Raw genomic sequence first — 123488 nt, forward strand, 5'->3', positions numbered from 1 at the left:
AAGACCTGGGGTCACCTGAATGCCTGTCAAGCAAAGGGCTCAGGTGTGTCCTCAGAGGCCCCAGGTAATAGATCTGGAGATGGAAAGAATGGGGGAGGGAATTGGGTCCCTACTTAGGGTTGCCAGCCTCCAGGTGGTGGCAGGAGATCTCCCAGAATTACAACTGATCCCCAAGCCACATCGATCGGTTCCTCGGAAAAAATGGCTGCTTTGGAAGATGGACTCTATGGCATTATACCCCACTGAAGTGCCTCCCCTTCCCAAATCCTGCCCTCTCCAGGCTCTATCCCCCAAATCTCCAGGAATCCCCCAAGCAGGAGCTGGCAACCCTATCCCTACCAGGGGCTTTGAAACCTGTGTATGAAGTCACAATGGCTCTCTCCTGCTCTTGGAGCAAGATTTAACCCTCGCTCTGCACTCCTAAAGCAGGAGTGTCCTGCTGGCCCACAAAGCCACCACCCGGTTGCCCTGAGGCTAAACAATGGCTACTGAGGCCAAGGCCTTCCTCTGCTGTTTCTTGGCACTCAGAGGCTTCCTGGTCGGGAACGAGGTTTCCTTTCCTCGACTTGCCTAATCGTTCCGGAGCAAATGTTTAACGCGCTGCAGAAAGTAAATATTTGTAGGTTGGGGGGAAGAGAGCGAGATTACTGCAAAAGAGGCGTTGCTGCAGCTGGCCCCAGCGCGGGGTCCGTTTGTGCCCCCAGGGAGACAGAGCGGGCGGCGGCAGAGGCACGAAGAGACGGAGGCGGCCCGAGGTGAAGGGTGGGGTGAGGTGGAGCAGGCCCGGGCGCCCCTCGAGGCTGGCGCTTGGCTCCCCGCAGCTGGAGCGTCTCCCGGCAAAGGCGGGGGGAGTTTGGCCCCTGGGTTTTGATGGGGGGGCGACGGGGGGGGGACCCTCGCGACTCTTCCTGAACAGAACAGACGGCAGCGGTGCTTTCCCCAGGTCCCCACCCCGGCCGCTTTCGAAACTTCAGTTGGTGCTTGCAATGTAGGCAAGGCGTCGGGGCGCACTGAACCCTACCCCAACCTGGCGCTGGTTTTTTTTTTGGGGGGGGGACGCTTCTGCCGGGAAGGGATGCCCCCCACAGCGGACCCTGCAGAGCCCTGCTCCGGCTGCCCTGAGCAATCTTCCCGCTTGCTTTGCAGAGAGGATGGCTGCTCTGCCCTGGACTCGGGCGCTCCTCTGCCTGGCTGTGCTGCTGCACTCGCGTACGCCGGTAAGTCCAGCCTGGTCCCGAGGCGGGGAGGGCGCGGCCGGGTTGTGGCCGAGACGAGCGCCGCCCAGTGCTGCAGCAGGCGCAAGAGCGACCCCTTGAACCCCGAGAGCGGCGGGAGGTTCTCTGGCTTCGCGCCGCCTTCCCTTCGCCTCTCCTCTCTTCGTCGCGCCCTGCTGGGGGAAAACTTTTTTCCAGCACCTCTGAGCATGCGCAGGCGATGCCACCCCGCTTTCCCTACTTTAGCACTTATTGTTTTAACTTTTCAGATTTTTCTGCAAATCTGGGGATTCCCTCAGTTTAGTGGACCCCTGTCCCGTACAGCCCCATTGTGTGGGAGCTGAGGTCCGCATCCTAGGGCCAAATTCGGGATTAGATCTATGACAGCGAGGGCTCGGAATGCAGTTTGGGTTAAGGAACCAAAACTGCCAAGAGGCAGCCAGGTAGCAGCCCTGAATCCTGCCCCCCCCCACTGTGGCGCCCCCATCAGACACGTGGCCCAGCCCTGGTCAGAATCACGATGTGAGCTGAGAGAGTGCCAGAAAGACCTTTGGGTATGTTGGGCTTTCAGCCACAACCAACACCCTGAACAAGATAGTCAGGACCAAATATAAGGTGAGTGGTTGAATTCTGTGCCCGTTGTAGTTTCCCTAGCGTCTTCATGGGCAGTCCCATGTAAACCCCATTACAGCAGCCAAGCCTGGAAGTTACAGGAGCCTGAATCATCATAACAAGGCCAGACTGGAGAGTCAACATAGCAAGGAAAGGGCAAGGGGGGACTGCTCATGGTTGCCAACCTCCAGGTGGAGCCTGGACATCTGGAATTACAACTGATCTCCAGGCTACAAAGATCAGTTCCCCTGGAGGAAATGGCTGCGTTGAAGGGTGGCCTCTACAGCTTAATATCCTGCTGAGCCCTCACTCTCAATCTTCTCACTCACTCATCCGTCTCTTTCACCCCCACTCTTCATCTGTACTACACCAAGCATTTAAAGACACACACACTTAAAAATCCAGAGGAGTTAGCCGTGTTAGTCTGTAGTAGCAAAATCAAAAAGAGTCCAGTAGCACCTTTAAGACTAACCAATTTTATTGCAGCATAAGCTTTCGAGAATCAAGTTCTCTTCGTCAGATACATCTGTATCATGCATCTGACGAAGAGAACTTGATTCTCGAAAGCTTATGCTGCAATAAAATTGGTTAGTCTTAAAGGTGCTACTGGACTCTTTTTGACACACTTAAAATTATTACAAATCTCCCCTCTTGTCCTTCAGCAGAACACCTCTCTTTTTCAGAAGAGTTATGTGCAGCTTCCTCTGACTTAGGGAATGTTTTATGGTCTCTGCAGTTCCTGTTAAGTCCATTTCTCACTCCTCTGTGGGTTTTTATTTTAAAGTCTTGGGTTTCTTAAACCTACGTTTCTCCTCTGCTGGGCTGAGGTCCTCTTCCTCTCTGGGATGACCCACCTTCTCAGGCTTTATCCTCAAATCTCCAGGAATTTCCCAACCTAGAGTTGGCACCCCTAGACTGCTAGCAACACATCCAGTCTGCCTCTCAGAAGAGAGGCTTCGGTCCAGGAGTACCCCAAACTGCTCTGCTTGACTTGATCCAACAGAGTACTTGGGGGTCTCCAACCCAGCTCAAGGCAGCCACCTCTGCTTAGAACATTGGCCGTATCAATCTATTAATTCATATCAGGTCTATGCCTAGAAATCCATTGATTTGGAGATAGCTGTGTCCATGTTGTACATTTGAGGCTCATTACCAGCACCTCTATCAATACTGAGTCACCTTATAGAAGGCCTTCCAAATAGACTCTTTGATTTATCTAACCTGGGGGTGGGGGGAAGAAGTGCAACATAATGTTTAATCAGTGTTTCCTCCTCTGCATTTTTAACAGGTGGCATTTTTCCTTTTTTTAACCATGGAATAACTTGTGTGAGATTCTGCATTGCACAAGTGTTCCTTTTGCCTCCAACATACAGTTTTACTGATGTTATTCATGTATTTCAAGTTATGCTTTAATAGGGGTGGAGTAAGCCAGCAGAGATGGGTGCTGGGCAAAAAAGTCTGTGCTTTCTCTCGGCTCCTGACTAGTGCAGCTTGTTTTGAAATGTTTTCTTCCAGGCCTCTGCTCAGGATGAAGCTGTCTTGCAGGAAAGGGTCCAGGTAAGAGGTGGTTTAAAGTTAGAAGGGGGGGGGCAGCTACTACGAGAGGAAGTGATAACAAAATTACTGAGCTGCATTGGACCAAAACTGCATTTCTTGGGGTTGCAGCACTAGAGATTCTCCGGGGTGCAGCCCAGGTAGGTTGTTGGGGTTGCTGCAAAGGCACTAGAGGGGTGGGCTGCTGTGGGTCTCACAGGGCCAGGGCACCCCATTGCAGCTTTAGCATGAATCTGCAAAGCAGCTATGCTTGAACTGTTCTGCTTTGTATCTGACTTCGGTTTGTACTTAGAATTCTGCAGTCCGTACTCTATTGCATTGTTATCGAACGTCCAAGTGAGTCAATACGTTGATCATATTGACTCACACTGTGTAATCCACCTTGAGTCTTAGTGAGAAAGGCAGACGATAAATAATGTAAATAAGATAAATCTCCAAAAGACTGTCAGAGAGGAAGATATGGTGCAGAAGAGGGCAATCCACATGATGGAGGGGCTGGAGCACTTGACCTACAAGGAAAGGCTAATGAGTTTTGAGGCTCAGCTTTCAGTTTGTAGAGGTGGTGATTGAAGAAGAGCCTAACAGAGGCTATGCATGATGCAGAGAAAGTGGCTACGAAACAAAACACTAGTTTGGTGTAGTGGTTAAGAGCATGGGACTCTAATCTGGAGAGCCGGGTTTGATTCACCACTCCTCCACTTGTAGCCAGCTGGGTGACCTTGAGTCAGTCACAGCTCTCTCAGAGCTCTCTCAGCCCTGCCCACCTCACAGGGTGATTGTTGTTGTGGGGTAATGATAACATACTTTGTAAACTGCTCTGAGTGGGTGTTAAGTCATCCTGAAGGGTGGTATATAAATTGAACGTTGTTGTTGTTGTCGTCATTGTTATTAAAAATCCTCTCTCCTAACCCTGGAACTTGGAGTCATTAGAATTTATGGACAATAGATTCAGGGGAAAGAGAACTGTTAATTTGGGCAAGTATTTGGCCGCTGACTTAAATGGTTTTAGTATTAATGTAGCATAGTCTAGTGAAATCTCTTGGCCGTGGGATTCTCAGTGGGCTCAGTGGTCCGTGAGAGCTCAGTGGGAAGCAAGCTATCTCCAAAAGCCAGGTGCAGGAAGAGGAGACCGTTGCCATCGTGCCCTGTTTGTGGGCTGGCTAGAGATGCAGTAGAGGAAGTCTCTTGGGTGGCTTCCCAGAGGCTTCCCAGAGGTCACTGCTGATCTGCTCTGGTCTCCAGGACTTTGCATTTGTTTGTGTGTTTTTGACCAGCCATTTCGTAGTGCCTCAAAGCCATTGAGTGGGAGGAAGGTGGGGGATTCATTAACGGCTCCCTCCCCTTTCAGATCCAGCTGCCCATTTCTTTGCAGGAATTCAGCAGTGCCATTGCCCAGCCCGATCCTGCTGTCACTCAAGGGCCCGAGGCAGAGTCAGTCCTGGTGAACTCAAATGTGCCAAGCTCAGTGCCTGAGATCCAAGAAGGACCCCTTGATGGCACATTGCTACAGTGCTCAACCCTTGAAGTTGGCATGCCATGCTTAACAGACGAGGGTACAGCCAAGCCAGAGATGGGGCCTGACAAGCCAGAAGAGCAACAAAACTCTTCCCTGGAGGGCGAGGAGGAAGCCGGAAGAGGCTGTAATGAGGATTTGCCCCCAGAGAAGATGCGCATGATCGCAGAGGCCATGCTTAAGTTCACAGTGGATCTCGTGAGAGAAGTGGAGCTGGAGAAGCAGCAAGACAACCTTTTCCTCTCCCCGCTCAGCATCACCCTGGCACTTGCTCACCTGGCTCTCGGTCAGTATTTGCTGCTGCTGCTGGATCACTCAACTACATTTAAATGAAGTAGTAGGGACTACTTCGCAAGGGGATTACAAATCAAAATTCCTCAGGCCTCTGCACGAGTTGCTGATCTGAGCATGTCTCCTGATTGGAAGGAAGCAAGTCCAAAGCAGGGACTTGTGCAGATCGCAACAGTCGGCCTCTTCTGCCTTCTGCTGTATTTCTGAATGCTGATGCTGGTCTGCAGCTGAAAGAGCTGCCCCCAGCAGAGGCCGACTGTGAATGAAGCAAGGCTGAGCTAGTACACTGTGTGCCTTCTCCCTGGGTAAGCATTTTGGATAACCAGGAGCCTTTGATGGATTGATCGTTCCTGGCACACCATTTGGGAATTCTTGCTTTGGATAAATTCTAAAACAGAGATGTGCAAGTGTGTGAAGTGCCATCAAGTCACAGCTGACTAATGGCAGCTCCGTAGGGTTTTCAAGGCAAAAGACATTCAGAGATAGTTTGCCGTTTCCTACCTTTACGTAGCGACTTTGGGCTTCTTTGAGTGGTCTCCCCATCCACCAGGGCCAACCCGGGTTAGCTTCTGAGATCTGACAAGATCAGGCTAGTCTGGGCCCTCCAGGACAGGGTAGAAATAGAGATGGGGGGCAGTCAAAAGAGCACCTATGGCTTCCGCGTATGACAGTGAGGAAGGAGGGATGCTCCTTCTTGGAACTCTCCTTCCTTCTGAGGAGAGGAGAGTTCCTCCCCCCTTGTGATTGCACCATGGAGTTCTTACTGTGCTCCATCCACCAGGGCTTTTTTTCTGGGAAAAGAGGTGGTGGAACTCAGGACCACACAATGTCATCAGCTGGAACAAGGGGGGAGTTTTTTAAAGTTTAAATTGCCCTCTGCAAAAATGGTCACATGGCTGGTGGCCCCACCCCCTGATCTCCAGACAGAGGGGAGTTTAGATTGCCCTCCGCACTGGAGCTGCATGGAGGGCAATCTAAACTCCTCTCTGTCTGGAGATCAGGGGGAGGGACCACCGGCCATGTGACCATTTTCAAAAGATGCCGGAACTCCGTTCCACCTCATTCCAGCTGGAAAAAAGCCCTGGCTCCATCTGTCATTAACAATGCCTCCGCTGCTACTAGCTGCTTTAAGACAAGGGCATGTGGCAACCCAGATTGGAGGCAGGCTTCAATTTCATCACAAGTCCAGGCAGACAAGAGGAGCTGACTCCACTTCATCCATGGGCACAGGTTGCCACATCCTGGGGTGCTGAGCATTGACCGCATCCATGTACTTTTCCAGGAGCTGCAAATCACACCGAGAAGGCCCTGCTTGAGATGCTGCACCTGGAGAAGGTGCCCTGCCTCCACCAGGCACTGAGCCAGGTTCATCGACAGCTCGACAAGGCCATGCTGAGTGTTGCTGCCCGTCTTTACCTGCAAAAAGGTGAGCGATGTGGGCTGGAAGGCTGTGTTTGGGCAGGGTGGTGGTCATGAAATAAACCTGCGAGGCAGATAAGGTGAGGTGCTGGAGAGACTTTGATCCTCTTTTGGCGATGATAACTGGGTTTTAGGCCGTGAACCTCAGTGGGTGACCCTGTGTTAGTCATTTTCTCTTAGCCTTGCCTATCTCCCAGGACTGTTAGGAGGAATTTAAACAACCCAGTTTCTCCCCATCCATGTTCACCACAATCCTTAGAAGAGGGGAAAAGTAAATCAGTGATATGGATGAACAGATATAAGAATGAAGATTTGAGCCCAAGGGAAGTGCTGACCACCCGAATGGAAAGTGGCTGGTTAATATTAGAATGGATACAGCCAGGGCTTTTTTTCAGCAGGAACGCGGTGGAACGGAGTTCCGGAACCTTTTGAAAATGGTCAATCAGAGGGCTGATGACTGCATGTTTGTGTGGCCAAGGGACGGTGCTCAGAATAGTAACTGCTTTATGGACATTCCCAGGGCTTTTTTTCAGCTGGAATGCAGTGGAACGGAGTTCCGGAAACTCTTGAAAATGGTCACATGGCTGGTGGCCCCACCCTCTGATCTCCAGGCAGAGGGGAGTTTAGATTGCCCTCCATCCCGCTCCAGCCTGGAGATCAGGGGGCGGGGCCACCAGCCATGTGGCCATTTTCTTCAAGGGCAACCCACTGAGTTCCACCACCTCTTTTTCCAGAAAAAAAGCCCTGGATACAGCTGATAGAATACAGCTTCCTGTTTCCCCTGAAAAGAGCACAATAGCTTAGAAAATACAATAGTTTCCACCACCTGTGAGAGAAGGGGGTTGGCGACAAAAAAGGCAAGTGTTTCATTTGCGGGGGGAGAGATGCAATATTTGCAGTGTGGGAGGAATGGATGAAATATGGCTGTTCTTGTTCACCAGTGGCTCAGAGGCCTGGGCCGATTCCAGACAGCCCTCCCCATCGCGAAACGTCGTGCGTCGTCGCGCAGAAAACGCGAAATATCGCGTTTTCTTGCACGAGTTTTGTGCAACGTCGCGCAAAACTCGCACAAGAAAATGCGATATTTTGTGTTTTCTGCGCGACGACGCGCGACGTTTCGCGATGGGGAGGGCCGTCTGGAATCGGCCCTGGAGAGGTAGAAAGGAGAAATGTGCATGCCGTCCAAAAAACCAGCATGGGGCAGTCTGCATCCAGGAGGCCACGTGTACCCCCAATTTTATGGGGGGGGCTTCATTCCTTGCCCACCCTGATTCTCATGTTGAGCTTTCCCCAGGATTTCAGGTTAAAGAGAAATTCCTGGAGGACTCCGAAAGGTTCTACAAAGCAAAGCCAGCCCTGCTGTCTGGTAACGGGGAGGAAGACCTTGCAGCCATCAATAACTGGGTGAAAGAAGCAACTAGGGGACAAATCCCGAAGATCCTGTCCGAGCTGCCCGTCAATGTTGCCATGATTTTGCTCAATGCTGTGCATTTCCAAGGTGAGCGCTGCTGTTCCCCCCCACCCCCATCTCACTGGATGAGCTGTTCAGTTTGGCGGCTTCTTAGCAGGGCCCAGTCTGTTGCTCTCTTCTTCTGCTGCAGGCCCTTTCTAAGCCCAGGAATTAAAAAGCAGCCTGGCTTGCATGCAGAGTAACTCGTTTTATGAATGAGGTCTCCGTTTGCCAGCAAGGATTTTGCATAGGGTGAGCCTTGATGGGAAAGGGATTTCCTGTACTGTGGGAGATCAGACACCATGTAATGAATGACCTCTCTAGCCAGGGAGGCTGGCCGTGAGCTCCCAAGGCAGCTTCCTGGGAAAGCGTTTTACAAATCTGTGATCTCTTGGCGGAAAGGCAGGAAATGTAGGGAATCCAAAGTAAAGCCAAGGCTGCATTCTGACCTTCTCCCCCGATTGATTGTTTTTGTGCTTTGTGGGGAGAAGGATTTTGGAAAACCAAATTTGACCCCGAATTGACTGAGCCCGGCATGTTTTACCTGGATGATGAGTTTGCGGTCTCTGTGGAGATGATGAAGGCTCCGAAATACGCCCTAAGCTGGTATAATCTGGATTCTTTGGAGGTTCAGGTGAGCCCAGACTGGGAAGATTGGGTCTGTGGACTCCATAATGCTAACTTGGGGGCTCTCTCTTCCCTGCTATCCCAACCAAGTTTCCTCCACCCTGGTTGGGTGTTTTTGGAAACTGGTCTCCGAGTGGAAGAATGAGCTGATGGGGGTTCCGGGCACGGCCTGGAACCCCCTTCTTATTCTCTGTTCCCAGCCTCCTTCTTTGGCATTCTCCTTTGTTTAATTTGTACTGTGCTGCATTTTAACCAGCTTGCTCCTTCCAGGTCGCCAGGTTCCCCTTCAAGGGCAACATGAGTTTTGTGGCCATCGTGCCAAACCACTTTGAAAGGAACGTCTCCCAGCTGCTGTCTGACCTCTGCCAGGCCTGCCACTTCAGTGACTTCCCCAAGGAGAGGCCAACCATGGTGAAGATGCCCAAACTGCACCTGCAAGACCAGCTGGAGCTGAACCAAGCCATCAGTCAGTTAGGTGAGACGATGATTGGAGGAAGGGCGGGGCTGGCCTTTTCCCCTGCCACAAGCCCTTTCCTGGCTCCGTTCTTGCTGCTGCAGCAGTGGCAGCAATCAGGTGAATTGGGTGAACAGGAGGCTTGGCAAGGGAGCCAGAATGGAACGCACTGGTTGGCATTAGGGCAAGGGCACCCTGCTTTCCTCACTTGCTCGCTGCGTCCGATGCATAGCCGCTGAAGGATGCCTTCTCTTGGCAAGCAGAAAGTCCTCTACCTTTTTGCACCTTGCTTCGGCGGCAAGCATTTAGTGTATTGTGCTCTACTTTAGGTCCATTTGGGTGGAAAATAGGATAGAAATAGAATAAATTTTAAAAGTAATCCAACACACACACATCCCATCACCATGAAACAGGGCAGTTGAAGGATCCTCTTCTCATCTCCAGGAGTTGTAAATCTCAATCTCCATCTCACACTCATGCGTACACACACACATCACACACATTTTGTACATCCACTTTCCCTCCTCCTTTACTTTGGAGTGATAAAAAGCATGTTTAATTTATTCCTTAAATCTGTCCAGAAAAGATTTTCAGAGTCTGGTCCATCTTCTTTAGATCACTGGACTGTTTTATGGAGCAGGAAGGGCATTCGCTGCAGTATTCCAAGCATGAGACGTAACTAGCGTCCCCTTCATTTTAGGCACATTCTAGCTAGCAAGTGTGAAAGCTCTGATCCGGTGCAAAATGTAATGTCCTTCCTGGTTCTGGAAATGTGTGCAGGCACCAAAGAGTTTCCGAACCTTCAGCAGAGGAGGTTTGTGAAGATATTTCAGGAATGAGGACTGGATGACGCACCTCTTCCCTTTTTGTCTCTTCCATCCCTCTCTCCCTTCCTCCCTGAATTCAATTCCTGGGCTACTACAACTTAACTTCAGTCACCATGTTTCTGCAACATTGCAAAAATCCAAGTTCTTTGAACACTTGAATCTTGGAAGCAACAGATACCATGCACCATTAGCAAATATATGCAAACTTCATTGGAGAAGTTTATTGCAGGGGCAACTTATGCGTCCCGAAACTGTGCTAGGCCTGGGCATTCAGTTACCTTCTCTCCCAGCTGGCTTACTCCTGTTTCTGTTTCTCTCTAGGCCTCGGGGAGCTATTTTCTTCCCCAGACTTCCGTCGCATTGCAGAGGGACCCCTCTTTGTCTCCAGTATCTGGCACCACTCGGCCCTAGAGCTTGCGGAGACTGGGGTGGAGGCATCAGCTGCTACCAGCGTGGTGATGTCTCGCTCACTCTCCACTTTCATCCTCAACCAGCCTTTTGTCTTTCTCATCCTTGACGATACTACGGGCATCCCCCTTTTCTTCGGCAGCATCCGCAACCCGAACCCCAGCGCTCCCAAGCAGAGGAAAGAGCAGGAAGAGCTACCTGACAAGCAAGATCTCGCTCACAACACAATTCCTAAATAAGGGGAAATCCATATAGTGGGGGCGGGGTTTGAACAGGAGTGGCTGTGGCCTCTCCAACTGTCTCCCCCCACTCCAGTTGGTCTTTGGGAGTGGTCCAGGGATTTTTCCTTTTCTGAGGAAAAGTGTGGTGTAGCTCTTCCGAGAGCCAGTTTGGTGTAGTGGTTAAAAGCGGCAGGACTCTAATCTGGAGAACCGGGTTTGATTCCCCGCTCCTCCACCTGAAGCCAGCTGGGTGACCTTGGGTCAGTCACAGCTCTCTCAGAGCTCTCTCAGCCCTACCCACCTCACAGGGTGATTGTTGTGGGGATAATAATAACACACTTTGTAAACTGCACTGAGTGGCCATGAAGTTGTCCTCAAGGGCGGTATATAAATCGAATGTTATTATTATTATTATTTCTATAAATGGTTACCTCTTGCCGATTTCCCTGCACCGTCCCAAGATGTGTGTTATGTGGAGTTTTCCACCCTCACCTACTTCTCCATGGCCCTTTGCTCCTTCCATGGAGGCTAGATCCCACTTAGGGCTTCATTCAGGGTCTCTTCTGTTCGGATTTTCTCCCCCCATCCCTCAAATATGTACAGTGAAGCACAGCGGAGAGACTTAACTCTTGCTCAGTTCAGCCTCTTGTACAGAGCTAAGATCCTGCAGCCAGTATCAAAACATGCCTCATGGCACCTGTTGTGGCACACACTTTTGTGGCTCAGTATATACACGATAGACAGCAATTAGAATGCACCAGCAGCTGGCAGGTGGGGCTGAGAGGAGAGGGCCAACTTTTAGGACACTCCCCTCTACAGCAGAGAGTTGGTAGCTCCTCAGGGTTCTACTTGAGAGAGCTTCTTTTATAGTGGAGGGAGGAAATCCCAGAGATGTACATTTCAGCAACTGGTTTTAATGGAAGGGGGAGTCACCTAAGGAAGAGGTGGGAGTAAGTCAAAATGCAAGAAGGGAGGGGACCAATGCTAGGCGAATGAACACCATGTGGTCCTCCATTTCCTCCCCTGCCGTCCTCATGCACACTTGGATATTGTGATAGATTTGAATTGTAAGCTGCTTTATGTACCAGTCTGGCTGAAAAATGGAGTGCAAATACACACACACACACAAATGAAGTAAGTAGTGCACATTCTGTACCATTTTCCTCCTGTGTTCACACTGTCACCTTGCCACTGGTTTACTGCATGGAGGGACAACCATGGAAGCCTCTTTACCCTGTTAAACTTTGCATGTACCCCAACAGCCAAGGTCGTGAAGTGAACCTCTGTGTGTGGGTACTGAATACCATTTGCTGGTGCTAAACCACAAGGGGAGCTTTCGTGGCCTGCCTGTGAGTTTTCTGGGAAATGGCCAGACTTGAGAAACCCCTAGTCTAATCCAACCTAGTCAGTTCCTATGTTTAAGAACCAGAGGAGTTAGCCGTGTTAGTCTGTAGTAGCAAAGATAGAAAAGAGTCCAGTAGCACCTTTAAGACTAACCAACTTTACTGTAGCAAGCTTTCGAGAATCACAGTTCTCACAGTTCTCACAGATGCATCTGAAGAAAAGAACTGTGATTCTCAAAAGCTTATGCTACAGTAAAGTTGGTTAGTCTTAAAGGTGCTACTGGAGTCTTTTCTATGTTTAAGAAATAACTTTATATAGCTTAAGAAACTAAATAACATTGCAGTATTCCCTGTGTTTTAAGCTTGTAGAAATCAGATGTATCACTTGGGACAGTTGCAGAAAAAGAGTTTATAGACAAACCTGGTGCCTGAATTCTTCACTTGGAACTCTGTAGTTGATCTCTGAATTCTGCCCATGATGGCAGAAATCCTCCGTCAGCGATAACTCTGTGCTATTTGACAAGGGCGACACGTGTAATAGAAAAGTAACACAGGTTGCATTCACACAGCAATCATCCTCCTTCGCTGCTGCAAATGCTCAAGGTGGGTTGCAGCTAAAAACAGTGCCATAAGGTGTTAATAGACACATCCGACAACTTTAGAGAACAACGCAGTAAAACATCATATATTACAGGAGGGCAGCCAGATTGGAGAGCAATGCAGTGGGACACTATATTGCATACAATGAACAATATAGTGAAGCTGGGTTTGAACATTAAAGAACAATGCAATAAAATAGTATAATATAAAAAACACCAAAGGCACCTTAAATTCCACATACATTATTTCTGCAACCTCGTTCACTTTATAAAAATGTCCTCCTTAACAATTCTGTTTGACGCATTCTGCAAAGCTGCAAGTGCGTGGAAGTCGTCCTGGTCTCAGGCAGGTCATTCCATTGGGTGGCAGTCAGCACACAAAGAGAAAGCTTATACAGGGGCAGCTGCCACACTTGCCATTTGCAAGTGGCATCTCAGAAGGCTTTACTCGGATGAGTGGAGCTGCTGCAGTGGAGTATATAAGGAGAGGAGGTGCTGGAGATACGTGGTCCTAGGCCACGAAGGACTTCATAAGTGATAACCAGCACTTTGAATTGAACTTCGTAACTGATCGGTAAGATGTGACTGCAGAATGGGTGTAATATGCATTCTCTACCCAACTCCCAATAGTAACTGAGCTGTAGTATTCTGTTGCAAATGGAGTTTCTGAGTTGTCTTCAAGGGCAGACCCTAAATTATAGTCTAGCCTTGAGGTTATATTGGCATGGATCCTTATGAAGAAGGAACAGCAACCGGTGCAAAAAGAAGAATTCTTTAATAGTAAGTAACCCTACCCATTTCGCGTCAGCTTCATTAGGGGGGATCTATCAACAAAACAATGTATGATTAGACGATGAATACAACATCTTAAAACATCTATTCCATATGTGCACGTATTGCAGGGTGGCTTGTCTGCATTAAATGCACATACGGAATAGAGGTTAAAAGGAATTCTAAAGGTCAGTAAGGTTTTACAATGTTAATGTTCAAGGAATCTAGATAAAACATCTGTGAATGTAAGATATGAAATGTTAATGTATGTATAACAACGTTGGTGCAGGTTCGTAGACACTGGGAAATGTATTATGAATTGCACTTTGCACATGCTCTATATAATTGCCCTGCTATTTAATACTGTGTTCCATCATTTTAAGATGTTGTATTAATTGTCTATTCATACATTGCTTTATTGATAGACCCCCCCCCCATGACGCTGATGCAAAACGCGTAGGGGTTACTTATTTATTATTAAAGAACTAGAAACAGAGCCTGTTTTTTTTTTTTAAAGGGCCCTAGAAAACCCAGAAATGCTGGGCTTCCTGCTGCATTCACTTGTTTTTCTAGTAATATTGGGTCCAACATAATCCCTAGACTCTCATCTAAGTCAGCAAGGATCAGTTGATCTCCATCAAATGTGAGAAGCACAGCGTCTTTCAAGTGTCCAATCAGCATTACCTCCGTCTTGTCAGGATTCGTTTTCAACTTGTTTGCTCTTAGCCATTTAATCACAGTAGCCAGGCGAGCGTTACAGCAGCATCAGGCAATTTGGATAAAGAAGTATAGAACTGAGCGTTGACAGCATGTTGATGATAGCTAACTCTAAAACTTGGGAGGATTCCTTATAAGAGCTTTACATGGAGACGGAAAATTTTACCCAGAGATTTAAAGAAAAAAGCTCTGCTTAGGGGTTTTGGGGGTTGGACGGCAGCTGCAGAGGCGGAGGCAAGGAAAATGGCATTGATATGGCTGGGACCTAGAAAAGTGCATACCTTCCTGTCTTTCCCAGAAGATTGTGCCAAAACAGGTTTAAGAAAGATCACAGTCACGTGGAGGAAACCATGGAAAGTGGTTACAAGATGTGAAAACTTTAAAAAAAAAATAACACTCCAAAAAAATAACGAAGCAGCATTTCCATGTGGAAGCAGCCTCAAAAACTGTTCCAGAACCTCATGGACCCTAAAGACTTTTGCTTTGCATGCAAAGAAAGAATCTGATATGGTCAGAACATGGCCTCTTATAAAGCGATTATCTTCTTCCCTGTTCTGTGTCAAGATATTGTTTCCAGAGGACTGAATTTGGAGTAAGAAAATCTTGGGCTCATGTATGATTAAAAGCAAGCCAAATTTACTTTCCAGTCAGACACAATTGTGGGTTAAAGTCTGCAGTTGTCCTGGAGTCCAACCCTACAAAAGCACATCTTTCTTTGCATCTTTCACACTTCTGCAAACCAGGAGACTGAAGTGAGTCTTTTTAGCCATCTGGGGCCGCTCCCCTTTCTCCTAGGCCTTCAGTAGGCTGAAGCTGCAGTCCCAAGCCAGATTGCATCAAAGAAATATGCTAACACTTTACTAGAGAGAAGATGGGTGTAAAATCTGTTTTCTCAGCACCACCTGAGTAGGGGATGAACTTTATTGAATTCAAGGTAATCTTAGAGACTGTGTAGACTGCTAACCCTTTAATGTAATGTAACCATGCTATACGCTTAATGGGAATTTGCCTTCTTCGTACCACTGGTGGTGATGAGACAGAAGTCAGTTCCGAGTTCCTTAATCATAGTTCCTTATTCATGAATCCAACCGTACATAATATTGATATCTGAAATGCCGTGAACCTCAATCATACCTCCCCAGACTTTATCCTTCAAGAGGGACCACGTGCTGTTCCCCTGTTTCATGCCATCTGCTCCAAAGACCCCAAGAGAAATTAAGATTAACAAATGGGGGGGGGGGGTGATTCTGAATAAGGAACTGTGAATACGAAACTAGGAAACAGCTTCAGCCAAATGACACTTTACTGCCTCAAGTACTTTCAAGTGGGTAGCTGCGTTGTCTTGCAGGAGAACTGCAGGATTCGAGTCCAGTAGCACCTTGAAGACGAACAAGATTTCCAGGGTATAAGCTTTCGAAAGTCAAATCTTTTTTTGTCTCCATTCCCCCCCCCACCCCATTTTTCTTGAAAATGAAATATGTATTTTTTTCTGTAATTTTTGTTCTTTTCATCTTCTTTCTCTTTTTCCATTCTCCCCCCCCTTTCTTTTTTTTCCTCTTTGCCCTTTTTATTGGGCTTTTACTCTTATTAATAAAACAGTAATGTATTTAAAAAAATCTTTCTTTGTCAAATACCTGATGTGTATGGCAAAAGGAGCTCTGACTCTCGAAACATATACGCTGGAGATCTCGTTGGTCTTTAAGGTGCCCCTGGACTTGAATCTTGATTCTGCCTCAAGCAGTAGTTAGAGTTGTTCAGCGAAGAGGTCACTTGGGTAACGCATCTGCCTTGCACTGCTTTACCTCTGAGCGCTGCCTAAAAGCTATCCATGGGTTGGGCTGGCTGTTAGGCAGCATTTTAAACCTTGAATGCCATTCTGGGATTTTTTTCCAGGTGGCTAGCTGTGTTGGTCTGCAGTAGACCAGCAAGATTTGAGCCCGACAGCACCTTAAAGGTCCACAAGGTTTTCAAGAGTCAAAGCTCCCTTTGCCAGGTATCTGGAATGGGGTTGCCAGCTCCAAGTTGGGAAATTCCTGGAGATCGGGGGGGGGGGGGGAGAAACCTGGAGAAAGTGCGGTTTGGGGAGGGAAAGGACCTTGGCATGGCATAATTCCATAGAGTCCGCCTGGAAAAGTAGCCATTTTCTCCAGGTGAACTGATCTCTGTGGCCTGGAGACCAGTTGTAATTCCAGGAGATCTCCAGCCACTACCTGGAGGCTGGCAATCCTAATCTGAGGTGGACTGGAATCTTGCTATTCTGGGATTTGTCGCTCAGGGTTCCCTCTTTCCCTCTGGGGCTAGTATTTTCCCATTCACAAACAGCTCTGTACAGCTAGGAAAGTGGAGTGTCAAAAACAGGAGGAGGCTGCTTTAAGAGAACTTTGGGAAACTGTAATCTGAAGCCTGCTGAGGAGGCCTGTGGGCTGGCAGGCGGCAGCAGCGCATGCAGATGTGGCCCCGTTCTCAGCTCCACTCTTTCCCTGCTCTCTCATCTCACACAGGCTGGTCGCGGAGAGGTGGACAGGTAAGGAAAAGCATTGAGGAGCGATGCAGGTTCATTCCTGCATGTTTGGTGGCCACAGACCAATGGGCAAAGGGGAGCTATAGGCAGCTGGGTGGTTTGCCTAGAGGGTTCTCAGAATGGCACAGTAATGCCAAAGGGAATACCACGTTAGGAGCAAAATAATACAGGAGTGCAGCAGCACTTGAAAAGATAACAACACTTTCCTCACTTCATCAGATGCATTGAAGTGTACATCCATTAGACCGATACAGTTTCCCTAAAAGCTGCAGACCAAACCTGCAAAGCAGACTCTCTTTATAGCATTCCCCCCCCCCCCATACACACACACCAGTTGTTCTGTTGTTTGTGGGGTTTAGTATGTTATTTAACTCATGTGCATCTTGTGAAACAAGCACTGGCTCAGCTTATGCTGGAATAAATGTGGTTAGCCTTTAAGGGGCTGCAACTGGACTCCTCCTTTATAGTGTGCTAGCTGTGTTGGTCTGCAGTAGACCAGCAAGATTTGAGCCCGACAGCACCTTAAAGGTCCACAAGGTTTTCAAGAGTCAAAGCTCCCTTTGCCAGGTATCTGGAATAGGGTTGCCAGCTCCAAGTTGGGAAATTCCTGGAGATCTGGGGGGGGGGCACAACAAGATAGGTGTGAGGAAGCCCCACCGGGGCATTGGGAGTGATGAGGGTGGGGGTGATGGCAAAAAGGGGTGTTTGTCTTCCTCTAAGAGGCCAGATGGGACAGAGTGCTAATTTTTCTTCCTGCCACAAGCTTTGGTTTCTCACTTATTAGAAAGGCCATCTTTACAAAAGTTTTTTAAAAGTTTAGTATCCTAAGAAGAGATCGGTAGCAACTCCTGGTGGGCAGATGTCCCTGTCACTTCAAGCAGCTCTCTGGTACAGGCAGTTTTTCAGTTTGGCACTTGGACACAAGTGCAAAAATGACGGCAGTTTCAGCTCAGCAGAACAGCCCCACGGGCCATCTTTTCAACGGGATCCTATCCTCAGCTTAAAACCTCTAGCCGGGAAAGGCCGTCCACCTCCAGCCAGCCTCCCTAATTAAGAAATTGGACCCATCACCATCCATATTCCTTCTCCATCATGGCCTCTTGATGTCTCTTCACAGAGCTTCGAGAGCTCAAAAAAACCCCAACCCAACCCTGGTGAAAATATAGGTCCTTTCTGTGGTCCCCCCCCCCCCCCCGGCTGCATACTTTAGAGTTGTGCTAATCAGATCCAGATGCTTAGAAACTTTGACGCTCAGCGAGGCTTCAGCATACTTCTTGGCAAATGCTGGGATTTCAGAGCCAGGCAACAATGGCCAAGCCAAGACGTACAACCTCCCTTCTGAGGCCCCCTCTCCAGAACAGAGTGTGGTTGGGACCAGAACATGCTGGTAGCTTTTTGCAATTGGGCTAGGCTTAACAGACATAATGTCCCATCCTTCCATGCATATTGCAGGCTATGGTGAAGGACGCTCCCTCCAGACTATATGCTTTCTAAACGGCTCTTGCAGTGCAGAGGGTAAAAGATACTCTCAGCCTCCTCCAGCAAGCAGTTCCTTCCTAGAGTACTTGTTTCCATTGATTTTTAAGCAGCTAAACTTTTTTTCCTGCTGCAAAGACAGTATTTCTAATAGGGACTGTGTTGCAAGAAAAAATTCAGAGTGATGAGCTGGAAAGAGATGCGGGGGGTAGGCTATAGTACTGTGTACTGTCTGTTGCTGTAAGTATGCTCCCACTGGACAGTTCTGTGTCATGTAATACGTCACGTCAACTTGCGTATAGTTTGTTTTCAGCATTGATTTCAGCTGTTTATTAAATTACTGCAATCTTTAACCTATCGTATTGTTCACTGAATGTCCCCTGCCGTTGATTGCATTGATCTATACTGTGTAATCCGCCTTGAGTCTCAGTGAGAAAGGAGGACGATAAATAGCATAAATAAATAAATAATAAAATAAGTTGGTAGCAAGAAGGATAATTGGCACTCTACCTTCTCTGGACACCAGCCTTTGTGTGTCTAGCTGGCTGCCACCAGCTACATTAATTTTAGAAGAACTTTGAGTTTGAGACTCATGGACCAACCTGCTAATTTGGCTGTCGCAGCTCCCAGGACTGCCTTCCCTTTAATTGTAAGCTTGGAAGAACATAACTGCTGTTTTCACCCAGCCCCTTTGGCGCCAGCTTTCAGGGACATGGCAGCCAATGCCTGCTAGGGTTGTAGTCTGTCCTTTGGACTGGATATAACAGTCTAAAGTTCCTCTGCAAACACCAGAGAGAAGTTAACCCAGAGATCTGCCAAGTAGCCACACTGATTTCTTTCTCACCAAGGTCTCATCCAAACCCTCTTTTACGCAGAGTGGCACCCTTCCTCAAAGTTCATTAATTGGCTGAGAATGTTTAGGATTGCACTGTAGGAGATGAGGCACTCAGGATGGGGGGGAAACATGTTGTTGCAGACTCCCAAATCTTGTTGTTGTAGAAGCCAGAATTGCACCATACCCAGGCATCTCCAGAACAAACCAGCAATGCTCCAAGGGGGAAGGGAAAATGAGCCACATAACAGAACACAGGCAATGATTACTGCCCTCTTGTTTGCCAGAGTTTGGCCGATATACAACGCAGCAGGAAACATTTTTGGAAGTGCTGGTTCTTGGAATTCCTTCATGTCTCTGGCTACAAAGCAGCCTACAGTCTTGTTTTTGCCTCTGTCCATGACTGCTTTGGAATGTTTGTTTGATTCATGTACATGTGCACTGGAGGATCAGATGGAGCCAAAGCCCTGGAGCTTGAAAGGAGTCCTGAGGCCATCTAGTCCAACCCTCTGCTCAGTGAACTTGTTTTCCAAACCCACAATCCTCTTTATCGCCCTCCTCTGAACCCTTTTCCAGTTTGTCTTCCTCTTTCATAAAGAATGACAACCAGAACTGGACAGCGCACTCCAGATGAGATTTGACTGGCACAGTGTTGAGGGAAACTATTATTCCTCGTGACTTGGCTACTGTGCTTCTATTAATGCAGCCTAAAATTGTATTAGCCTTTTTTGCAGCTGCATCATGCTGCTGACTCTTAATCTGTGATCGATTGCAAGCCTGAGATCCTATTTGCTTATTTGTCTCTCACACGGTTTCATTTTCTTACTTTCAGCCAAACAGCCCAACCTATCAAGATCATTATGAATGTTATTGCTGTCCTTTAAGGGGCTAGCTGTACCGCCCTGTTTGTTTTGTGTCAATGGCAAAGGAGTCAAAGTGCTAGATTTTGAACTAAAAGAGGCAGTTAGTGATGTAATTCACAGACCCCTCTGCAGACCTAGAGGAGTTAGCAGTGTTAGTCTGTAGTAGCAAAATAGTAGAGTCCAGTAGCACCTTTAAGACTAACCATCTTTACTGTAGCATAAGCTTTCGAGAACCACAGCTCTCTTCATCAGATGTATCTGATGAGGAGAACTATGGTTCTTGAAAGCTTATGCTACAGTAAAGTTGGTTAGTCTTAAAGGTGCTACTGGACTCTTTACTACTCTGCAGACCTGGAAGTAATACTGGAAAGCCAGTTTGGTGTGTGGTTAAGAGCACAGGACTCTAATCTGGAGAACCGGGTTTGATTACCCACTCCTCTACTTGAAGCCAGCTGGGTGACCTTGGATTAGTCAGCTTCTAGGAGCTCTCTCAGCTCACCTCACAGGGTGTGTTGTTGTGGGGATAATTATAACATACTTTGTAAACCGCTCTGAGTGGGCGTTAAGTTATCCTGAAGGGTGGAATATAAATTGAATGTTGTTGTTAACAACAACAACAACAACAACAACAACAACAGGCAGCAGCCACCGCCTGCCCTAGACCAAATTCTGCAACACCAAAAACCAAACTCTAAAAACCCTTATTTTAGCCCCAAGTTATTTCAAATAGCTTTTAAGCCTTTCTCAGACAAAAGGCCTTTGTTCTTAATTGCTAAGTGGACTTATTTAACCTTTTAGACCATATTTGGTATTGGGGCTTTTGTTGTTTACTGTTCTGAATTTTCACAAGAAAAAAAAATGAATAAAAATATTTACTTTATTGTTTCTGCTGGCCCAGGAGAGGAGTGTGGCAACTGCAGAGCCTTAAAGCTCAAACCTTTTGCCCCAATCCTCTTTCCCTTTGCAGCATTGAAGGTGGAAAGAGTTATATTTTAAACATGAAATCATTGTGAAGCTAAGTTATCTGAATCCATGCCAGATGTAGGGTTACCAACCTCGCTTAGAGCTCTTCCAGAATTACCACTGGTCTCTAGACAACAGAGATCAGTTCCCCTGGACAAAATGTCTGCTTAGGAAGGGGCACTCTATGGCGTTATAACCCGCTGAGTGCCAGCCTCTCCCCAAACCTTGCCCTCCCCAGGCTCCAACCCCAAATCTCCAGGTATCTCCCGGTATTTCCCAATCCAGAGTTGACAGCCCTAGCCAGAGGCCATCTGTTTAGTGGCGGAAAACACATTGTCCCGGATGCAGAAAATGGCTGGGGATGATGGCTGAAGTGACCTTTGTCCATTCTTACCCCTTCAGGCACTACCATGCAGGGACTGACAATTCTTCTGTGGCTGGGACTTCTCATCACCTCCTGCAGAAGCCAGGGGACTGAGCAGGTGAGCAGCCTACAGGGCAGGTGCGAAGGTTTTAAGAAACACCTGAAATGTCAGCTTCCGTCCTGCAGCATTTCCAGAGCTCTTTTTGGCTTTAAGACTAACATGAGCTAGCAAGGTAGGGTTGGAACAGAATGGCTGTCCTTGGACGTGGAAAACAGAGGTGAGGACTCCTACACAGTCTACTCCGTTTGTACTTTGGGAACTGCCCAAGTTCCCCACTGACCCAAGAGGGCTTAGAAAACAAATCCCTCCCCTCCATTCCTTACCATCCCTGTCATTAGACAATGCTAAAGAAGTAATTCTGTGCCTCAAAGGAGCCTGCCAATCCAGATGCGGCGAACGCAGGGGGAGCAGAGGAAGAGGACGACCCCTTTTACAAGATCCCCGTAAACAAGCTGGCATCCTCCGTCTCCAACTTTGGCTACAACCTGTACCGTCTGAGATCCAGCCAGACCCCCACCGCCAATGTCCTCCTTTCACCCTTCAGTGTCGCCACAGCTCTCTCTGCCCTTTCGCTGGGTGAGCTTTTGTTCTCTTTTGATCCCTCTTGCTCCAACATTGCTCCAGAAGGGACAGAAAAATCTCACTGGCCTTTCTATGCCGTTGTCAGGTGCGGGAGAACGAACAGAAAACCTTCTGGATCGTGCTCTCTTCTATGACCTGCTCAACAAGGCAGAGCTCCACAGCACCTACCAGACACTCCTGGCCAGCCTCGCTGTCCCCGCCAAAGGCTTGAAGAGCATCTCTCGCCTCATCTTGGAGAGAAGTAAAGCTTAGTGCCCGTGTTCCAGAGGCCAGGGCTGCTTAGGGGAGCCAGAGGACACAAGGAAGGACCACTGCAATTCTGTCCCCCACGCCAGCATCCTCGGGTTCATGAGCCAGATAATCTGTAGTTGAAACTCTCCCTATGAGAATATTTGACAAGGTTTCATAGTGGGATATGGGTTAGTTAGACAGCAGATGTTGCCTCCTGAGCATTGGAGCCCAGACTATCAGCCAGGTAGCCAAGGGGCATGGGCTTAGCCCTGGAATGCAAGGACCTCAGTCACAAGTTACTTACCCACTGAAGTCTGCCTTTGCTTTGTTTTTACAGCACACCCCACATTGAGAGTCTCTCTGCACGAGATGCCTCGGTGCGAGTTAGTCAAGTGTAGGGAGATACAATGTTAGCCGGGAAGCGTTGTTTAAAAAGACAGAGTCGGTGGAGATTGCTCCTCAGAGGGTTTGTTAATTTCATCTTTGCCTCCCCAAAGGCTCCCCAAATTTCACCTCTCCAGTCTAAAACTGTGTGAGATCGCAACCAGAGGGCAGCGAGGAATGGAAATGGGCTGGAGCTGCCTTCCAGAGCCATGCTTGGAGCTGGAGAGGTTATAATTAGGGGTGTGCGCTTTGGGTTTCCGATTCGGGAAAAATACCCGAATCAGACCTGATTCGCAAAGATTTGGGATTTCCAAAACGGCCCCAGCGTACTGGGGCTGTTTCGGAAACCCTGAATCAAAGATTACCGAAGCTGTGTAGCTTTGGGAAGCTTTGGATCCAGGGGTTGAAAATGTCCCTTTCCATGCCGCTGTGCAGCTGGAGGGAGAGGGACATTTAAACTGCTGATCAGCTGTTTGTCAGGGGTTTCCCTGACAAGTGGCTGAGTGCAGCCTGCTGGGGTTTAAATTTCCCTCTCCGTGCTGCTGTGCAGTGTCATCACTGACAGTCCTTTAGATGGCACTGGATTTCTAGCCACTGTGTGTGACAGAATGTTGGACTGGATGGGCCACTGGCCTGATCCAACATGGCTTTGCTTATGTTCTTATGTTCTTATGTCATGAAGAGGGACATTTAAATCCCCAACTCAGCTGCTTGTCAGGGGTTTCCTTGACAAGTGGCTGAGTGCAGCCTGCCGGGGTGAAATGCCCTTCTTCCTGCCACTATGCAGTGCCAGGGAGAGGGGCATTTCACCCCCGACTCAGTCACTCATTGGGGGTTTCCCTGACAAGTGGCGGAGTGCAGCCTGCCGGGGTTTAAATTTCCCTCTCCCTGCCGCTGCGCAGTGGCACAGAAAGGGGCATTTAAACCCCAGGATCAGCTGTTTGGTGGGGAAATACCTCTTTCCAGGGCCAAGTAAGTAAGGTGGGGGTCTGGAAGCTTCTCCCCTCACTTTGGTATGCTGCGAATCTTTACGGAGCATACCGAAGCTATTTAAATACCTGAATCCGAAGCGGCTTGCCACTTAGGGTTTCAGGTATTTACGAAGCTTTGCCCTTCCCCCAGCTCTGTCTTTTTAAACTACCCTTCCCGGCTGCCATTGCATCTTCCAACATGTGTTCTTCATGTGCCAGATGTCTTGAATAGAGAGATTCTGAGAGGTATGTTTTAAAGCCATAATTCAGAAACAGGTCCTGTTATTGCAAAGTTTGTTCAGGTTATGACAAGCATATTAATTGCACACCCCACATGCAGGCTGACACGAAAACCCAAATGCCCCATCTCTCACTTAGCAGTCTAGGATTAAAGTCCAGTGGAGAGACAGCTGTGGGAGCCCTCCCTGCCCACTGCAATGCTAGCACATGGATAGCCAGGTACATCAACATAGCTGGGGAATGGGGTCTCTCTCTCTCTCTGCAGTGCATCTGTTCTCTGCTGAGGGAATATTGTGGCCTGGATTGCATAGGTCAGCTTTGAAAATAACGATGTCTGACAATACCTACAGGGTGGTAGTGATGGTTGCTACTGGTGAGCAGAGAAATAGTCTTTTTGAAACTGGGTGTCAGTGGATGGTTCTCCATCAGGGCAGCAAAATGGACTATTTTGCATCTCTTGTACAACTATGGGCTGGTTTTGGCCCACGGATGTAGAGCTTTCTCTCCAAGCTCAGAATAGAGAGGGCTAGAGATGTAAGAGCTTTCTGGTTTTTGGCAGGGCTGAGAATAAAACCTGGGTTTGTGAGCGACCTCGAGAAATCTTATGGAGTCCGGCCTAGAGTACTTACAGGAAACGCCCGCGTGGACCTGCAAGAGGCCAACAGCTGGGTGCAGCAGCGTACCAACGGAAAAGTCACCAGATTCCTGAAGGAGATCCCAACTGGAATCAGCATCCTGCTACTCGGAGCAGCGTACTTCAAAGGTAAGGGAGGCTGCTCAGAGGAGAGACAGAGCTTGTTCCAGGTAAAGGAGAAGAAAAAATCTACTACTGATAGGGTTGGCAACAGATTTTTTTTTTAAAAAACCACTTATTTTGTACCTATTCACAGAAACTGCAGTTAATACAATACATCCACAGAAACATTAGCATCAACAATATCATAAACTTTAAAGTATTCTAATAAGGGGGAAGACAGAAGAAAGTTATAAATCAATTCTATCAAGGTGCAATTCCAAAAGAGGCCACAAGTAATATGTTAGAGACCATGGTAGGCGGCTATGATATAATAAAAAATTAAGTCCTGTTTTAAGTATACAAATAACCATCACTTCTTAAGAAAGTGGCTTGTGTCTTATTTTTTTTGTCTCAAGTTGTGCTGTTATTTTATTACATATGAAATGATCCCACGCTCTGTCAATCCATTTTTGTAGTGATGGCAAAGTTTACATCTTCACTGTGCCACAATTTGAGTTCTTGCAGCTTAATGGGACTTGATTGTTCTTCTGGAAATCAGTATTATTTTAGGACCTTTTGTACCTAGTGGTGCACTAGACATGAAATTATCATTCATCCCACAATTAATCCAGCACAAATGTGCATTGGTAGGCAAACACCGTTTCAGTTTGTTTGACTTCAAGGCGCCAATAGTCAACTACTTTGAACATACTTTAACATCAAGGCATCTGGACTTTAAAGGAGATGATTGCCATTTTCCATCTTATTTGTTCACTTAAATCTTGTTCCCAGGCCTTTGTGTAATTTGCTTCACTTTTCAAAAGTCAGTTCCTTGTAAGCGATAGGAGAAGGCTCCTTTGAAGTGGATAGTTCTATTTAAAATTGGATTTTCTAAGGCAGTCAACTCCTCTCTCAATTGTTTCTGGAGAGGATTAACATCAGAGTATTATTAATGATAATGATAATAAAAAATTATATGCCACCCTTCAGGACAACTAAACACCCACTCAGAGCACTTTACAAAATATGTTATTATTATCCTCACAACAATCACCCTGTGAGGTGGGTGGGGCTGAGAGAGCTCTGAGAAGCTGTGACTGACCCAAGATCACCCAGCTGGCTTCAAGTGGAGGAGTGGGGAATCAAACCTGGTTCTTCAGATTAGAGTCCTGCTGCTCTTAAACACTACACAAAACTACAAGTGCATACTACCCTTGCGTTTTTACTGAAATGTTAGCTTTTGACAATATCTTCCAGTTATGTCTGACTTTTGAAAATTTACTAGTTTGGGTATCAAGCTTAAAATAAGGGCTACTGATAGGGAAACTAGCATGGGCCAAATGCTTTCTCCAATAATCCCATACTTGGAGTATAGTTAAAGTGAAAGAGTTGTTTATTGAACATCTACAACGCTTCGATTGGCAGACCACGTTCTTCTTGGGAATCAATCCCCAAAGTTCTTTCTCTGTGTACAACCAATTTGATTCTTTGGGATTCTGTGTCAGAGCTAATATTGTTTTTAAGTGTGTGTCTAGAATGCTTCTAAGAGCAGAACCACAAGTGACAAAAGGCACAGATTGGACACTTGTCAGCTTCCCTCAAGTTTTGATGGGAAATGTAGGCAGCTTGGCGGAATGTTGGACAAGTGACAGTGGAAAAGTCCATTGGACAGCAGTCAGAGAGCGAAGCTGCGAGACCAGGATGCCTACATTTCCCATCAAAACTTTTTTTTTTTAATAAAATTTTTATTGGAATTAGAATAATATAATTTCACATTACAATCAATTCCCGTTTCCCAATTTCTAACCCCCTCCCTTTCCCCCCTTTTCTTTTGACTTCCAACAGTTTTCCAACCCTTTGTCCCTTTTCTCTTACTCATTTTAAATTCATCTATCTAACAAACATATACTTTCCCTTTGATCTAAGCAATAATTCTTTAACTATTTTTTATTACTCTATACCTTATCTTGGAGTCCCTTCTTCCATATTAGACAAACAATTTGTCGCTTTTTAACATAATTTCATAGTTTCCTGGTTTCAAATATTTCTATAAACCATATACCATATAAACCACATAACCCATGCATTAATATAAGTCAACCAATTTAACTTATATTCCGTATATTACTTTGTATAACTATCCTCAAAGGTTATCAATCAATTTCCCATCAAAACTTGAGGGAAGCTGACAAGTGTCCAATCTGTGCCTTTTGTCACTTGTGGTTCTGCTCTAACTCTCTTCTGTAACGATCAAATGCGAGAAAGAAGACTGTGGGCTTGTCTTCTGTTTCCCCACAGCAACAACATTGCTAATTCCAACAGCTTCTCTCGAGGGAGGAGAAAACTGGGAAAACTCATAACAAAAAGTCTTCCTCCCCCTCTCGACAGGAAAATGGATGACTAGATTTGACTCCAAATTTACTAGGCTGCAGGACTTCCACTTGGATGAGGACAGGGCAGTGAGTGTCCCTATGATGGAGGGCTCAAACACCCTCGTGAAGTATGGCTTCGACTCTGAGCTCGACTGCAAGGTCAGTATTGGAAGAGGTTCTCCTCCCTGCCCCACCAGACCCCCCTGATTGCCCCATAGGAGGCTGGAGGGTCTTTCCTTCACCCTCCATTCCCAGCACCGGAGAATTCAAGACAAGCAACACAAAACTCATCCTGGTCTGTATTAATGGGGTCGTTTCAAAGTCTTTTGCAATCCTTGTCTCTTCCTCCTCCTTGATACGACTTTCTTGCACCCATCAAGGCATTTCCAAGGACAAGCAGAACCTGTGAGGCTCTCACCCACCTAGAAACTTGGCCAGGATTTGAACATCGGCCCCTGAATCAAGGCCAGCACTGGCTACATGCTCTGTAAAAAAAAAAAAAGTCCATTTACTGGGACCACCACCTAAGCACTTGGACTCCATGCCACCAAAGGTGTCTCTCCCCAGCCCTTCCCCAGTGCTAACAGTGTAACACTCAAAACTGGCCAGGGAACTTTCCGTAATACCTGGTGCCAAGTATAAGGAGTAGGGTTACCAGCCTCCAGGTAGTAGCTGGAGATCCCCCGTAATTACAACTGGTCTCCAGGCCACAGAGATCAGTTCACCTGGAGAAAATGGCTACTTTTGGGGGGTGGACTCTCTGGAATTATGCCATGCCCTTTCCCTCCCCAAACCCCTTTCTCCAGGTTTCACCCCCTAGATCTCCAGGAATTTCCCAACTTGGAGCTGGCAGCCCTAATAAGGAACCCTTTGTAGCAGCTTCCCACAGCATTCCAAAGTCCAAGTCAAGAACGTTTCCGGAAAGAAAGCCAGATCTTATCTAGCAGAAGATGGTGAATGAGAATGAGGCTAGTTGCGATAAGGTTACTTTCGGGGTTCCGTAGCATTTTAATTTTCAAGGAACGCCAACTTAAGCCACAGGTTTCAAGAGATGAGTGCAATTAAAAGCCAAGGATGGAATTCATAAACGGGATGTTGTTGAGGGAGACAGTGTTTGGGAGGAATGGGCTTTTCAGTGTCTCCACTGGCACTGGTATTATTATTTATTACTTATTTGAATTATAGCCCGCCCTCCCCGCAAGCGGGCTCAGGGCGGGTTACAGCAGGAGATAAAATGACAAAAAAGAAACAATAAAATCACAAACTGATTTATCACAAGCATGGTAGCTGCTCCATGGAGACTGAAGAGGCAGGGCCACTTGGGAAAATGCTCTAAGGGTGTGTGTGTGTGTGTGTATAGGGGAGGCCTGAGGCAGCATTTAAAGCACACCCAACCGTCCTAGCACCCGAGCCTTCCCCCAGCAGTCACCTCTCCCCCCCATTTTCCAAGCAGCTGTATCTGCCTTAAACACCAACCACACCTGAAATGCCTCTTTTGGTAAGCATGTTTTTTTTCTGTAGGCTGGGAAGAGGGACTCACTCCTTCCCAAGTGTCTCCCAAGCCATCTACCATTACAGGGTAGATGAGTAAAGGAAAACAAATCGTGACAAAATAAAAGGAGGAGCTCATCCTACGGGAAACTCTTTGGGCTGCTGGGTCGGACGCTTGAGGGCACCAGCTGCGCTGGTAGACTGAACCCTTTGGAGTGACAGTGGCTGACCTTGTGCTTTCTCCGACTCCCACCCCAGATTGCTCAGTTGCCCCTGGAGGGGCGTGTCAGTGCCCTGTTCTTTCTGCCCCAAAGCGTGACCCAGAACATGACACTCATTGAGGAGAGCCTCACTTCGGAGTTTGTCCACGACATCAACAAGCAACTGAAGACTGTCTGTATGGATCTGAAGATGCCACGGCTCAAGCTGACTTCAGAGTTGGCCCTGGCTGGCACTCTCCAGGAAATGCGTATGTATCCAAGCGCAGATCTCTAGGTGGGCAGAGTTAATGCCAGCACTGCCACCTGGCTCTGCTGGCCCAGATCAGCTCTGCTGCCCTCAGGACGCTCCAGGAAGCTCCAAGGCAGGGCCAGACACTGACGGCTGGGGTTGATAGGAGTGGCCCAAGTGGCTAGACTCCCGGGGATGCTCCCGGGCCTGGTGTCTGTATTTGGCACCTGGTTATCAGGAGGATGCTGCCGCTGAACATGGAGCTTCATTCCTAGCTATCACATCTCATGGCCACTGATACTCCATGAACATAATTAAGTTAGGTTTGGATCCAGTAGCACCATAAAGAACAACTAGGTCAGGAGAGCGCCCACTCTTCTGGCTTTCTGCATATGATGCAAAACTTTCTGCAGATGATTAAAAAAGGCTTGTTATTCAGATAGGAGGGAAGTATTGTAGGGTGGGGGTGGGGTCTCAGATGCTTCGCTAATGAGTTCGGGACCGTAGACTTCACCTCTGTGTTGCCTTGCATATTATTTGTTGCTTTGAATATGTACTCCTATATACCACCCGTGCTTCATGTTATCTGATGTCAGTCCTAGAAGTGATTATGTTGTTTCAGCAATTCTTCAACTTTGTATTGGATCCTTGCGAATGCTGTATCTTTGTAAAATCCTATGACATTGTTTATGGAAATGTCCTTGACACTGTATGGAAATGTCCTTGATACTGATTGTACTATGTAATCCGCCTTGAGTCTCACTGAGAAAGGCAGACTATAAATGAGATAGATGGATGGATGGATGTGAAGGGTATGAGCTTTCAAGAGCTTTCTTCTTCAGATAGCTTTGACTCTCAAAAGCTCATACCTTGGAAATCTAGTTGATCTTTCAGGTGCTACTGCACCCGCATCTTGTTCTTCTACTGCAGCCCAATATGGCTACTCACCTGAAGCTATAATAGTTAGTATGCTAGGAGCACACAGCATCCTTCGCAAACCTCTTCTGTAAGTTGGGTTTGAGAACTTACTTACATTTGCTTACCATGAACTTAACAGTCTGTTTCACTGGGAGATGGGGAATCTTGGAAGATCCAGAGGTCTAGGAGTTTCTTAGCATTACCTACTCAAAGGCCTCTTCCACAAAATGGCACTGTTTTCTTCCAACCCACTGTTGTCCCCCAAGACCCTTTTAAGTTCTTCCTTGTTCTAACATACTTCTTCCTTGCAGGACTCCAGGCACTCTTTGAGACCCCCGACTTCAGCAAGATTGCTGCTAAGGCAGTCAAGCTGTCCCACGTGCAGCACAAAGCAATGCTGGAACTGAACGAAGAGGGGGTCGGATCTGTCGTCCTGCCACAGGCAGAGGACCCTTGCCCAACCGTTCTCATAAATTATCACTTGGACAGACCATTCTTGTTTGTGCTTCAGGACGATGAGACAGGAGCTCTCCTCTTCGTTGGAAAAATACTTGACCCCAGAAGCACTTAGGTGCCTCCTTCCACCAGAGCACCCCCCCCCCCCGGGGAAGCGGGCAGATGAGTGTGCATACACTTTCCATAGACCACAAGTGTTTACGCCTGATGTGCTGCAATAAAACAGCTTCTGCTTTGAATGTGCTCCCAAAACCAACTAGCTTTTTGGGTCAGAACAATCTTTTACCTTGCCCCTTACTTTGTAGCTTATAGGATATATGTACAAAAAGGAGACAGTAGTGTGCGAGTGTGATAAATCTCTATTCTTTATTGTGTCTTTTACATCATCTTTAATCGTAGCATCCAAGATAATAAATGCAACATTCTTACCACAGGCAATACTCTGCCAAATCCCAAGGACAGGCCGATGTAGGATGGGCCAGGATCTGTGTGCGCGCATGCACATATACAGTCCCTTGCACACTGCAGGGTAGGTATGATGGAGCGGCACCTCCAGAGGTACCAGTGATTTGCTACCAGAGGGGGAGACAACCCCAGAACAAAAAACACCTGCCCCTTCCCACTCACACCAAATATTCTGAGTACTTGATCTAAAAAAGACCCTCCCGTGTTTTGACTGGGGGAACTCAGCCTCAATAGTCAGATTATTCCATGGCTGCTTCTGCTGCAGGATGGACCCCCTGACACTTCCAGGCCATCACACTTGGTGCTCAGGATACCACCAGTTCTGCGAACATGACAGACGGCCCCCATCTTCCGGTCGTCATGGCTCTCATATCTGATGGCTGCAGTCTTCACTTCCTTCACTTCACTTTGTGGTTTCTGAGAACGAGCACAGAGGGTGGGGTGGGTGGGGGGGGTTAGTTTAGCCATGCAGGCAACATTGCAATGACTGACTGTGGTGCATCTTTCTGACATGATTCTTTCTCTTAGCGGATGTGCAACAGCGTATCTGCCCCAATGAGCAGGAAAGGACAATGGGGGTGGGCACTGCTGCTCCGTTCCCTGGGCTGAGCCTTACCGCATGGTGTGTAGGTTTCCCTATGACAACAATCTCCCTCCTGCCGCAGTGGAGGCACCCAGTGATTCTTCGAGGCAGGCTTGCATCTCTTGCAGTTCTTGGACCTGGCCACCCTGGGGACCCAAGTGCACAGATAAGATCCTTTCGGCCTTCCGGATAATGCACAGGGCTTCTGGCACAGCACATCTAGTCAGAAAAGGAGACAGCTGCATATCTCCAGGGCAAAGACAAGGAGACAAGGCTTCCCTGCTGCAAGACCCCCCCCCCCAAAGTGCCCTTTCAGCTGCCAAAATGCAATGTGCGCTATTTCAAAAGGGGCCCAGGAAGGCCACTGGCGGGGTAGAGAGGGAACATCTGAACCTCAAGACTGCTTGTGCATTTCTTGGCCTGAAAATGGCAGCTGCTTTTGCCAGGCCACCCTTGAGAAGATCTCAAGTCTTGCGCCCCTGGGCATAGCACATGGATCACACTGGAGGGAGAAGAGTGTGATGTGCAGAGACATGTGCGTGCGTGTGTTATATGTGCTGTCAAGTCGCCTCTGACCTATGGTGACCCTATCAATGAAAGACCTCCAAAACATCCTATCGTTAACAGACTTGCTCACATCTTGCAAACTGGAGGACGTGCATGTGTGCTTACCCATTAAAAAGGACTTGTGCCAGCTTGAAGAGCTCCTGACCCACTTCGATGCTGGAGGGCCCATAATGGGCTTCTACAACCTGTATGCTGCTATGCAGGTGCCCTGCTGCCTCCTGCCACTTTCCTGGAAAAGAGAAAAAGATGGCTAGTCATTCTGCTATAGGGTATAATACAAACAGGGGAGGGGAGGGGAAGAGTTTGGTTTTTAAAACCAAAATGCGCAAAGAAAATCACCTACATCGAATTATACAAATATGGAAATTACAGTTGTAAAATATTAAATGTGAAGCCAGTTTGGTGTAGTGGTTAAGAGCACGGGACTCTAATCCGGAGAGCCGGGTTTGATTCCCCACTCCTCCACGAAGCCAGCTGGGTGACCTTGGGCGAGTCAGAGTTCTCTGGAGCTCTCTCAGCCCCACCCACCTCACAGGGTGATTGTTGTGGGGTAATAATAACACTTTGTAAACCGCTCTGAGTGGGCATTAAGTTGTCCTGAAGGGCGGTATATAAATCTAATGTTATTATGTTATTATTATTATCATATAAGGTAACAAAAGTATTCTGGCTTTACAGATCCAAGGATGGGGCTTGAACGGGCAGCTGGCTTATTAGAGTCACGGACAATGGCTTAGCAACCTCAGCTCTGTATGGCTGCATGAAGGCCACAAAGCCCTAGCTAGAAATCTGCAGGAAATAGACCTCCAGCATTGTAATGACCTTGTACAGATGTGATGCATCTGGAGGGTTTAGGCTGTTCCATCTCATAAAATGTATCATAGAGTTGAAAGAGGTAAAGTTATCTATGGTGGGAATGCTTAATGCATTGTGGAGGGGGTTAATTTAAGGGGGAAAGAGGGGGAGAAGGTGGACAGGAGACCTTCCTCTCCCGCTTCTTTTCACAGAACAGTAGAAACTCAAGGTCGACCGTGAAACGGAGTGTTCTGATCCAGCAGGGTGAGTTCTTTTTAAAAACAACATGTATTTAAATCAGCTTCAAGGACAGAATATGCCCAGCTTTTACCCAGGGTCACGTAGGCCTGTGCCAAGTGATCCTCCATCTCGCCCACCATCAAGTGCTCCGGAGAGAGGAGTCTTCGAGCTTCCAACCTGCATCTCAGCAGCAGCTTCACCGACCGATCTGCCAATTCAACACACGCAAAGTGAATGTCTCTCCCAGACACCGCTTCTCATTCTGCTGCAACACAGGCAGAGAAGCTGGGTTCGGCTTTTGCTTTTTTTCCTTCATCACCAAGAGCAAATTTGCCCTCTTTGCTCTCTGTTCTTGCATAGCAGTCCAGTAGATGAGTGCTCTGTCGCAGCTTACTGGACCACAACAGGCGGCAGTGTAGCAGACATTTGAGTGTCACAGAATTCTTAAGAAGGAAAAGGGAGCAAGTTGAGGTATATGCAGGGCACGCCGGGTTCTACATCGGGAAGGCTGTCTGATTTCATAACTCAGCACCTCCTTCATTAAGCTATGATTATTATTAGTGTTTAGAAAGAACCTGTGCATGTGAAGGGCTTCACAGACTATCTCAGCAATTCTCACAACATCCCTGTAAGGTAGGCTGCAATTTGTACCTGCATATTGCAGACAAGGTATCTGTTGAGACAAAGCTAGACTAAGAGTTTGTGGTAAGAGAAAGATTTGAATCAAGGGCTTCCTGGATCACATCTGTACATACTTATGTGCCATTAAGATGCCAGTGAATTATGGTGACCCCAGCAAGGGGCTTTCAAGGCAAGTAAGAAGCAGACGTGGTTTGCCATTGCCTTACTCTGCAGAGATTCCCTTGGTTTCCGCCCCCTATCCAAGTATGGAGTCCTCTTAGCTTCTGAGACCAGGCTATACCATGCTGCCTTCCCTCCTCCTAGATCACAGCTGCCTTATGAAGTGTTTGGAAACTTCACATTTCTGCCTGTTTAGCTGGCCTTCAGCATCTTCTAGAGAGCTATTAATTACCATGAAGATCAATTTGTATGCAGCCTGGGGAGGCCAATGCTGTCACCTGGTTGTGATTCATCTAAAAGTGGGTCAAGAGGGAGCAGAGCCCCTGTGGGCGCACGGTGTCATAAGCCAGCTCGCTGCCCCCTCGGAGGAGGCTGCCCCCACCTCACCGCCAGCTGTCGTGCCCTCCTCGGAGGATGAGGATTTTGAAGAACGAGCCATGGAGCAGCCACAATCAGAACAGCAGGAACCCACCGGAGAAGCCTCTGGGGACATAGGCTAATGTGGGGCTGAGGGGAAGCTGCCAGCAGAGGAGCCTGCAGGGCCAGCATCCTCCGAGCCAGCCACGTGATGGAGAGGCCAGGAAAAGGCAGTGGTTAGGGAACAGCAGAGGAGTGTATGCCTGTGCGTGCAGCACCGGACTTTGCTAATGTCCGAGGACAAGGTGCTGCACTGAGAGGAAGAGGGAACACCTGCATCTCAGCCTCATAACTGAACATGAGGATAAAAGGAGGATGCTGAGCAGGGCTCGGCAAGGAAGCAACCTTGTTTGCCACTCCCTATAACCTGCATTCCTGTGCTTGGAAGCCCTTGACCCCCACCCCCCATCCCTTGCCTCCTGCTCCCCATGGACGGAACTCCTGGCTCACGACCCTGGCTTGACTCCTGGACTTGTACCTGCCTGCCTTGCTTTCGGACTGCCATGCCTGTGAACTGACCTGGACTGCTAGACTTAGTCTTGAGCTGCCTGACCCACTGGTGAGCTTCCTTGTCTACCAGAGGCTCCCAAGCCAGCCCTTGGCCAGCGCCCAGCCCTTGGGCACAACACACAGCTCTTACCTGGCTGGCTGTTATCAAGGAGCTCCAGGGCTGTCTTTGTTAGCTGTTGGAGTTCATGCAGCTGATGCTGTAAGCGATCTTCAGAGATCTGTACTTTGCAGGCCTCACGAGAACAATGGAGCATGCCCTCTCCCTGGCAGAAGAGTCCACTTGAGAGTCAGTTCCTCACATGCACCTGCACAGCTCGTAACAGCCTTACTTCCCAGTCCGTAATGCATTAGAAATGGAAATATTGATATTCCACCTTTCAACTGAAACAGTCCACAAGGTGGCCCACAAATAATCACTGATAACAATTAAAACCAACAATTATAAACTAATTTTTTTAAAAAACAGGAGCAGAAAATTCAACATAAACAATTAACAGCAAGAAGAATGCCAGCTATATATGCAGAAATGTCTTATCCAGTAAAACTTGCCAGAAGTCTCTTACGTTTTTATTCAAAGAAGATTTGGAATTGTGGTCTCTCTGAGAAGTGGTGAGTCTTGGTGCCTCTACTAAGAAGGTCCTGTCATTCATGAATACCGACCAACTATCAGACTTTGGACATTCATACTATAAATGATACCTTAATTATCCTCTGGCCCAAATATTCGGGAATTCAACAGCTAATACCACCACTCTGATTGCACCCAGAAACAAATGGAAGCTGATAAGGAATTTGCATAATATGATCCTAGAAACCAACTGACAGCTCCACAGCAGGTAAAGGTTATCTCCAGCCTAATTCACGCCAAGAAAAGGAAGGATTTCTTTACAAAAAAAGTTCTGCAGAATCAGAGTTTTGCTCGCTCTCTTGTGACATTTTAGTTGGCCCTAACAAAAGGTAACTGCATTGCTGGGGCATTAGAGTCTTTACCCTAACAGATCAACATGGCTACTTGCAATTTTCTACTTGACAGCTACCTTTCCATACATCAGTTCCACTCACACCTTGCCCCATATATGAAGCAGCAAGTGGAAACTGGATGAGAAACAAGCCAAGAAGGTTACAGTGAAGGCAACATGCTTATAAAGCTGCTGAGTACTGTGTTCATTACTGAAGCATATGCCAAATCTTTGTATTATACAAAAAATGATGGCATTCTGAGAAAAAGTACCAAAAGGGGACGTACAACAAAGGCATACCAGGAGGTTTCCAATCATGAGGCGAGTATAGGATGTGAACGATGGGCAAAGGCCTTCCCGAGCTCATTCACTAAAAAGCACCACCTAAGCAGATTCCAGGGGGACATAATTTGAGTTTTACCTGCAGTGGTGCCTGGCAGGCAGGGCAACGGAAGACACCGTGCTGGGATGCACTCCTCTGGGAACTGGATCCCCGCTCACTCCGGCAGGGCAGGCACTGGCATTCGAAGAAATACTGCGAAAGGAGCTCCTTGCGCCTTTCAGCAACCCCCATTCTGCACTTGTGGGGCCCTGCCACAAGAGAACAATGAACACCAACAACAACAAAAACAGCCAAAGGGAACAGAGCTGAGAGGATCAACAATCCTGAGGTTGCTTATATAGATATCATAGAACAGGTTGCCGCTTTCTCTCCTCCCAGCTTCCTCCTATCTTGGTTTTGTAAAAGACAGCCACAGATTAGCAACAAAAATGTAGTTTCAATCTCCTACCATGATATGGGAGGGCTGTCCTTTTTTAAAATCAGCAGTGCAATTTGACACATTTAAACAGTCATGGGGACGTTAGACCGCAACATCACACCTACCAGCCCATCGGCATTGTGCACCATGGGCTTCTTTTGCATCCTTCTGGGAGAAAGGTGGGATTAAAAAAAAAACATTGTACAACTATACTGGTCCATGTAAAATCCAAAAACAAAAATGAAATCTGTGTAATACCTTTGATTACCAAGTTGAACGTGATGGGTCTGCATCCAGAATGAAGCAACTGCTGTTTAAGGGTTGGATCAGGGCTAATTTAATCTTTTAATGGATGGCATTTCCACCAGTAGGACTTTCCTGTGTTGCCCCCTCCCACTGGACCTCCAAAACGGAACTCCCCAAAATGTTGCTCCTGTGGAACAAGAAACCCTTTGGAGTGGCATGAGGGGCAGAAAATTTAGTCTGGATCCAACCCAAAATGTTTGTGCACACTCCTAGTTTTCATCTGCACTTTCCTACAGCTGGGAAAAAAATCAGGTTGCACAGAAATAACGATAAATATTTAAACATTTTAACCCAATTTGCCATTTAGTTGGGCTCTTGAATCGGCTTGAAACTAAGATTATAAATTGCAGAATTCAGATATAATTCATTAAAACAAAAAAGAGTGCTTGGAAGGAGGCTGGAAAACTCTTTTCAAATTCCTGACTGCCCACATCATAAGGACTAGCTTATACACAGGAATTTGAAAGTAATTTTTCAGTCTTCTTTCCAGCATCTTCAGGGTTTGGCACAGCAACTAACGGGGCTGGTCCATAAGACTGAGTCCTTGTGCCCCGTTTTCACTAAAGAGGTAGAGGAGAATAAATAAAAGCACTAGCCAAAGATCGGCCACATTGTAGACTTTGACTTTGCTAATCAGGACAGAATTCTCAAGCATTTGGCTACCCACTTCCTTCTGGGAAGGGCAATGACAGTTAACTTACCATAGCAGTGAAGAATCTCCTGCCCTTGGGCGATTGGTTGCAAAGCCCTGACTTCAGCAGTGGTGCTCTTAAAAGTCACGCTGGTGTTTGGATCACAGGAATGGTTCAGTAGGCTGACTACAGGGAAGAGCCCCACGGCTAGACGTACTTGCTCACTGCTAGCAACCGGTTTGTCTCCGGATCCTAGGGGAAGGGGATAATGGTTTCAGAGCCTCAAGAGAGCCAGCAAAATCTGCAGGCTGTTAAGAATGCTTTGGTCATTGCCAGTTCCTTGTTTTGTAACACATCCTGCAGTTACCTGCTCAACAGCGTCAAGCACTGACCTGACTCACGCAGCGTGGTCACAGCCTGTGCATTGCACCGCAGCTGCAGCATATGCTTTAGCATGGCTTCCCCCAAGTTCTTGAGCTCAGCAGCTTTTGCTCCTTCCTGGCTCTCAGATATACTCTTCCCGCAAACTAGAGCTGCCAGATGAGCATCTTCAAGTCTCTGGCACAAGGCAGCTATGCTCAGGCTGCAGAGGAACAAGAACTCCGGACTCTGCTTCTCAGTGTGTGGCAGAAGATTGAACACAGCTCTGTAGGAGCTGCGGTACCGCCCATCAACATCGCAACCAGGCACAGAGGCCAAATCCTGCTCCTTGGAAGCTGAGACTTTAGCAACATCAGCCTCCCCTAAGTCATCTCCACATGACTGCCTGGTTAAAGTATTAACCTCCGCAAAGCCAGCCACCAGGATAGCTCTGAAGGCGACGTGGCAGAAAACTCCCAGTGTGAGAAGAAGTCCCCCGAGGGAGCACTCTATCCGGTGGTAATTTTTCCACGCCAGCTGTGCACATGTCTGGCTACAGTACTTGGCGTAACTACAGCCCTGGCAAGGAACAGAAGCCAGCAACCGCCTCAAGCAATGGTGGCAATTAAGATCTTCATTGTCAGACGGCTCGTCCAATGTTGTGTCAGCACTGCCTCGGAGCAAGAGGATTTCTCCTGGGCACAGCACGCTGACAAATGCCTCTTCCCTCACTAAGGTTTCCCCAGGCAGAATATCCCTGGCAGCAGCCAAGTAGCGCCCTTTGCTTGGGGATACACTCAAGCGCACCGCTGCAGAGGCACACGAAATCCAGTTGTTTTCTTCCCACGGCTCAAGGCCCTTTTGGGTTCTGCTGGGCAAGGCAGGCGGACGGACAAAGCTGCTCCCCTGGCAGGCTTTTGCTTTCAGCTGGCCAAGTTTATTAAGCAGCATCTGGGAGCTGTCAGCTGCCAGACTCTGCTCTGCTGACATTTTGCTCTCCAAACTGCAGAGGGCTTCAGCTGCTTCCTGGGGTCTCCCTAGAGAAAGGAGGCATTCTGCTTTCCGCAGCATGATCTTAGGGTACAATCCGTGTGAGCAGCCCTTTTCCAGAGCCCTCCCGATGTCTTCCAAACACACCTGCAAACACGGGAAAAACAATGCCAGGAAAGGGTTTTGTTATGTCTGAATGTTGCAGTGTACCATGGCCTAATCACATGATGGTCTATCGGCTAAGAACAAACTCTCCCCCTTCCCCACATTTTCCAGCATCCCTGTCAGAAGTAAGTAGCATAAGCACTATGTAATATCTGCATTTGAGGGTAAGTGGCCACCCGAGCACAGAAGCTGTCAATACCTCTCTCTTGGGCTGGGTTCAGACCCAGGAATGGTCTTTTCATCCAAAGAGCTGGAGGAGCTGGGACTGCCAGTGGGGCTCAGGGGGTCACCACTAGCATCATTAGACTCCCCCCAGGCCCAGAGCACCTGGATTCCAAAATCTCAGGTGAAGGGACTACTTCTAAAGCCTTGGAACTAGGAGGAGCTGCCAACTCTCCATCCCCTTGGGCAGCCATCCTGCCTCTTTGCAAAGCCAGTTCCTGGACCACCAGTCCACCAAGTCCTCCTTCACGAAACAGGAATGGCAAAAAAAAACCCAGAGGCCTGCAAAGGAATGGCCTGACAACAAATAAGCGCCAGCCCCTGGCCCCCTGCTCCTGCCATCAAACTGGACCACTGCTCTAGTTGTCTGGATGATCAGGGCCCTGTGAAGCCCTGGCAGGACTGGGGAGGGCTGCTTCACTTTCAGCCTTAGATTGAGCTGGAAGTCCAGCTGATTTAACCAGTTTGTATGATTGGCTTGCAGTGGCCTAGCCAGAAGCCTTGACTCAGCTCCTCCAGAATGTGACCCAGTCCTCGGAGCCGTCCTGAAGGGCAATCCCCAGCCACCAGTTGTTCAGTGGATCCCTGCTCCTGAGGAGTCTGCTGCCAACACCAGCTTTCTTTGCTTAAAGACAGGACAGAAGCTCATACTCCGTAATGACGGGTTTTGTGCCACAGGACGTACATGCTGCCTCCAGCTTCAATCCTCATCCGACTCACTTGGATGAAAGTCTTCCTAAAATGAATCCTATTTACCCCCATATAAACAGGGGGGAAGCCAACTGGCATTTATAGTCGCACCGGCCCTGTCTCTACTCTACACAGTGTTTCACTGTGAAGAGTTGTTGCCACACAGCAGTTCAGAGCACTGAGTGACAAGTCCTTGGTTTAGTCTGTGCCTCGGCCATCAATGCCCAAGGAAAACAACTGTTTCCACAGCCTCACCCTTCCTCATGCAATATAGAGGTGGCGTTGCTCTGCCTTACAGGTCTTGCAAATATTGTGTAGGCCATACCTGCAAACGCTGATATCTCACCAGGCTGCAATATGAGGGCATGTTCCTTTCTGCAGGTGAGCAGGCCAAGGGAGATATTTTGCCTCTTTGCAGCTTTTTGAGGCAGAGAGCGCCCTGTGGTTTTGCAATCTGTCAGGTTAGCACTGTATGTAGAAAGAGAAAATGCATTCTTCTTTCCTGGGCAAGTGGCTTCCAGCTCACCTCAAACTGGTCCAGATGAAAAAGGGCTGCAGAGCGGTTGGCATAACACACAGCTCGTTCTGGAGTACTGACCTCGGTGTGGGCCAATGCCTGTCAGGAACAGAAGGTTGAGCATCAGCATAGCTGTGCAGCTCCTGGCTCAACACTCGGCTGGGCCATGCCCACTTTCAGTGGGTTTTGGCAAGTCCTTCCCTCCCTCAGGCCCCAACCCTACACTGTCGGGGTGCCTGGGCCCACCAGCAGCAGTCACAGTTGCCAACTCTGGGTTGGGAATTTCCTGGAGATTTGGGGATTGGAGTCTGTGGAGGGTGGGGCTTGGGGAGGGAAGGTTATAATGCCACAGGGTCCACTCTCCAAAGCTGCCATCTCCTCCAGGGGAACTGATCTTTATGGCCTGGAGATCAGTTGTAATTCCTGGAAATCTCCAGCCACCACCTGGAAGTTGGCAACCCTAACTGCAGTGGATTTGGCAACTCAAAGAACCAGCTGCTTATCTCAGTCCCACTTACAAGAATAATCCTGTTCTGCCATAAAGAGACGCTGGAATAATTACCAAATATGAATGCAAACTAGACCAAATGCTCAAAAGAGATCTATAAATCTTCAGTCTTGATCAATTTTTCCATCATCTACATTAAAAGGAAACTGACATGGTACAGGTCCCCCTCAAGCAACTTCCTTATTCTACACTGCAGAAACTCTTGGCAGAAGAGAAGACTTCAAGCACTTAATATTTCACTCATGCGCCAGAAACCACGGACATGAAGGCCACCAGCTTGATTCCACATTGTGTAAGTTTAGGTAAATGTTTGGTTACCACTGAGTTCTTTGCTATGATAGCCCCCATTCTCTGCCTGTGTGTGTGTGGGGGGGGGGGCAGGAGTGCTCACTGAGGCCAAAGGTTAATAAGAATTTGGCTTCATGTCAAAATGAGTGACACAGGCTGCATCTACATGGCAAGGATTCTCCATTTTCCTGGCATCATCAGCTGCCATCTTTCTTGCATCTCCTCCTAGCACCAATGGAAGTTGTTTTTAAAAAAAACTGGTAATTACTACTGTGTAGTCATGCTATAATGATACGTTGCCATAATCTAATAGTTCCTTTGAAAAAGCTTTCAGGCTTTTTTTAAAAAAAAGGAGTCATGTTTGCTGTGCAATAGCAATTATTGGTTTTTTTTAAAAAAGCCCTCAAAAAGCCATTTTGTGGTGCCGTTTGTATGATAATATCAGAGACTACTGTATTAAGCCACTTATTACTGATCCCTCACTCCCTGTACCTCAGTCACACTGTTTTATTTGCTGAGAGATAATGATCCAACAAAGACCAAGGTTGCAGAGGCGGGCAATGGCAAACAACCTCTGTTAGTCTCTTGCCATGAAAACCCCAGCAGGGGTCGCCATAAGTCAGCTATGACTTGAGGGCACTCTCCACTACCAATGATCCGAAGATTACTTTGGGGGTAGCAAAATTTGTCTTAGTCTTTCTATCCCTTGCATCTAAAAAACGATGAAAAAGAACTTTTTGCTGTTGTTGATCTGTTAATCAATCAAGGAAAAGGTGTGGTGGGAAAAATGGCAGCCACGAGGGGCTGATGGAAGGAAAATGGCACCAGTGTGGATGGGTGGGGCTTTTGAAAATACATGCCTGCCCACGCAGGCAGCCTGCTGACACACTTAGACTGTGTTTTTTACAGAAAGATTGTACTAAATTAGGTTTGAGAAAGTTTCCTGAGGACAAGGGAAACCTGGAAAGTGGCTGATTAGAGGGCAATGTTGTGTGGATGCTAAAAAAAAAAGAAGCAGCAGCTCAGCAGAGAGCCTACATGTGGATGACCCCACAGAACGCCTGTCTGAAGAGACAGTCTGGAATGCCAGTTGTGGATAAAAGGATTTACAAAAGGAAGAGAAGAGGTATTGTCGAAGGCTTTCACGGCCGGAGAACGATGGTTGTTGTGGGTTTTCCGGGCTGTATTGCCGTGGTCTTAGCATTGTAGTTCCTGACGTTTCACCAGCAGCTGTGGCTGGCATCTTCTGAAGATGCCAGCCACAGAAGACACCTCTGAAGATGCCAGCCACAGCTGCTGGTGAAACGTCAGGAACTGCAATGCCAAGACCACGGCAATACAGCCCGGAAAACCCACAACAACCATAGAGAAGAGGTAGCTACAGGGAACCTCAAATATGTAATCACGAAACGTCCAACTGTGCAACATCTGCACTGCTCACGTGGCAGGCTTATCTCGTTCATGGTTTTTGGAGAATGGTCAAAAGGGTGCCTTAATACTTCTTTTCAACAAAGGTTTTTTTTGTTATTAAAGTTTCCTGGGTTTCTTTTTTCCTTTCCTTTCCCACTGAGTTACATGAGCCATTTGTGGTGGGGAGGAACTGATGGTTGAAATGCTTAATTTTTTTCTTGCCTTCTCACAGAATGCAATAGAGCAACAACAGAAAAAAGTAAGCCCCCCACCCCCACACCACCCTGCATTCAAAATTCAGCCAAGCCTCTGGAGAGGCAGCATTTCTTCACTTGTGCCAAAAATATTATTAATAAAAACTATTATAACAGCTATTTGACTTCTGGATTTTTTTGTACATTTGTCCTTTCCAGGCAGATTTCCTGTGCTAAATTTCAGATTGATAAAGTCTGGATTTTAGTATATGAGTAGAATGTTCAGGCATTACAGAATGCTGGAAATTAGCTCGGTTCAGTGTACAGCTGTATAATAAAAAAAGAGAGGCTCTCCTTATCTAGATTTGTAGTTGCTGATTTAAATCCAAAAAGTATGCTTTTAAATATCTTACCAACTAATGTGAGAAAAGAACAAGGAGACCTCTTCTGTTATACGGTGACGGAAGCGAGAGTATTATTTGCAGGTCGAAGGGAAAATAATGCCTGTCCTGGTTTCTCAGAGTGGAGAGATAAGATTTATGAATATGCTTCAATGGCCAAACTGACTACCTACTTACAAAATAGACCAATAACCAAGTTCTGGAAAAGATGGAAGGATTTCTTCGATTACTTAGGCTAAACTGATTGACACAGAAGCTTAGAGTGAGGGAGGGAGGGAGAAGGAGAAATGTTACGTAGTTAAAGGAAATTGGAATGTATTGCTTGTTTTACTCTCAAAGCTATTACATCTATATTGTTCATATGCTTATTGGTTCTATACAGGGCCAGCGCGCCCACTGAGGCCAGGTAGGAGGTGGCCTCAGGCGCAGGGCCCACCTGGCCCACTGAGGCCAGGTAGGAGGTGGCCTCAGGCGCAGGGTGCCGGAGGGAGCACCGGCGGAGGCATGGGGGGCAGGAGCGCGCGCCACAGAGCTGCAGCCTCCTATCCCTCCTGCCCTGCGCTGCCGCCACCGCCAGCACACGCTCCCGGCCGGGCGCAGCCTCTGCAGGTAGGCATCTGCAGCGGCGCAGGCAACCAAGTGGGAGAGCTTGGAGGCCACCCGCGCACTGTCAGAGCCACCTGCCCCAGCAATCGGGCTGGCGGCGGTGCACACAGGCCGCACGGGGAGGGCGCATGTGGGGGGGGTGCACGCAGGCCGCACAGGGGGGCCCACGTGGAGGGGCACATGTATGCCGGTGCGCGCGCGCTGAGGGGGCACCCGGCCAGCCAGCCGCGAGCGCCAAAAATCCTTGCGCCGCCCCTGGTTGTATAAGATTGTATAATTTTCCATTTACTGTCTAATTTAGAATCTGTATAACTATTTAAAATCTGTATAACTTACTTTACTTCAATGTCTTTGTTTTAATAAAATTCTTAATTAAAAGAAAAAAGATTTGTAGTTGCTCAGTTTGAAGCACGGGAATGAGACAAACTTAACTAAACACAGGCCATGGAGATACAGGAAAGCAAAATAATCCATGCAAAACCAGAAAGTTCTTCAAATAATCTTCCAGCCAAGGACTAGCACTATGAGCTGGCAAAAGCAGAGGCATGTTTAAAACAAGCTACTGAAACAAATTTCAAAATTATTTAACTGACATGGCTTCCTAGGAAGGAACTCTGGGAATTCTACTTCTCTGAAGGAGCAATACATTCATCAAATTGCAATTTTCAGGATGATTTTGTGAGAAGCTATGAAAGTTAAACTGGATTTAAGTTGCTTTAAACCTGTAGTGCTAATTACTGTTACAGATCAACCCCAAACAGTATATGATGGAAGAGCTTATTGATGGCATACAGTGAAAGAAACATGGGCTAGGAGTTTAATGAATAACTAACAGTAAATGCCATGTTAATGCCCGAACTGCACGACACAGCTGGAGTGAATCATACCAGGGTGGCTTCAAAGAAGCCCCTGTCCAAGACTTGGGTTGCAGCACCCGCATCCCCCCAGACCTCTACCTTGGAATAGAGCATTCCTGCTGTTCTGTACTCCTTCTTCCGGAACCTCTCGTTCCCTTCTGCCTTGTAGAGCAGCACCATGCTAGGATCTTTTTTCACACAGTAGTTCCTGGCCAGACTGTACAAATACTCTTCATCTTCAGATCTATGAGGGAGAAACAGCAAGGGAGTGCTGAGCTTGGGGCACAGCAGATTCAGCAGAGAAGCTTCTGGGCAACATCTAGACAGAGAAGCTGCATTTGGGAAATGACTTACTGGAACAAAGGCGAGAAAAGAAGAAAGCAATCCCGGAGTGACAGGGCAGGACACAACTTCTCCTTCAGGGCTGGCTCCAGCGAAGTCCATTTCTGCTTGGCATACAGCTTCCATTTTTCCACTGGCAGGTCCATGATAAACCAGAGATAAAGGCAGGAATCGTCCAGCTGCAAGAATTCACTCAAGTCTGGATTTGTCAGTCATTCAGAAAGGTGTTTTGCGCTTATGTAAGACCTGGGAGTGGGAGAGAGCCCAAAATCATCATTTAAAAAAGAATATGTTTGGAATTCTTGAGAATAGAAATGTTCTTCAGCTTGGTAAGGGAAACAACTTAACATGTATGTATTTCATTTTTTGCATTGAGTGACTGACTTGTCACAGGTACAAGGGCTGAATCCACATGGCGCTGATTCTGCACGCTGTTTTCATTGCATCTGCAGAAGACTCTGGATAAAGAAGTCCTTCTCCAGTACAGCAGCATTCTTGGGGCTGTAGGTGAGGAGCAGCAGCACCTTGCTGCTGGCTGTGGCTCCACTGCAAGAGACTCTGCAGTCTGAGCCTACTCTTGGGTGCTTTGCACAGCTGGGATGCAGAGAGAATAGCATCAATGCAGAGAAGGCAAAAAGTCCTGTGGCCAGGTTCTGTCAACTGGGCCCTGCCGTCATTGCTCCAGGTGAAGCAGACCAACTTGGAGTCTGCCAGTTTCACTCAAGCATTGCTGTGGTTGGCCCATGTGGATGGGAGCAGCAGTGAAAGGATGCTGCACTGGAACTTTAGGGCGCCCGAGAGACAGGAAAATGATGGTGGGAATCAAAATTGGTTGGAGTGACAGGAGGCACCTTTCTAAACAGGACCTGGAGAGAGAACTGCTTGGCCACAGAACTGGTCTGTTTTCCCCAGAGCAGCAGCAGGTGGCCAGTGAAGTGTGCAGAACCCCAAGACTTCTCTGGGCTGTTATTCCTTCAGCACCCATCCCCATCAGCACAAAGTGGTAATGAAGGCAAGGTTGTGTGCCAACCTAGGCAGTTGTTTATCTCCTAGGTGGGTGCTGCTGCTGAGAAGAGGGTATTATAACTTTGTCATTGTTCATTAATTGTGCAATCCAGGTTTTTAAATTGTTTATTAATTGTTTAAATTGTCTTCACTGCATGTCTTCACTGCATTATTTTTATAATTCTATAATCTGCTTTAAGTGACAACAAGAAAGATGGAGAATTAATGAAATCAATAGATTCCCAGCAGTCATAGGAGATTGCAGCAATATAGCGCAGAAGTGGATGGAAGGTTTGAAATTCTGAACCTTGATGTAGAGGAGAAATATTATGTAGTTTTAATGCTATATATTCTGGTTTTGCTATTATGTCTATTCTCTTATGTTACTTTTTGTTATATTATTATGTAGTTTTAAAAATTTGTTACATACTCTGTTTTTGATATTATGTTTACTGTCTAATGTCACTTTGCGTTATATATTCTGCTTTTGATATTTTTTCTACAGTTCAATACTATTTTCTGTTTTAATAAAACAATTTTAAAAAAATTCTGAACCATCCCATTCACATGGTGGGCAAAATCACTTTGACTGCAATCTTTCCAGAAATATCATAGCAAAATAGATTTGGGAAAGAGCACATCAAAGTAGCAGAAAACCATAAAATGGACAAATGGACAAGACTGTGAGGATGCTTCAGAATAGATCACTGGGATCCAAGGTAAAGCAAAAGAACTGCATGGAAGCAGCCAGAGTCAAAATTCAAAGCATAACAAGATCCAAAGATATTTTAATTTTTTTTTGTCAAAATATTTATATTCCCATTTTTGATGCTATAAAATCTCTAATGTGGCTACAGTGCTGGTGGAACTGTACAGAAGTTAACTGCTCTGGGTAAAGATAATTTATAATGTAAATAATGTATCAAAGGTCAAGCTGATACTGGATTTAAAGTTTGCTTACAGACTTACTTGAAAAGAGTTGTTTTGAGGGTACAAATTTGTTTTTATTTTCCATTTGCAACTGGGATAGTTTATACAAAGTATAGGAGAATTAATAGCATTTTCAGGATGAGAGCATGATATGTGAATTATGTGATCCGGCTATAATGAATATCATTACAACATTTTAAAGCCATGCAATGGAAAGTTATAAAAATTAATAGGCTTAGATGAAGCTTCAAACAGTTCTGAAGTACTGGAATGCTAAGCCAAATACTACTATCTCTCTATGGTAAAGCTTTACAATTTTGCTTTTCCATTTTTAAATTTTTTAAAACTTTGTTTTAGTTGCCTTTATGATATGTGAGGAATATGCAAGATCACAAAGTTATAACTGTTAAGCTAAGATACAAGATGTTAATTAATTTGAAGGTTTTGTGCTTCCACATAATCCATGCGTGTCTGGTCTGAGACAAATATTTGTTAATTGACTTCACCAGGTTGTTTCCCAGTCAGTTTTAGAATCTGGGACCTCTAGGCCCCTTTTCCCGTCTATACTCCAATATGCTACATTTTTTAGAAGTATGCCTAGATTATTTTCCATGCCCATTTATTCTAGCTGCACATTTAGCAATGGGTGTAGAGATAAAAGCACGCAGGGGCCAAAAAGCAGAGAGGCAAAACTTTTCGCAGTTCAAAGAAACTGACACTCATTTAGTGCAGAAACATTTGTAGAAACGGCGAGATGCTCCACAACTACAAAAACCAACTTCCACGTAACGCATTGCAAGCAATCACATCGCGTGAATCGCCACAGGGCGCGCACATGCGCATACCTTCCCCTCCCTCGTGTGTAGTAGCGACACCTGAGGGGGGGCACCTGCACCCGGCCGAACGCTAAATGCCAGAACACAAACGGCCGTTAAATACCCAAGCCGTCACCAGAAGCACTTCTGAGCATACGCAGAGTGCTTCTCCGCTTCCTCACCCCCTCCGTACCTCATCTCCTCGCCAGGCCGTTGCCAGGAAACCGGCGGCCTTGCAGCTGCCTCACCTGTTGAGCTGCGCATGCGCCCAGGCCACCCTTAGTCCCTCCCCTCTCTTCCCGCGCGCGCCTGTGCGTATGTGACTTGCGCGGCGGCGTCGAGCGCGCGGGAAAGCAGGAGGGAGGCGGCGCTGAAGCGACATCGGCGGCATGGCGGTCCGCCTGAGCGAGGGGGCCATCGCGGTGAGCCTGAGGGGACGGGGCGGCCTACCTGCCTGTCAAAGCCCGGCGCTGGTTCCATGGAGGGAAAATCCGAGGGAGGCGCCGCGGGGTGGGCCTGCTTCACACGTTCGGCTTGAGACTGCGCGGGAACGGGGCCCGTCTCGGAGGGCTGCTTCGCCTTAGAAAGCTCCCTGTGAAAAGTCGTGCAGCGGGGAGAAGGCCTCTGCCCCCCCCCTCCAACTTAACGGAGCAGTCGCCTTCAGTCAGTCTCAAGGAGGGGGAGAGAAGAGAAGAGCAAGAGTCCCGTAGCACCTTAAAGACCAACCAACTTTATTGTAGCGTAAGCTTACAGTAACACCTATAAGACTAACAAAATTTGAGTCACAGCTCACTTCTTCAGCTACACCTAGAATGTGAAGACTTACCTGTGACTTATGAAGGCTCATACCCTACCACAAATTTTGTTAGTCTTATAGGTGCTACTGGACTCTTACTCTTTTCTACTGCTACAAACACGGCTACCCATCTTGATCTATCTCGGGGGGAGGGGTAGTGCGTCCTACTGCCCTGTTCGCACCTGGCTAAAGTGGGGAAAGGGGTAGGTTTTTGTTGCCCTATTGTTCATAATAATATTGGCCAGAGCTTTTGGTCTGCGTAATGTAGGGTTGCCAGCTTCAGGTTGGAGATTTTGGGGGTGGAGCCTGGAGAAGATGAAGTTTGGGGAGGGACCACAATGGAGTACGATGCCACAGAGCCCATCCTCTAAAGCAGCCATTTTCTCTGGGGGGATCGATCTCTGCGGCCTGGAGATGAGCTGTAATTCCGGGAGGTCTCCAACCACCACCAGGAGGTTGGCAGCCACAGCACACTGCTTTGCACAGGTTGCTGTTGCACTATGTGAAACACGTAATGGGGAAGAGGAGAAGAGAACAGCCCTTACAAACTCACACCATAGCAAGGAGGCCACCATAAACCTTACAAAAAACCTGGTTAATACTAGCATTGCACCTGGGAACAATGAACAATTTTTGCTTATTTCATGTAGTCATTTTTGTTTTGATTGCAATTGGGAAAAAAAGGAATTTTATGTTGGCATTTTTGTGGGAGAGGAGGTGCTGCAGGCTGGCTGGCTATTGCAGTGGTGAGGGCTTTGTAGAAGTCAGGATTGCCATTTGTCAGGAGCATTAAAGACTAAATAAATTTAGTCTTTAAGGTTCTGCTGGACTTTTTATTTTGCTACTAACATGGCTACTCAGCTGGAAATAACAGTAACCCAGCCTGGAATCTACTGGAATATTGCAATCTATCCGCTCCCCATGCTTGCCTTAGAGCAGAATACTGGTGGTGTTGTTCTGAGTGCACTCTTGGAAAGGCAACGTGCCTAGGCAAAAGTAAGGATGATGGATGTTTCTAAGGGCTGTCGGCCTTTGTTGCTGACAGTCAAGGTGGATCGCTAGCAATGTAGTCAGGACAGTAAAAGTTACATAATAAAATTGTGATAATACTGGAATATAAAGTTAAGAAACAACACAGTAAAAACAATGTAAGACATAAAAAATGCAAAAACCGAATTACAGAAATTAGAAAGCAGTGCAGTGAAAATACATGTATACAATAAACAGTGCTCTTCTCCCTTTGTAAAACCACCCCTGAGCAATTTCATTTTACATATTTTGTGAAATGATAGCAATGTGGGAGCCTTCTGGACATCTTCAGGCAGGCTGCTCCACAAAGTGGGAGCTGCAACAGAGAAGCCTTTGGTATGGGCAGCTGCAGTTATTTATTTGCAGGGTGGTACCTTCAGAAGGCTTTGCTCAGGTGATCACAGCTGTTGCAGTGGAGTATTTCTAGAGAGGTGCATCCTCGGCCATGAAGGACTTTGTAGGTGATAGTACCTCGAATTGAACCTGGGAACTAATTAGTGACCTATAGAGCAACTGCAGAACAAGTGTAATATGTGTAATTTTCCTGATTCCCAGTAATAATTAAGATATCTTGCTCTGTAAATGTGTTCGTTTTCAGCAAGTAAAACTGTAAATATACCCAATACTTGAGTAAGAGCTACAAAATTGTTGCACCCAGTTCTATCCTGCATATTAATTTTTGCCATCTGACAGGTAAGAAAGAAGAAAAATTTAAATTAGACTACAAATACTGTGTGGTAAAGAAAGGAAGTGCGTTATTTGAACTAAAATAATATAATAACAACAGCAACAACATTCAGTTTATTTGCCACCCTTCAGGACAACTGAACGCCCACTCAGAGAGGATTACAAAGTATGTTGTTATTATTCCCACAACAATCACCCTGGGAGGTGGGTGGGGCTGAGAGAGGTCACCCAGCTGGCTTCAAGTGGAGGAGTGGGGAATCAAACCCAGTTCTCCAGATTAGAGTCCTGCCTCTCTTAACCTCTACACCAAAATGTAAAATTTCCAGATTATTTGAAGCCACAGGGGGGAAAAAGTTTCTTCATTTTTATTTCAGAAAAAAATTACATTTAAACAACTTAAAAAAAAATTTGGTGTATGTTTATAGTATAAGAGTAGGGTTTTTTAGGGGTGCTCCCCAGAATGTCCCAGTTTTTGAAAAAACGGAAAAAGTCCTCAGACTTTTTCGTGCTGTACATTTGGAATAAGTGAAATGGTTTGTATGATAAGATTTTGCTCATTCAAAAAGAAGATATATTTTGTGTGAGGATTTTTAAGATTCTTCCCCAAATTTCCCACTTTTTCCATTGGGGGGGAAAAGTACTCAGACTTTAATGATGTACATTTTCAGTGTGAAAACATTGCCTTAAGAAGCATTTTCCTTATTTTAAAAGAAAAAGTATTTCATAGTTTTTTCAGAGCTCCCCCAAATTTTCTGGGGATTTTTCCCCCTTAATGTTCCCCCCCCTCCTTTCCAGCTCTAATTTTGAAAGTAACAGACTACTTTCACACTAAAGTTTTGCTGTGGTTTAGCATCCAAATGAAAGTGTTTTGGGGGGGTGTGCGTGCGTGCGTGCGTGTGTGTGTGTGTGCGCGCGCGCGCGCATCTACGTGACAGCATTCCCTAATTGTTCCCACCCCTGTTTTGTTCTTGCTTTGGAATGCTATTTTTGGAAATACCACCATCAAAGTAAATTGGCCAGTTGCATCTCAGTTCTTTGCTCTGGTGATACCTCTGCTGAATGTGGGTTGAGCCATTGCGTTAGGTATGAGTTGCTCCTGATGCATGGATGGGCCAGAATTAACCACCCTCAGGAGGCTGCCTGTTGCCTCTCTGTATAAATAGAGGTGTGCCTCTTTCCTATCCCGAGACTCACCCACATGCAGAGAAATGGTGCAGGCTGTTCTAAAAAGTATGGGGTGCAAGGATGAAGCATTTTTATGTTGGAAACATAGCTATTAGAAAGCTGGAAAATACTGTCCTATGGTGACAGTATGGTACTTGGAGTTATTCCTCAGCGGTAAACCTGCCCTTTCCACAACAGAGTTTGTCCTTTTTTGGAAGCTAAGTTGAACTTTTGTCTTTGGATAATAAATGAAGATCTAGAATGGTAGCTGTGTTAGTGCATCTGATGAAGTCCATAAAAGCCTGTGCTAGAATAAAATTGTGTTGGTATTTAGGGTGTTAACAAATCTCCTGCTTGTATTTAACATGAAAGCATAACTCCTCGGATTCTGCATAATTTTTTAATCTCTAAATCTCTATGCTGCAATATGGCATATTCTGTTTAATGAGATCAATCTCTCTTTCTCTCCCCTCCACCCTCCCTTTACAGTCCATAATGCAAGGAGAGGATGTCGTAAACCCCATCTTACAACTGATTGTGAGTATTCTTGTTGCTTTTTTGTGTCAGTCATTCCTGAGTAGATGGTGAGGGACAAGCCTTAAGTAAGATGGTGAACTGGCAGGAATCTTGTCAGTGAGCAATGGAGACTTTAAGGCATGTGTATAATCAAGCATTTGTGTCTGAATGTACTTTTCTGTTCCTCCTCCTGTGCTGCTGATACATACGCTCTCCTTATTGCCCAGAGTCCTAAAGCATTCATTGGAATTGGAGCTGAGAACTTCTGTTTTTTTCCCCAGACCATCCGTGCTATTGCCACTGGAAATGGCCTGCCACGTTACCGAATGCTGATGAGCGACGGAGTGAACATACTTTCTTGTAAGCGTTAAAGGATGAAGACAGGTTGCAGGCATGGTTCTGCAAGCAGTTTTTCGACTGATGAGGAGGGGCAAACGTAGCTCAGTGGTAGATGTGGTTGATACCATTGACCATAGTATCCTTTGGGGTGTCTTGCAGGTTGGGCCTAAGGAGTGCTGCTGTGCAGTGATTCCATTCCTTCCTGGAAGATAGGTTTCCAAAGGTAGTGCTGGGGGACTAATGTTCTTCATGGGATTTATTTAGTATGTTTATAAATTGTGGTACAGCTTTAAAAGTTCCCAGAATAATTAACAAAACAGAATAATCTTTTTAACTAACAATGCTCCCTATATTTGGGAGAACGTGGGTTTATGAAAAACCCCTTCTGCAGATTGGCTGGCTGTTACGCATTCAGGGGAGACTCTGCCCTCCAAGCTTCCATACAAGACAGCTTTGTCTCCTTGGCAGGTTCCAATGGAATAAAATTGTCCCTTCCTCGAGGCTTCTGACTGTTTTCCATGCTGTTTAACATCTAAATAAAAAAGCTAGGCAATGCCTTCTGGAGGCATTTACTGCAGTGCCATCAGTATGTCAGTGAGCCACACCTCTGCTTTTTCATCTAAACCAGTGTCAGGAGACACCAAAGAACTGAATGAGGGTGAATAAATTGCGGCACAGTGCAAATCTGACTGAGATGATGATGGTAGGAGGTTCGGCGAACCTGGGAGTAGGAGAAAGAGCTGGGATTTGTGTTCCTCTTGAAAGCAGCATGAAGCTTCTGCTGGACTGCTTTTGGAATCTTAGGTAGAAACTTTGACCAGGTCTTCTTTTTACCAACATTGGTAAATCATTTGCTAGTTGCACCCGCTGCTACAACAGAAGGACTTTCTGCCACCATTTATGCCTCAGTTACTGCAGCGCTCGCTTTTTACGTGGGGCTGCTGCAGAAAACTGCCTGGATACCTCTGTTGGTCCAAAACTCTGCTGCCTGTTTGTTAACTGTGGTTCCTGCAACCTCAGAATTACTCTTCAGAACTTTGGTGAAAGAGTGGGGTTGCAATAATAAATCACTGCTCTACTTTAGTTCCAGCTGCAAGACTACTTAATCAGTGAAAAGTGATGTGATCTGTACCATTGATACTACTTATGTCTCAATGGCAGGCCAGTTTCTGTGTTTTCAGGTCATATTCCCACAACAAACGACTTTTCAGGAGGCTACATAATCTTAGGGGGTAACTTCAGCACAGTCCTGGACAACGTCACAAAAAAGACATCAAGTAGCAACCCCACCCCCCTATCAAGGAGAGCCAAGTATTCTTCAAGCTAACACACAACATGCTGGTCTGTTACATTCCTGAAACTCAGTATATCCTGCCTCCAAAGAGCATCCTTTTCTACGGAGCTATTAATCCTATACACTTGATCTATTTGCCCCACAAGAAAGTATGTGCTGATTTTTAAAAAATGATCATACAATCCAGACCTGAGATGTCCCCCAAAGCTTAAATTAGTCTGCTGCTTTGACCACACTTTGCTGTTTAAACAGCTGTGCATAGCATCTAGGCATTGGAAGACTTCATAGTAGCCCTCAAGGAAACCATTGCTTGATTAGGTGTGTCCCTGGTCTTTAAACAGAAAACAAGCAAGTTTGATAGCCAGCAAAAAAAAAAAATCTGTCAAAGGATACAAGAGTCATTTAAGTTGGATGTATGTGACATTTTCTGGTTGCTGCCAAATATTTCTCATGCTGCATTGGTTTACTCCGCTTGAAGGCCTCTTTAAACATTTCTGATTTTGCCCCCAGCTTGTTGCCTTATTTGCAGTAGGTACTTACAATTAAAATGTCTTTTGTTTCCAGGGGAAATGTGGTGACATACAGCTTAAAAACAAATGGGGGGAAAATGCTGATACGAAAATTGAAGCTATGAAACAATGTTTTAGACCCTGTCAGGTTATAGCAGAGCTTCGTTAATAATGATAGATCTGATCATTTTCCTAGCTTGCACAAAATATATATCGAAATGACATGTACACGTAATGATGGTTGCCTAAATGCAGAAATACTTTAAATTGGACAGGGGGTAGGCAGCTTAATCTCTTTGTGTTGAACATCTTGTTAAGGTGTTATTCTCTGGTATAGGTAGGAGGACATTCTGGAATCCTCAGCTTGCCCTTTCAGCTGGAGAAGGAAGCAGGGCCAGCTTGTGAACAACTGTTCAGGGGGCATTGTTCCCACACTGGCCCGGCCTCACGTCAAGGCAGCAGGGCTGAGTTCAGTTTAGGTCTGGGAAATTATGTCCCCAGCAGATATAGCAGACCCAGAATCCTGTTTGAAAAAATGAAATTCATGTATTTCTATTCTTCCTCCTACAGATTCTCTTTTCACTCAGTGTTTAGCTAACAATGCTGTTAGTACTTCTAGGAATTCTCCTAGCAATCTGTCAGAAGTGATTGTCTTATTGGCTACTGTTATCCAGATATACCTGTAAATTTAAGTCCAGAAGCTTCCACAGGCTGGACCTATAGTATTCTTGACCCACTGCGTTTCAGTGCAACAACCAGGGTCACAAAAAGTCAAGCACTCAATATAAATATATTATTAGTGTATTTTTCCAAAAAGTGCAAACGTGCAAAGATATTATTACATAACACAATATAACAACAATTTAAAGTGCATATTTCATTAAGGCAGGGGTAGTCTATCGGATAATTAATCAGTAGATAAATTCCCGAAACGGGAATTGGTAACAGCAAGCTAAAGCCCGTCGGCTAGGTGTCTTTGGACACGTCCTCATTCCTGCCTTGGACATATGGACAGTTTCCATGCACTCTTTGCACTTCCTCACCACCAGTGATGAACTTTTTGGATTGTATGAATTTATCTACTGATTAATAATCCGATAGACTACCCCTGCCTTGATGAAATATGCACTTTAAATTGTTGTTATATTGTGTTATGTAATAATATCTTTGCACTTTTGCACTTTTTGGAAAAATACACTAATAATATATTTATATTGAGTGCTTGACTTTTTGTGACCCTGGTTGTTGCATTGTAGTTTTGTCTGTGTCCCCAGGGGGTTCCCTGTGTTCTTGTTCCACTGAGTTTCAGAGCACTTAACATGATATGGCTTGATATATCTGTGAAGGGGGTGACAGGGATCAGTGACTGAGCCATAGCATCTGAGCTCTGCTCTAAGACTGGGAAGTGACACCTGGGAATGACCTCCTGCAGAGTAAAGGTTCCCCTTGCATAATGCACTAATTGAAGTCAGTCCAATCCAGTGGGCAGAATCTTGGGATTGTGGAGACCTGGTTAAAGTCCTGGCTCGTAACTCACTTGGCCTTGAAGTAAGTCAGCGTGTCCTGTGCAGCGGTAATATGGTTGTGAGGAGAAGATACCTCAAAGAGCCTAAAGCCTTTTTCACATTAAGTTGCTTTCTTTAACTTCCCATAGTATTTCACATTGCTGTATCTGTGTTCTAGGAATTTATTAATGGTACTTTGTCCATGTACAGAATTAATGTGACTAAAAACAGTAGCACTGTAGTTTCATGTCTGTCTTTTTGGAAATGAAATAATTGGTTTGCGCTTCAACAAAATTCATTACCTTTGCAGTAGTTGATGATTTGGTGTTAATTAAATGGAAAAGTTAGTTTTTAGATCTCAGCATAATCATATGTAGCCTTTTCCTGAAAACTCCACCACATGCTGCTCCTTTGACTTCAGCAGGGCTTTTTTGAGTTCTTTTCCCCCTTCTGTTTTGTTGTGCAGCTTTCATGCTGGCGACGCAGCTGAACTCTCTAGTTGACCAGGGACGCTTGAGTGCTCATGCCGTCTGCAAGATTAACAGGTTTATCGTTAATGTCTTGAAGGATGGAAGGTAATTGATTGCTCCGTGGTGTGAGATAAAGTTTTATTATTTTATTTTACTATTTTACTCAGATAGGAGGGCTATATTGTAGGGAGGGGGTTTCAGATGCTTTGCTAATGAGTTAGGGACCAGAGACTTCACCACTATGTTGCCTTACATAATGCCCAGAATTGCTTATGTTCTGTTTCGCATTTCTTCAGCTCTGTATTGGATCCTTGCTAATGCTGTGTCTTTGTAAACTTGTATTTATTCACCCTATGTCATTGTTTATGGAAATGTCCTTGACACTGTATGGAAATGTTCTTGATACTGATTGTACTAATCTCACACTATGTAATCCGTCTTGAGTCTCAGTAAGAAAGGCAGACTATAAATTACATACATATATACATAAGTTAAATTTTTTATCTAGTGTCCTAAGCCATGGTTCTTTTGGACTGGAAATGTTGTTCTCCAATTGTAGACTAAACGTAAATCTCATTCCCAATGGACTAGAATGGCAGTCTAGCAGATATGCTTGCAAAAGTGATGTCCCCGATTTTTTTTATAGCTCATCCACCTCTATGTACCTGTGTTTGTAATTAGTAGCACATTGACTGTGTGAAAGAAGAGAGAAAAACCCCACCATTTCCAGTTTATGAAAGCTTTGATGCCTAAACACAATTCTTACTTGAAATCTGGTAATTCAGTGCTGTGACTAAAGGCAGGCTATTGAGTTTAGTAGACCAACATCCCAATACAATTGTTGGGGGGTGGGGTGGGGGGTAGAGAGACTGAGAATTGTAGACTGAGACTGAGAATCCTTCATGTGTAGGATTTGGGAAGATGATGATGGATGGCTTTTACTTCACACACCGGGCTTAACTGATGTTTGTTTAGTTGCAGAAGAGTTGCTGTATCTGAATTATTTCTTTATAACACATGCTGAGCTTCATGTGCACCCATATATATTCTATAGGTGTTTTAATGACTGGCCAGAGGTAAAATATTTTTAAATATTCAAATACTTGTACTATTTTAGAAAAAAATCTGCAATTTCCCATATTTAGATAAGAAAGCTCATGATGACCTTAGATAGGATACAACCTGTGGCCATGACAGGTTTTTGGAGTCAGGTGCTGGTTGGAGTCAATATTGGAGCTTTGGTTTTTCATTGTTTGTGTTTTAGTATGTCCCTTTTTCTTTGTCATATAACTGCTTTGCTCCAATCCCCTACAAATGGTGTGTATGTGTTACATTCTATCAAGTTGCCTCCGACCTTTGATGACCTTATGAATGAAAGACCTCCAAAATGTCCTGTTGTTAACAGACATGCTCAGATCTTGCAAACTGGAGGACATGGTTTCTTTTATTGAGCCCAGCCATCTCCTTTTAGGTCTTCCTAGCATTATTGACTTTTCCAGAGAATCTTGCCTTCTCATGATGTGGTCAAAGTACGATAGCCTTAGTTTTGTCATTTTAGTTTCTAGGGAGAATTCAAGCTTGACGTGATCAGTACCCACTTGTTTGTCTTTTTGGCTGTCCTCCAGCACCACATTTCAAATGAATCAATTTCCTTCCTGACAGCTTTCTTTATTGTGCCTGATAAAGCCGGGGCAACAAAACTCCCCGAGGGAATGCAGTCAACAGATATAACCAATTCTTATACAAAATTCCTGTATTCATACAAGTGCATAGAAAAGTGCAACCGTGCATAAGTGCAACCTCAAGCATAAATGATGTAAATGGTACCAATGGATACCGTGGGTTGTGATACTGACTGGAAATTATTTCTTGCAGGCTTTATTATACCTGTGATACTATTTGGAAACTATTGTAATATTTATTGTACCATTTATATAATTTATGCTTGAGGCTGCACTTTGTGCACGGTTGCACTTTTCTATGCACTTGTATGAATATAGGAATTTTGTATAAGAATTGTTTGTATCGGTTGACTGCAGTCCCTCGGAGGGTTTTGTTGCCCAGGCTTTATCGGGTTTATTTCCGTGGGAGCCTCATTTCAGTTTAGCTTTCTTCATTGCCCAACTTTCACATCCATACATAGTAATAGGTAATACCGTGGCTTGGATTATCTTGATCTTGGCCGCCAGAGAAACATCCTTATCTTTAAGGATCTTTTCTAGTTCCCTCAGGGCTGCTCTTCCAAGTGTCAGTCGTCTTCTGATTTCTTGGTTGCAATCTCCCTTTTGGTTGACGATTGAGCCAAGGAATAGAAAATCTTTGAACCATTTCAATTTCCTCATTGTCAAATTTAAAATTCTGTAATTCCTCAATAGTCATTACTTTTCAGCTGTGATCCTGCTTTGGCACTTTCTCCTTTAACCTTCATCAGTAGTTGTTTCAGGTCATCACTATTTTCTGCCAGTAATGTGGTGTCATCTGCATATCTCAAATTGTTAATGTTTCTTCCACCAATTTTTACTCCACTTTCTTCTAAATCTAATTTATTTATTTTTTCATATTTATATCCCACCCTCCCCACAATCGGGCTCAGGGCGGCTAACAGCATTTAAAAACAACTTAAAACCTTTTAAAATATTTAAAACAATTTAAAACATTTTGTATTGTGTGGCGGCGGCATCAGGAAGACTTATAATATTTTGCATGCATACTGTGCAGCTTTCCTTATATGCATAAGAGGTTGAACAGGTGGGAAGGTAATAGGCATCCTTGTCTGACTTATTTCCCAACTGGAAACCATTCTGTTTCCTCATATTCTGTCCTAACAGTGGCCTCTTGTCCAGAGTACAGAGTATGCATCAAAACAATCAGATGTTTGGCCCTCTCATTTCTTTTAACACCATCCATAGCTTTTCATGATCCATACCATCAAAAGCTTTGCTGTAATCCATGATTAAGCAAATAAATATCAAAAAATCATAAATACACCTAAAACAGACTTTGATCAATTGATGGATGCTAAAAATTTCACATGAAAAGGCATGATTTCCAAAATTTATAACATTATTTTGTCAATAATTAGAGTTGAAAATTTTGGCTATCAAATTAAGTGGCACCAAGATTGCCATATAGAGACATTAGTAGATGGTTGGGAAAAAATATCGTCATCAAGTATATTTAATTCTCAGAAATAGTAACCAAACTACAAACTTATAAAATCATAAACAGGTGGTATTTAACACCAAGAAAATTATCACTAATATCATCATTGTCACCGCTTTGTTGGAAAGGGTGACAAAGAAGGATCATTTGTGCACTGCTGGTGGAAATGCCCATACATTGAAAAATTACAGAGAAGTGCTAAAATTAATAAAGATTATAACCGGCTATAATGTTCCTTTGGCACCAGAAATACTTTTCCTGGACCAATGGGAAAATATTTTAATTCTCCAAATTAGAAGAGATCTTATTAACACTCTTTTGGTAGCAACTAAAAGTGCAATTGCGACAAAATGGAAATCCAAAACAACACCAACATTAGAAAATTGGATGGCCACAGTGTGGAATCACCTTATCATGGAGAAAATTAATGATAAGCTGTATCAAACTGAACATTATCCTAATGATACAGACTTCTGGGAAAAATGGTACCCCTTTTTTGAATATATAGAAACCAATAGCTTTCAACCTACTTCTATTTCTCTTTACTCATTGATAACTTGAAAAGCTGATATTTAACTATATACAGTAATGTACAAATTATTAAGAAATCTTTGTTATTACTTTGTAAATATTGTTTATGTAAAGTACCAGCAAAGATAACAGTTGTAACTGGCAAATTTTCAATTAGAAGTTAAAATTGGGGCGGGGGGGGAGCTTTGCTGTAATGTATAAAACATAGGCTGATTTTCTTCTCAAATTCCCTGGTATGTTCCATTAGCCATCATAAATTTCCAGTATGATCTCTAGTGCCTCTTCCTTTTCTGAATCCAGCCCTATGAAGGTTAAATAATCTCAACCAGAAGCCCAAAATCGGCAGTAGTTTTTGGTCAGAACATTGTTCTCCATCAGTGGAAGGAGGGTGTCATTGAGAAGGTGATGCTTCCTTGCCCTGCAGACAGGGTGTATGTGATTTATTGTGATTTTTTTTTTTTTGGCAAAACTTCCAAATTCGTTTGGGGGGTAACGTCTCCCCCTCAGTCCATGTCTTGTTTGCTGCCCAGCAAAGGCCCACTTCCAGAACTCGCTTCTTTCTTAGAAAATCCCCAAGTGTTCCATCTCTTTCTCTGTGGTCTCACGATTTATGCCAGTGGCCATACTGGAAGATCCCTCATTTGAGGAATGAGTTGCCCATGAATGCCATGGTTGCAGCTATGTAGTTGACCTGCTTCAGCACCCTAGGCAGGATTCACTAGTGGAGGCCTGTTTCCTGCATCCAAGACAGTTGCCCCTAGCCAAAACTCAGGTGGTGTCAGGAGCTGGCAGTGCTGGGCCTGATGCCAAAGTTCCCTGGTGTCTTGGGAAGTGTTAGGCAGCATGGTTGCCAGCTCTTCATTAGTTGCTACTGCAGCTCCTGTGGATCACACTGAAGTTGGTGTACCTTTAGGGCCCACAGCAATGGAAGAAACCTGAATCCTTATCTGACCATGAACGGGTTCAGAAAGTTTGAGATTTTAAAGTTACTAACAAACTGTCACAAGAAGTCAGGACTGACATAACAATTTTACTAGTGATGTGCACAGGAAATGAAATATGTGGAAGTATGGTTGTCAGCCGCAGCTGGCAGCCCACCAGGAGAAATTGGGGTGGTGGGAACAGGCGCACATGATACCACTTCTGATGAAAAACTGGAAGTGTTTACATCAGGGCGACATTCTATGATTGAAACAAAGCCTGGCTAGAGTGTTGGATAAATCTTAGAGCTTTACCCTGACACAAAGACGTCACTTCCAGTTTTTTGCCAGAAATGACATCACATTGCTGGTCTTTGCCGTGTGAGCAGAATTGGGTAGTAGTTGTCGGGTGGTCCCCCTGCTATAACCTCCCTAGGTGGGAGGGAGAAGGCGGGAATGGATATTTGCAGAAGTTACAGGTTTCGTTCTTTTATTGTTTATATTGTTAAATAAAAAATGAAAAAAGTTTTTTTTAAAGACGCAATCTACATCCTGAGAAGAAAACAGCGTGTTCTCTATAAAGTGTTAAAATAATAGCAATCTTGATGGTGCTGTTTCATCTGAAACTGGCACATACTGTGCAGTTGGCAGGCACCACTAGAGTGCCGTATTGGCTCAGTCTTTTCCGCTTCTGCTTTGTGTATTTGAATGCTTCTGACAGTTTATGGAGCTTTTGTTCCCATCTGTCTTCCCATAGGTAATTGACTGAATAGAACCCAAGTGCCTGCATATTGTTTGCACTTCTAGTTTATGGGCTTTCAAAAGCAAGTAGGTGTCAAGAATCAAAACTTTTTTTTGTCTTTGCAGGAAAGTGATTATCTTGATGGATTTAGATGTGGTGAAAACTGCTGATGCAGTGGGTGGTAAGATCGGCAATCCAGTGCAATATTCAGAAGGTAAAAAACTTGCCCCAAGTGGCTGTGCTGCTTCTTCCAGAGACTTAACTGCTATGCTGTCTTTTCAGTAACAAGTCTTCCTGTTTAAATGCAAAATAAGGGTTTTCAGCTTTTTTAACATCCCCCTATGCTGAAAATTTGTATTCAAATTTGTACTCCTTCCATCTTGGTTTGCAGTATTCTCTATTGGGATACATTTTTTCTTTTGAATGGAAGCAGGCAAAATCTGATCAAAATCCTCTGTTCCCTATGTCTCTTTATTATTAATTATTGCTATTACAGTAGGAGGGAGGCTTGGAAATTTCAGCATTGTAACTTAATGGTTTATAGGCAATTATCCCTCAGAACTGTGGTGACAAGGTATAGTGTTTTATTTACTTGTAAACAATGGGATGGGGAGTAGTCCAAATTTTTAAAATCAGATTATGAACTCAGCTGATTGGCTGTGCAGGTCAAATCAAAACCAAAGGTAAAATTCTTGTGTGTGTGTGTGTGTGTGTCTCCTCTCACATGATCGAGGAGATGTTGTCATATCCAATTTGATACTGAGCTGATGTGTAATGCAAGTGAGGCTCTATCAGCAGTGACAGTGTAATTGAAGTGCCCTGGTGATTGCTTTGAGAGAGTTAAATTGTGTTGAAGAGATGAACAGATACTCACACCCAAAGCATGTCAGTTCTTTGGGTGTGCTAAAATGACATGCCAGCAGTTTTCAGGGCTTTTACTGTGTGTGTGTGGTTTAATTTAAACAGTGTATGAGATGTAGAGATGTAAAATTTCAAATATAAAATATCTTCATTTTCTGTAAGACAAATTGCAAGTATATCCAGTACTTCAGAAATAGTTGTTAACTGCTGTACCACTGGAAAAATTGAAACGGTGTTTAGACTTTTTCATGATGTACATTTTGAATGAATGAATGCTTTATAAGACAAGGGTTTTCTCACTAAAAAGAGAAAATATTTCAAAGAGATTTATTTACAGTCTTCCCCCAGTTTTTCCAATTTTTTTGTTGGAAAAATTGGTCTGGAAATAAAGCTCTCCCCCCCACCCCACAAATGGGAAACACATGCTTGAATGTCTTTAATATTTACAAGCATTGTTCTATTTGAATGTAGATAATTTCCACATAAAGCTTTGCATTATGTTCCTTTCAAACCCTTGATTGTGTCGATCTTTTTTCCTGGTCAGATGTTTTGGGTTCTAGTGCCTGCCTGTTCTCCCCTTGTTCTTTTCTCCCTGCCTCCCAAGCCCCCTGCCTGCTGTGTCTTCTCACTGATCCTGCTCCCCCACTTCTTTCCGTTTGCTGTACAAGTTGTCAGGTGCCATTTTAATAATAATAATAACATTCGATTTATATACCACCCTTCAGGACAACTTAATGCCCACTCAGAGCGGTTTACAAAGTATGTCATTATTATCCCCACAGCAAAACAACCTTTGAGGCGGGTGGGGCTGAGAGAGCTACAGAGAGCCGTGACTAGCCCAACGTCACCCCAGCTGGCTTCAAGTGGAGGAGTGGGGAATCAAACCCAGCTCTCCAGATTAGAGTCCTGTGCTCTTAACCATTTCTCTGCACTCGGAAGTTCTTTATTTTTTTTCTGGGATGCATAGATGATGATGTTACTATTTCTGAGGCCCTGAATTTATAATGTTTCATATTTTTCTGCAAACCTTACCTAAGCCTTCCTCCAAATTTGCAGAAATGTATATGCTAGCCCCACTGATCCTGTTGTGAGGATTTCTTTTATTGGGTGGTGGTGGTGATGACACATGGCTGTTAGATATATAGATTATACTAATATTCCAGCCCAAAGGAATTTTAATTGTGTGATTGGGACCCATTAGGGTTTTTTTTTTTTAAAGTTAGGATGGATGCCATCTTTTCCTGGGGGGGGGGGGAGTTGTGGATAGCAAGGGAGAATGTTAACTGTTCAGCTGAGGATGGTTACTAAATTGAAATAGCTTTCCTGTATACTGTTAGACATCTTTGGGACTGCCAGATTATTAGAGCTGCACTATCCTCTGAACTAGCATGTTCATTTTCATTCCACAGGCGCTCTTAAAACCTTAACTAATCAATTTCTTATAGCCTATGCATATGTAAAAATGTTAGGAGTACGTCCTCAGAACTACTGTGCCTTAACTTTTTAAGCAGCTTGCTTAGTCTGCTTCTTGGTATTTTCACAATCCTAATAGAACTAAAATGTTGTTAGAGTACACGCCATTCTCCGTCAGTGGAAAAGGGTGTCCTTTTGACACTTAAGTCTCCCAAGCGCCCTGCGGACAGGGCTGTGTAAATTTTTATAATTTCCTGTTGTGACTGAAAATGTTTCCTCTTTTCCCCTAATCCTTGCCCTGCCTGCTTCACTCCATTGCTCTCCTCTCTTGCCTTAAGGTCTGCTTCCTTTTGTGATGGCAAAAAGCCAAACTGACTTTATTTACTCTATTTATAGTCTTGCCTTGCTCACTAGGAAATTACTCTTTAAAAAGTCACTTTGAAACTTAAGTAGTCTCTTTGACTCTATGTAGGGCAATTAATACTCAATTCACAGCTCCCAGTGGTAATTAGCCCTTTTTTGTGGGATCTACCCTTTGATCAACACGGTTTCTGATTGAAATCAGAATTTAAACGGGCCCTGGATGATGCATTCTCTTTTTAACAACAGATAAGTTATTTAAACTTTATTAAGCTAACTGTTTTTATTAAACAAGAGATGAGAAGATATACCAACAATAGCATAAAACATATAATCAAGTAGAACATGAATGATACACAGAAAAGATAACTAAACATCCTAAGTTCTCTAACTTCCTCACATTCACATACATACAAATACAAGTTTCTGTGCCAAAATCTCTTACCAGTCTGTTGGTTCCAAGAGGATCTTTCTCTCTAAGGTGCATCCCAGCAGGTCTCTAGGTAAAATTTTTCGAAGATGTTGCTTTTATGGTAAATTCTTAAGGAAAAGACAAAAAAAATAGGAACCTTGTTCACACCTGAAGATTCTGTGTTGTGGCCTTCTCTCTGGGAGCTCTTTATGACCTTGTCAGATACAAAATGGCCTCTGGGGTCCCCTTGACCTCATACTCTGGAGCTGATCAGACCCTGGAGAAGGGCTTTGGGTCTGTAGGCCTTTAATTGAACAGCAGTGAATAGATAGAGAATACCAGGCGAGGACCAAACAAAGCTTTATTGAAATTACTTATGCCCCCTAGGCTAGCCTCATTCATGTTCCACACTTACCTCAAGGCTAGCTAGACCTAGCTGAGTGTACAGGCTGTTCAAGCAGGAGAGCTCTGTTGATGATGTAAAGTAGAAATCCCTTCTGGCCTGTATTGGCTGAGGCTGATGCCAACTGTGCCCACATTCCAAGGCCAGTGCTGGTAACTCCATAGAACTCCAGTTCTCAACAAACTCTACCTATATATGCACACTGACATAAGAGATTGCACTCAGAAAATAGTGGGGGAACATCTTAATTTTGGGGGGCAAATGGGTGCAGATCTGAAGGTCACTGCTCTATAGAACTCCAGAGGGAATATATAACGCAAAAATACTGAATTAGAACTCACTAACCAATTAAACACTTTCTGTCATCCTGGCCTAAACGGAGACTTGAATTTCCTCACTCTTCATAATTTCTAATAACCCAACAGGACCTACTTTTTAGAAATGTTAATAAACTGTTCTTAACTTTCAGAACACTTCTTCCTTTATTAGGTTCCTGTTAACCTTTCTTTATTGTACTTTATCTTTACCTCAGGGGAGAGAGGCTTGAACCTCTGACTTCTGCCATCCTTATGTGTGAATCACTCCTAATTTTTCATTAAAGGAGTCTCTTTGCTCAATTCCTCCCCCCGCCCTTTCTATAATGAGGAAAATGACTCTTTCATTGCATCCGAGGAAGTAAACTCACAAAAGTTCATGCTGGAATAAATGTGCCACTGCTCTTCTGTTTTGTTTTCCCAGTTACCGAGACTATTCTTCTCCTGGGATTTATGATAGCAGACAGACAGTTATTCATGAGAATTTACTTCAACCATGATCAGAACTGGTTTATACTAGCTAAATAAATTTCTCAAGGACACTAACTGTGCATTGAGGAAGAGAAACGCCTGATTAGAGTTGTTACAGAAAATTATAAGCAGATTTAATGAGCCATTACTAATTCAGGCTGATTTATATTAGATAATGAAACAAGAAAACATACATCCTGCATACTATGCATGGTTTTCATTACATTCTGCAATAGGTCCATTCTTTGTATGGCACCGGGAGATGAATTTGGGAAGCTCTAATTTCTAGGGCTTCATATCACAAAGCAGAAGAGCTCGACTAAGAAGAAAGGCTAAAGAGTCTGGTACTATTTCAAAAGTTTAGAAAAAAGTCAACTAGGGAGGACATGATAGAAGTTTATAAAATTATGCACTGAGTAAAGAGAGTGGACAGAGAGAACTTTCTCCCTCTCCCAAAATTCTAGTAAAGTTGATGGGCAGTAAATTCAGGACAAACAAAAGGGAACATTTCTGTACTCAACAAATGATTAACATGTGGAACTCACAATTGGAGGGTGTAGAGATGGCCACAAGCATAGATGACTTTAAAAGAGGATTAGACAAATTCATTGTCCATCATTATCGGCTAGCCGTGGGGACTAAAGGGAACTGCAAATTCGGAAGCAATAAACTTTTGAATGCTAGGTGGCATCATCGGGGAAGGCCTCGGTCTATGCTTTGTCAGCCCTCCAGAATATGTGGTTGGCCACTTTGTGAGACAGGATGCCGGTCTAGATGGATCGCTGGTCTGATCTGGCAGGGCTGCTCTTGGGTTCTTAAGCAGACCTTTTCAAGAATAACCATTTTCAATTAATGACAAACATCAAGCAAGACAGACATTGTGTGAAAGACCTTTGTTTGTGTTATTGCCACACACGAGTCAGGAGGCTGGAAGGAATGAATAGCAAATGAAATTTTACTGAGTTTCTCAGAAGAGTTAGGAAAATTACTTTGAATGTTGGGTGACAGTAGTTGCAACTCTGTTTACACTGGCCACAGTCCAGAGGATATTTCACCATTGCAAAATGTTTGTTCAGAGGCCAAGAGCAACTAAGGGTCATGATTGTGAACTTTTAATTTGAACTTAGAGGGCTAGGTTTGTGTTTTCTCTCTTCAGGAGTCACAGATCCACTGGATCCCTGCTTAGGACTCCTGATTCCTTCTGTCCTGTGCTTTTGACTTCGCTATCTTAGAATAAGTGTAACAACTATGCGTGATCCCAGCCACTACATTCCACTAGTCTGACTTAACAAAAGCCAGACTCTGAGGCCCTTGGATTTCTTAAACCAGCCACTCTGATTGGTAAATCTCATCTGTCCTTAAAACCTCTGTGTGACCAGTTTTTCCCTAGAGTTCCATGGACTCTGACTAGCTGATATTTGCTCATTTTACCCTCCGACCAGATCTAAGTGAATTAGTTATGGACAGAAAGGGGCAGGGCATTTTTTATCTGTCACAGATGGGTTTCCCTCTGTCTTTCATGCTTAATAGAAAACTAGCCATGATCTTGATTCTGAATACTCTATATTTTATACCTTTCCAATTACTTTAAACTCAAAAGTTCTTAGAGGCCTGATATGATAGATTGCTTTTATGGGGGCAGGCAAAAAAAAAGCTCGGTTCAAATTTTTTTAATAGGCAAGCCACGAAGAAAGGATCTCCATTTCTTGAATTATATTGTGAAATCTAGTATTTGCAAATAGTTTGACTTTGGTGGAAAACTCAGATCAGATGCAGAAATGCCATTTTGGGGAGAATGCTGTCTTGAAAACATTGTCCTCTAAAATACCACTGCCCTTTCTCTTTGGCAATGCTGCAAGTATGGACTACTAGAGAAAGCTCTTAAGGAGCACCCATTCACCAGTTCTAATACTTGCCAGTTGTTCACTCATGTCAGTCTTTACTTCTTTGCAAACAACCAAGAGAGGAGCTGACCCATTTAATAATGTGCTTTTAAAATAGAACTGCTTATTTTCAAAGAGCCGTTGCCATCTCATATTGTTTAACAGGATCATATCCTTGGAATAGAAGCGCAGGATGCACAAAGGCATGAGAATTAGATCTGGGGGAACAGTCAGGAGAAGATGCCTAGAAAGTTGCAGTTAATATCCTCCAAATTCAAAATGTTTTTTAAAAAGCATGTTTAAGGTGGCGTCTATCACCAAACATTCTCAGGTGGTTTTCACTTCCCTGTATGGGTATGTGCTGGTTGGTTGTGGTTTGGAAGACAGTTTCTTCCATGCTTGTTTTCTCCCCCAAGGCTCAGAGATACTGGAGGAAAGTACTCTTCCAACATACAGAAGAATTACAGAATGCTAGAAAACCCTAAAATAATCCCTTTGGAACTTTCAGAAAAATATTTTAAGTCCCATGTAGCAAATGGGAACAGATTTTTGCACTTAATAGAAAAGCAACACTTTCTGTCAATACTGACATGGAGGATCAGTGTTGAAGGTAAAAAGTGCACACACCTCTATTGGAAAATGGCAGTCATTTTACTGTATTTGGACCAGAGTTCAGGTTAATAGGTATGTAAAGGGACTATTGCATCTTTGTCCTACCTTCCTCCAAGACGCTTAGAATGGCACACATTGTTCTCTCTCCATTTTTGCAACAACCCAATAAGGTAGTACAGTCAGTGACTGGTCTAAGGTCACCCAGTAAGCGATACAGCTGAATGTGAACTCGAACCTGGCTCTGCCTGATTGCAGTTCAGTTCTGTAGCACACTGGCTCTTTTCCTTCGTTTCAATTTAGTAGCTTTGTGTGTGTGTGTGTGTGCATAATTGGTCTTTCAACTTTATACAGTAAGCCCCACATCTTCCTTTTATGTTGTAAAGCTCTTTAAGATCTGTTTTTTCTATCTTTTTCTCTATAAAGAAACGTAGACGATCATTTGTCGACTTAGATAACACTCTTAAATGCACTGTTTACTGTGCATGTATAGTTATACTAATTGTATTAATGCAAGTCTTGACGAGCTTTCTTCAGCGTACGAACTACTCCAAAAATTTAGGAACTAGACTTATTTTTCAGCCTTTAGGGATTTATATTTTAATGACCATACTTTCTAATTGTTGCTGCTACAGCTAATCATAAAGCCTATACAGTTTCTGGTCATTTTTTTAAAGCTATAACAAAAGTTTTGTAGCGTGTAAATAAATATAGGGTAGCTCTGGTTGTCATCACAACAAAAGGCTAACCACTATTCCTCTCCTAAATAAGTTTTGAACTTCTGCAGAGAATCACCAAGAGGCACTTAGAATAAATTACTGCTGAAAACTCTAGGCACCCGAGTGAAATTTCTAGCCACTATGGTGCCCTGATTGCTGGAATTTGTCAAGCTCTGTATTAATTGATTTTTAGAATGTAAAATAAAGATTTTTAAAATTTGGGAAGCTCCACTTTGCACTTTCAAGGTTATCTGGATGGAGTTGTGGTGAGCAGACAAAATGTCAGAGAGCCAAGGCCTTGCTTAGTGGCCAAAGGCTCCCTCACATGGGGGTTATGTTCAGTGCCTTGTATATCTTTGGCTTATACTGGGTGTACAAAATAACCTCTTCAAGGTATCAACCTAAGTTCTGACTTTGTCACTTCATGGCACTAAAGTGGCCGTTTTTTGATTGGCAGGATCTGGGCAAGTAGGGCAGCAGCAGCAGCCCTCAGCTTTTGCAACCAACCAAGCATCAAGCAAGCTACAGCAGCAGAATGGGAACTCAGCAGCAGGTAAGGATCCTTGCAGTTGAGAGGGTTGAGAGCAAGCAGAACAGAACAGTTGCAGAGATTGTGGGTGGTAAAGACTCACATGAGTCTCCTTCCCTTATCTGCATTTTGTGTGGCATTTTGACGGAAAAACCATTGGGTGAAAATGTCAGCTCTCCCAACTTGGAATTTGGGGGCAATGGTGGTCCCAAAGGCCTCCCACTTGAAGCATTTTTGTCCTTTCCCTTTCCTGTCTCAGTCACTGGTTCATCCTAGTGTGACAAAAACTGACATGATTTTGCCCTGCCATGTTGAATCAATGCATGTCTGTTGATGAAGCCAAGCACAATTTTGTCACTAGATGCTGCTGTAGTTCTTTTTGTTACTACTTATGCTGAAGCTAATGCTAAAGGAAGGAGCCATCTAGTGGCACCAGCAAGAGAATACAAGTGGCATAATCCTGGAGAGAGAGAGAGAGAGAGAGAGTGGCAAAAGCCCCATTGAAATGAATGGAAGTTGTGCAAGATGCAGGAGAATTTTCAGGAGGATTGTGCCCTTGGGCTTTAAACAGAAAGCAAGCAAGTTTGATAGCCAGGAAAAAAAAGTCTGTCAAAGGGTACAAGAATCATTTAGATTGGATGTATGTGACATTTTCCAGTTGCTGCCAAATATTTCTCATGCTGTATTGCTTTACTCAGCTTGAAGGCCTCTTTGGACACTTCTGATTTGACCCCAGCTTGTTGGCTTATTTGCGGTAGATGCTTTTTGTTTCCAGGGGAAATGTGGTGACATACAGCTTAGAAACAAATGGGGGGGCCAAAGGTGATACGAAAATGGAAGCTTTGAAATAATGTTTTAGACCCGGTCAGGTTGTGGAGGAGCATTTATCATGGTAGATCTGGTAATTTTTCTAGCTTGTCCAAAATACAGAAGTGACACACGCACATAAAGATGGCTGTCTAAATGCAGAAAAACTTTAAATTGGGCAGGGGGTAGGCAGCTTAATCTCTTTGTTTTGAACATCTTGTTAAGGTGTTATTCTCCAGTAGAGGTGGTAGGACATTCTAGAATCTTCGGCCTGCCCCTTCAGCTGGAGAACACCTGCTTGTGAGCAATGGCCCCCACTCTTCAGGGGCTTCTTCCCACACTGGTCCTGCCTCATGTCAGGCGGCAGGGTTGGGTTCAGTTTTCATGAGCCCAGCCAGGTTTGATTGTGGCCTGGAACCAATGAGCCTAACTTCTTACTTTTTAAAATTCTGTGTCTTCCATCCTCTCTGGCTGTCCTTCATGTCTGATGAGGGAACGAGTCCCACACAGGGTAGTGGGGGGTTAAAAGCTCTTGGGTTCTTGTATGGGGATCCCTCCTCCCCTTTGCCTTTTCCCCGGAACTGGATCAATGGTGAGAGCTACACAGCAGCTGCTTTAGCAAGGGCAAGCACAACAAGTGATCCCTCCCACCTGGACAATATTTCTGGGCTGGGCCAGGAGCGATTAGGTAGCAGTACTTTCTCCACAGCACAGCTGGATTGATGCCAGCCAGGGTGGCTGAGATACTTTCTCTTCAGGGCTGGTGGGGAGTGAAATGGCTCTGATCTGTAGTTTGGGAAGTCATCCAGCAGCCTCGAGCACCTCTTTAACTCCAAGCCCTATAAAGCCACAGAATGCCAAGGACTATCCCCTCAGTGTGATGGATGACAGCAGCAGTTCTTCCTTGGAACAGCGGTGGGTAGTTAGGCCACCAGAGAAGCCAGATTGTCTCCATCAGGCCACCTCTTAAGAATGAGGCAAGAGCTGGTAGGTTTTAGGGAAAGTTGGGCTGCAGTGGCACCTACTGGCTGCTTGAGGCATAGCAGTTCTCCATGCCCTTGCTGGTATGAGGAAAGAGGACAACAGCTTCTCTGGGGAGGAGGTTGAGGAGGTCTTTGCTTTATCAGCCTTGAACTTTGAATCTAGACAGGAAGTGGTGGCTTGGATGCAAGAGGAGGTGGACTTTCTTCCTATTCCTAACCTAAGTGGAAAAGAGGCCCACACCAGGTTCCTCAGATGGGTTCAGAGCATGGCAACGCAGCGAGTTCTGGGTGCACTGCCTTCAGCTGTGGCTTGAAAACCAGGAGTGAAACAGACAACACAGCAAGTCCCATTCCAAGTGGCCACATAGAAAGTATTGCAAGGGTCACAAGCAACATAAAGGGAAGTTGTGATAACGAAGCTCTTCTAGATGTAAGAAGCATTCAAAGTACTGTAGTGTAGTTCTTCATCAAGCAGTGTTTCTAACAAAAACAAGTGAGGTGTAGAAATGCAAGGCCTCCCATGCAAATTTGCAGAAAGCTTGCTACTGCCCTCCAACAAGGCAAGAGTCCACTCTCTCCCTGTAACAGGACCAAGGGAAGTTAGTCCTTCACCATCTGTTTCCCCAAGCAGGTCGAGATCTTCCTAGGAACTATTGGGGAAGAAGGAGATTTATTAGAGGAAGAATTTAACCAGGAAGACTTCCAGGCTGGCTGCTCCTTCCTGATAGAGCTTTTGCCCAAACTCACAGTCCATACCTGGAAGCCAGCAAAACTGTTCTCTCTTCCTGGGTCTTTGATGAGTATGTCAAGGTGGAGTGGTCTGCCTTTCCAGGCCAAAAACAACACACTGACTGATCAGTCTCTGTTTTCTGCCAGTGGAGGTCGTGATGTGGCTTAAGGCACTTTCAGTGGACGTCCCAGTTGACAACACTCTCTTTTACAGCTGTAATTCTTTCAGGAGATGGGATGAGACCAAGAGATACCTGTGACAAGCACATGGAGACAGCACTGAAGAAAACCTGAGATGATGTTGGTGTCCCTTATAGTCTCTGTTATAGGCTCAGTGCTGGCAAGGCTAATGCCCCTGTGGAAGGACTGGTATTGACCTTGATATCAAGCTACTTATGTCAGTAGATGGTAGCCTTAATGAAATTTTATTGGCTGCAGCATTCACTGGATGAAATGAAGCTTGACTCCAGAGTCATGGCATCAAACATGGTGGTCAGAAGGAACATTTGGTTGTGTCATTAGGATGTTGACTCAGGGGTGCTGTCAAGGCTCATGGCCAACAAGCTTTTTGGAGGAATCCTCAAGGCAGTGCTGATGGAAACAAAATATTACAAAGAAGGCCCTCCTAGCCTCTAAGAAGGAAGAGAAGAAGGTGAAGGCTTTACCAGCCTTTTTGAACATGCTGACAGCCCCAAAGACTGGTGGTGGTACAGAGTGCCCTCAAGTCATAGCTGACTTCCGAGGACCCATAGTGGGGTTTTCATGGCAAGAGACTAACAGAGGTGGTTTGCCATTGCCTGCCCCTGCAGCCCTGGTCTTCATTGGAGTTCTCCCATCCAGTTACTATCCAAGGCTGACCTGGCTTAACTTCTGATATCTGATGAGATCAGACTCACCTGGGCTATCCAGGTCAGGGTCCCCAAAGACTGAGAGCTGTAGTATTTGACCTTCCTAGACATGAGACCCACAGAGCTACAAGCACATGTCAAGAGGCCAGATATCTGAAAGGCAAAAAGTTGTAGGAAAGCAAATATGTGTGTGTATATCTCTCCAAACACAGGTGGAAAACACAGGTGGTACACATGTATCAAAACACTCATACAACAAATTTCTGTTAATATATCATACACAAAACATAAAGTACACTTTTAATTATGACAGATAAGTAAGAAAAACAAATGTATTTTGTGAAGAACTCTTCATTGGTAGTCATAATTGAAAATACGGGTTCACACAGAGTAAACATTAAAACCAGTACATGATAAATGTGAAACCAAGTTTGGGGTGTACATTACGATAAAGTAGTAAATATAATCCAAATATCTTTTTGTATACAATACTCATGAAAGATATGGCCTCAGAAAGATATAGCGCCCCCCTCCCCCAGCATATTCAGTCCAAAAGGCCAAGTGAAACATAACTTTACCAGTGTCAAGGCCAGAACCAGGAGCAGCAAATTATAGGCTGAGGGCATGAAGCAAACCAAAAACCAGGTGGACTGGAGTTGGAACAGTATAAGGGTCTGCGATATTAAAAATCCATCCTGGGTTTTGATATTCAGATGGAAAGGTGAGAATTGGGGCTTAGCAGTCTTTCTAACTTCCCATTTGTTGCTAAAGCTGCCTTTCTCCCATCCTAGAGTAGATTGAAGATCTAAATTGCTCCCCCCCTTCACTCACAAACAAGCCTGTGTTCTTTATCTGCTCCTTTCTTGACAATCCAGACAGCACATCAATGTCTGCAAGAACACAAGTTTGTGGTGAACAGAGGGCAGAGTGCCTTATATCCAACGCAGCTACTGGACTTGTGCATCTATCATATATTCTTGGACTGGACACACATCACTACTGATCAGAAGAGAGAAGATGATGATAGAATTAATAAGGAGGATTTGAGCATCTTAATTTCAGAGGGATATCTGTTAGTCTGTTTTAGCAAAACAAGACTTCTGTTTTGTTGATCATTTCAGCAAGAGAACATTATGAACCTAGCAAAATTAGAGGGTGTGATGATGTCATGATGGGAGGCTGTACACTACTTCTGGTTCCATACAAGACCACTCTAAAATTTCCTTCTAATCCTTCAGCAGGAGATCACTGTTTAATTTAAACAAATAGGGTGACCTCATATAAGATCAAGAGAGCCTTCAGTGGCAGGAAACATCTGAAAGAATAATAATTACAAGGGGGGAGTTGTAAGAGGATTCATATCATTCAAGGAGTTTGGAACAGCCAGAAATCAAGAAAAACTGACTGGACTCTGGGCTATAAAAGCAGCTCTACAGACCTTCAACTCTGATCTTTAGAACCTCTTGTACTTACAGAAAATGGGTTGGATCCAGCCAGCTCTTCTGAAAAAGGGAAAAGAGCATCCCCTTTTACCTCCAAAAAGGCCGTGCTTGGGATCATCCTAGCATGTGTGGTGGTGGCTGGAGTAAGAAGGGGAATTAGGAGTGAGTGAATAAACTGGTTGGATCAACCCAAGGTGTCGGTTAAAGCTTACATAAACTGGTAGGGAGGACCTTGCCCATGAAGCCTTCACTAGGAAACCAGTCTCATAATTAGGTTGGTAGAGAAGCCTATAGCAGAGCATCTACAAGTCTCTGACATCCTAGCAGTCTAACTGAGCAGGGAAGACCATACAGGAAACAATGATTTTTCAGTCTCAGAGTGTCCCAAGCAGTAACCATGAACCTTTTGACCACAGCAGAGAACAGGCAGGTGGTGATGTTCGTGATTTGCTTTCAATGCGCAGAAGGCACTGAAGCCCAGCGCAGCAATGGGATCAGGGTCTTCTGTTATGTGTTTTGTGGCATCCATCTGAATCTCTGGGTGTTCAGTGCATCAGATGCCAGAAGGCAGACTTAATTGTAATTATACCATTGTGGTCCAGGCAGCCCAACCTCTGGAGTTGATTTTTATGTCAGTGGCACCATGTTGGTTGCTTCCAGAAAGGAATAATCTCTTCTTGGAAGGCCCAGTCATTCATCTGAAACTGCAAAAACCATTTGCAGTGTGTGGTTATTTGGATGGAGTATTGACAACCCTTCTGCCACTCATCCTTCAACAGAATCTATGTTGTCACCTGAAGACCTTTCTGGAGTGATGTGATAGAAGAGGCAATACTCCAGGGAACAAAGATACTTGACTTGTTTTAGAGTTAAAGGAAGGGCCATTCAAAGGGGCTCTGCGGTAGTAACTTGAAGAGGCAGGTTTCAGCACTCAAAAACATCCTGAGCTGTAAGGGCAAGCGTCTCTTGCAACTTATCCTCGTATTGTTGATCATTTTCCTAATTGGAGCTCTTATGAGAGTCCCATCCCTATTTCTGCTGATGGCTAAAATTCCTTTGAAGACTCTGGTAGCTATTACTTCGGCAAGGAATGTTTCAGAGGATGAGGCTTGGAGCTTTGTCATTTGTCAAGTGTGTTTTCCATGATGATAAAGTGGTTCTCAGACTAGATCTTTTGATCATATCAAAAATTAGTCCAGGAAGTGGCCTGCCTTCATTACGTTGTTAATCCTTTCAAACCCTGGGCATGTCCAAAATTGGGGCTGACATAAATTTGACATTAGGAAAGAGCTCTGATTTTGTTTGGACAGTATCTCTGACAACAGGATTCCTCTTTTTCCTTCTGGAATGCTACCTGGGGCACTGGTTTCTATGTCTCTTATCAAGGTGTTTGAAATAGTGTTTAGAAATGACACAGGAAATGTTGAGAAAATCGTCTCCTCTCAGGATTCAGGGACTTCCTTCTAGGTGAGTAGTGCTGGTGTCCTCAGATAATGTGACCTTGGAGGAGATCTGCAGGGCAGGTGTCTTATGAACATAGGTGTATTCATTGAGAAGATTAGACTCTGACATTCTAACCACTACACTATGCTGGCTCCCTTCCATATCCCAGTGGTTCCATAATGTCCTCCTGTCTTCATTGGAGAAAATGGGATTTTTCTTAGCATGAATTCCTGTCCTCAGGAGAGGCAGGAGGGCATTCAGACCACTTCTAATTTGATTCAGATGGTACAAGCCCATTTTTCTAGACAGTAAGATACCGATGGAGGAGGCAGGTAGGGATTCCTGGCATTAATTCCCTCTCTCTCTCTCTCTCTCCCTGATTTCTTTTTGTTGCTTTTTCATATTAAATAACTAGTTATGATAATTGGTAGGCATCATAGGGCTATTCCTGTTCTTTTGGGGTCTGGGAAAGAGGAGCCATTCAGCAATGGAGTTTCGCAAGCTGGCTGTGCCTCCTTCTGTAGCAAGAAGAGGCAGTGCCAAAGGTTCCTGTCTCACCTAAGAACAGGAATTCACTGTAGGAAAATGCCTGTTTGTCTCAGCAGTGAAGCAGGGATTGCTTTTGTTCTTCTGCTTATGTGTGTGAAAGCATATACTTAGTGGAATAACTCTTTCATGTTTGGAAAGCTAGCAAGCCTTACTGGAGGGTGGGTTTTTTTCCCAGTAGCTTGCAAAACTGAACACTACAGAGAATCCATGACTAGAGAGAGCAACCATGTTCTGCTCATTTTATGTTGCTGCGATTACCCCCTTTGGGCAGAACAGGATGGTTCCAAATAGAGGCTAAATACCAAAAAATGTGCAATTGTGGCAATAGTTATACTTTATGTTGGATGCATGATTGGAAGAGCCACCCTAGCCAACCTGCTTTGATTTCTCATCAGTGTATGTTGCTGACTCTGAGATGTCTTACCTTAGGACCTCCAGCGAAATACAACAGCCCTCCATCCATGCTTGGGAAAGCAGGTGGTTCCAGCTTCCTGAACACTCCTGGAGGCTCTCAGGCCAAAGTGGTACCCATTGCCAGTTTGAATCCATATCAGTCCAAGTAAGTCAACCAGCTACAGAACCTGCTGTGGCCATAAAGTACTTACACTGCTTAGAGTGATGTATTGTGATATCCAGGGGCTGCCCCATGCCTCTGTGTGTTTCACTGTCCTTATCCTTGTTTACTCCCACAGCTGCAAGTGTGGCCTCTTGAAGTCTGTGCATTTGTTTTTGAAAATTGGGTTCCAAAGTGCATGCATTCTGGTTTAGAGAGGTGCACCAACTGCATAAAATTAGGGCAATCTGACCTGAATTGTCTTTTCAGTTTGCTTTGCTTCTGAGCAAAACACAACATGTCCTAAAAACATCAGAAGAGCCCTGCTGGCTGAGACTAAAAGTCCTTCTAGTCCCGCATCTTGTTCCCTACCAGAGCCAACCAGATGCCTCTGGGAAGGCTGCAAGGAGATAAATAGTGCCTGCTTGTGCCTCCATCAAGTGGTGTTTGTAGTACATTGCTTGAAAACACAGAGGTTCTGTTCAGCTGCCAAGGCCAGCAGCTATGCTTCTGCTTATCCTCCATGACTGTACCTAACCCTCTTTGAAGGACAGCTCTGCTACATGGGATCTTTTTGCAGGCAATAGCAGGAATTGGGGCTGGGACCTTGCACGTTAAAAAATTTTGGGCTACCCTGGAGCTGAGGCCCCCTCATTCCAAAGTGTTCTTAGCAGAACGTTTGGGCATGGCAGGCTTCTATTACACACCTTTACTGTCTGTGTGTTGCATTTCAGAAAATGCTAGCTCAAACAGAAGGTGTGATTGTTGAGGAGGGTGAAGAATAGGTAGCTTATTCCTGCAGCAGTCAAACAGCTTTTGTGCTCTGAGGGGAGTTGTGTATGTGGATAGGTTAAATGCCACCACTTCCATACAGGCATCTGATGGAAGTAGGCTGTTGCCCACACAGTGCTTAGTTTCCCAGCAGCTGGTCTGTAATATGAGAAGCAAGGGTATGATATGGGAGATTGGCCCCTGGGTCTGCTAATTAAAGGCTGTGCTAGGCTGGCCTGCAGTTTGCTGCTTGCTTACTTTAGATTCTGTTAATTGCAGGTCATTTTCAGATTCTGCATTTAAAGCACGTAGGTGACGTTGGCAAGGCCTAGCTCAAGTAGGTTAATGGGGCTCCAATTCTTTCTCTGTGTTTCCAGGTGGACTATTTGTGCACGGGTGACCCAGAAAAGCCAAGTACGAACATGGAGCAACTCGCGTGGGGAAGGGAAGCTGTTCTCCATAGAGCTAGTTGATGAAAGCGTAAGTGCTTTAGTGTATGCATTGAGAATCACGTTGCACCCCAGGAAAATGTAGAAGCATGTAATGAGCTACTGCCCTGCTAATGACTGGACCAGTTTTCAGAGGCCAGTGAGATGTGGAGGTCTGTGGAAGTACCTTCTGTTCAGTAATCTGTGTTCAAATCAACAGCTCCAGCCACCCCCCGCCAACTAGAAGAGGAATGGCTGGCAGAGGCATATACATAAAGATATCCTTTCCCTACCACTTTTGCTGGGCCTGTTCCTTGTAGACCAACGTTTTTCTCCTTCCCAGTCCGAACTCAAAAGGCTGCTCCTCTAGGTATCGTTGGCTTGACAGCACTGGAGTCAGAACAAAACCCTGGCCCTAGTATGACTTTTTTGCAAGTCCAGCAGTTAACGGAGGGACAAACTCATGCAGTATAGATATGGCATACACCTCAAGTGGGAGCTGAATGGCCTACGGCTGTCGCAAGTCATTGTGGTAAGTGGGAGGGAAGCCATACTGTACACCCTGTCCCTCTTCCCACTCCCATCCCAGTCTTTTTACAGTTCCTCTTTATTTTTATTTATTTATGTACATTATTAGCATTTCCTTTCCATTGGAAAATAAGCATGAAACTTAGAAGTGCTCACACCTAAAATCAACATGAAACTTCGGTGCTTGAGCATCTGGATCAATTTACAGGCATTGGCCTATATCTTACAGAGGAAGAGCCACTTAATGTTGGACGAAGGCTTTGAGGTTTGCTGAGCAGAGTGATAGGATACAGGCCATTAGCTGCTTGGTGGCCTGTGCTTATTGGTCGTGCTGTGAAATTATTTTTAGGACTGCCCTGGGTGGCTCCTGATACATCGTTATCAGCTGTTCACTTTGCTCCTTTTCGCCTTGCTATTGGAGTTTCTGACTGACAGTTTTTATTACGTTGTTAATCCTATTGCATAAACATCTTATCTGATGGAACTCTAGCACCGCTTTTAATGATCATTTTGGGAAGGCCTGTCACAACATTAAGGGTGCTGCCGCCATATGTGTGATGTCACCTGCTAATTTGTAGAACTAGAGGTAGGTATTAGTGAGTCTTTAGATGGATGTGAGTCAGGCTGCCTGCCCTAAGCTGTATTTCCTTCCCACAGGAGGGTGCAGAAAGTACTTACTGCTATGTTGTGGCTTCCTTATTTAGGGGAAGTGTAAGGCAACTTTAATTAGTGAGATTTTAGGACATTTGTGAAGAAATTAAGCATGGGTATTTATTAGGGTTTCAACGAGTTACATTGTAATTCATTTGCTTTTGAGATTGGTTTGAATGTAAGTATATTAACATATTACTGAAACTTTGGCATACATGACTTTTTCAAGTAATGAAGGAATTGCAGAAGACTTAAGATTGAGCAAACAGAAGCTGCTCTTCATTAAAGATATTCTTTCCTTCTAACAACTTTTTTCACTGACAGCTGTAGTTAACATATCCAAATAGTCTCAAAAACAAGTAAGTGGGCCATTAACCTTCCACTAACAAAACTGGCCTCCGCTGATAATTAACTGATGACTGAAGTTTTGATCAGCTCACTCACGAGTTGGGTCTAGAGATGCAGAGCAGTGCAGAGCTTTCCTCATACCCTCGTGGGCCAGGAGAGAAAAGGGAAGGGGGTGAAACTGCATATTGATTTTGTTCCCTCCCTTAGAAGAAAGTTTGAATTCATAGGGGGGGGGGAATTTCAAGGGGAAAAAATGGAAATTCTGGGAGAAATTGGAAATATATAGAATACTTTCCAATCAAAGCTAAACTTCTTTTACTAATTTAACATAAAATGTATCATTTATAAGCAGAATAGATAACAACCAATGTGTAAAAAAAATTAAAACTTGGATCTTTTTATTTAAATTGGATTTTTAAAATTTAAATCAGATTTTGTTTAATAAATGCTTTTTAAGGAAAAATCTATCTAAAGATAGTTTCCTGTTTAAGATACATTATAGCCCAACGTTTTTTCATCATGAAATAAGGATTAATTTTTAATTATGTAGCATGAGACTGTATGCCCTGACCTGGATAGCCCAGGAGAGTCTGATCTTGCCAGATCTCAGCAGCTAAGCAGGGTTGGCCTTGGTTAGTAGTTGGATGGGAAACCTCCCACAAAGACCAGAGTTGCAGAGGCAGGCAATGGCAAACCACCTCAGTTAATCTCTTGCCATGAAAACCCAATCAGGAGTCACCATGAATCGGCTATGACTTGAGAGCAGTATTTCATTTTCATGAATATATTCATGCATTTTTTTAAAAAAAATTGTAAATGAATTCCATTGATTCATTCATTAGGGCCCCTGTGTCACAAATTCCTGAGGTTTCTGTAAGATTATGTTAGGTAATTTTTCTATCTAGAAGATACCATCACAGATGCTTGGTTTTGCAGCTCTTAAAACTGTGAATTGGTATCTGCAGATATAACATGCCTCTTCTTAACAGCAAAAATGTTTTAAAATAAACATATAGAATTGAGAAAGAGACCGCAGTCCTGTGGTTCCTCTGCAAATCTGTGTACACAGAATCAACTCCGTCCTTACCTCTTAAGTGCTAAATTTCAAGAAGTTCAATGATTAGGAGATTTGGAGTGGAATAGATCTGGTTAAGGAGGATATGTTAAGAGCTAAGTGTGAGGAAGAGGGGCAAGCTGTACAAATGAAAGCAAAACCTTTTCAGCAGAATACTCCAGAAGTCTTGATCTTTGTGACCGTAGCCTGAGATGTATCTTATTATTCTCTCCCTTGAAGAGAGAACTTATAATGGCAGCAGGCTGTAAAAGAGACCCAGTTTGGGAATATTTTTGTTTAACTACATCAGTTAACAAACTTGAACATTTAAGCAAATACACATCTTGTATGATGTTATTGGTTTAAGTTAAATAAAATAATTAAAATTGTTATTGTTAATCATTGTTTTTTTTCCTTCCAATAAAGTACAGCAGAAAATTTGTCCAAACATGAATGATTACCCTATTAAACTGAAGATAGTTCACCTCACAATGATTTCATAATTATCTGTTTTAAACAGTAAATAACCAATCATTAGTTTCCTGATATAACTGTAAAACTAACATGAGTTGTTGTTCTAAAAATGAAACCTTCATCTGGGTTGCAAATATTAAGGTTATAACAACCAGGAAGAGTGAGCCTTTTTTATGTGGAAAACCATAATTTAAATTGAGTCTTACTGATTAGTGATTTAAATTGCAATTTAAATCAGTTTGATTTAAATCAAATCCACCTTGTTTATAATTTAGCATATGAAATTGTACTGTTTGCCATATTTATGGAATTTGAAAGTATAAATACCTTCATTTTCTATTAGAAAAATTGCTAGTGTGCCCAGTACTTAAGAAAGTTGAAAATTGCTGTATCCTATCCTACCATAGCATCTGTATCTTAATTATTACCATCTAGGAGATAGGAAAAAATAAAATTTGAAAATAGAAATCAAATTCTGTTCTAAACAAAAATGTATTATTTAGTCAGAGACACTTTCATTCACAGTAGATAAGACTGCCAACATATTTGGATATCAAGTTAAACCATAACCTTGAAAACTCTTTAACTCTTTAATAATATATTGTCATTAATCCATTATAGCATATTAATTGTTCCCAATATTATTTACACTTTTAAAAAAAATGCTTGAAAATTGAATGTTCAATCAGTAAAAGAAGTTTATGTTTGGTAGGAAAGTAAGTAATGCATATATTTCCACTTCTTCCCAAAATTTTCAGAATTTTTCCCCCTCTGGCTTCAAAATGTTTGGAAATTTTACATCTCTCTCCCAGGTAACTTCTGCATTGCAGTATGCTGCCTTTGAGTTAGAGAGAGGTGTCTCATGAGTCTCGTGCATAATGCAGTAAGCAGCGGGGGGGGGGGGTAAGTGTTCATCTGGAAATCCTTCTTGAATCTTGATGGTTGTTCTGCCTTCTTCCTTCAGGGCGAGATCAGAGCCACTGCCTTCACGGACCAAGTGGACAAGTTTTTCCCCCTTATTGAGTTGAACAAGGTACAGTACAGTTGTCTGGCTTAGCAGCATACCAGGTATTCTAATGTAGCCAAGGAGTGTGAGAGTCCTGCATGATGGTACAGCCACATTGCCCCTTTTAAGGTCTTGTCTCATCTGAATTATGACTTGGTAATTCTGTGGACACTTGGTAACAAAGGTGACTAAAGATGTTCCTGAGAGTGAGAGGCATGGGCTGTATCCATGCATTCCTTGATTTACTCTGAGCCTTTACTTTTTCAGTGGTCTCTTGGAAGATGCATGGCCTGCTGATAGAGAGCCACTTGCTTATTGTCCTGTCTATACAACCTGGCATATACATTCAACCACAAAATCTGAGCTTTCCTTCGATGTTTTTGTTTCAGGACCTCAAAGCAAGGAGTGGGGTTTCTTGATCTTGAACATGCAACTGTCCTTGTGCTGAAGAACATGACACTGATCTCACCTCTCAGCTGCTGATTATTGGCAGTGTGGATAATCTTTGAGGTGTCCCTAACAGAGGGAGGGGTAGAAATTGCCCTGTGACGCATGGAATGTGACTGCAGATGTGTCTCATGCTTTGCCACCTTTTTTCTGCTATAGGTCTATTACTTCTCCAAGGGTAACTTGAAGACTGCTAACAAACAGTACACAACAGTGAAGAATGATTATGAGATCACGTTCACAAATGAGACGTCTGTCGTACCGTGCGAGGATGCACAGCACCTCCCCTCAGTCCAGTTTGATTTTGTTCCCATCAGTGACTTGGAGAATGTAAACAAAGATTCGATTGTGGGTGAGTTGGTTGGTCCAGGGCTTCAAAGAAAACTGTGGCAAGGAGGGGGCAGCGAAGCGGGCACGCTCTCGTTTGGACAATTCCACTGGCAGTGGCTGGATGCTCCTTTTTGTTGCCGAGAAATTGGCAGATGCGACCATCACCTTATGATTTATGTTCCTACTAGACAAAAATGATGGGATTTCTTATTTGACATATGTGGCCTCTTTGGTTTTGATTTGCAGTTATTAATAGGCCAAAGAGGACTAAATAGGCACTTTTGGGGTTTGTCCTTGTTGCTTTGTCAAAATGATTGTGTTGTAATGTTTGGCTTCTGTGCTGAAAACATCTACAGGCATCTGTAGATGAAGTAAGGACTTGTGAGCGCACCAGTTTACAGTGTGTTTGATTTATGGTAGAGAGTTTTTAAAATCAAAACTTATAGACCGTCCTGTTGTCCGGCTGTGCTTGACATCCTTCTGATGCCTACATAATGACATTGTAGCCTTAGTTGGTGCTCTCCCAATAGGGTAATAAATGAAGAAACACATTACTTGAATTGCATGATGATGGACTAGCTTCTTCTACCCACAGAGTGGCATTCTGAAACCCTCCATGTGTTGTGCCCATACATGGAAAAAGCCAGTTTGCACTTTTTGTTTATTTAGATGTTTATGTCCCACTTTTCACCACAGTGGGGAACCCAAAGCAGTTTACAACCTCTTCCCCTCCTCATAACCTTCGGGAACCACAGATCTCTTTGTCAGATGCATCTGGAAGGGAGAGCTGTGGTTATCGAAGGCTCATACTGCATTGGAATTGGATGGTCTAGCTGTTTGGCTGCTACAAACTAACAGGGCAAACTCCTTTGAAGCCAACTGATACACACACTAAAAGGAGATGTTTACATATACTAGCAAAGGAATGTTTTGATTGCACCCTCCCCCTTCCCCCCCCCAATTGCCTCTTCTCTCTCCTCCCCTTCTCTCCCTCCTCTTCTGTATTTGACCAGTCTCTGTATCATGCATCTGACGAAGAGAACTTGATTCTCGAAAGCTTATGCTACAATAAAATTGTTTAGTCTTAAAGGTGCTACTGGACTTTTTTTGATCCCGCAGAGAGAGAGAATCTATTAAACACATTGCCCCTGTTAAGAAGACCAGATGCTAAAAATAGGGGAAATTATAATGGAACTTGTGGCTTCTAGGCCCACAAGTTCATTTTATAAATATGCCAAGTAATACAGTTCCATATTCTAAATTACAAATGATGCATTTTATGTTAAACCAGTAAAATAAGATTAGGCTTGATTTTTAAAAAGTAAATAATGTATGTATTTCAGTTTTTCCCAACATGTCTGTGTTATAACAAGGAACAAAAATGTTTTTCCATGGCTTCAAAGTTTCCAGAAATTTTACATCTGTAGATTAAGACATTGGGGCCAGGACGGTGTCCTTGGAGTTCCTGTCCCCTCCCTCCCTCCCTCCCTCCCTCCCTGGTTGGTTGTAAGTGTAGGCATTGAAACCATACCGACTTTGTCCTTATAGGCAGCATTGGGATACTCTCTGCAGTCTCAGTTTCTACTGCTTCCTGTGGGCAGGCTTGGATCCTACAAACCAAAAGAAGTCGTGAGTTTTCAGCTAGTAGCAACAGTAAAGATCCAGATACTTGCACAGAAAGTGGCTGTGCAACCTGCTATGTTCCCTAGTTTTTGGTGGAGGCTTGCCAGCATGTGGGGAGTTGTCCCCCCACCCCCTGACAAAGCAGTGTTGGTGCTCTTGGGTGGTAAATTGTCAGTAGCTGTTGAAAAGATAGTGAAGCTAATATGCTGTTACCACTTTAGTGGAGATATCTGGACTGGAGATAGCTTTTGAAGCAGAGAACAGCCCCATCTACTCTCTTCCTTGTTGCTTGTAAGGGGTGCATTATTCTTGGATCCTCAGTTGGAAGAACGGAGTTGGACAGCACCCTTGGGTGTCTGAATCCTGAGATGGCACAGATGTAAGAGTTGTACAAATGTGAGTGTCAGCGAGATGCTTTTTCTAGATTTATCAGCCTTAGCCAGAGTCACCATCAAGTTCTCATTTGTGTATTCTAAGTATGCCTAACATGAAGCTGAAATGATGTAGCCCCATGCTGTGTGCCATGTTCTCAAAGAAATGGGTGATCTGCCTGTGGGGTGTAATGCTGCTATAGCTGACTTGTGATTAGCTACAGAGTGTGTTGGAAACTTGTGCTCTATCCTGGCTGTATTGCGCTAAGGGAGGAGATTTTTTTTACTCTTAACTGATTTCAGTGGGATTACCTGTTCATAGGGGTCAGATTGCATATACTTGAATCCAGAGGATTAGCCTAGGTCTTTCTCTTGGAGAGTCCTTGTTGCCAAAGATATAAAAACGAGAATTTTTTTAGAAGATCTGGGTTGCTGTTACAGTCATGATATCCTTCATGGATTCCTTGGTTACCTTTCAGATGTACTTGGAATCTGCAAGAGCTTCGAGGATGACAGAAAAATTATAGTGAAGGCTTCCAATCGAGAAGTGTCCAAGAGGAATATACACCTGGTGGATATGTCTGGGAAAATGGTGACAGTCACACTGTGGGGAGCTGAAGTAAGTTGTCTTTATTTTTGAAAGCTGAATCGGAGCTGAATTCCTGCTGAAGTGAGCAGTCTCTAACTAATGTTCCATCATTGGGACAAGAAGCCAGCACCCCCTTTGGCACTGGGGTGGAGATGGTGGTTAGATTATTGGCAGTATCTGTTCTGCCTTGAACGGACTCTTGTCAACTCTCCATAGTTGCAAGCTAGGAAAATTTTTCACTTGCTAATTTTCTGCAAAAAATGGAGAGGGTTCCAGATTCCTTGGTGTTAATTGCTTCATGGTCAGATGTTTATCCAGGTTAATAATAAAAGTCTGCTTACTGTGTCTGTCCTTCCTACCTTGATTTGTAGCATTGGAGTTGCAAAATGGGAAGCTCTGCAGGCAGGTAGCAAATACCAATTTCTGTGCCGTTCAGGGCTAAGCTATACAATATATTTTTTAATGAGCCAGGTGAAAGTTTCCCAGACGTGACTCACTTTCTCACAGCTGCTTTGAATGTTATTTTAAAAGTCTGCAAGGGCTAGAGTTGGCAGGCCCTGTAGTATGGAGGAGGAGGGGCACCTACCCCCCATGTTTTCCCAAGCCAAATCAGTTGGGAGGGGAGGTGGGAGCCCTTGCTCTCGCACCATAGTCTCATACCTTATCTGCCTCCACGTGCTTTTTAAGTTCCTCATGGCTGTGGGGAAAGCAAGTGGATCCATCTTGTTTCCAGTGTGTTTTCACATCTTTGTGAAACCACTGGGAAAGCTCGTCCAAGGATTTGGAGAGAGATGCCACCAATATGTAGATGAGACTCAGGTTTGTTTCTCCTTAACAGCCGAGTTGGGTGGGTTTGTGAAAGCTCTGAGCAGATGCCTGGAGACAGTAATTGAATGGCAGAAGGCCAGTCAGCTGACACTCTTTCCAGACAACACTCAAGGTGCTGCTGGTGAATGAACAGCGTTGCTCTGTAGCTTGGGAGTGCTGCTGGATCCTGTAGAATGCTGCTGGATCTTCCTCATAAGCCTAGCTCTCTGTGTGCCCCACCCCCCCAGCAGTAAGACATGGTGACCAGAGACCAGAGCTTCCTCAGTGGTGGCCCCTTACCTGTGGAATGCTGTTCTCCTTGAGGCTCACATGGTGCCTGCTCTACTTGCTTTTAGGCTTCAGGCCAAAATGTTTGTTTTTGTATAGGCTGTTAACTAAAGGGTTGATCTTTTTATTTGATTTTACAATCTGCGTGTAGCCTGAGGACTGTTGTTTGACACCCTAAACGATCCTAATATTTTCTGCTTCTCAGCTTTTATGCGATTTTGTGTTTTCTTGGCTGGTTTGTAATGATCACTAATTTAAAGGAGTTTAGGGCTTTTTGATTTGATTTTGTTTTATTTTACGAGCCACTTCAATGAAGTCCCTGGCGAGATGACAAATACATACAATAAACATATGCTGGAATGCTTAGATTAAACCTGGCTCTGTGTGCAAGTCCACTCACTCTGTGAGAAGAGCATCGCCTAACATCTGTATCTTTGCAGGCTGAAAAATTTGATGGCTCTCGGCAGCCTGTGGTGGCCATTAAGGGGGCCAGAGTTTCGGATTTTGGTGGCCGGAGTCTGTCTGTCCTTTCATCAAGTACCATCATTGTGAACCCAGACAGTCCAGAATCCTTCAAGCTGCGTGGATGGTATCCTTGCTTCTCTTAATTCAGTGGCTGTCTGTTGCTTAAGTAAATTGGGGGTGGGAGGAGGGCTCTGCTTGCCTTCAGATACAGGATACTAGGAGAAAGAGGCCTTACTGTAACCTGACACAGTTGAGTTCCTGTAATGAACTTCAAAGAACTTGGTGTTGAAACAATGCCGGAAAAAGCAGCTCTTAGTGTCCCAGGCCCTGTTGGCAATTTTTGGATCCCATTAAGCATGTCACTGTGTGAGACAAATCTGACCCAAATCTGAAGCCTCTGCTTGCTTCAGAGAGATTTGCCTGGGAAAACCTCCCAGTAGGTTATATCCAATGTTAATTGTTACAAAGGGATTGTTTAGATTTTCTGCCTCTGATATCTTGGACTGGTCTTGCTTGGAGGGCTGTTTTGAATGACTTTTTCCTTTTGCATTTCTTGCTGGAGTCAGTTCACTCAAAGATTGATGAGAAGGATTCTTTCTTATTCTGAGTTCTCTCTAGCATTGTTCGGCATTTGACATAATGTCAAAAGGGCATTTTGCTGTTGACAACACCATTCCCAGATTGCCTGCTGGTGCTGCCAGGGTGCAGATTCCTGGGAGGGAAACAACATTGCTCCTGATTTGCTAGGTATTCTGTAGTTAATCCCAGAACTGAAACCTTGTATTTACCAGCGTTGTCTTAATTCCTGGATTAGCCATAGATTTCATGTCTAGATTTTGGGCGAGAGAGTTACTTGACCTTGGGCCTCAATCCCCAGGTGTAGAAATAGGCACACACACACTTTCTTTGTCTTACATGTTGCCGAGGACAACAGTCCATTAGTAACGGATGTTCTTTAATGCACTCAGTTGCATTTGGTGCATTGTTCGTCTTAAGTGCTCTTGGCACACTCAAGGCTGTGCCAGAGACAGAAGAGGCAGCCTGTCTCTGCCCGCTCCCCCCTCCCCAAGTCTTCTGTTTAATTTGATGGTCAATATGAAAACCTACTGAAGAAGAGGAGAGGGGGTCTATCTTTGGGCATCTGCTATTAGTGTTGAGTGTCAGTGTGGGCTGATTGATACTCATGATCCTTTCAGGCTTCAGAAGGGTTTTTTTTGAAAGGCATCCACATGTGCTGGATGACTAGTGTGTGGATGAAGAGAATGAGCACAAATGAGAGAGAAGAGGGTGGGAAACAAGGAAGTGTCAGGGAGAAGCTGTGGTGGTGGCAGCATGGACAGGGTCAGTTGGGGGTGGGGTGCAGGAGAACCATTTGGCCTGGGCCTCAAGCACAGGAGGTGGGGGCTAAAGCTGTTAATTTTTTGGAATTTGAGAAGTTTCACAACGTTTTGTGGTTTGTGAGCATCACCGTCAGACAGAAATGTGACACACTGTCTCAGATTATTTTTATTATGGCTGGGGACCTCAAAAGCCAGACGTGGCCCAGGCAGGCTTCTCTGGACCATTAAGAAGGCCTGTCCATGGGATCAAGAATTCCGAGGCATGTGACTATTGATTCAGGAAGGATTCTTAAATCTCCTCGAAGAATGGATTCAGCAGTGTAGAATATTCTAAGTAGGAGATCACAACTTTTGCATTGAATATCCCAAACCTTACAAGCAGAAACCTCAAACTTTGCATCCTGGTTATTGCTACAACAGAAACATAACCCTCACTGAGGTGGTAAACCTGTGTCTGATGCATCAGACTGTGTATGGGAGCTCACATGATTCCTCTAGACAACAACAACAAAAACCCTCGCCCATTGAAAGCTAGCATATTATGGAGAAGGAGTCTAGTCTTATCCTCAGCGTGTGATTTTCTTGTTCAGAATTGGGTTATATGGCAACACATTAAATTGGCAACACCCAATTATACCTGTTGATGGATGGATGGCCTGGCTCAGCCCCAGATGTCCTGGAGTGGGCTTTTGAAGCCATGGCTGGATGGTTGAGGCAGAGTCCGCTGAAATTAAACCCCACGAAGTCGGAGATCCTGTACTTGAGTCGTGGACCAGTGGATTCAGGACCCCAGCTTTCTGCCCTCGATGGGGCAGTACTTGTACCGGCCCCAAGAGTCAGGAGCCTGGGAGTGATCCTGGATGCCTCCTTGAATATGGAGGCTCAGGTCTCTGCAGTTGCCAGGTCTTCCTTTTTCCATCTACGACACTTGCTGGGTGAAGAGCAAGTCTGGTGTGGTGGTTAGAGTATAGGACCTTGAGGTTCCTTGGGTGACCTTGGTCTTTTCTTTCTCTCAGCCTAACTTTCCTCATGGGAATGCTGAGGATTATTTATTAACTTGCATTGTTTTTAGTCTACCTTTGTTGCTGAGGCTCAAGGTGGATCACACCATTAACAGCAATGCAGTAGAAACAGTATAATACACACAATAAGCAATGCGACCAAAAATTGGATTATACATACAGTAAAGTGGGATTACAAAAATGTGGAACAGTGACACCAAGCTGTTTATTTGTGTCTGAAGAAGGGAGCTCTGACTTTCGAAAGCTAACACACTGAAAATCTTGTTGGTTTCTAAGGTGCCACTGGACTCAAATCTAAAGCAGTATAATATATACAGTGAACAGTATAATGAAGACTGCAGCCTAGAATTTTTCAGACCATAATTACAGTTCTGCTCCCATTGTAAATATTCCCTCTTGAAAAGGAAGGGGGGGTCTGTGTATGGTGCCCTAAGCCCCTTAAATGAGAATGTGATAAAGGGATAAGAAAGAAGTGTTACTCCACAAGCACAAGTGTATTGTTATTGTTCATCCCTTTTCAAAATGTTGGCCTCTTTGTTTTCATGGATGGGTAAAGCTCTGTCACTCCAGTGATTCCCCCCTCCCCCCCCCCCCAGCAGCAGCTGGAATGCCAAACACTAACTTCAGGTCGGGGAGGGGTGCGTGAGAGCTCCCTTGAAACTTCCTTTTGTTGCGTAAAAGAACTGTTTCATCTAGATTAGCATGGTATAGTCTGATTGGCAGTGACTCTCTGGATTCTTGGATCAAGAACCCAATGCCTGCTTCCCTGCATCCTTTAGCTGGACAGATCTGGGATTGAACTTGAGATCTTCCTTCTCTTGCATTAGCCAGGTAAAACACAGCATGGTGTACATCCCAGGGAAGCTTACCCAAAGGGAAAGCCTTAGGACACAGGAGCTGCTCTGAGGTCCACAGAAAAGGCAAATACAAGTTGTACAAGCTTTTCTCTGAGCAGTGCCCAGTGGTGTCTACACACTTCCTAGTCTTCTTGCTCTGAACGTTTCTTAGCAAACACATTCTGCCCCCAGTGTATGTTGGTTGGGAAATGATTTTTCCCTAAGAGCCTTCAGTCCATGAATATTTCTTTGCATCATGATAGATGTGTTGGGCTTTTGTTGCAGGGAAGCCAACAGTGTTCACAAGCGCAGCTTGCAGCAGTCTGCAGCATAACCATACCTGCATATGTACTGAGTGTGTGAAGAAAAGCAGGCACTTCTTTGTTCCCCCCCCCATGGGTTTTGCTGCTGTTTCAGTGGATTGCTTCTCTTCTTCTCTCTGCTGCTAGCAGTCCCAGATAAGCTGTCACTGAGCTTCTCTTCCTTTCCCAACATGAGCTGCAACCTTTTGCTTGTTAGCATTGCTTGAATCAAAGCCAATGGTTTACTAAAACAAATTAAATTGCAGTGCTGTTCTGTTGCCAAGGTGGTAGCATCCACTTATCTCATAGGCAGGGGTTTGCTGCTTCTGACTTCAGACGTGAAATCTCCGAAGCTTAGTATGCATTTTTCCCAAGCTTCTGCTAAGATAATGGTAGCATATAATTTAACTTTCACTCAGTGGCTTTATGTCTGTTAACTGAATCTGGCATCCTCTGAAACAGTTACACTGTTAAACTGTGGCCACTAGCTGGTGTAGAAGGAAAGCTTAGCTTGTCCCCATTTCTCCAGATTATAAAGTATTGCGCTAATTAAAACAGCATATTATCTTATCTTGAAATACTGTTTAAGTGAGTAATATACACAGGTTACTCTAATTGTTTCCTGTGCAACTATTGATTTTAAAAAAATCCTTCTTATATTGAATGCAAGAGACCAAAAATAAAATCTTGTGTTGCTGTTTCCTGGAACTAGGAGTAATCTTTTTGCTTCCAGGTTTGACTCTGAGGGGCAGCTTCAAGAATGTGCCTCCATCTCTAATACACAGGGTGGGCCTGTAGCAGGTGGAAACACCAACTGGAAAACTCTGTATGAGGCTAAATCGGAGAACCTCGGGCAAGGAGATAAGGTAAAGTGGGCTCTTGAAACAGTTGAGATGGGCTGTTCCTTGTGGATCTTAGTTGGAGGTGGAGAGGGACATGACCAAAAACTTGCAATAAATAACCAACTAAAAATAACACCAAAAACCCACATTAATTCATACAATATTGGAATCTATGCTTGATTCCAGCAGAGCAGAACTATTAATGCCCAAATGGCAGTCTTAAAAAAAATTAACTACTGTTAATAAGAGCGATCCACAGTCATGCTAGTGTCTTTCTGTGTTTGGGTTATCAATAAAGTGAGACCTCGTAACTGAGGAAATTGGCGAGACGGCACCAGTCTGATCGTCGGCTCATTCTCTTAATGGTTAATCCGTTAATTGACTAATTAAACACACCCACTCAAACAATTCAAGGCATGTGCGAGAGTATTTAATAAATGCATGACTTTAACTTAGGCCCTAAATATAGCACAGATACATTTAGACATTGTGCAAACCTTCTGATTTTAAGATTGCCAGTGCATGCAGGTACTCACGGGGGATAGTTGGAGGTGTGATAATGAAGTCAAAGAGAAGGGTGGCAGTAGGACTGGGCACATGAGTGAGACCCCAGACCCCCAGCCTGATGTCTAGAGATCAAGCTGTGATGATGCCCTGAGACTTGGCAGATTTAATAAACAAACCAGTCCTGGTTTGTGTTTTTTTATGGTTTCCCTCTTTTCCCTTTAGGCAGATTATTTTAGTTGTGTGGGAACAGTGGTGTATTTGCGCAAGGAGAACTGCATGTACCAGGCATGTCCGTCGCAAGACTGCAATAAGAAAGTGATTGATGAACAGAATGGACTGTATCGCTGTGAAAAATGTGATCGGGAGTTCCCCAACTTCAAGTATCGCATGATCCTTTCAGTGAGTCCAGGAAGAGCGTGGCACAATTTTTGTTTTCCTACCTCTCATAGCTAGATCAATTGATTGCTTACCTTTCATAGCTGGGCCATTGGTGTGTGGTGTATTTACACCAGGAGGCCTTTCCTGTGGGGAGTGGGAAGCAACTGTTTTCATGCTCAGCTGCCTGAGCAAAGTTTTTCTGATCTAGTTGCCATCAGTGGCCCTTTCCGTGGCTTGTAAGTGTTGTTCTGAAGCTTGTGTGTGTGAGTGCTCTCTGAAATTACGTCTACTCCTCTGCACATGGATGTGAACAATGCATTATCTATGTTTGGGCAAAACAGTCTCTGTTCCATCCCACCGTGGCAGTCTCTGTTCCCTCACCCTTCTTCAGTCCCTTGACGGTGCAGCAGCAGGACAATAACTGTGGCTCTTCTGCTATCTGTGCCGGGTGCCCCAACTCCTTACCATGCCCTCTTGAGAGTTTCATGCAAAAACAAACAGCTCTTGGGACCCCCAGTATTTCTCCAGGTGGACTTGCATCGTCTCTTTACACTGCATGTTAGCTTCAGAATGCACGTCTTTTTCTGAATTGCTGAGCATTTTAGCCATCTTGTGGTTTTAAGCTACCATTTTGGCAATGTATGGCGCAGCGCTGCCATGCCATTAAACTTCATTCAACATACCACTCATGCCATGCAAATGCGGCACCAGCATATTAAAATTCCCACAGATGACAATATGACCATGACACTTTGGTGATGAGTTTAGCAGCCTTCTGTGTTAAAAGAGTTTTCCAGCTGTCCTATGGGGGAAATGGAATAAATCATTTGCCCTGGTCGAAAGCTGTCCTAGATGCTGTCCTAGATGGTCGCACCAGGCCGGGGCCTCTGCCCTGTGGCCTCCTAATTCATGCTGTATCAAACCCTCGGTGGGCCTCACATCCAGCAAGCCCATGTGACTTGTTTGTGAGCATTGCAGCTTGTGCAGAAGGCTTGATGGCCCACACTTCGAAGATAAGCTAATGTAGAATGACATTTCTGGAGAGTGGTAATTGCCCTTATTCAGCTGCTCCCTATATTTAGTTTGCTCTATTGTGGGTAATGTTCTGTGTCTCATGCATTAACGGAACCTGCTTCAGAGCGGTGTGTCTGAAGGCTGCCATTGTGATGCCTGCTTGCACCCTTGGAACACCGCTGCTTTTTCAGCCTTCTCTCCTCATAAAAGTGCCTCCAAATTAGGGCCCTGTGTCTTGCCTTTAGAAACTCTCATGCAGGGAGCCTGCTACGGTGAGGGTTTGCTACCACTGGGGGCTTCACTTCAGCTAATAGAGCAACTAAACAAAAAGACTCTCTGAATAAATGGCCTCGCCTTATTAGAACATTTGAGAGTATGGAAACTGTCCCCCTGAGGAAATAATTTCTTGTGTGGAATTGGCGGGGGGCGGGGGGAGCAGAACAACTTAGGAATTATGGGGCACTCAAGTTCTTCTCCTGTGTTTTGTTCTGCCAATCACTGTGATAGCTAAAGGTTTCACCAAATATTAACAGTAGAAATTGAATCCCTTCTCTACCCACTCTGCCCCTTTGCCTCAAATGGCACAGTTGTTAGCGAGTGAGACGCTTCACAGGCTGTTTAACTGTGATGTGAACCCTGATATGGATCAGACCAGACTTTTTGTTATGGCAGAATTTGAGTGAGCTGATGCCAGAAAGGAGGCCCAGAGCAAACACCCCCCCACACACCTTTGCCAGCTGAGTAACTGTGCCCCTGGCAAAGGCAATCCTCCCCAAGGGACAAGAGCCCACCCCACCCTTGACCACTCACCAAGAGGTATTCCTTGACCACCTTTGCCATGCATACTAATAGATATTCCTTTCTCTATTCCTTTGCTGGAGTCCCAAACCCCAGGAAATCACCCCTGGAGTTGCCTTCTTGACCTCTGGGCAGTCTGTAGAGCCAGCTTGGTGTAGTGGTTAAGAGCACGGGACTCTAATCTGGAGAACAGGGTTTGATTCCTCACTATTCCACTTGAAGCCAGCTGGGTGACCTTGGGTCAGTCACAGCTTCTAGCTCTCTCAGCCCCACCCACTTCACAGGGTATTTGGTTGTGGAGATAATAATAACATACTTTGTAAACTGCTCTGAGTAGGTGTTAAGTCATCCTGAAGGGCAGTATATAAATCAAATGTTGTTAGAGTTAGAGCCAGTACCTCAGACACAAAAGCTTAAGTTCATATTCTAGCTTTTGAGGAAGAGGAAATTCCAGATGGAGACCTCAGAAACATTGTAGAGGCTCTTCTTGTGGCTGCGGGTGGGGTCCTTTCATCAGATGATCTCAAGAAAGCAGAGCTCCATGTTCCCATTCACTGCCTCCACAGGAAGTACCACAGAGTCGCAGTACCGATTACCAGTAGAGAGTCCCCTATTCAACCTCTCCTCAGTCCCATAAGTCTTTGCCAGAATCATGACCACTCTAATAGCCTCTCTTTGCCTTCAGGGTTAACATATACCACTGCCTGGATTGACCACCTTCTCTGTTCCCCACCCCATCATTGAGGGTCAGCTAAATACCCAGAGCACCATCTACTGCCTAGAACCATGGTCCTCAACCCAGTGCCTGTGGGTGCTAGGGTGTCAACACCTTTCCCGGTGTCCACCAAGTATATTTAGAAAGCAGGCGTGGCACTTGCCCAGCAGGACTTCTAATTGGCAGCTGGAGATCTGATTGGCTGGGCAAATTAAAATAACATTGTTTCAGCGGCAGCTACTACCACTATGTTGGTTTTATTCTTCCTCACTCCTTTTTCCTGCTGTTTTTTTTAATTATCTCCTTCTCCCCTGCACTGAGCTTCCTCTCTGTGTGTGGCTCTATCTCCTGTGGCAACAATTTTGTGGTCAGCTTGGCATCCCATGGCAGCTATTTTGTGGTTGCACCCATCACACTGTCAGAATTCCAGAGGTGCCCCAAGCCCCAAAGCAGGAGATGCAACTAGACAGAGCCTCTAAACGGCAACCCAGATACATAGTGCTAGATGTTCAAATCCATCTATTAGAATATTCTTTTTTCACATTCATTGGTGGCAGCAATTGTTACCCAGTTTGTTTTTGGTCACCCTGAGGAGCAAGGGGAAGCGGGGACATCACCGAGTGGAGACTTGGGGCAGCCATGGGATTTTTTTGACCTCCTGGGGTCCACATACACCAAAACAGGAGAAGTTGAACATGCACATTTTATAAATTGCCCTCTGGTCTCTCTGCCCAGCCGCTTTTCATTCCAAGCACACCTGGCCATGGAGACCTTCTCAGCTGCACATCCATGCTTTAGGTCCTCTTTCAGTTTTTCAAGAGATATTTGGGTGCAGATAGCTGCTACAGAAACAGAGAGCATGTGTTCGGTCTCCCCTTCTGTGTTTGCTGTGAACAAACAGTAACCAATAAAGGAGGGTTAGGGTGCACCTGTTCCCCTCTTGACCTGCTGTTCTGGGCGCTGTCATTGGCTGCTTGTAGTGGCTGCTGGTGTTCCAGGCCCAGCTGCTGTATGAAGCACTGGTTCTGGGTGCGTACTTGAGGTGTTTGGGGGCTGTTGTCCACAACCAGAAGACAAAGGGAACAAGGACAGTGCACTGATTGGAAAGGGTAGGCAGGCCTGTTGTGGGAGGAGGCTTTAGTATCAAGCATTTGTGTCCAGTCAAGTGCAAGACTGAGGAATGTTGGCATTTTTTCTTTTCTCTCCCCCCCAGTTAAATGTGGCCGACTTTCAGGACAATCAGTGGGTAACTTGCTTCCAGGAGTCAGCAGAGACCATTCTTGGGCAGAATGCTGCTTATCTTGGAGAACTGAAGGAAAAGGTCAGTCACCTCGCGTTGCTTATGCGTTCAATGGTCGGGTGAGAGCTTCAGGGCGCTTGTTTCGTCTTCATCACTTGGGTGCTGTCTGATGTGCCAGTGGCAGCTGCAGAGATCCGACAGGGCTTGCAGGGCCTTCCTTTTCTCGCTGCTTGACAAAAATGGCTACATTTGGAAAAGGGCCCTTGGCTCAGTGCTTATGTTATAGGAATATTTTCATAACTATACCCTCAGTTTTGTACACTAACCGGGCCATAAACCAGTTTGATTCCCAACCAAGAAAATGCATGGTGTGAGGGGTTAAAAAAATAGGAAATGCCTTCCCTAGCATTGTAGGGTAGCACTGCTAAATTCAGGTTGAATGAGTTAACATCCTGTTGACCTCATGCAGAGCCTTAGCAAAATAGTGCTATAGCATAGCTGCTTTGAATACTGAAATTGGGAGCAAAAAGCCGTTTCTTCCCCATGCTGTATAAATGGTGTGTGTGTCGGGGGGGGGGGTGCCTTATGCCCGTCTCCCTAGCCCTAATCTCACCTTCCAGGAGACTCGTAAGTTGCTAGTTCAACAGGCCACTTTCCTTATCTCCTCTATTTGCCTCATTTGGTGGCTCCTGGGATATACTCAGTTCTCCTCAGCACACACACCCCAATGTCTTGTCTCCCCAATGTCTTTTTTTTATTTTCCATACCCAGGGAATTCCCGAGTTCATAGAACCTTCTACCTCATTAGTGGCTGCTGCAGTGCCGATAGGCACTCGACCACGAACGCCAGTATTTGAGGGAACAAGATGGAAGCTGAGGGTGGGGGTAAACCATTGAGAAATCACCCCTTTCATACCATTCTGTGCGGTTTAACAGCTTGAGCAAGCCCATTTTTTATTCTTTCTCTGTTCTTTTTTTATTGTCAGCTGCTCTAACGTTCTTTGCCTCCTGGAGCATGTTCAGTCCTCATTAGGGTGGTGAAGGAGCGGAGGGGGGGGGGCGCTCCTTAATTGATAATCATATTTTCTGCCTTGTCTGTGGAGGACCCCCTCCCCAACAAAAGAAATCTCTGCTTTGTGGGTGACCTGGTTCTGCTGCTCTTATGATTTTTAGGGAATCAGTCACTTTACTACTAGATGTAATACAAGTTTGAGGGACTGTGGGAAGAGGGAACAATTTGGAAACCCACTCTCCCCCTCTGCCCCTCCCCCGGGATTTTGTAGGTTCCCAGTGGCTTGTCTAATTCCCCCCCCCCCAACTGACTGCCAGCTACTCTCAGCGTTGCACTCTTCTTGTCTTTGTGAGTTTGCTCCCCCACCCCCTTTATGGTTTTGGTTAGGTGGCACAGTCATTTTTCTGCATGTCTGGGAAAATCCCCTAAATGGAGGTGGACTGGTTTTATTGCTGTTGTGATTGGTGCAAGCCCACTTACATTGTTATTAGATAAACCAAGTGGAAAACTTCATAGTTTAGCCATCTTGCGCCTTCCTCTCTTTTTGTACATCCTCCCTCACTTTTTAGGATAGCACAGTGTTGCTCAAGGTGTAGGTTTTGATCTGATCCAATACATTGTTTCTTCTATTTGAAAACATTATACTTCATATCTTGTTGGAATTTTGACAGTGACTCCCACAGATACCAACAAGTGTGTGCTGTTAGATCAGAGAATCCTCTCTAGTAAACTCTTGTGGCTGAGGATGTTCACCAGGGAAGAGATTTTGTAAAAAAATATTGGATAATGACCTTTCCATTGTGACAGCTTATGTTGTAATAATCACCACTTATCTCCAAATGTTGGCTGAGCAGTATTGACACACAAGGTATCAAATTGCCTTTGTCAAAATGAATGCTACATTTAGCATTCCGAGGGGCTCTGAGTACTTTCAACACGTCAGGGCATATTGTGTGCTCCAGCATCACTCTCAACAAACTCTGCCTCATGGCTGTACTCTTTTTGTTTTTTATTTCTGCTTAATAAGCACATACCTCTTCAAGTGTCCCCCTTCTCTGTCCTGTAATAATTCAGATTATTTTTCTAGTATTTCCCTTGTTAAAACTGTTGAAGTATGTTATGCATGAATGTATCAGGTTCTTTCTTCTTTACATTTGGCAGTCTGTGCACATTTTTTAAAGGTTCCCTTTCCAGGAAATCAGATACCACCCTCAACCATACAGGAATGTTGCACAATAGCTAGCTTTCTTTGCTATGGGACAGTACAGGTTCAATCCTCCCCCACATCCACTTTGAAAAATAATCCCCCCCTTCTTTAGTTTTTCCCACATATCTTTGTCCCTCTATTTTGGACTATTACTATTATTATTTATTTACTTCATATATATCCCACCTTCATTTATAGTCTTATCTTTTTTAACCTGATCAGAGGAGCTGTGGCCTAGTGGTAGAGAGCACTGCATGCAGAAGATCCCAGATCCAGTCCCCAGCATCTCCAGGTAAAACGATCAGGTAGTAGGTGATGTGAAAGACCCCTACATGGAGCTCCGCTGCCAGTCAGGGAAGACAATATAGGTCTTGACAGGTCAGCAGTCTCACGTAGTGTAAGGCAGCTTCATGTGTAGCATCCCTCCTTCCCTTCCTAACAGTGGGATCTTGGCTTGCCTCTATTGACCTCAGAGATACCTACTTTCACATCTCAATTTGGCCATAACATCACACCTTTATCTTGTCGTGGGATACGCCCACTATAAGTACATGGTTTGCCTTTCAACCTCTTCACTGCTCCAGGGATGTTCACCAAGTGCATGGCAGTGGTAGCAGCATGTCTTTGCTGTCAAGGAATAATCATCTTTCCCTCCATAGACAATTGACTTCTCATGGCTCCATGTATAACTAACCTTACGTACCCTAGCCTACATGTCATCAGAGAGAAGTCACATTTAGTAAAGCCTGTACAATTTATATGGGCAGCGCTGGGCTCAGCAAAGCCTAATTTTCCTTGAACAAAGCTTCTGCTGGTGCTGTCCTTCATGCTGCATCTAACAGCATGGGGCTTATGTCATCCTTCACCTCTGTGGTTCACTTTGCCAGGCTACAGATGAGGCCTCTCCATTGCTGGTCTAACCTGTTTCCAGCTTGGGTGGGGTTTGCAAGAAAAACCTCTACAACTTCCATCTGATGCACTTACCATCTCAACTTATATCAAGGGGTCCCTTTTGTTGTCAGGCTCTGGATGACAGAATACAGCAGACAGATCCCTGGATCATTATAGCAAGACACAGGTCCTTGGTTAAATGACTTTTATTCAGAAATCAGATCTTTTCCATATTCAGGTCCAAAGGTCTACTTAGGAGTAAAGTAAGCAACTAAGTAGTTCTAGTAGAAGTTTGACAAGAATGGCAAGATGGGAAAAATATGTCTGTTTTCTACCCAACTTTCCTTCCCCCTCCCAATGTCCAAACAATTCATTGTTCTTTTCTGTGAGAACATTTTGCATATTTGTGCTATCACACCACGAAGAGGGAAGACATATAGTCCAGAGGAAAAGTTCAGAGTTGTAAACAGACAGCCACCTGTGAACGTTTGAGAATCCATTATAATACTAGCAACAAGGAATTGAGTTACACCAGGCTTATGATTACAATAACTGGCAGTAGAACATAATTGAGTTACAACTGGCATTAACTGGCACCTAAGCATATAAGCATCAGAATTAATATTGGCATGGATGAGTGGGTACAGTCAAACATGACATCATCATTATCTCAGGTGGTGAAAGCTACAAATGTATTGCCATAGGAATGGAGTGTCCACAGTAGCACACTATTGGCCAGTTTACCAGAAAAAAGACAGCTCCACATCAGGCATGTATCCAATGCTCCTGGCTAGCTACATGTTGCTCCCCAGACTTGCAAGGCCAGGTAATGCAGGTGGCCTCAGGCAACATGACCATCATGTCATGTAAACAGAGTGGCACTGCATCTTACATCTTAAACTGACTGTGAGATAAATGAATCTAGTAATCTGGTAGATTCCCTCTCTCACAGAATGGTGGTCCACAGGTGGTCCATTAGTAAAAGTGGTATTCTTTCACTGTGGCAGGCCAGAGGTTTGCCATGCCAGTGAACATCAAATGTTATATTCCAGGGAAGGCATCAGGTACAGTTCCAGTGGTTTCATGCCTTCCCTCCTATACCCTTCATACCCAGGGCCATCTGGAAGATAGGCAGGGATTGCACAAGCTGTATCCCAGTCTCTCCACAGTGAACACGACAGCCTTGGATTGCCAAGTTTTCACACTCTGGCATATTGCCCAGACCTCCTGTTTCAGCATCCAGACAGGATCCTGCATCTGACACCTTGGATCTGGTAGATTAGAGGATTCTTTTGGAGTACCACCTTCAGATGCTCTGTACTTCTGAATGCTAGAAAAACATCCTTCAGAAGATCCTGTGAGTATAAGTGGAAGTGCGTAAAGCGCTTCCATGGTCCTCTGTTAAAGCTCATCTAGTGACCATCCCAACCTTCCCACTTATGATGCAAGTGGAAGTTTGATACAGGCACCTCTCCTTCCACTCAGTCATACCTTCAGTTGCCAGGAATCTTCAGTTGCCACTAAGTGATTGCATTGACTACTGTATTCACTCCATTGGCCAGTTCTGCTGCATCTTCAGACCACAGGTCTCTGACCACCAGTTTGGACATGGCTTCATTCTACCTGTACATCTGTGCCTGGATTAAACAGTCAGTGGTAAAAGATACACAGAACAAATGATGCCAAAACCGTGAAATGATAAAACGGCAAGAATCAGCATTCCTCCCCCTTTTGCTTCTCGTTTAGGCATAGGAAGAGGAGGGGAAAAGGCCAACAAGAGGATCAAACAACTTAGAATACTCTCAGATTCTGATTGGATCTCCTCAGATCCCCATAGGGGAAGCACTCATATCTTACACAAGCAGACCCCTGACTCCCAGGGCAGTAGTTCCTTCTGCCCATCAGAATTAATGCTCTTCATTCTCTTTCACAACAAGAGGATGCAGTCTTCTGAAACTGAAAGGCAGCAGACTTCTCGTCTCTAGCCTCTGAAAATTGACTAGAAGAATGGCCAGAAGATGAGGTCCAGCTATCAGATGCCTCCTCCTTTCCATCCCTTTGCTTGGAGGTTCTTCTTCTAGCAAGTGCTTTCACCATTCTCCTGTTACCTGGGGAGCATGCCAAACAATTTCATCCAAACCTAGAGAGAGGTCTCCTTAATCTTCTCTAAATGTAAGCTTGCCACCCACAACTCGTTCCATTCCCAGAACCCTTTGAAGATAAGAGGATCCTGCCCAGTCCCTCTAAAAACATGGCTCTCATTCCATCAGTACCATGAGCTTCCTTAAAGCCACTAATAGATGCCCGTGTGGTGACTCTGTTTTTGGGATGCTGGTTCCCAGAAATGGGCATCTGAAAGACCCAGGGGCAAAAAGTATAAACTCACTTCTTGCAAGGTCCATGAAGCTATACCCCTGGGCATTAGAGTTTGAGATGGAAATTTCATCTACTGTAGAGTGGTTATACTCTGAGTCAAGCAACTCCTCAGGACCTTCGTGCTGACTCTGTCAGGCTTTGCCATAACCAGATTCCAGTTTAGGTGCAACACGTTTCTTCATTCATGCTCTGAGGGCTGATATTGTGATAAGGAGAAATCTCTGGTTAAAATACTGGAACATAGATCAAGATTCCAAATCTAATTTCTCTACTCTTCCCTTTGGGGGGGGGGTGTTATTTGAGGATCCAACATGGGCACTAGATCCTAGTAGAAACTGAGGAAAAGAATATCCACCAAAAGGATATGCCCTACTCATCTAACTGAGATGACTGCAAACTATCCAGGCAGGGATTCTCTAATCCTTTTGTCTCTGCAGGTCAAAGCCAGAGAATGCAGATTTTAAACCTTCTGGGTACAGGTCAAGATTCCAGTACAGGACACCCCCCCCCCCTGCTTCCACTCCCCACCAGCCAGAGAGTAGAACATAAATTCTATCAGGCATGATGCCAGACCTCCACTAATCAGTGAAAGCCTCAAAAGATTATGTCCAGCCTGGAGAAAGTCCATAATGGATCTTTGGGTGCATCAAGCAATTCACAGTGGGTACAAATTAGAGCTCATGCACATTCTCCAGCAAGATAATAGCTTCTCCAAGGCCCAAGAAAGCACAGAAACACCAGACAGTACTTCAAGTAATAGATCATGTTGAAATTCAAGCGATGGAGCTGGTAGCCCTACACTTTCTCATGTTCATTGTGCCCAATAAGGACAGCAGCAAAAAAGTGATCCCGGAAGCACCCAAACAAGCTATATTTATTTTTTATTTATTAAAGCATTTGTATGCTGCCTTTCTACCCAAATATGCAGTGAACATTAAAATAAACAATTTAAACTTAAAACATTTAAAGTTATATAAAAATAATTCAATTAAAACACACTCATGACTAAGAACAGGGATGAGAATCTGTAAGTTATTGGGCATTTGGCAGATGAAACAAAGTCTTCAACTGCTGGCAGAGGACCGCAATAGAGGGAGATAGGCAAATCTCGGAGGGAGTTCTAAAGTTTTGGCACCACAACTGAGAAGGCCCTTTCTCAGGTTTCCACCCTTCGGGCTTCAGATGGAAGGACATCATGTTAAAATCCTGATAGACAAACATCATTGTGAAGGTGCAAACCAACTGCCAGCTAAAAAACAAGGGCTCAGTTCCTGCAGCAAGAAGCCCTTCCATTGCTACCTTGTGGAACACAAGTTTTCTGAGTTAAGCAAGTTGGAGAATTTATTTTTTGTTTGATGCAACCTGTGAATTGAGGATCCACCTGTTTTCTGAAGTCTTGTTTGTATAGGAGGGCTTTTGAGGATGATGATATTGATGTAGTCCTGATGGTGGCACAGCAACAATATGGAAATCCCTTCCTGTCCCCAACTCTTCCGATTCAAGATTCTCTAAGCTGTGAAAGGCTTGAGAAGGCTCTCCTGTTTCTCTTTCACTGACACTCAGATGTTCTCTCTACCATACCTCCAGAAGCATACCCAGTCCTACTCTGGCCAGGTTTAGTTTTCTTTTTTTAGTACCTTTGCATTTTTTGTAGCTGACCTGTTTTGTTCTTTGCTGTCATCATCTGCATAGGAGACCAGGTGGTTTACTATGAGATATGTTAATGATAATGCTGATGAGACATTTGCTATATTTGAAGCAGTAAAGTATGTTTATGTTAAGAAAGTTATTTCAATCCCCACCTGTGCCCTGCCAATGGTGGTGGTGGCTTTTTCAGTGTCTTTAAAATTTCTGGAAACTTTACATTTCTCATTCGGTCTTCTGAAGGCACTATTTGGATGAGTTCTCAGTGTCTGCACAGTTCGTTTTCAAGATACATAAAGGCCATGGTTCCTACTTCCGCATCATAAGGAAGATCATGATCATGTTTTGTGCCAGAGTTCTCTAGATTTCTACTGCTCTCCATGTGATGGAAGGGTGACACAAGCCATTCTTATTAAAATGCACACAAATAACACAGAAGATAGGGGTTCGTATTCCTCGTGCTTAATTTTCTGAAAAGGAGTTACCAAAACTGAAGCTTGCCTGGACGCCCTGCTGATTAATCTGCAAAGCACACCCCCTTAATTCTGTTTATGTGAAGATAGGCTGCTGTTCCTTGGGTTGAAGAAAAGGCACTAAGGCCATTCTTTCTCTAATTCCAATTTGGCCCTTGTAGTGAAATCCAGTTCTGTGGGGCTGAGTCCTGGCATGAATTGAGCCTTCCTTTAACTTCTTTTTCTGAGAACAAAGAACAGGAGTTAGTGACAGATGTCTGGGAATGTGTTAGCCATACATTTGTATGTGTGTTGTCAATATATTATATTGTTCCAAATTATCTTTAACACTCTGAGCCTCAGAAACAATCTGTTCAATTTAGAAGTATAAGAAAATAAATGTCAAAACTGTGACAATATTAAAGATGTGATTGTGTGCTAATGAGAGAGCTTGTTTTTTACTTTGTTAGGTGCTGGACTTTGACCTAAACTCAAGTTCAGAAATGCTTCTCATTTCTGCCCCAAAGAACCCACATTGGTCTAATCTGACAACTGTATTCTTTGCATGGCAGCACCCGGTCATTAGCCTGAAATGCTAGAATTATGTCTCTGGAGCAAATAAGCACAGTTTACAAGGCATCAAGACTTCCATATGTATTTAGGATAGACTGGAGATGAAACATAAAACCAGTAATAGCTAAGAATGGCCAGTTGGACTAGGGCTTGGGAGATCTCTGTTTAGATCCCCACTCAGCTCTGAAGCTTATTGGGTTGCTTTAGGTCCCTCACCCCTTGCCGAATAGGATAGCTGTAAGAATAAAATGGAGGAAGGGTGAACCATGAGTTTCATTGACATTCCAGCTGAGTAGCATAAAAATGTGACAGTGGAACTCAGGTTGGGTTTGGACCTGGAAGAAATTTGTACTGAGAAGAAGTAGACACTTGTTACTCAAGGAACCAGTTCCTTTATTTTGAACCCTGATTGTTGGCCAGTTTGGTATAGTGGTTAAGAGCGCCAGTAGTGGTTAAGAAAGCCGGTTTGATGTAGCGGTTAAGAGCGCAGGACTCTAATCTGGAGAGCCGGGTTTGATTCCCTACTTCTCCACTTGAAGCCAGCTGGGTGACCTTGGGTCAGCCACAGCTCTCTGGAGCTCTCTCAGCCCCACCCGCATCACAGGGTGTTTCGTTGTGTGGATAATAATGACATACTTTGTAAACCACTCTGTGTGAGTGTTAAATCATCCTGAAGGATGGTATATAAATCGAATGTTATTGTTATTTAAACTGCAAGTTCATCCTTTCTCTGTCAGTACTGAGTGTAGAAACCAAAACGGCATTCAGCCCCTGTCTCCTTTCAAACAACTGGAATTTCAGATGACTCAGGCAATAGCTGACTGCTGCTGCTGCTGCTAAGATCCTGAAAACAAAATGTTTGCCCATGTTGGTGTGCTGAGGGATCATAAGAAAGCATCGACAGTGATCACAGTTGGAACTTCTTCCTCCTGGGGTTAATGTGTCATTTTACATTCATGTCCTAAAATGAGGCTTCTGAGCTTGAAGCTAGTTTTTTCACATCAGTTGAAACTCTTAGCAATGCCTCATATTGTGTTGTTCCATTTTGTTTTGGTTACTTGCCCTCTCCCAAAGATGTGGTGGTCTTCTGCAAAGCTCACTCTTACCTGGTGACACCTGCTTGTCCTGTTTTGTTTTCAACAGAATGAGCATGCTTTTGATGAGGTACTTCAGAAAGCCAACTTCACCACGCATGAATTTCGGATCCGAGTTAAGATGGAGACTTTCAATGTAAGTCAGATGTGCACACATCTTTCTCCCCCTGCCCCCCCCCCAAACAGATAGCAAATCTGTGCCTTGATGTCAGGAATAACTTTCTTAGGGTTCAGTTAGGGATATGTTCAGAAATATTTTTTAATTTAGTAGTGTGTTTTTGAATTACCTGATTCTATTGCTTTGAATGGAAACACATTTTCTGATGTAACACCACCACCATCCCACTCAAGTGGAATGAGATTTTAGGGGATTTTCAATCAAGGGATTCCCCTTCTCAGATTCCAGGATGATGGGAGAAAACATCTCCATTACTTTAACTTGCAAAGGGTAACACAGGAAAGGACACAGGCACACATAATAGGTAGATCCTTATTTTGGAGTCCACTCATTTGTATCATAAGTGTGGTGGGGTTTATTTTTATACAAGAACAGAGCTCAGGGGTAAAGAAGGTTAAACTGTGCACCCTCCCGTGCATTATTCCCTGGTTTTGGTGCTTGAAGCATTTTTCTCATAGTCACACTGTACTGGAGGTAAGCTCAGCTATAGGAAATATGCATCAAGCCCTAAAGTGCAGGATTTAGCTCCCCTTGCCTTCATGCTCTGTTTTTGTTTTAAAATAGACAAATATCTCATGCTTTTTTTTACGCATGGATATTAAGTTGCCCATCTCTCCCTCTCTTGCTGGGGCCAGTAGCAGCTGGAAGGGGGTGGAGTCACTCTTATGGAACATTGAAGACTTCGAGAGAGCACCCATCTCTCATGTCTGGTTGGGCTGTCCATAGTCTCTTCCCCGCTCTCCCTGTGTCATTTATTACACCACATAAATTAAGATGACATGGCTGGCTGTGCCTGTCATTGAGGGTGGGGCATTTCCCTCTTGATCTGCAGCACAGCCTGCCCATATGCCAGCACATGCAAGTAAAATGTTTGCCCACATGTTGTTCTCGATCAGAATAGCAAAGAAACTGTGCTTACATGGAATCAAATCCAAGCTTTCCCCAAACCAGTGTGCCAGTGATGTGGTTGGTGTAAACAGCTGCTTGGAAAAACAAACCTATCAGCATAGCCCTCTTGGATGGTAAGATCTGTATATAGCTCTGCAGAATGGTTCAGTGCCCCTGCTCATCTCTGTGCAGTCCCACGTGGGAATTGTGCATGCAAGCCATGACCTCTGAAGCTTATTCTGAGAGCGAGGCACTCCTCTTCCCCTCCAATGGTTTTTTCAGCTTTTGAGTCAAGTGAGGGAGAGAGGGCCCTATCTCATTGCTCCAGTTTTCTTTTTGCTACTGCAGAGAGATGATATATTGGAGAGTTCTTGTTGAACCTTAACTGTATGTGGAAGCAGTACAGTTATGGTTCTTTCCTTTTGCTTTTATGGTGCACAAAACATGCCCACAAACCGAGGTGAAAATGGTATAATCTGATCATGCCTTGTTGCACATCATTTGTCTGAATAAAGCACACAGTGTTTCTAGAGCTTCCATGCATATGCCATTTACACCCAAAGCAAGTCTTAAAGCTGCCAATTTGGACAAAGCCTTAGCCCGTGCAGGTGCTAGCTCACCTTCTGCCACAGGAAGCAGTTTCTCTCCCCCCCCCCCCACTTTAGACGAGTCCTCGTAGTCTAATTTGGCTTCCAGATCAGTGTCTGCAAATGTGGAATGAGATTTCTAAATTGGGGGGCGGGGGATGATACTAACTGCAGCCAATCTGAGACTCCTGCATTGAAGACCAAGATTAAATCTTAGTGTAGAGAAATTCCTTGCAAGACAAACCCAATAGCAAGAAAAGCTTTATCTCAACCCGCCAAGAAACCTGCTCTTCTTAACCAACTGGTCTGAGAGATCTGTTACCGGTGCTGAAGGCCCAAGTCCTGATATAAATGGAACCATTATTTCAGTTTCAGTAGGAGGGAGATGTGAGGAGGACGTTTGCGTTCTTGCAACACGCAAATCCTCTCCTTTCTCAGGAGGAAAGGGATTATGAAGGCGAAGCAAGGGAGGCGTGGAAGATATTCAACAGAGACTGTTGTTTTGAAAGAGATTTTAGTTGAAACCGTCACTCCTGGACAGAGAGTTCCTTATTTCACGTACCACCAGTTTACTCAACTTCTAGAGATGATTGGGCTGCAGATCCCCTTATCAGTTGCAGAGTCAGTCTCACAGTTGCTCACCTTATACTCCAGGGCCTGTCTTTCGGAGAATTTAGTTTTAAAAGGTCTCTATCCGTTCTGCATAACACAGCTGCTTTTCAAAAGCAGTGGCATACTACCACACTGACAGTAGCAGATTTGGTTACAACGTGCGAAACAGAGTCTAATGTTAAGAGTGAGGCACTGACACCACAAACTTCAGGCCCTGTCTTTTACATTCTTCAGTCTGAAACCATTGGACCTGTAGCATTCCCTATCAAGAAAGGTCTGTTGAGTATCATTGAGTCCGTGCCTGGATTCTGACTTAACTTCCAGGTCACTACTTGTGAGATAAGTGTGTACAAAACAAAAGATGAGCGGTCATTCTTGTTTTTACATCCTTTATTTATTTTAAATATATGCCACTTTCCTTCTGGATTACGGGACTCAAGGCAGCTTGCAAACTTTAAAATCTCAGTATAATCATGCAGAATCCTAATATATCAAGACATTAGCTGCTCTCAGCCTATTTTTACAAAACTCCAACTGACATCCAGTCCCTGCTTGACATCACTCAGACCTCAAAAGCTTGCTTCAGGAATTACAGAAAAGCTGTAGAGACAATGATGGATGGTGGGGAGGTTCTGGTCCAACCTTCTGGGGCAGCAGAAAACAACTCTGTGCTATCCTCTATATGACAGCCCTTCAAGTACTTGAAGGTGGTTATATCACCTCTCAGGCGTCTCCAGGCTAAACATTCCAAGCTCCTTCAGCCTTTCCTCAGAGGAATTGGTCTCCATATTCTGCCCATATTCTGCCTACCAACGTACTGGAGATGGCCTAATTGGGGCCAGCCTGCTCACAAGGTGTACCTAGGATACCAGTCTACCCCAGATAACAGAAGGGCGCCAAACCAGCTGTTCCAAGGGATTGTGGGATATGCTGCAGTCCTTATCGAGCAGAAGCTCTGAGTGCTGCCGTGCCAGTGTCTATGCCCCAGAGTGGTGGCACCACAGTAAGCTGCATCCTTGAATACTATGCTGTTGCATCTGAGGGGCCAAGTCCTTCCCTGTGAGCCTCAGAACCATGGCTGTGGCTAGGAGCTCGGGGTGGGTCCTGGAGCAGTAGCTGCCATACTGGGGCAAGCAGAAGCCCCGGACGTGCTGTGCTGCTACTGCTGCCAAACTTGATGCCTTCCCTTGTCATTGGGATGGATGTGGTACCTGAGCAACTTCTCCTTGGCTCGGCGCCTCAGGGGAGGTGAAAGGACCCAGGATCTTTGGCTATCACTGGCTCCAACCCCATGAATGCAGAAAGCTTTGTGTCAGAGGCAGGGTGGAAATATGCCACCTCACCCCTTTCTCTCAGGGTTTCTGCATCTCCTGCCCGCTTCTGCTGTGACCCTCAGGGCAGCCCCAGGATTAGTGCTTGGATGGGTTGGTGGTAGCAGCTTCCTTCCTGATCCTTATCCAAAACAGCGGCAATGTGTAAGCTGCTTTATATTTTTGATGTAGGTCAGGCAGCCTTAGTAATTGGTTGGGTGTTGACTGAGAAAGCCGAAAGTCATTGGCAGTGGGACTGCTTCTCTCCCCTCCCTCTCACTTTGACTATTCCCCTACCCCAGATTCAACCGTTTGCCTTCCTTTAATAACCTCAGTATTCTGGCTCACTGAAATCTAGATTGACAAATTCATACATCATAGTGTGCTGACAGCTTATATAGGGTGTGTTTGCATGTAAAAGATCGCACCTCCACTGAATCGCCTGATTCTCACCATTCCTCTGAGCATACAAATGATACTTTAAGATCACTACAAGTAATTACTGAGAATGCTACTAGTCTTTGTCCTGGGATTTATGATGGCAGAGGACCAGCTGTTCAAGACAAACAACAAAACTTGTTTTCGCTGGCGGAGTAACTGTCTCAAGGGCAAAAATTGTGTCCTGGAACAGTGAGAGAAAAATGCCTGATGGTAACTTTTCTGGGGAATGTCACAAGCTGATTCTGTGAAGCGTTGCAATTTGGCCTACTTATGCTAACTTATTCCCCGTTCAGAAAGCAATTAAAACAGTAATATAAGGAAAGTGTCCAGTATGTTACTGTCTACTTTCACAATTTAGAAAATGCTTTCATCCAGAAATTTGTAACAAAATCCAATAAAATCCCCTAGCAAGTCTGCAGACTCACTGGAGAAGCCTGTCAACCAGTATGTCACAAAGGCTATCTTGCCTCTGTGGCCTTCCTTATTCCAGGCAGCATAGCAAAGAAATTACAACTTCAGCACGTAAAGGATATCTCCCCTTTCTCTTACACAGAAGAATGCCACTTGATCTTATGAAGATCAAAATCCACTTCTGAGTATCTGAGATTCACATGCTCCAAAGCACAAGACAGAGAATTATTTGTCGTTAGCCCTGGTTTCTCCCAAACGATGCTTCTGTAGAGATGGATATTCTCTGTTGTAGAAGGTGGTGTGATTATCTCTGGGTGAGAGAGTGGTTTGCCGTATCAGGAGATTGCTAGTAGCTCACCATCCCCACTCCTGGTCTCTGTCCTCACCTGATGCTTTTCTCTTCCCAAGGACGAATCACGCCTGAAGGCTACAGCAATGGATGTGAAGCCTGTCAACCACAAGGAGTATAGCAAGAGGCTGATCATGAACATCCGGAAGAATGCTGCTCAACTCGCATAAGCAGCCTGGCAGAGCTGGACCTTCTCTCTGTAGAACATCTCAAAACACAGGTTTCAGTTGGTTTCTTCCTGCCTGGTACAAGTTTGGTGCAAGTTCCAGCACGCTTTGCAGCTCTCTCTTTATCAACCCAAGTGTCTCCTGTGTTTTGGAGGCATGGCTAAGTGTTGTCAGTGGAGGAAGGAGAGGGTGCTGGCACTAAGAAAATCCCCACAGTAGTGATTTGCTGGCTGAGTAGAAAATGACGTTCTGCACAAGACCTGCGGTTGTGTCTGCCACGGAGGTTCTATTTTATTTAGGCAGAGCTGGAATAGCGAAATGTCTGATTTTTGCACCATCCCTCCGAACATTCTGGGAAGGCTAGTGATGGGTTCCATTTTAGAGAGGGTGGAATAGGACTCTGGGAACACCCTTCCCTACTACTACAGTGTTGGCACCTCTGTGAGCACAATCCAGGTTTCTCCCTTCTTTGTATTCAAAGCCTTTCTTCCTGCCACAGGTACCAGGCAGTTGTTAATGCTTGGAATGACAATATGGTAGAATTATTAATCAAAGACGTATCTCTTCTATCTGAAGAATATCCTTCCTTCAGGGTTTAATAGACTGAGTCAGATGAGCCTGATATTAATCAAAATTGTCTCTTCTGAGAGAGGCTGATAAGCGTTGACTCTTCATCCCTCTGGGAAATCTAGGCAACTACAAAGCACCGCTTTAGTTTTTCACTTCAATTAAGATTGCATTTTTGGGGCTGCTGACCGCACAGGTCTGCTACCTGTCCATATACATTTCTTGTGTTTGTTTGCCGACAAATACTCCTTTTGAATTTGTTTGTGACTGATGTGAACAAATGGGGAAGTGGTCATTCAAATCGGGGAGGGTGGTTTTTTTTCCCCTTCCTTTCTCAATAAACAATGTTTAGCTCTTGTGTTATGTGGGTTCTGGTTTTTGCAAATGGCAAGTCTCTCATTACTGGAAAGCAATTAATTAGTTTTCATAATACATTTTCACTTGGAAGACACGTTACCTTATTACTAGCACTGAATTTAGCTGGATGGAGGAGTAGAGCTTTCTCAACAAATGGCTCAGTATTGATACGAGATTGTGTTTTACTGGTGAAGGTGGTGGGGGGTGGGGTATTAATGTGTACACAGCAGCATGAAACTAACCAGGCCTTGAGATCTTTGCACACAGTGAACTGGAATTGAAAACAATAATTGTGTGGCTGGGCATTCCAGTTAGCAGAGCAGGCTCGCTCTGCATGCTCCTGATCACATTAATTATGCATTCTCTGGCTGCTGCAAAGCATTGAATATACAGCTCCCCAGCAGCCGTGCTGTGTTGCAGCTTACCTGTGGTAATGAATTAGAAGATTGCTGGGTTGCAAATGGGGTGCTTTTTCTCATGCATATGTAGACATATTCTGCATGTCATGTGGGCTGCCCGTGTCCCCCAGTCTGCTGACCTTTCCTGCCAGAGGCTGAACAGAGAGACCTCTTTGGGTCTTTGAAGTTGACTCTTGTGGCCCTAGCGCTTCTGAATCTCGTTAGGGGGTTGCACTTGTTCCTTCTGCCTGACCTTGCTTATGAAGTGTTGACTGAAACTTTGGTCTTCTGCATGCTTCATGATTGACAAATTATAGGTTAGGAGCGATCATCTCTTTCTGCTCTGCTCAACCAGTGTCTTGCTTCTGCCTAATTCCATTGAATCTCTTTGAGGGTCCTTTGGGCTGGCTGTTGAAGGTGAGGAAGGAATTATGTGGCGTGGACATGGCCTGCAGGGTCCTCATGAGCAAATAAACATAGCAGAAATGGGTTCTGGCCAAAGGTCGCCTTCCTGGCGCTCTCCTCTTATTAGGCACAGACATGGAGTCATTAGCTTTCTCTTGGAAAAAGAGCAGCAGTAAAGGGCAACCATTCTGCATTCTAACAGTTAACTGTTTGGGAGAAGTGAGTGGGTGAGAAAGAATTGCATCTTCCTTGTGTAGCTCTTGAGCTGTGGGGGGGAATAGAAAAGAAGAGAGCCAAATTGTTTCACTTATTGTTTTTAAATGTTCCTTAGATTCCCTTGTGTGTCGTTGTGCAAGAGACTGAAAAACAGATTGTGATCATTTTGATTTCTGTCTGCTTCCAAATGCTGTATGCTTGCCATAAGGCCCCAGATGATCTCTAGCGGGTTTCGCTAACATTCTGGATTTATAAGTCTAAAACATGTCCCCTTTTTCCTCTTCCTCCCCCACTTGAAACTGTCTTTGAACGGTAGAAATACTATTGATCCAGGTATTTAATACACTAATGAAACAGACAGATATTGACTATGTAATTAATACACTCCCTGAAAGTGAAATTTGGCAGCACACGTACTGAAGCTGTATTGACTGGTGCCATTCTGGCAGAGTGCTTGCCTTGGTGGCCGTATTTATAGAAAAGGGAGCAGGGGGGGGGGTTTAGGGGGCACAATAACATTTGAATGGGGGGAAAGAGTGTATACCTTTTCATTTGGAAACTTAAAAATAATTTCCTATCTGCATTCTAGTCTGTAGTGTAGACTAATGATATGGCATCTAAAAGAGGCATTTGCTTTGTGGCAGCTTTGTGACTTTGTGGGTCATGGGACAGTATGAGAACAATCCACTCCACACCTTTCTCATTGCCACAAATGGCACATGTGGAGAGCCCACCAGTTTTTTGCTTGTGCTGTGCGCCAGTGCTGGTCGGATGGGCCAGTGGTCTGCATTGGGTTTGGCCATCAAGGCACTGCCTTCTTTAGTCTACCATGGTAACATCAGGAGCAGAAATCCACAAATGTGGTTGCCAATAGCAACTATACATTTTATTCTGGCAACAAACAGGGAAAGCTTTTAGTATATTCCTCCATAAGAGTAGTAAGTGTGAGAGTAAAATGTGATTTGTGCCCACAGTGACTGGGGTGGTTGGGATGCTTGTTCTCAAGGTCTCACTGGTAAGCATTTTAGGAACTGGCAAAGAGTTTTTGCCTCCAGCTCACCATGGTCAGTGATCTTGGTGGGGGATATGAATGCAAGGTCAGGAGAGTTTTACATCTGCAGTGTTTGACTTGTAAGCACCTCTTGTGGCACTCCTGGGAATTGCTTGGTGAATTTGGATTGCATTGGTTTGTGGATGATAGGACTGGTAAATGGATAATCCACTGTTTAGGTTAGCTGCCCTTTTGGAATGCACGCAATCACACACGCACACGTACACCTTTCTACCTACATACTTAATGGTAAAGCTATAGCTCAACTTTATATGGAAAAAGTAGCATGTTCTGCCCCCACCTTCTTGAGTTAAAAGGAACAAGTCAGAGGTGATGTGAAAGACCCTTTTCTGCAAGATCTCCGAGAGTTGCTGTTGGCTATAGTAGACACTACTAGGCTATGAAGGGTACAGATTGATCCCTGTCCTCTACTGCTTATGGGCCCCAACTCTGCTCATCTACTGACTGGGAAGGGAGAGCGTGCTTATATATACTACCCTTCTGGATAGATTAGTACCACACAGAGCAGTTAACAAAGTCTGTTATTGTTGTTGTTGTTATCCCCACAATACAGCTGGGGAGATGGGTCTGAGAGTAGTGGCTTACCCAAGGCCACCTGCAGAGTTCATGACAGTAGTGGGAGTTGAACTAGTAGAGTACTGATTCACATCCCAGCCACTAAACCATTATGCTATAGCAGCTGCCAGCCTCTTTGCTTGCAGAGCTCCAACTTGCTCCCCCTCTCCTCGAGGGCTTAGAAAAGACCTGTCTGGGAAGGAAAAGATCTCTCTGCTGTCTGAGTCTAGAAACTGGCACCCATTTGCTGGGGTGAAGCAGTTTTGCATCAGTAGCCCAAACTTGCTTTTGCTATTGCTATAGGAGTGGCTGTGTACAATAGCTGCAATAGTTAGCAGATACCCAAGTGGGGAGGAGCACCTAGACTAACCCTTTTATTACCACTTGTAGTGTTTATGGTGGAGAGCGGTTAAGTTGTCAAGTCTGGGAGTGTGAGGGCCAGGGTCTGCTGTTTTATTTGGAGGGCTTTTGAAGTGGATGAATGCTTTTATGGATGGGGCAGTTGGAGGATTACCACTGTATCTCAGGGTTCTGAGAAGAGGGTGATAGGCCACTTAAGCCAGTTTGGTGTAGTGGTTAAGAGCGCGGGATTCTAATCTGGAGAACTGGGTTTGATTCCCCACTCCTCCACTTGAAGCCAGCTGGGTGACCTGGGGTCAGTCACAGCTTCTAGGAGCTCTCTCAGCCCCACCCACCTCACAGGGTGTTTTGTTGTGGGGATAATAATGACATAACCACTCTGAGTGGGTGTTCGTCATCCTGAAGGGCAGTATATAAATCTGTAGTAGTAGTAGTAAGGGGAAATTGTATCCAGCGTGATGTGCCTGTTTTTGCAGATCTCCCCTTGGCCTCCTACAGCCATAGTCATGCCTAGCCACCATCAGACGTCAAAGTTCAATCTCAGGAGGGTTCTAGAGCACAGTCAGGTCAAGTATTGTTGGATTACTTTCCGTTCACATGGCTTGAGAATCTTGACAAGCATGTGTTTGTTTTTAAATTATTGATTACTGTTTGGTACTTTCCCCCCTCCTTTGTTCTCTGCTCTTGGTTTTAATGTGATTTTTAAGTGGTTACTGTGGGTTATATTTGAATTAGTTTTAATTGGCTGCTGTGGATTTTGTTAATTATGGCTGTTTTAGTTGGGCCCCTGTAGTTTATTGCTACATTTTTAGGCATTGATGGATCTTTGCAACGCGGTGTTATTTTTATTCTGTGAACCGCCTCTAGCACTGTGGCAGAGAGGCAGTATAGATGTTTCAAATAAACATGATAAACCCAAGTGCCCCCCCCCCCCCCCAGCTTTGGGAGCAGGTGATGGCATCTGTTGCTCTGATGGGCAGCCAAGACTGCAAGGAACTGTTTTATGTGGTCTCCTCCTTTAAGTGCTGCCTCCACTTCAAACCATTCTGCTGATGGGTTCCATAATGCAGGGTGCTTGGAGCACCTCTTAAATGAGCTGAAATGGCTGAGTATCAAGACTAGGTGAAGCTATTTACAGCTGATTCAGACGCTGGTATGATGAAACTTTTCTTCCCATTATGGGGGGAGGGGGAGGGGTGGAGCGTTGTTGGAATAAATCTCTGCGTTCCCAAGCGTATTGGATTTCTGGTAATTGGAGCTTGTGCTGTCATTAAATATGACAGCTTTCTCTGTATAAGATTCCTGTGTAACACTTGTAAAAATGCAGCTGATGTAGCCTATATATCTTGTAGTATCTAGACCTCTTTCAACTCTTGCTTCTACCAGAATTCCAGATTGGTGGAATTCCTAGAGCTTCTGTTGGGAACAGGCTGCCGTTATCTCCGTAATGAAAGACCTTCTGATGGAACCCTTTGTTTGGGTGTTTCTGTCATACGTTGAGAGAAGATTAAAGGTATGGCTAGGCACAAAGAATTGAACATACTGTTCAAGACAAGGTATTGAATACCCGCAAGAATGCCCCAACACCCATGCCCAGCCTGCCGTAATTCCCAGATAGTTCATTTCCTTACTCAAGCTGCAGAGGTGAAGCTTTTTAAACCTGAAATCCTCCCAGTTGCTGCTTCTGCCCACGCACACATAATCCGTCAGCCACTGACATATTTGGCAACTGTCGCTCGTCACCTTCTTTTCTAAATCTTCTTTTCCTGGTTTCTAGGTTCATCATCGTTACTTTCCTCTGCCTCTTCTTTGTGTGTTTGGGAGAGTTGGTGTACCCTGAACCTTTGGCTGTCGCAAGAAGGCTTCTTTTGTTTCAGTTTCCCTTCTTCCTCTTGAAAGGAACAAATGCAGCGTCCGCCACTGCCCTTGTGTCAGCTCAGCAAATGTGCTTGTCCTAAAACGTTACGGGGCTGTTTCCCTTCTTCTGTTTGGAAGCGTGGTGTGTGCACTTTGCTAATTAAACAGAAAAGTGGCTTGCCGTGTGCATCCACCTCGGCAGCCTCATTTCAGAAGATGCCAGGGTCCTCCCTGCAGCCATTTTCAGCCTCTCTTTTGCTTGAGTGGCTGCTGCTTGTTTTCTGGGTATTCTGCAGTTAAAGTGATGCTCTTAGTTTCTCCCGCCTCCCCTCCGCTGCCTGAGTGTAAATCCGCATTAGAATAACTCTTAAAGAGTTCTGCTCTCAGAAGCACCTGGTAAAGATTGTCCTCTTAAAGCATTACTGTAGAGTATTGTATGCTGACCCTTAATGCGGAGGCCTCTTGGCCATGCTTCAGTTGCATTAAGATGGTGCTGGAGCTTTTCTTCCTAGAGGAAGATGGGCAGGCAGTTTGCCCATCTGTTTTGTAGACAGGTGAGTGCCCTGTTCGCATGCCTCCAATAGAAGCCATTAGCTCCTCCGTCTCTCTCTTGGGAGAGTGAGTGAAAAGGAGGGGGGGAGATAAGGCTGCAGCCTGGTCCAGATGGTAGCAGAGCTGGTGAAATTGATCAAGTGAAATTGGATTTTTTTTCCCCCTCTTATCCTTTCCACATGCCTCCCTGCTTAACTTCAGCTTATAAGTTGGTGATTCTTTCAGTGTAAGAGGCCTCTTGCTATTAGAGCAGCACCGGCTCCTTGTTAAATCTGGATCACTGTGGACTTTGAGTGCCTCTATCTCCTGGCCTACGCCTTCAGAGTTTGGTGCTACTAGCAGGTTTTATACATCGGCCCTTGTGGGTTGGTATTCTTACTGGGGAGGGATTGGTACTTCATTTTGCTTTTTTTTGCCTAAGTGCGGATGAGCAGAGTTGCAGAGGTGGAAGTTGTCCTGCTCTCTGTTCCATTGAAGTGTCCCCATGGGCTTCTAGTTTGGACACCAACCATTTCTTTCCTCCTGCTGTACGACTCTCACAGGACAGCTTCAGTGGACAGGAAGATGACAAATCCATTTCTTGCTCAATTTCTAACCAGGAAAATGCTCCAAGTTTGCAAAGCTTAAATGCTTGCAAGCCCTGGTAACCCCCATCTTCAAAACGACAGCACTGGAGGGCTGAGAGGAAGATTGTCATTTTCCTGGAGTGTATTTATAACTTCTATGCTAATTCGGCCTCTCATTGACTCATAAAGAAGAAGAAATCTTGGGCTCTGCTACTTGTTAAATTCTGGATCCTTGTAGCTGAGATTAATCCATTCAGACCGGTTGGGGAAGTTCAGATTTTAATTGGGAGAGGTAATGCCAGTTTGAAGACAGAGAGAGACAGGCAGCTGTTTCATTTGCAAGGTTCTCAGTCTCACCAGCATGGGGGTGAGATACTTTGGGATACTTTGGCAGCATGTATCATCTTTACAGAAGAGGTGTGGGTAGGTGCAGTGAGGGGGTCTATTACAGTCCTGCCTCTTAGAAGCTGAAAAGTCACCTTTGACAGGCTTTTACCCTGCTGTTCCTCTGTGTTTTGTTTTATTCTGTGAAATGTTTTAAGAAAATGGCCTGAGCTTCCCCTGAACTTAAGCAAGTTGCTTCCTTGGCAACTTTCTCCCTGCCTCGCTGCTGTGAGCAGCACATCGGTAATACTGTCAGCCTGCCTTTCAAGGGAAGTGTAAAGGGCTGGGATCATATGCGACAGATTACTACATGCAAAGCAAAATAGAGATGAGGTACCATCGAGCCCCATTTTGACAGAGGGACCATTGGCAGAGGGTCATCCCTGTATCCTGTCTCAGGAGCCAGTGGTGCTGAATAATTGAAGGTGGAGGCATGGGGGAACCAGAGGGCCACCTTTGAAAGAGAGGCTTGCCTCCTAAATTCTGCCTTCATTAATAAATTGAAAATAGACCACATAAAGATGTTTTCTTTAAAAATTAAATAAAAAGTCCGTTCTCTCTCGTTCCTAATTTGTTACCAGTATTTCGCTCAGTCACTCAGGCGACTGGACGTGGCGTTATGTTCACAGTCCTACAAAGAAACTGGTGAAGTGACTGAACCCAGATAAAGGCCAATCTACCATAGCATACCATATTGGCATTGAATTTCAGTGAAGTGGTGGGATCTTAGGCAGATGGCCAAGTGGCAAGTTCGCAGATTTCGGGAGGGGGGCCCTCCCCAAAATGGGGTGGTCCCTAGTGATAAAGATCTACAATCTCGCCCTTTGCTGTGGAGTATCAGAGCATCCTTGCAAAATGCTCTCTGGCAGAATAAACGTTATTAACCTTTGTAGGCTAGCATCTGTGGCCAACACCAGAAGTGATGGAAGCCAAGCCTGAAAGCCCACCTCCCCCCCATGCCAGCTGGGAAACATCCAGCGGAGGTTCTTTTCATAGTTACACGATTAGTTTTCACTCCCCTCCACCATGTGTTGTGTGATGCTTTTGGTCATAGCTGCCTGGTTTCTGCCATGAAAACTACCAGTTATACAACAAAAGATATAACAGTAGTTCTGTGGTGTGTATGCATGGAAGCTGCTCTATGAAGACTCCCATTGCAATGTGTGCTTCCCTGAATCCTGGGAAAGAGGAAAAACAGAGAGTCTGCCAAGTAGCTGCTCTTCCTGAGAGTCTGGGCCTGACAGATCCAGGTTGGAAGTTAAATGCGCTGAGGCAGTTTATAGAAGCACTTGAGAGTAAGCAGAAGGGTGCAGCCAATAGGCAGGTTCCAGCAGGAAGGGCATAAATGTTCCAAATGTGCTTGGGATAATTAGTTTTGAATTACCATGCGCATATTTTAAACATCTCATGATCATCTCAGGACTCTATAAACAGCTTTCATGCAGCTTTGCTCAAGAGTTTTTTCTTTTTTCCCTCCTTTTTGCTGAGTACTTAATGCTCCGGTGTGGCTGGAGAGCATTGAAGCATCTTGTCTGCTGCTGCCTGGAAAAGGGGGGTGAAGCTTTCTTCCAACCAGTCCAGCTGTGCTGTGGGAGAGCAGTGATTTTTGAGCCATCTCACAGAGCTCTCTCAGGCCGTAAAGTGCTTTCATGTGAACTTAGGCACAAGTGGCAAGTTTCATTTGTGTAAAAAGAAAAAAAAATTATCATGTGTTAGAGCTCTTCAAATGCATCATCTTAGGGGGAGGAGCTACAGCTCAGTGGGAGAGCATGTGCTTGATCTGCAAAAGGCCCAGAGTTCAACCCTGGAATCTCCAGGTCTTGGGTGATGTGAGGACCGGTGCCTGAGACTCTGAAAAGCCACTCTGTTTCAGAGGAGACCTCCCTACCGTAGGCAGTGAACTCATCGTAAGGCAGTTTCGTGTGTTCATTGTCATGAAAAACAAGCTCATGTTTTTTTTCTTTTTAATTTTGTGAGCAATCCTCTTCCCTAATTGACACAGAGGGGATAACCTGGCAACCTCTGTGTGAGCCCTGACACTTCCTGCACTCTCTGGACATGGATTTGGGAGCAGGGTGCTACCAGCCGCTGGTGACCCAGGCCACATTCATCCTTCAGGAAGATGATCTGGCTTACTGATCACCATTAGCTTAGCTCTCTTGCAATTCTCTCATAAAATTCAAGTCCTGCCAGGAAGTCTTCCTTCACACAACTCAGAAATGGGGTGCTCCAATTCTGGATCTCTCCACATCCAAGTCCAAGATGAAATGTTTCTTTTGAGATTTGGGATCTAAGAGGCAGAGGACATTGGTGCCCTTCTGATGTGGGTGGCATTCTTGTCTCCTTTAAACACTTGCCCCTTCCCTGACTAAGTCCTGGATTCTTCAGAACTTTATCCTCCTAGCCAAGGTGCCCATGGTTCCTGACTCCTGTAGTCCACTTTGCCTTGGCTGATCCCACCTCCTGACAAAGTATGCTTCTGAAGGTTTTCCTGCCGGAGACCAGTCTGCTGTGTGTCCCCCTCCCCAGTGTGATAGAGCTTTAGAGCTTCCTGCTCCTCTTGGCTTTCCAGCAGTGTGAGAAAAGGGCAGGAAGGTCCCATCTGTACAATAGCTAGCAGAGCCAATCAAGCTATGAATGAGCATTGGTGGGACAGGGGAGATTACAGTATTCATATGTCATCAGTACTAACTGGGGTACTCTTGTGGATTTGGTTACCATGTCTCTGTTCTGTTCTCGATTCTACTTGTTCTAGATCACTTGTCTCCAGTCCTTGTATTGAGACTCTCAGGTGGGTCATCACGAACCCCAAAGGAGCCAGCTTTTTTGTTGCTCTTCGGAAGATCTGTGTAGATTGCACAGTGAGGTAGATGGACTGTGTTCAGGACTCGAAAGGAATTGGTTAACCCCGCCCTCCTGCATTAGCCCCTTTCTGCCAGATTTCTAACCAAGCGTACGAACAGAACCTTCTTGGCATTTCTGACCTCATGTAATATTCCTGAGCCCATCAATGCAGATTCACAGGAATGAGAACTAAAATAAAACCACCTTAATCTTGAAGAGTCACAGAGCAGCTGTTTAATTGAAGGACCTGTATTTGGAGAAATATTGGCTGGGAAATTTTAATGGTAAGTGGGTTTTAGTAGATGTATTTTCTCATTAGTAGACTCTTAAGGGGACACTGGTGCTAAGTGGCCGGCCTGCTATGGATTGCGGGGTCGGGGGGCAGGATCAGCTATATTTATGAGCAGCTTAACTAAGGCTCCGCTTCAATGTAAAGTTTCTCCTAGTCTTGGGTGGATAAAGGTTAAAAGGCCTGCCTGGATCAGGTCCTCCGCCCCACCTAGTTGCCACAATAATGGTGCACTTAAATTTATAGTTTTAGAAGGCCTCCTGTGGTTTTTCATCACCATTGAGTTTTGTCTCCATATCTAGTGTGCCTTAACCTGCCATTTGCAAGGGTTCCTGCAAAGGAGTGGCTAGAAACCCTTTTCAGTGGTTGGGAAAGTGAACAGGAGACAGCTGGGCTTCCTACACTGAAGAGGTGGATATTCTCCTGTGAACACCTTTAAGACCTCTGCTGCTCTAGACTCCTTGCACGAATGGATGTCCAGGCCCTGCATCCCCCTGCTTGCCTCTTGAGGTCTTTGCAGGGGGGACAGGGAGCTTCAGGTCATTTCTGACCAGCTGAGGGACTGGCAGCGTCCCAACTCTTCCCGGGCTGCTGCTGCCTGACCATAGCCATGGACTTCCTTCTGGTTTTAGACTTAGTAATCTCTTCCTGTGCCTGCCCAGGGATCAAATCTCCCTTTGTTTGGAAGCTTCAGCCCCAAAGCGAAAAGCAGATCCGTGTGGGTGCTGTATGCTACCCTTTCTCGACATTCCAAAAGTGCCTGCGGGCTCAACAAGGTTGGGAGGCTTCTGCAGTAGCCCTTTAGAAGCGGCTGTTCAGTTAACGCTGTCTGTGACCGATGTCGATGCCTCAGTGGTGCTCAGTGCTGCCAAAGACAACACTGGTCAGGGCAAAGCAAGCCGTTCCCTTCCGCCAGTCTGTTCCCTCCCCCTTAGCCGCAAATGTACAGTTAGAGGAGGGAGGGATGGAGCAGATCACTGCTAAAGGGCCCAGGGTGAACTCTGTCCCAGGCAAATGCACGGTTGGGCTGCAGGAGAACAATAAGGGTGTTAAGTGGGAGGAAAGTTCCTTGCTGTTCAAGGATGATTCCTGATGAAATTGCCCTTTTGACTTATTCTTGGCTTGTTCCTGGAACTTTCCTGCAGGGGCCCCAGCACTGCACAAATGACAGAACATTTCAAAGGGAGCGGGGCTTGTCCACAGCTCCCTGCGACTCCGAGCTGCCTTTTCTTCCTTGTTGGTACTCCTGGGCTTGTTTCTATGAGCCATTTAGCCACAAGATGATAAAGAGGAAAGAGCTGGGGTGTCTAAACTGCCCGAGTCCTGCCTAACCATTTTGTGCAGTAAAGATGAACGTTCCAGGGCTCCCCCCTGCCCCCCATGCAGTGTTCCTGCCTAGTGTTTCAGTCTCCATCCCACTAAAGTTGGTCAAGTATACAAAGGGGAGCTCTTGGGGAAATGGTGGCTGCTGAATGTGTGTGCGTTAAGATTGCTTTAGAGCAGAGTGGTGGTAGGAGACTCACGCTGGAAGACTTCTTTCCTGCAGCAGGTGATGGCCTCCATCGTCTTCCTTTGGGGCCTAGCCATAACAACCCCCCCCCTTTACCACATAAGGTTTGAGCAATAGGTTTGCCTTAGTTATAGAAGTGCAGTTTGGAGTTTGAGTTCCCAGTTTGGAGGAGGGGCATCCTCCCTATCATGGCGAATCCCATGTGTGACATGGTGACAGAGACTGCCTAGCCCCTGCATATACCCAATGGTGCAGGGAAGGGGGCACTTAGAGCTGGTACCACTCAGGGCATGGTATGGCCTGGCCCTCTGGCTGTAAGATTTGGGACCAAGCAGAGATATGTTGGACTAGGATCTGAGAGACCCAGGTTCAAATCTCCACTCTGCCATGGAAGTTCACTGGGTGACCTCTGGCCAGGCACAGTCTAACCTACCTCACAGGGTTGTAATGAGGATAAATGGAAGGGAGGAGAATGATGTAAGCTGCTTTGGGTCACCATTGGAGAGAAGGGGGAAATAAATAAATAGCAGAATATAAATGAAATAAATTATCAAAAAGGGCAGGAGTCCCCAGGAAAGATGGAGGGTATACCCTCGAGTGCTACTCTCTCTGGCCTTGTCAGGTGTTCCTGTGGGATTATGGAAGAATTGCAGGAAAGGGGCACATGTTCCCCGATAGATCGCTCCTCCATACGCCACTCCTGCCAAAGTAGCTCATTGATTTATTGGACCAAAACCTTGTTCCAATATCAACTTGCACTATCTGCTTATCTATTCGAGCCTTCAGTATCCACTATATGTATTTGCAAATGTTTTGCTTTACCAGTGAATTTACATGGAATCTTTCTACATCAACTCCTCCCATTCCCTCTTAATTGAGAATTTACACCTGAAAGACTTATGGTGCAATTCACTTCAGCCTTAGCTTCTCCCCGCCCACACACACACACCTTTCCCCATATGGTTTCCAAGAATGATTTTTTTCCTTCACATAGCTATCTTAACCAATGAGCTGTGACTCCGGAAAGCTCATATTGAAATAAATGTTAGTTTTTAAGGTACCACTATTTTGCATTATTTTCCATCAACTGCAACCAGCCTTTGGGTGACAGGGCCACTGCAGCTAGGGTAGGGGCTCATTGAGAATGAAATGGGCTGCAGCATGGACAGGGGGTTCACAGTTGCCCCTGGAGAGCAGCGCAGAGGCCTTCCCCCAACCCTCGTTTTTCTGAGGTGGGGGGGAAGCTGTGAGCTTGCACACATTCCCTCTTCCAGTCTCCAGGGTGTGTGGCGGATGCTGCTCCAGTGCTGGCAGGGCAACTTGCCCCTCGCCTAGCCTCCGGGGTTTTTGGAAGGCCCAGCCCCTGCTGAAGCCGTCTCCGGCTGGTCTGCGGCAGGGTTCCAGCTCCAGCAGGAATGGGATTTGTCTGTCTGAGTCATGCCTTAGTTTTCAGCTCGCCGTGTCTTCCGCTTCTGTGACTCCTGCCGCATTGTTTGTTGGAGGGCCTGGCTTTCGGAGGGAATTGTTTCTATGTTGTAAGCAGAGAAAGGCGGGCTAATGCAAATAAGCGAGCAAAGCGAGAAGTCCTGGCTTCGGCTAGCCCGACCTTTCAGCTGTCGCTTGTTCGCCCTTTTGTATGCCAGGCAGGAGAGTCCTGGAGCCAGGAAAAGCGGGCTGCGGTGCAGTTTTTTGGATCCCTTTTCTAGGACTCGCGATGTTTCTCTTCCAACCCCCTTCCCCAGCTCCTGCTGGTATTTTTATCCCCCCGCACGGGCTATGTGCTACCTCTCGCGGGGCCTGGTTCCCTGGGGCCTTTTGGGACAGCCACGGTTCGCGTGTCGCAAGCGGTTTCGCCCAGCGGACGTGCAGCCAGCCCCCTCCTGCAGAAAACGCGAGGGGAAAGGTGGCCAGGATCCTGGCTGGGATGCCTG

At 45.0% G+C, this 123488-nt stretch overlaps 4 protein-coding genes across 8 annotated transcripts; 3 read left to right on the forward strand and 1 right to left on the reverse strand.

The window, feature by feature from the left end:
• Nucleotides 1–617: 617 nt before the first annotated feature.
• On the forward strand, nucleotides 618–11039 carry SERPINF2 (serpin family F member 2). 3 transcript variants are annotated; one of them, XM_055001507.1, is made up of 9 exons: nucleotides 618–755; nucleotides 1147–1217; nucleotides 3342–3383; nucleotides 4729–5179; nucleotides 6467–6610; nucleotides 7898–8101; nucleotides 8545–8687; nucleotides 8951–9155; nucleotides 10283–11039. In XM_055001507.1, the coding sequence occupies exons 2-9, from the start codon at nucleotides 1152–1154 to the stop codon at nucleotides 10606–10608; spliced, it is 1581 nt and encodes a 526-aa protein (XP_054857482.1). In that variant the 5' UTR covers nucleotides 618–755; nucleotides 1147–1151; the 3' UTR covers nucleotides 10609–11039. The 3 variants fall into 3 exon arrangements, with proteins under 3 accessions (XP_054857482.1, XP_054857484.1, XP_054857483.1); XM_055001509.1 differs by having other exon boundaries at nucleotides 619–755; nucleotides 4753–5179; XM_055001508.1 differs by lacking the exon at nucleotides 618–755 and adding an exon at nucleotides 961–988.
• A 5392-nt stretch (nucleotides 11040–16431) lies between these two features.
• On the forward strand, nucleotides 16432–30170 carry SERPINF1 (serpin family F member 1). Of its 2 annotated transcripts, none has more exons than XM_055001282.1 (8): nucleotides 16432–16544; nucleotides 21078–21157; nucleotides 21472–21676; nucleotides 21768–21923; nucleotides 24068–24271; nucleotides 26633–26775; nucleotides 28366–28576; nucleotides 29787–30170. In XM_055001282.1, exons 2-8 carry the CDS (start codon nucleotides 21086–21088, stop codon nucleotides 30044–30046), a joined length of 1251 nt encoding a protein of 416 aa, XP_054857257.1. In that variant the 5' UTR covers nucleotides 16432–16544; nucleotides 21078–21085; the 3' UTR covers nucleotides 30047–30170. The 2 variants fall into 2 exon arrangements, with proteins under 2 accessions (XP_054857257.1, XP_054857258.1); XM_055001283.1 differs by lacking the exon at nucleotides 16432–16544 and adding an exon at nucleotides 17052–17108.
• A 108-nt stretch (nucleotides 30171–30278) lies between these two features.
• On the reverse strand, nucleotides 30279–47511 carry SMYD4 (SET and MYND domain containing 4). Of its 2 annotated transcripts, none has more exons than XM_055001281.1 (12): nucleotides 47461–47511; nucleotides 44530–44763; nucleotides 44275–44419; nucleotides 39921–40010; nucleotides 37360–38464; nucleotides 37037–37219; nucleotides 35690–35859; nucleotides 34440–34572; nucleotides 32673–32789; nucleotides 31652–31775; nucleotides 31013–31125; nucleotides 30279–30813 (listed from the first exon to the last, which is right to left on the reverse strand). In XM_055001281.1, the coding sequence occupies exons 2-12, from the start codon at nucleotides 44661–44663 to the stop codon at nucleotides 30800–30802; spliced, it is 2328 nt and encodes a 775-aa protein (XP_054857256.1). In that variant the 5' UTR covers nucleotides 44664–44763; nucleotides 47461–47511; the 3' UTR covers nucleotides 30279–30799. The 2 variants fall into 2 exon arrangements, with proteins under 2 accessions (XP_054857256.1, XP_054857255.1); XM_055001280.1 differs by having other exon boundaries at nucleotides 31013–31198.
• A 62-nt stretch (nucleotides 47512–47573) lies between these two features.
• On the forward strand, nucleotides 47574–110550 carry RPA1 (replication protein A1). The gene is made up of 17 exons (XM_055001949.1): nucleotides 47574–47689; nucleotides 51433–51480; nucleotides 51741–51819; nucleotides 55573–55681; nucleotides 61057–61145; nucleotides 68834–68929; nucleotides 76136–76265; nucleotides 77408–77510; nucleotides 81478–81546; nucleotides 82126–82318; nucleotides 84770–84909; nucleotides 86415–86563; nucleotides 90673–90805; nucleotides 91511–91687; nucleotides 95407–95514; nucleotides 104732–104818; nucleotides 109518–110550. The coding sequence occupies exons 1-17, from the start codon at nucleotides 47657–47659 to the stop codon at nucleotides 109626–109628; spliced, it is 1854 nt and encodes a 617-aa protein (XP_054857924.1). The 5' UTR covers nucleotides 47574–47656; the 3' UTR covers nucleotides 109629–110550.
• Nucleotides 110551–123488: the final 12938 nt, after the last annotated feature.

Source organism: Eublepharis macularius, chromosome 17 (assembly GCF_028583425.1).
Source record: "Eublepharis macularius isolate TG4126 chromosome 17, MPM_Emac_v1.0, whole genome shotgun sequence".
Lineage (NCBI taxonomy): Eukaryota > Metazoa > Chordata > Lepidosauria > Squamata > Eublepharidae > Eublepharis > Eublepharis macularius.

What these genes read in the sequence shown, in the direction of transcription:
- SERPINF2 (XM_055001507.1), top strand. Translation starts at nt 1,152, where the DNA reads ATGGCTGCTCTGCCCTGGACTCGGGCGCTCCTCTGCCTGGCTGTGCTG. An exon ending in CCGTCTTTACCTGCAAAAAG is followed by an intron (nt 6,611 to 7,897) that starts GTGAGCGATGTG and finishes AGCTTTCCCCAG; the next exon opens with GATTTCAGGTTAAAGAGAAA. An exon ending in CCAAGCCATCAGTCAGTTAG is followed by an intron (nt 9,156 to 10,282) that starts GTGAGACGATGA and finishes GTTTCTCTCTAG; the next exon opens with GCCTCGGGGAGCTATTTTCT.
- RPA1 (XM_055001949.1), top strand. Translation starts at nt 47,657, where the DNA reads ATGGCGGTCCGCCTGAGCGAGGGGGCCATCGCG. An exon ending in TGAGCGAGGGGGCCATCGCG is followed by an intron (nt 47,690 to 51,432) that starts GTGAGCCTGAGG and finishes CTCCCTTTACAG; the next exon opens with TCCATAATGCAAGGAGAGGA. An exon ending in TCACACTGTGGGGAGCTGAA is followed by an intron (nt 84,910 to 86,414) that starts GTAAGTTGTCTT and finishes GTATCTTTGCAG; the next exon opens with GCTGAAAAATTTGATGGCTC.
- SERPINF1 (XM_055001282.1), top strand. Translation starts at nt 21,086, where the DNA reads ATGCAGGGACTGACAATTCTTCTGTGGCTGGGACTTCTCATCACCTCC. An exon ending in TCGCCTCATCTTGGAGAGAA is followed by an intron (nt 21,924 to 24,067) that starts GTAAAGCTTAGT and finishes GGTTTTTGGCAG; the next exon opens with GGCTGAGAATAAAACCTGGG. An exon ending in CGGAGCAGCGTACTTCAAAG is followed by an intron (nt 24,272 to 26,632) that starts GTAAGGGAGGCT and finishes CCCTCTCGACAG; the next exon opens with GAAAATGGATGACTAGATTT.
- SMYD4 (XM_055001280.1), bottom strand. Translation starts at nt 44,663, where the DNA reads ATGGACCTGCCAGTGGAAAAATGGAAGCTGTATGCCAAGCAGAAATGG. An exon ending in ACAGGCCTACGTGACCCTGG is followed by an intron (nt 31,776 to 32,672) that starts GTAAAAGCTGGG and finishes TCTCTTTTCCAG; the next exon opens with GAAAGTGGCAGGAGGCAGCA. An exon ending in GCACAAGTCCTTTTTAATGG is followed by an intron (nt 31,199 to 31,651) that starts GTAAGCACACAT and finishes TTTTCTGACTAG; the next exon opens with ATGTGCTGTGCCAGAAGCCC.